The sequence below is a fragment of the Bidens hawaiensis genome, unplaced genomic scaffold (genome assembly GCF_021521415.1).
Source record: "Bidens hawaiensis isolate Kalapana, Puna unplaced genomic scaffold, B.hawaiensis_p1.1 tig00000055_1, whole genome shotgun sequence".
NCBI classification, from domain to species: Eukaryota; Viridiplantae; Streptophyta; class Magnoliopsida; order Asterales; family Asteraceae; genus Bidens; species Bidens hawaiensis.
Window position 1 is genome coordinate 730,458 of NW_027491016.1, and position 126,032 is coordinate 856,489.

At 35.6% G+C, this 126,032-nt stretch overlaps 5 protein-coding genes and 3 pseudogenes across 6 annotated transcripts in view; 4 read left to right on the plus strand and 4 right to left on the minus strand.

Annotated features, from left to right (window-relative positions):
- The window catches only part of LOC143548586 (uncharacterized), a 7,401-nt pseudogene extending 2,121 nt beyond the window's left edge, over positions 1–5,280 (minus strand). The window contains exons 1-7 of the transcript XR_013137990.1: positions 5,052–5,280; positions 4,769–4,973; positions 4,471–4,561; positions 4,236–4,381; positions 3,721–4,069; positions 3,456–3,638; positions 3,192–3,393 (exon numbers count right to left, since the gene is read on the minus strand). The product of XR_013137990.1 is annotated as an uncharacterized LOC143548586 (transcript). The remainder of the gene's footprint in view (positions 1–3,191; positions 3,394–3,455; positions 3,639–3,720; positions 4,070–4,235; positions 4,382–4,470; positions 4,562–4,768; positions 4,974–5,051) is intronic.
- Positions 5,281–40,696: 35,416 nt separating this feature from the next.
- On the minus strand, positions 40,697–43,768 carry LOC143548849 (uncharacterized; annotated as a pseudogene).
- An 8,553-nt stretch (positions 43,769–52,321) lies between these two features.
- On the minus strand, positions 52,322–53,923 carry LOC143549254 (protein VAPYRIN pseudogene; annotated as a pseudogene).
- Positions 53,924–59,106: 5,183 nt separating this feature from the next.
- LOC143549049 (protein RRP6-like 2) lies at positions 59,107–63,340 on the plus strand. Its single transcript, XM_077040084.1, has 14 exons — positions 59,107–59,811; positions 59,940–60,095; positions 60,430–60,588; positions 60,672–60,755; positions 60,844–60,923; positions 61,177–61,227; positions 61,324–61,432; positions 61,518–61,600; positions 61,734–61,779; positions 61,860–61,947; positions 62,034–62,203; positions 62,316–62,462; positions 62,544–62,645; positions 62,711–63,340. Exons 1-14 carry the CDS (start codon positions 59,128–59,130, stop codon positions 63,338–63,340), a joined length of 2,589 nt encoding a protein of 862 aa, XP_076896199.1. The 5' UTR covers positions 59,107–59,127.
- Positions 63,341–64,147: 807 nt separating this feature from the next.
- Positions 64,148–65,984, plus strand: LOC143549434 (membrin-11-like). The gene is made up of 4 exons (XM_077040366.1): positions 64,148–64,384; positions 65,286–65,406; positions 65,513–65,662; positions 65,749–65,984. The coding sequence occupies exons 1-4, from the start codon at positions 64,149–64,151 to the stop codon at positions 65,908–65,910; spliced, it is 669 nt and encodes a 222-aa protein (XP_076896481.1). The 5' UTR covers position 64,148; the 3' UTR covers positions 65,911–65,984.
- A 23,052-nt stretch (positions 65,985–89,036) lies between these two features.
- On the plus strand, positions 89,037–93,098 carry LOC143620351 (uncharacterized). The gene is made up of 9 exons (XM_077092087.1): positions 89,037–89,139; positions 90,331–90,547; positions 90,618–90,775; positions 90,868–91,013; positions 91,096–91,158; positions 91,262–91,354; positions 91,438–91,599; positions 91,681–91,772; positions 92,608–93,098. Exons 1-9 carry the CDS (start codon positions 89,037–89,039, stop codon positions 93,074–93,076), a joined length of 1,503 nt encoding a protein of 500 aa, XP_076948202.1. The 3' UTR covers positions 93,077–93,098.
- Positions 93,099–103,953: 10,855 nt separating this feature from the next.
- Positions 103,954–109,583, plus strand: LOC143549155 (cationic amino acid transporter 2, vacuolar-like). Its single transcript, XM_077040153.1, has 14 exons — positions 103,954–104,328; positions 104,905–105,106; positions 105,186–105,270; positions 105,351–105,491; positions 105,571–105,689; positions 105,804–105,900; positions 106,013–106,185; positions 106,287–106,353; positions 106,460–106,618; positions 107,026–107,290; positions 107,381–107,489; positions 107,976–108,088; positions 108,185–108,260; positions 109,305–109,583. Exons 1-14 carry the CDS (start codon positions 104,127–104,129, stop codon positions 109,465–109,467), a joined length of 1,971 nt encoding a protein of 656 aa, XP_076896268.1. The 5' UTR covers positions 103,954–104,126; the 3' UTR covers positions 109,468–109,583.
- Positions 109,584–112,605: 3,022 nt separating this feature from the next.
- LOC143548949 (polyribonucleotide nucleotidyltransferase 1, chloroplastic-like) lies at positions 112,606–120,298 on the minus strand. Its single transcript, XM_077040006.1, has 22 exons — positions 120,047–120,298; positions 117,550–117,618; positions 117,267–117,373; positions 117,107–117,149; positions 116,890–116,973; positions 116,382–116,446; positions 116,118–116,274; positions 115,963–116,019; positions 115,646–115,759; positions 115,262–115,525; positions 115,120–115,194; positions 114,833–114,946; positions 114,660–114,752; positions 114,398–114,576; positions 113,997–114,180; positions 113,871–113,918; positions 113,729–113,801; positions 113,467–113,648; positions 113,235–113,393; positions 113,106–113,159; positions 112,996–113,037; positions 112,606–112,920 (listed from the first exon to the last, which is right to left on the minus strand). Exons 1-22 carry the CDS (start codon positions 120,296–120,298, stop codon positions 112,636–112,638), a joined length of 2,700 nt encoding a protein of 899 aa, XP_076896121.1. The 3' UTR covers positions 112,606–112,635.
- Between the last annotated feature and the right edge of the window lie 5,734 nt (positions 120,299–126,032).

The window sequence follows — 126,032 nt, forward strand, 5'->3', positions numbered from 1 at the left end:
TAATTCCTTCATCTTTTAAATCTTTTTGCCTCTGCACGTTCCTGCCACCATTTTGAACATTTGGGATGGTTGCATGGAGTTCGTAATTGCCGGAGTTAGCGTTGAACTTCAAGAAGGTCGCATGCGTTCCGTGACGGCGGAGTTTTAACCACCGGATCAAGTTGGTGGAATGTGATACGCGACTGCGCGCAAGCATCATGGCGGTGCGCATGTAGAGTGGCGGAAGGGTTGATCTGCGACTGCGGTGGCAGAATGTTGATCCGCGGTGGCGCGCATGCGACGTGGCTTGTATTCCACCCTGCTATAGTGGCGCTGTTGCGTTACAATGGCGCTGTTGGTATGCTAGTGTGTATGTGATCCGCGGTGGGGGGTGTTAATCCGCCGTGCCTGTTTTTGTCCGCCTACGCGCATGAGAAAGCGGTTGACACGCCGTGAACGGATTAAAAATAACAAGCATGGTGGTCTTCGTGATGGCGGCCTTCATGTCTTCCCACTTGAACAGTGATGCGGATGCAAGAAACCAAATTTTTGGAGGCGCCCATCCATAATGACGCGGTGTTCTTCTGCGACGGCGCCCACGCATGTGGCGCAGTGTTCTTTTGTGACGTGATTGCGTAGTGGTGATCCGCAAGTATGATGGCGGTGTGTTGTTTAGCGATGCGCATGCACGGTGGCGAGTTGTTGGATCGCGGTGGTGCGGTGCTCGGCGCCAGCGCGCATGCGTGATGGCGCGCTGCTGCTTCATAGCGGTGGAACTCATGCATGGTGGCATGCACCATGGCGGCCAGATGGTTATCCGCGGTGGCGTGTACGCGTGGTGGCGCAATGACATTACGCGGTGGCGAGGTTCACTTGTCGTGGCGCGCATGAATGTTGACGGAATGTTAATCCGCGACTGTGCGCATGTATGGTGGCGGAGTATTGACCCGCGATGGCGCATCGTGATCCGCGGCGACGCGCTGCTGCTTCATGGCGGCGCGCTGTTGCCTCAAGGTGGCGTGAATGAATGGTGGCGGAATGTTGATCCGCGACGGTGTGCATGCATGGTGGCGGAGTATTGGCCCGCGACGGCGCATCGTGATCCGCGGCGACGCGCTGCTGCTTTATGGCGGCACGATGTTGCCTCAAGGTGGCGCGAATGAATGGTGGTGGAATGTTGATCCGCGACGGTGTGCATGCATGGTGGCGATGTATTGAAGCGCGGTGGCGCATGCGTGGTGGCGATGTATTGAATCGCGGTGGCGCATGCGTGGTGGCGATGTATCGAACCGCGGTGGCGCACGCGTGGTGGCGATGTATTGAATCGCGGTGGCGCATGCGTGGTGGCGATGTATCGAACCGCGGTGGCGCACGCGTGGTGGCGATGTATTGAATCGCGGTGGCTCATGCGTGGTGGCGGTGTATCGAACCGCGGTGGCGCATGCGTGGTGGCGGTGTATCGAACCGCGGTGGCGCATGCGTGGTGGCGGTGTATCGAACCGCGGTGGCGCATGCGTGGTGGCGGAGTGTTGTGCCGCGGTAGCAGACATGCGTGTTGCGTTGTTCTTCCGTGGTGACGCGCATGCATGGTGACGCGGCGACGATCTGCGGTAGCGCTCATATATTGTATCGGGGTGTTCGACTGTGCGCATGCATGATGGCGCACTGTTGCTTATGGGCGCGGAAAGGACGTCACAGTGGTGGTGTTAGAAAGCCAGAGCGCTTATATGGTCCGCAATGACGCGCGGTGTTGATTCACGCCAGGGCTCATGGATGGCCGCGTGGTGTAGATCTGCGGCGGCGCACATGTATGGCGCCTTGATGGCGGAGACAGCCCCGACGGAGCTGAATAGAAGAAGGAGGCGGAGTCTATCTGGCCAGCACTGTTCTGATGAGATTTGTACAAGACATCCCTGGATGACAAGACAATTGAAGCTGGGATCCACATGTCATGTAATGTCCCCTTTTACGTGACAAAATTGCACAGAAAATGAAACAACCACCATCCTTTTTTTTGTAAGGTAGCAGATCTAAAAGCTCATTTTTTGCATTATGAACTCGTATATGAAGATTTCTGCGCCGGATCTTGGCTGTATTGCCGGAAAAAATGCAAATCTTGCACCGTGAGAATTTTTGGCCACCGAAATAAAGTAGATCTGGACGTCACAGTCAGATCTAATTAAAACCGTCACAGATCCGGAGCATTATTGTCCGAATCTGGTAGCTTTTTCTGAAAAATTATCAGATCTGAAAAGGTTTTCAGATTTATTTTACCCTCTCGTTCTTCCAAAAAGCAGATCTAGAAGTCAAAAAAGGAGAGTCGAAGATGCGGCTCGTTTTCGATGTGGTCCCACGGATGGCGCCAATGAAGAAACACGAAACGTACCGGGTATAGCTCGGATCGTCTTCTACGGGATGATGTAACCAAATCTCGCTCTCCTCCGCTCAGATCTGCAATGGTTTTTGGGGGTGTGGAGGTGACTGCTAAGAAATCTCGAGGATCTCTTGTTTACAGACACAAAAATGGTTATGGTGGTGGCTCTTATTGAGAACCCCCTTTAATAAGGAGGTGGAGACCTCCTTATATAGGGAGCCTCATGGCCACCATCCTAATGGGCCTAGCCCAGTTAGGGTTACCTCCACAAAACCCCCTCAGCCCAATAATATTGTATTAGTCCATATAATAAAATAAGCCAAACATAATAAATTAAGGTCGTAAGCCGGGTTTAGTACCATACCCCTACAAAAGGTTTAGAGGCTTTGCTCAATATTTTAAAAAGATTAACGGGTAAAGTTCAAGATTTTGAAATCAGAGCTTTTAGATCAAGATCTTATAAAGATCAAAAGGGCTTATGTCAAGATTACAAAAGGTTTAATAGGTTTTGTTCAAGATTTTACAAAGATCAAAGCTTTTAGATCAAGATCTTATAAGTGGAGTTCAAGATTTAAAAAGATCAAAGCTTTTATGTTAATTACTTATAAAGATCGTGGTCGTAGAAGTCGCTAGGCGTTGCCAGGTCGGTCGACTGGGGAGTTGCGGGTACTCTGGAATTACTTGCCGTGTACTCAGCCTAGGCGAGGAGTACTTGGGGATTACTTCTTGAGTACTCGGCGCCTAGGTGCTATTAAGATTACAAAAAGTTTAGATTGCTATTTCAAGATTTTAAAACGATTAGAGGTTTGATTTGAATGTTTCTAGATCGCGATTATACCATCAGTAATATCTCCTGAAAGTCCTTGCCACTCAATAGTCCATCCGCCGCATTGATAACCAAGATTATCAGCATGAGTCCCTGCAACTAGGATCTTCGACGCCATTTTAGAAAGTGGTATCAATGGCTTCTCTGGAAATTTACCCTTTTTCAATAAAACAAGTGTTTTTCTCACTGCTTCCCTAGCTAGCTCTCGGTGCTCCTGTTCGCATTTGAGTTCACAAGTCAAATAAAGATCATACAAAAAGATAAAAGTTAGTTTACCTTGCTTCCGAGGTACTTAGCCATGCTGTAATCAGCCAACGGGTTTTCAAACAAACCCATGGTGAACTTGACCCTTAGAATCCTCTTAACCGCATCGTCTACACGACTCATGGGTATGTACTTGTTCTTGACTAGGTAAGTTAGACCATCTATGAACTCGGTGTAATTGTGTGGAATCATGAACTGCGTACAACCGACACCTTAGGTTCTTGAATTTTTATAAAATGACGAACAAAATTTCAAGAACAAAAGAAAACAAACATACCATGTCAATGCCGGTATTCATTCCAGCTATGATCGAGTACGTATAGTTAGCATGTTCTGGAGTAGTGATCTTGTCAATCCCTTGCCAATCTGATATAACAAACCCTTTGAATTTGAGCCTGTTTTTGAGGAAATCAGTGACCAGATAACAGCTGGCATGCATTTTGACCCCGTTCCAGCTGGAATATGAGATCATAACTGTAGCAACACCCTTGACGATCGCATCGTAGTATGCTGTCATATGTATGTCAAAAAACCCCTTGGCGTCCATGATCGTGTCTCCCTCGTTTGCCCCTAAGCGGGTCCCACCATCTCCCACATAATGTTTAGCACATGCTGCTATCTTATCTCTGTTCAAAAATGTAATCAACACGTATTTAGATAAACGCACTATTCAGTATCGAAAACAGACAGATTGTCGAGATTCGTTAACGACTTAACGGGCACAGTTATATTCAATAAAGATTCAAGATTTTTCAAAATAGACATGTTGACTAAAAAGGTCAACTAACTTACTGTCCACCGACGTAAGGAACACCCTTTCTTGAACCAGCAGGGATGTCTCCTTGTAAACCGGGTATAATCTCGGTCATTAACTTAACAATCTTGGGATCTTCACTATAACTCTCGTAGCAACGACCCCATCTCGGATCTCAACATACCTGTTTAGGAAAAACTAAAATTATCCAAAAAGATTGCATCTTTTTTTGTAACAGCAGTATAATTTTGCAGTAGTTTTTATTTAACTTACTGCAATACAAGGTGTAAAACCATATTGTATTCCAGTGGCTCTAACTTCGAGTGCGGTTGCAGCTCCAATCTTTTTAACCAGCACAGGGTCCCTGATTAGATTTTGGCATATTTATAAGTACATAATACAATTAAAAACTATGCTGGCACACATTCAAGTTCTATGTGGTTCCATTTGCCGTGTATTACAAACGGATATTATGAACCGTGTATTACTAGTAATTCATTCTATAATATAGTGACTTGTACATTAAAGAATGCAACTTGTATGTTGAGCAAGACTTGCTACTATAACTTGCCTGGTAACTCCAAGGCCAACATTATGTGGAAAGATTGTAGCTTTATAAACACTATTATGACCATGAATAGCATCGATCCCATAAATCATCGGTATCCCCAACCGGGTCGCTAACGCACCCTTTTGAAAATCGTTCACCATGTCAATCCATGTAAACGGGGATGCTTGTTTGCCTGGAACACTCCCTCCTCCACTCAAAACACTCCCTACAAATATGCATGATTCAAGAAAGATCCGAACATAATAAAGATTATATGATTTGAGAGTTAGATCGAATCTTGTACCAATCTTGTACTTCTGGATGACCTCATTGGATGCAACCGATCTATCAATTTGTGTCATTTGGCCAATCTTTTCCTCTAATGTCATCCGGTTCATTAAATCCTTGATCCGATCACCAATTGGTTGTTTTGGATCTTTGTACTTTAAGTATATTGCTTCAGTTATGCAAGCCCAGCTACATATTACTATATTCAACAAAATTGTGTATTTCTTCATGTTCTTGCTACCCATTGCATGCATGTGGATTATGCTCTACCTTAATGTATTTCCAGTGACAATTTTCTATTGTATAAAGATAATATTTATTGGTTAAAAGGCAGACAGTAATTAGGTGAAAATATCATACAATAATTAAAATTCAAAGAAAGTGTAATAATTGTCTCAAGATTGTGTTCCGTGTAATTTGAACACTAGCTAGGCAATCTTATCAAGTAAAAATATAAACTTAATTGGTTGGGCTTCTTTTATATATACTTTTTTGGCTTAGAAAAATGATTTAGTTATATAAACGTCAACATGTATAAAAATAGATGAGTTACATATGTCAAAATATATCAAATGGGTCACCAGTATGTCAATTGAAACTTACCCAAAGTGCATGCTTCAATGCCTAAAAACGTTTGAATCGTTATATAATAAAGACAAGATTACACTTTTCGTCCTTTAGATGTATGAAAACTTGAACATTCCGTCCTTAATTCTCTATTATGTCGACCAATCTCTATTTCTGTCGGTAATATTGTAATCGATGGTGTAGTTAAAGAAAGAAAGAAATTAAAGAAGAGGTAAATCTTTATATTGTCCTAAAGACACCATATTTAGTTTGTAATGAAATCGAGGTCGTTATTTTCTTATTAGCTATTTAGTTACGCTTTAGGAACCTACGAAAATGGATAAAGTAAGGAAATAACATTAAAAGGTCATGACCCAAAAAAGGCATATACATGAACAAAGTAACAACATTATACAAAAGCTCAAAACTTTAACAAAAAGATTGAACATGCGCAAACAAAATGGCAAATAGCCTAATTACCTTTAAATCAATCAGGGTAGATGAGAAAGTGTGCTTTAGTATTTAAAAACCGAAAAACTACTCAAAACATGCATCAAATTTAAGAAATAAAAAACTAACAGTGTTTGACTATTATTAGTTTAAGGAAAACACACATTCTAACACCCTGACCAAAAGTTGTCTTTCCAGTTAAAAGTTTGAATTACATGGCCCGTGATTAACAAACCTCGTGACGCAACGGTTTAAAGCGTCCTGTGAGTCTCCTGTAACATCCGGCCCCATCAATATTGTTCGCTTTGCCCACGAAGAGCTCACGGATTTGTTTTTGGTTGCCCAGGTGGAGACTTCCCAGGAGGTCACCCGTCCTGCTACTACTCCCACCTGAGCACGCTTAACTGTGAAGCTCTCCTCTCGCCCACTACCATTAAGCCCAAAATACGTTGGTGATTTAAGAGGCAGGACATTTACTTATGAACCAAGGATCTCTCCTGTCCACGGCCGATGTGGGACTTGCCTAGGGTGTTACAAGCACCCCCCCCCCTTTTGGACGCATCGTCCTCAATGTGACCTCCTGGGAAGTCTTCACCTGGGCAACCAAAAGCAAATCCGTGAGGTGATGGTGGTACGTCCCGGTCAAAGCGGGCAATATTATGGTGCGGCGGTAACTAGGCTGTTATATGTTCGGGCTGTGTTGAGTAAGGAAATAGAGTTGTTACGACCCAGAACTCGTTCTAGTAGTAAAACGGGCTTAACGGGACGTACGGATGTGACCAAAACGGAAAAACTCAAAAAAAACGGGTTTTCAAGTTAAGTCGAGTAGGACTCGACTCGAGTGGAAACCAATCGAGCCGAGGGGACTCGACTCAATTTTTGAAATCCAATCAATCCAACGTGACTCGACTCGACTCGACTAAAACAAGTTTCTTGGGTTCTAATTTGATTAAAAAGGACCCGATTCGACTTGTTTGAACTTAGCTCAAAATCATGGGAAGTCAGTTTTTTGATGACTTTTTGACAAAGGCTTGTTAATGAAAATAAAATTTTTCCAAGCTGACCTGGCAGCTCGACCTCAGCCAGGGGCTTTGCCCCTTGGATCCATGCTAGGGGTTGTTGCCCTAGACCTCTCTGCCAGGAGCGCTGCCCTCCGGACCCCCGTTCGTTGAGGGATTCATTAACTTAGAAGTATGAGATAGTTAGAACTAGATAATTGATATATGTAACTTGTTTAACAGGCAGTCGTGCTCAATTAAGGGAGGTATCACCATTAACTCCGAGAGAAACCGACTTCAAGTGAGTTTCTAGCCCCCTTTTCTCTGTGATGTTTTAGAGGCTGTGTGCATACTCCAATGTGTTAGTTAATACACTTACCTTAAGTGATAAATGTATGCTAATGAATGTTTGTAAATTGAATGATATAAATAAAGTAAGAGTATGTACGTGGATGTGTTTGAATATGTATATATATACAACAGAAAGATATGTAAAGTATGTATGATTATATGGTCGTGTGATGAGATATGTATGGTTGTATGGTTATTCCTGAAGGTGGGACTAGAACCTAATAATATATGAGATAAAAGGGACCAGACCTTAATAATATCTGAGATGAAAGGAACCAGACCTTAATCAAGGGCGAAGCTTTATGGGGACCGGGGGTGACCCCGATCACTGCCGTAATTTTTTCAGTTAATAGGTAAATTTCGCGATTTTTGTCCAAAAATTTTTACAGGTATTGAGCGTGGTCACCCCGAGGTATTTCTTCAAAAAGCTATCGGTCACCACTGAACTTTTTTAATAATATCCTAGCGTTTGATTATATATATATATATATAGGCAAAGTATAGAATGAAAACCCATTTGAGTTGTGAAAACCCACGAAAACCCTATATAACATCGTTTTTTTTTTTTTGTTACATGTAATATATGTTGTAACATTTAATACAAAACATCGGAACATTAAAAAAAATTGTTTTGCTATTTTTTAACATTTTTTTATATGTTTTTAGGAGAGAGAAAAAGTTATATTTATGTTAACATTTTTTATTAACTTTAATTGTGGACCACAAGATTTAATTTTTAATTAAAAACATGTGGTTGAGAATGAGTTTCTAGAGTTTTCACAACTCAAGTGGGTTTTTATTTTAACCTAACCCTATATATATATATATATATATAACCTCATAATTTTATAAACAAATACTAGTCGAATACTAAAAGATTTGTTTTATAAAACTCATTGAATGGGGCTATTAATTTGTAACAATGATACACTTGTTTAAACAACAACAAAAAACGAGATTCTCGTTGGGTTAGGGTTTGAAATCATCTACCATTCATTTGGTTCAGAACTCAAATTCACTGCCTTACCGAGTCATTGGAGACCATCGGCCACCACTAAGCACACATCGTCTTCTGTCGTTGTCGGCCACCATCCTGGAGACCACTAGCCACCACACACAGGTCAACTCCTTCAACCTTGGAGACACCACACACGCTGCAACATCGAGTAACTGCACCCTTCCTCTCGCATTATCATGAATTTTTTAGGTTTTGTTCGTTAAAAAAATTATCTAGTTTTTATTATTATTATTATTATTTTGATTATAAGAACAATCATTTGTATGAATGAAGAAAAATTAGATATTTAGATATCATATTGTTTGACCAAACCCATGCCGGATCGACGACCCGAACAGAATCACCACCCAACCCGAAAAGAAAGTTTTTAGCTCCGTGATTTCGGTTACCGCTGTGACTAAGCTCAAGCTTCGTCACTGACCTTAATAATATCTGAGATGGTAGAGATAGATAAAGATATGGTATGATAGCATGAATTTATGAAAGAATGAACGAATGAATGTATGTATGTATGTATGTACAAAGGAAAGGTAAGTAGGTTAAATATATAATATGTATCTTCGGATACGTATATGTAAGAATATGAATGTAATGTATGTTACCTGATTAACTAGAACTCACTTAGCGTAGTTAACTTTTAGTATGCACGTAGATAAATAGATTAAATGAGTTGGCTTGAGAATGTCACATGGTACGGACTGAGTGGCTGGCATCTGAGAAGGAAGACAAGATGTTTTATCTTCATGTTTTATGTTGAGACAAATTATGATGTTTTAAAACAAGTATTGACTGGTTGTAAGAAATTGTTGACTTTTATTTATACCGTAAAAAGTTTTAATTAACTATGATATTTAGAACTGTGTTTATGAGTAAATCCAACACCCAGGGGCGAAGGTTAGAAGGGACCGGGGTGACCCCGGTCACTGCCGTTTTCTCCGTTAATAGGGTAAATTTCGTGATTTTTCCCGAAAATTTTTATAGGTATTAAGCGCGGTCACTGCCAATTTATTTTTTCAAAAAAGCTACTGGTCACCATCAATTTTTCTTTTTTAAATAAAATACCCTATCATTTGATTTTTTTTTATAAAACCTCACGGTTTTTAATAAAAAACTTAGTTTTTAATAACACTCAAATTTGGGGCTTGTTGTAAATTTTTACATAACATAACTTAAAAAAAAAAGAACAAACAGTAATTCTTTCAAAACAATCGCCCTACCTGCTGCTTCTTTCTACCCTGTCGTTTGCCTTCTGAGTTCGTCACCGCCCACCACCCCACCGCCGTCCGCGGGTCATCCACCGCCGCCGCTCATCCCCGCTCATCCACCACCGCAAGGTAATAGTCTATTTCCTCTACATTTGTGTTGTTAAATCAAGGATTATAAAATTAGGATTTGTAATTGTGAATTGGGGATTTGGGGAAATTAGTCAATTAAGCTTGTTATTTGTATTGTATGGTGAAATTTTTACTCTAATTTATCTTATTGATTCTTTTAATCAGGTAAATCATGAAAAAGCAAGATATAATTTTTTTTTTTAAAAAAAGGATGATGAACAAAGGTACTCACACTCCTCTCGGCTCTAGTATCATTATCATATTATGGATATTTTAGGTCTTGTTTTCTTTTAATTGTGTAAGAACAATCGTTTTGAATGAATGAAAAAAAAAATAGATATATAGATGTCATATTGTTTGATCCGACCTGACCCGAACCACCTACACGGCCCGAACCACCGATACGAACCGAACCACCAACACGGCCCGAACCACCGACACGAACCGAATCGCCGACCCGAAAATTTTTGGGTCCGTGATCTCGGTCACCGCCATGGCGAAGCCCAAGCTTCGCCACTGCCAACACCAAGTAGGGCCACCGGGATCGGGGCCTTACAAATGGTGTTATAGAAAAAGAAAACTTCAAGTTCTAGCGAGAGATCGTTGCAGAGGACGGTTTAGTTTTTGTAAACGGAAGCCACAGAACTGATTCTTTTAATCTTCATCTTCAAAGCTAAATTTTGTGTCTTGAAGTTTGGTAGAGAAAATGGAGAGAGAATAGAATAAGATAAATGAGTTAAAGGAAAATTATCTATATCTATACATATAATAAAGTTTAAGTTTGGTGCTGCATAAGCCATCTCGGGTCAAGTGGCGCACTAAATTGGTCAACGCAAATTTTCTTTTTAGTTATGAATGTAATGGAAACTGACTGACCTTCAAATCATCTTTTTTTTTTTGTTTCGGTTCTGGTACTGTAAGGAGCTTGACATTATTCATCCGACTTTGTGTGACTCACCAGCTCAACGTCCGGGACTTACAATGCTCAGGTTTGACTAACATCCGAGTTCTAACAATCGACACCACCCCATTGGTCCACCTCAGTTTTTATATATGTATTTAAGTATTTTTGCTTTAGTTCCGGTTCTGCGGCGAATGTAATTGAAACCGACCGAATTTACATCAGGTTAGCACCTCAACGCCCGAGAACAACAACGCTTGGGTTTTACCACCAGTCGATTTTTACCTACCGAATAAAGGTCATTTTTAATTTTTATATTCTTTTGTATGTTAATCTTTTTATATTCTGCCGACTGAATAAATATGTTATTTTTTTTATAATACGGCTATATGAGTGTCGCTAATTATTTTTTGGTGTTTTATTTTAATATGTGAGAATAATTTGACAATTTATTTTTTAGGTTTACTCCAGTACTGTAATGAACATAGTCAAAACTAACTGTATCCGTGTTGACTCGTCTCCACAATACCCGTGCAACGCGCAGGTACATCACTAGTTAGTGTTTAAAGCAGATTTGTATGGGAGAAGCAAGAATCTACAACATAAAAAAAAAAGGAGAATTAGTTTTAAATAATCTCAACCATTGATTGTTGTTAAATAACAATTGTTTCAAATATTCTCAACTATTGAATGTTGGCAAATAACAGTCCTAACTAACGGCATGGCTAACGACGGTCCCACCTTTTAACATGTTTATTTCCAATGGTCTGCAACTAACAGAAATTTAATAGCGTTAGTTGCACGTTGCCGGAAAAACGTTTTTGCTAAAAAAACTATAATTTTCACCGAAAACTCAACCCTTTCATCCCAAACCTTTTTTTAACCTTAGCCGGATCTTTATGAACCTTTTTTCTATTAAAAACCCTAGTTATTGAGGTGATCGAAACCAAGAACCACCGTCAATGTCAATTGGTGGTGCTCAAGTGGTGGTAGGTTACTTGACGGTGAGACAGTTAGTGGTAATGGTGTTCATGTTGAGTTTTCCGACGACCTGCAAGTAACACAGTTAGGATTCTGTTAGTCGCACACCGTTGGAAACAAATATGTTAAAGAATGGTAACTTTGTCAACCATATCGTCAGTGTGGACTGTTATTTGCTAATAGTTAATATTAATAGTTAGGATTATTTAAAACAATTTTTCGAAAGGTTCAAAAGAATCCTTTAAAAAACTTAATAAAGTATTTAAAAAAAACTAAAATAAATTAAAATAAAAGCTTTTGAAAATAAAATAATTTTACACGTTGATCGAATAGAACAAAATTAGGTACCAGATATTTTATTGGGGTTTCAGCTTTTTACAATAGTTTTGTAAATTCTATTCTGGGATTTAAGTACTATTAATAAAGTTAAGTAAATAAATGTGCATGCACTACTTGGTTATCATTTATCAAAGGTCATTATCATGCTAAATAAATATAGAGGAATTCTAAGGAAACCCATACCTTTTGCTAAAAAACCATTCAATATGTCCCATATAGGGTTATACGAGACGTATAAAGTCCCATATACCAATCATATAGTCATACACGGGGCCACGTATAGGGACTCATATAGTCCTATATGGAACTTATAGGGGTGTCTGGGCGTCCCTAGTAGGACCCATATAATGTTTGACACTAGTTGGAACAAAGTCCTTTTTTTGTTTCGAAAGGTGGGAACAAAGTCTTGTTGATTGGACACATAATGATGCTAATAAGGTCTCCATAGTGACAACGTTGTGGTTGCGTGTTGGGCCACAAACTCTTCCAATACGTCTCGTATAGGATTATACGAGACGTATAAAGTCCCATATACCAATCTTATAGTCCTACACAGGGCCGCGTATAGGGACCCATATAGTCCTATACGGGACGTATAGGGGTGTCTGGGCGTTACATTACTTTTTGCAAAACTCTTCATTACTAACGAGGACGCCACGTGTCGCACAAAGCCCCTATACGGAGAGTTTTGACTACGCATGATCTAAGACCGTGTGCAGTGGATAACGCCCCTATTGAAGCGTTGTGTGTCATGTGGGTTACGTCACCATATGGGCATAATACATAAAAAGGATGTAGTGGATAATGCCGCTCCCAATCATTCCCCCATTTTTATTTTATTAAAAATAAAACATAAAAACAACTCCACCAATCATTTCTCACTTAATTATCACCCCACCAACCAACAACCACTTCCACGAGCGTTATGTCTAAAGCGCCACCCACATCCAACCACCACAAGGCGGCCTGGGGGGATGGTGTGTTCCCGGCGTTTTGGATGGGAAAAGTGCCACACTACGCATAAGTTAATACCCTTTAATATCGAATAAAATGTAGTAAATAAATCTAGTTATATAACACGTAAGTTCGCATAAAGTAGTGACAAATGGAATACTGATTTGTCTTCAAAACATGTGTTTCAGTCGAGTCTCAAAGCATGTTGGGACCAATTAGTTTAACCAACAAACTATTTTTGTTTACTTTTTCTTTACCTTTTCAACTGGATTACAAGATTTATCTTATCAATATAATTTTTTTAATTTAAAATTGTCATTATTTTTGTTGTTGAATGACTTTGAACCTAGACATACTAAGATGAACAACGTCGTTATACTCGTCACAAAATAAAGAAAGGGTATAATGCAGTGGCGGATGCATAGTAACAGGAGGGGTAGCCTCCGCTACCTCTCAACTTCTCGTCGGTAGTGTAAAAAAAAATCAGGTCAGTTGTCGTGTTTCGTTACCCCTGAAAAAAAATAACGTTACCCCCATGCGTTTTAAGCTTAACCAATTTAAAAATTCAATCCAACTAAAGCCAAAACAAAGGTGTAAAACCCAAACCAATAAAACTCATTGACCTTTAAAATAGTATATGTTACATTTAAAACAAAAATGTCGGTCCTCAATTAATCAAAAACTACCACCACCGTGACCAGACACCACTACGATGCTACGGGCTGTCCTCTATAGGTCTGCCCATCTCCTCCTCTGGTCACCTGACCAAGTGACCTCCACTGCTCCACGCTGCAGCCGAGAAGAGGTGGTTCACCGGTTCGAACCCTCTTTCACGGTTCGACCTATAGTTTCTCACTTTAGGTCTTCTTCAACTTTTAACTAAAATTATAATTGTTTATATAAATTGTCAATATAGAACAATTGTAAGTTTTTTAAAATTATTCCTAGAAGTTGTTGAGGTACTTGCTTTTATTAAAGAAGATGAGGAGAGTGTGCAACGACGAACTAATACGAAAAGTATTATTAAATATTTTAAGAGTCTTGATTTTGTGTCTTATATATACACTTGTTAGACGATATTTTAGTCCTCACAAATGCTTTATCAAAACATCTTTAAAAAAAGTCAAGACTTGTTAGAAGCGTCTAAGTTGATAAGTGGGACAAACCGAGCATTGAATAATCTTAAGACAAAACGTGTTTGACAAGATGTTGGCTAGAGTAACATTTTTTTTGTGACATAACAAGATTAAGATGTTAGATATGATGGAAAGTTATGGTAATCAACGAAACCAAGTTTTTAATACCGTTTGGATATGCAAATTCAAGAACTTGGAAATAGATTTTGTGAGGTCTTAACTAGTTTGATAGAAAATATGTCCGGTTTAAATCCTTATGATTCATTTTCTAAGTTTGACATATCGAATATAGTGGCATTTTCTGATTTGTATCCGAATGACTTTAATAGTGAAGAAAGATGGTGTATTTTGGGTGATCTTACGCCCTTTTATCAAAGATGTTTTTCTAAAATGAAGCTTATCAAGACGGATTTGCGCAATTGAATGGGTGATGAGTATTTGAACAATGCTTTAATTTGTGCGGTTGAAAAAAAAATGCTTGATAAAGTAAAAGAAGAGGATCTGATGGCTCGATTTCAAGCTTTCAAAAGCCGAATGGGAGAAATATACAGCCCATGTGTTCAAATTTATTTATCATCGTGCTTCTATTTTTGTTTAGTTTACATTATATGAAATACGGTTAAAAAAAAATTTTTAAGCGTTACCCCTGACATTGGGTTCTAGATCCGCCACTGGTATAATGTGACCACCCTATGACGTAAGAATAAGTATTATATGTGTTAAGCAAAAGCATGTGTTTGGGGTGGGGGGGAGGGGTGAGGATCCCCGGCCCGATCATTCAAGCAGGTCTGAAATTGGTTAACAAGTTTATATATTAAAAAGGTATGTATTCTTTGGTTTAAACCCCAATTATCCATCTTATTTAAGTACATTTTTATTAAAATAATAATAATTTACACAGCCAGTATTTAAATTTATTAATTTGTTTAACCTAATAAAAAAATAACGTTTTACTTAAGGAGATCCAATGTTGTAAGGATCATGTATTATTCACATGATTTCACTTTGAATTGTAAAAATGAAAATATGCATAAACTAGTGTAGGAATTGGGTTTTATTACATTAGTTGAATATGTACGGAAACTGATTGCAACAACTTGAATTATCAACTGGAAATGAGGACTCAAATAGTGTGATAACTTTTGGAGAATCGAGAACTTTTGAAATTATTTTGGACTACTCATTCCACTTGAATTATATATATATATAGGATCAGGATCATATGAGAATTTTTTAGGAATTAAGAACTAAAAGAATTATTTTGGACCATAAAAAAACCTAAAAATAAAAAAAAATCATAAAACATAAAAAAACAAAAAAATAAAAAAAGTAAAAAAACCAAAGTTCTTATTTATCATCCCGGTTTCTAAAAAAAACATAAAAAAAAATTCTCGGTTTAGCTAAATTATACATATACATATATGTATAATATGTACATATATGTACACACATGTTTTTTCCTATTCACATATGTATAATTTAAGGTAAATGATAATGTACATATGTGTATATTACATAACTAGAGATTAAATGAAAGTATACATAGGTGTATAGGTATAATACGAATTAAAAAGAAAAAAAATCGGTTTTTTTATTATACATATATGTATAATATGTACACACATGTTTTTTCCTATACACATATGTATAATTTAAGGTAAATGATAATGTACATATGTGTATATTACGTAACTAGAGATTAAATGAAAGTATACATATATGTATAGGTATAATACGAATTAAAAAGAATTTTTTTTAATGAAACCGGAATGAAATATAAGAATTTTGGTTTTTTTACTTTTTTAAAATTTTCGTTTTTGTTTGTTTTATAATTTTTTTAATATTTTTTAGAGGGTTTTTTTAGTGGTCCAAAATGATTCTCAAAGTTCTCAATTTGCCAATGGTTCTCTTAGGATCCTTACCATATATATATATAGGGTTAGGTTAAAATGAAAACCCACTTGAGTTGTGAAAACTCTAGAAACCTATTCTCAACCACATGTTTTTAATTAAAGTTTAAATCTTGTGGTCCACAATTAAAGTTAATAAAAAATGTAAACATATATATAACATTTTCTCTCTCCTGAAAACATATATAAAAATTAGTAAAAGAATGTTAAAAAATAGCAAAAAAATGTTTTTTTTTTATTTTTCGATGTTTTGTATTAAATGTAACAACATATATTACGTATGTAACAAAAAAAAAGAAAAAAAACGATGTTAGATAGGGTTTTCACAACTCAAGTGGGTTTTCATTTTTATACTTCCCCTATATATATATATATATATATATCTGGAAGAGAGATAATTTGAGGACCTTGTTGAATTTTAAGAACTTTAAGAACCTCATTTTTAACCATTCATTTAATTAAGAGTAAAATGTCATTTTCGTCCTTGTGGTTTGGCAAATAATGCAAATTTAGTCTAAAAAGTTTATTTTTTGCATATGGACCATCCACGTTTCTCAATTCTTGCCAATTATATCCAAATCACTAACCCTGTTAAATTGAATCGTTAAGTCAGGGGTAAACATGTTTTTTCACTCTTTCTTTATTATATGAGTAAAGTGCTAAAATCGTCCATGAGGTTTGATCACATTTGCGAATTTCGCCCAAAAATATTTTTTTTCGCAATTAGACCCTTTATATTTCCCAACCGTTGCCAATTTCGTCCAAATTGCTAACTCGATCTAAATTCAACGTTAACTCAAAGGTGTTACTGTCCTTTTACATGTTTGTTTACATTATTATTATTATTATTATTAGGCATATTGGTTTTTAATGATCCCAATTATTGCATTTTGGTCACTGCTGGTCCCAACTAATGAATTGGCTGCTGATAGTCCCAACTTTTAAAGTATTTGTTCCTAATGGTCCGCGACTAACAAAATCCTAACGTCGTTAGTTTCAGGTTGCCGGGAAAACGTTTTTGGCCGGAAAATTCAATTTTGTTACCGGAAAACTCCACCTGAACATCGCACCCATCACCAATTGACTCACCGCTAACCAACTACCACCACTTGAGCACCATCAACCGATTCCGACGATGGTTCTAGGGTTTCCAGCGACTTCAATAATTGGGGCATTTACTAGAAAAAAGTTCCTAAAGGTCCAATACGAAGTTACCAAGATGTTTGGGACTAAAATGTTGAGTTTTCGAGAAAAAAATGAGTTTTCCGGCGACCTGAAGCTAACGACGTTAGGATTCTGTTAGCCGTGACCGTTAGGAACAAATACTTTAAAAGTTACCATCAATAGCCAATTCGTTAGTTGGGACCAGCAGCGACAAAAAAGAAATAGTTGGGATCATTAAAAACCAATATACCTTATTATTATTACACTGAGCTAAACCTTTTATATGACTAAAAATAAAAAAGAATAAACAAATAGATAATATATTGGATTCAAACATAGGAATCGTGAGATGTTATGTTATCCAACAACAACAACAACAAACAACATGTAAAAGGATAGTAACACCTCTGAGTTAACGTTGAATTTAGACCGAGTTAATAATTTGGATGAAATTGGCAACGGTTGGGAAACATCTAGGGTCTAGTTACGAAAAAAAATATTTTTGAACGAAATTCGCAAATGTGACCAAACCTCAGGGACAATTTTAGCACTTTACTCATATAATAAATAAAGGGTGAAAAGATATGTCTACCCCTGACTTAACGTTTTAATTTAACGGGGTTAGTGATCTGAATGTAATTGGCAAGAATTGGGAAACGTGGATGGTCTATAGACAAAAAAATAAACTTTTTAGACTAAATTCGCATTATTTACCAAGCCGCAAGGATGAAAATGGCACTGTACTCTTTAACTACATATGTTAGATTATATGGTTGAGATTAAATTTGATTAAAAAAATAATTTCAATGTCCGTTACACCTATGTAAAAAGCCAATTCAGTGCATAAAAAATGTTGTAATTTTTCTACGTACATGTAACCTACGTATATTACATATATGTAAAAAATCGAAAAAAAAAAGAATTTCTACGTTGAGTTATTTCGACTTCTTACCACACACGCACGCACGCACGCACGCGCGCGCTCACACACACACACACAAGTAAATGGCAAATTAAGACGTTTGTTTAAGGAATTTACAATTTCCAATGCATAAGGTACGTGTATATAAAGGGACAAAGTGGTCTTTTAAACACAATCCACCCACGTTTATTTGATTTCAACAAATATAATTACAATTATGGTACCTCAACTTTACTCAAATTTTGTTAATTTAAGAAATAGTTACAACTTTAACTTCTAATGTTTACCCACTTTTAACTCAATTTTATCATTTTTCATTTTAATCTTATATGTGTTTAGAAAAGTATGATTAAAAAAAATCCGAGCATACCCATTTATACGGGTATTATTATTATTATTATTATTATTATTATACAAATGCTTTTAGACTGGAGATAAAGGCGACAATAAGTCAACATCAGGCTACTTTAATTTATTTGATGGAAATTTGGTTACACGGAGGAGCATGAATTAGAAGGTAGTTGCTCTACCGCTATTACCGAGCGCCACCGGCCACCCTTTAGCTGGAAAGTTGTTCACTGAGAATTCCAGCCACCTGAACAAAAACCTCAACAGCCGCCATCACCAGTAAACACCACCGTCATGGGTCACTGGTGACAGGCTGCCGGAAAGCAGGTTCCGATTACCACAGCCACGAATCAAATCCACAATCACCGGTCCAACGGAAAACCAAATCCGTCAACACCACCACAAACCGCCGCCTCCGCAACTTTGTTTCTGGCTCACCATCACCAGATGTACAATATCAAAGAGTCGACGACGTCATAGGTCACCAGCCACCATTCACCGCGCTCTCACCGTCCACCAACTACCGAAAACCATCCTCCGACCAGCGACCCTCCAAACGCAGATCTGACTATCTGACGGTTTGTTTGCAACCTATGAACAGACCCACTGTTCACTTTACAAAACCCCTGAAACGAACCACTCAAACGGCCGAACCCAGATTTAAAAACCCGGGACGAACTTCAAACACCTTTATTTCCTCAAATCTTCATACTTTATTTCCAAATCTTCAAACTTTATTTTCAAACTTCAACGGGTCTTTAACGTCTCGGTTTGGGTAATAGCGGAAATAGAACCCGAATATCAAAAACAAAGTTGAATCAGTTGATTCAAACCCGCTCTGATACAAATTGTAGGTCCCGAAACTGCCGGATCCGACAACGAACGGTTTTGTTCTTGATAAGTGCTCGAAACGGGTGCGGTAAATCAAACGACCGACCATATAATATAACGATAATATAAATAGAAACGATTTCGTTATCAGCTTAAAGATTTGATATATCAATAAACGAAGCGACCCCACCCAAGGTGAGCTCCCTTGGGTGGGTGATTTCACCTTACAAAATACACTAGAAAACACACACAAAAAGCTAATAACTAAAGTTCAATTTTTAGCCAAACAAAAAAAAACATTTTAGAAGCTTTCCCGTTGAAGTTAAACGCGTGTCGAAGCTCTCGTTTTGTGTCTGGACTTCTCGTCGACATTAATTATTATCTTGGCCATGAATAAATAATGGATTTCGTAATTTGATATCGTAAGTCACAAATATTGGGCTTAAAAAACCACAGAAAATGTCTATTTATCGATATTCATTAAAAGTGTGTTCCCACTCTTTTGTGTCTACTTGAAGATCCCCTATATTAAGTAAGATAATAGTTGATAGGTAACCTAAACTTAGACCAAATAAACTCACTCAGTATCATTTTCACTCATTTGATAATTAGACGAGCCAACACTTTTTCTTAGCACTTCATATTCCATGCAAAAAGAATCATCAACACACAGTTTATTAAGTTATATTTGCACCAACACAAAAAACATAAATAAATAATAATTAACTACACACATACTTTATGAAAATCTGATCACCATATTGACTTTCCTAATTTATAGCATGTATTACATGCCATATTCAGTTTGCATTAAATGATAAAAAAAACTTTGGGGTAAACAAATCGTGTTCGGGTACTCAACCCACTAACATGAATGTTGTGTTCGGGTTCACATGTACCACGCTGTTTACGATTTCGTTCATGTTCGGATTTGTGTCAAATTTTCGGGTTCATGTTAAGCTGGACCTGCCAACCGAACAAACCATGAATACAACTCGTTTAACAATCAATGAGTTCGATGCCTTTTCAAGATAAAATAAAAGTGTAACATGAAAACAATGGGTAGAAATTTGTACCGTTATTTCATAAGCCCTCCTCCTAGTACATCTTGAGCACTAATATCCTAATTAGCTTTTCAAGCAACCGTGTGCACACACCGGTTACCTCGTCCCCAAAACATGACATGCTAAACAAAATGAAAGCAGGCTACAAAAATGGATAATGTAGTGTCTAAGTATTTTCCTATTTTACCCCTCATAAGCTCACATGTTTATTTCAGGGTCCTACCAGGGACATCCAAACACCCACCAATACACCCCGTATACGACTATACGGGACGTATTGGGGGTATATAGGGACCCAATACGCCCCGTATAGCCCTAAACAGGGCGTATTGGTGGGTGTTTTAGCAAAAAAGGGGGTGTCCCTATAGGGCCAATCTTCTATATTGTTTTTAGGATTGTGTATGTCGTTTTAGTTTGCTTTTAGTCGATGTATTACATACTCGGTATGTTTATTTTGTAGGTTTATTATGTAAAACTTTGGAGAAATGGAGCCCTATATAAGGGACAACTTACCAATTTCTTCATAACCCTTTTCACAACACATAACAAACCCTTGAGAAATAAAGTTTCTTTCTCTCACCCACTTCTCTCCATCCCCTCTCTTTTAGAAATAACAAACTAAGATCCGAGATCCGAGTGTTGTTGGTGATTTCCGCTAACCGACAACATAGATTGATCCGAGTCAAGTTGTGAGATCCATCTAGAGGACCTACAAGTGGTATCAGCTTTCGGCTCACCTTTTTGTGGTTTTCGGGTCAAACTTTTCGGATTTTGATCTTAGTTTTTTGTTAGATTTGAGGTTGATTTCATGTTACTCACCTCTTTTGGAGTCCCTTATACCTTAGAAACACACGAGAATCACCAAATCTAAGTTTTTTTTAGTGTTTTAGGTTTTTGTGTCTAAGCTCAGATTCGGTTTAAAACTCAGATCTAGGCCGATTTAGTGATTTTTAGACTAAAGTCTTTTTGACTCTTTGGAAGTTTAGGTGCTATATTCTCAACAAAAAAAAAATCGCATCGGGTACTGTAGCAGTCGCTTCCGGGTACTGTAGCAATCGCATCCGTGGGGGGGTGGGGTGTAACACCCCGGCTAAAGCGGAAACGCCCGAGTGTGACGTACAGATTGCTCAAAAACACGTGGCACTATTAAGTGACCATAATAACATTAATTCATTAAATAGCCAAGTACACAAGTTCAATTCAGTAAACAATACAAGTTTAAATCAAAGATAAACAATAATCAAAACAATTGTCTCATTTATTAAATAACCTAGGTATTCTAAGCGTCTTCTAGTCCTTCATTCTCTAATCACGGTACCTGTAACATATGTATAAAATATGGTCAACTATAAATATAGCTAGTGAGATTTCCACGGTTTAAATACTACATAAAAACCATACAATTCCATGAAAACTTGTGAAAAGCACATAAGGGTTCTTTACACTCGATGCAATGGACCTGAGTGTAAAGAACAAACGAAGGACCTTTCCAGTTGGGGCTACCAACGTACTTGGATAATGAGGTCCTTTTTCCACTCGATATAAATGGACCTGAGTGCAAAGGGGGGCGTATGATCATACTTAATGAGGCAATCACTTGAATTCCACGTATATAACAATTAAACAAATAAGCACACAAGTCCATGATTGAATTGTAGTTTGTAAGTAATCGAAGTAGTAATACTTGAATTTTATAATGGATACATATGCCGCCCCAAAACATTAAAACATTTAAAAGGGGGTTGTGAAAACTCACCTTAGGAATTGAAGTAAAAGGGAAACTCAAAAGCATTGAAGATGGCAAAGAATCGAACGCGTCACGAAAGCCAAAACGAGCGATCCGCACTAACTAGATTAGGTAAAAACGAGACTCAATCGATAATCATACGGGGTTGTTTTATTGCATAACTTAAGGAATATTTTATATTATTTTATATTCTTGATTATAATATTATTATTTATGTTGGAACGAAATTTCGGTTATTGTTACGATATAATTATTTTAATGACAAAGATACGAGGCTTGAACATTCGAAATACTTGAGTTAAGGTTTATGAGTCGAAATTATAATCAATGATTTTAACAAAAGATTTTTAAATGAATTAAAGTTTAAATTTAGTATTAGCGAAGGATTTTTAATTTCTGTTTACCAAAACGAAATTTTGGTTTTTAAGAGTGTAGTGGTGAGATATATTTTATATTTAATTTACATAATTTTATTTAATTTAAAAAGGTTTGTATAGATTTATTATGATTTTTAAATGATTTTTAAATAACTAAATAATTAAATAATTACTATATAGTTAATTAAAATGGATTACAAAAAAAAAACAGATCTTGACCCGGGTTTCGAACCCGGATCTCTCCGATCCAAGCTACAAGAGTTAACCAGTTGAGCCAGTAGTTATATTCGTTAAGATTACGGGTTTAAATTATTAAATGTATTAACAGTTATTGTAAGAACCGAGCCCCGGTGCGGAAGCGTGAATAATGGTCGTTATTAACGGTGGAGCTCGGATCTGAGCAAGGATCGAATCGTATTCGCTCTTGAAAGGGGGTTTTGGACGGATGAGTGGTGTTTGGGAGAGAACCTGAATCGATTACAATAAGCAATAGACTGGATGAACAAACTTATGCAATCGTTTCACAAAGATAAAGAAGTGGCAGTATGATTTCATTAACCAAAAGGTTGTCATTACAAGTCACTCATACATACACACATACATACAATAAAGATCAGCCACCTCCAGGAGAGCTCATCTTGGAGGCGGTGGCTCTCTCAAAGAGATAAACCCTAGATCTCACACAATACACAATACACTCAGTCACTCATGCTAGAAAAATTAACAAATACATCTATTTATACTAGTCTAGCATGTCTTGGTCTTTAATCCATCCACCCTTGGTTGAGACCAAAAATATTAATTTTCACCCATAATTATAATAATTCGATGCGTCGGTCTAAAATATAAGTCCCAACAGTTATAATGGTATAATATTAATTATAAATTACAAAACAACAAACAAGTTAAAAGGTTGACCCGGGGGATTCGAACCCGGGTCTCACGTGTGTTAAGCCCGTAACCCAACCAGATGAGCCAGTTATGATATTCGTTTAAGGCATGGAAGTAATTAAAAATAAACAAAACTTAGATTCATCTTCTCCAATTGAAACCCTAGTTTTTCAATTGGAGAATTGGTTCCATGAACGATTAAACCAGGTTAGGGGTTTATTTTATTGGATCAAAACTAATCATATTCACATATTAATTACCCCTTATCGTGTTGTTTCGACGGAGAAGACGAATTCGCCGGAACCGGACTTTTGAAGAACGATTACGGGTATTATGGAGTGATTTAGAGAGAAAGAAAGGTATGAGTGAGTTGTACAGTGTCCTAAGTCCCTATTTATACACTCAATCGGAGCGTCTATGCATTAATTCAATTAATTTGATTTCCGGATTTTCCGGCATCCATTACGGGGTGATTTACGGATGATATAATGTAATTAACTAGGTGGTTAGGATATAATATTGATCATATACGCGTTAAACAAAATTTTCGGGTCAAAGTTTATAGTTTTATGGATGTTTGGGGGTTGCTGGCGCCGCCACCGGCGGCCGGCCGAAAAAACGTGGGCTGGAGAGGGAGGGGGGGGGTAGGGTTAAGGTTATGTTAATATAATAATATAATTTAATATTATTTACACTTTGGACCCTACAGTTTCATAAACATTTTAAAAGAAGTTTAATATATTTTAAACTATAATAAGTATTTAGTGTTTACATTTTTAGCCCTAAACTTTATAATTAATTTATATAGTTTTCGGTTTTGGATAATTTACGCGTTTAACCCGTACGGTTCGATTAGTTTTTATGACTCGGAATTAAATAATAATAATATCGAATATGGAATTCTTAACGTCGGGAATGCTTTTATAAATGATCAATAACAATACATCGAAATGACCCAAACGGGTCGGGTTTACAAATACAAATATGAATCGAATTTGAAGAATGTCATAGGGGGGGTACTGTAGCAATCATTTCGCACGGTACTGTAGCAAACCGATTCGCTTCGTACTGGGGGTACTGTAGCAACTCGGTACTGTAGCAACTCATGCGAAATAATGTAGCGATTCGGCACTGTAGCAAAAAAAAAAAAAAAAAAAGAACCTTAAAATTTTTTTCTCTTTCAAAACAAAAAAAAAATCTAATCGAGTTTAAAAAAAATGTCTTACGAACCTGAGCTTGGAGGAAATCTGGATATGGGAGAAAGCCGAAAAAAATATTAAAAGGAGAATTCGACATGTTTACACATATGAAAGGAGAATCGTTTGCCTCTCTCATCAACAGATTTGAGTCACTCGTCTCTAAAATGAGTAGTGCCGGTATCATCAATGGTTTGTTTGAGATCAACATAAAGTTGTTGAATTCACTACCTTACACATGGAACATCAATGTGGTTACCATCAAAAGAACCACAAACCTGTATACCATGACACTCTCAGAGTTGGCTTCTACCATCAAGTCTTTTGAAATAATGGAAGATAAGCTCCAAATGAGAACTCAGTCCAAAGAAAATAAAGTTAGGTCAAGTAATAAAGTTGGGACAAGTGCTGTAGGTGAAAGCAGTCATGCATGTCCTAACATTCTCGACACATCACCTTGTGATGAGGTAAACCACAACTTATGCACGCATGCTTGCATTAACAAGGTTACATATTATAGATATTATTAAAACGAAGTTTTGAAAGAAAGTGCAAAACTTCGTCAATTAAATACTGAATATGTAAAGGCTGACAAGATTTACGTTGAAAAGATTGATACTCATCGTAATTATGTGGCAAATCACGATGCTTTAAATTTTTCAAAAGGAGCATGATGTTATATATTATAAAAACATAATTAATGAATTAAAAGATGAAATTGAAAAGTTGAAACTTGATGCTTCTAATAAAAGGGAAAAAGAAAAACAAGTTGAAAGATTTGAAGCATCATCTGAGAAATTGGATGATCTTATTGGAGCCCAGAGAAGTACTAAAGTTAAAGCGGGGCTAGGTTTTGATTATTCAGCGGTACCTCCACCGATGAATGATAATTACACTAGCTTACCTCACTTTAGCTATAATACTTCTCCCGATGAAGAAATGGCATAAGGGGTTGGTAGAATACCAAAACCTGTGACATTTGTTCCTGCTGCCTCTCAAACTGCTGCTCCAATCCCATCATCTGATAAATCTAACATCATGTATCTTTTGAAGCTGGTTGTGTAGAAGAAAGTGGCTCGGTGAAACGGACACGAGTTGTGATTATGAAACCGTTTGTAATGAAACTTTTGTTGAAAAATGTGTCAATGAAAGTAGGCCTGTTGAGGTGAACATATCAAGTTGTTCATCATCAAGTTACGAGACTGAGGATAATTCAAGTAAAAGCAAAGATTTTGAAAATGAAAAGGCAAGTACTTCGTGTAAATATGTTCCATCAAATAAACGATCATTTTCTCAAACAACCAATCAATTTAGAAATCCTCAGCCATACAACTTCTATGATAACAACTATTATGGTCATTATCAACAAAATTTTGTTGATCCATATTACACAAATGTGTTTTATAATCATGTTCCTTTCCAAGGATCACCTTTCCCACCACACCAACCACATTATAGTTCAGATGAGTTCTATAGCACTCCTAGGAGAAAGTGTTGTTTTGTGTGTGGTCACTCTTCTCACCTTGCAAGACATTGCAAGCACTGGTTCAAGCAACAGCTTGATATTCAAAGGCGGCTTAGTCATTCCCAAAAGGAGCTTTCAGTAGCCCTGATTCAAGGACTGATCAAGCTGACAGTGAGCCCAATGAAATGGATGTGAGATCCAAAGTTAATAAAGTAAAACACAAAAAGAAATCCTTTTGAAAATCCAAAAAGGATAAAATAAAAAAGGATCCTAAGACTGTAGCAAACCTCGTCCAACTATTTCTCTCAAGTGATGGATCCAGCATCATTTGTTGGGTCTCGGTTTGAATCTCTTCAACTTTGTTATACAATGTGATAATGCATGCTTAAGATAGTCCATCTGACAACAACTTTGCTGACCTTTTCACTAAAGCCATCAATCATACTTGATTTGAATTTCTGCTCGAATCGTTCGGCATGATCAATTTGATTAAAACAATCTATCTATCTTTTTATGTTAAAATTGTAAATATTTTTAAAATATGTCACAATTTTAGAGGGAGAATATGAGTTAACTTTAACTCACCAAAAACGATTTTCAGTTTGCTTTGAAGAAAAACTAAAACGAATCATTTGACTTAACCAAAAGATTTTATTTCTATATTTAAGAAAATCTGAAAATATTCCAAAAGATATTGTCTTGCTTAGAGGGAGCTCCTGTTTAGAGGGAGTCGGATATTTAATAATTTTACAAAATATTGAGAAATTGATTCAACCTTTGGAAAATGATAAGAAACTATCTCTAACGATTCTAGCACATGAAAAGAGTAGATCAAAAGCCAACAAGATCATTGCTTGATGTGTAGATAGGTTTGACAAATGAGTAAGTGGTGTTTGTTTTTCTCCAGAAGCTCTTTTACACCTCTTTTGTCTGTGTCGCGCAGACCACGCGCAGACGTTGTGGTCTGAAGAGTGTTTGTTTTTTAGAAGACATTTCATTTAAAAAGGTTTGCGCGCCCTCTTATTCTAGAAGAGCTGGACCTATCACTTCTTGCATCTTCTTCAGTCTTCCAAACCTTCAGACTTAAAACAAAATATTTTCCTCTCCTCCAATCTCTAACCCTAATCGCCGCCCCCCTCTCCTCCACCACCACCGACGACCTCCACCACCGCCGACGACCTCCAATCTCCACCCGTAACCCTAACCGCTGCTACAGTCCCGCGCCGCGCCGCTGCTACAGTGCTGCGCCACCGCCGCTGCTACAATACTGCTATAGTGTTGCGCCGCCGTTCCTCCACCACCGCAAACTCCACCACCGGAATCTTTGTCAAGGTAAGCTTGTATTAGATTTGTACATTGAAACAATTATTGTGTTTTGGTTTGATTTTTTGTATTAGATTTGTTATATGTATTTTGAATATTTATTATGTTTTTTGTTTGATTTCTTATAGTAGATTTGTACATTGAAACAATTATTGTTTTCTATCTTAGGATTAAGTTATGAATCTTGTTAGATATATGCTTAGGTTTAGGTTTTGTTGTTTATTAATGTTAATTGACCACTTGATTATTGATTATGTTTTGGTTTGATTTCTTGTATTAGATTTGTACATTGAAACAATTATTGTTTTTTATCTTAGGATTAACTTATGAATCTTGTTAGATATATACTTAGGTTTAGGTTTTGTTGTTGAATATTGATTATGTTTAGGTTTTGTTGTTGATTAATAGAAATGTGAGAGAAACAACAATGGTCAAATGAGCATCTAAAATGCTTATTAGAGACTTCCATTGAAGAGGTAAACAAGGTGGGTAGAAAAGGTTTGAGTTTGCAAAAAGATTCATGGAACAACTTAGGGCGTGTTCTTAAGGAAAATTTTGGATTGGAGTTGAATCAAAAACAAATGAAAAATGCCTATGATAATCTTAAAGCCAAATACATAGGATGGGTGTATTTAAAAAACAAAACCGGCAACCTTTACAATGCTCAAACGAACACGTTCACCTTAACAAATGAGGAATGGGAGGAATTTAAGAAGGTATGTTCATATATTTTATTTTTTTATATCTAGTTATAAACAAAACTTATGCCATTTTCTACTTTGGGTTTAGGGACATCCAAAGGCTGCATCATTAAAAACAACCTCGTTGCCATTTCCAGATCTTTGTGCACGATTATTTAATGGTAATACTGCCACTGGGAATCGCAAGTGGACCTCAACCCAAACATCAGTGGTTGGTTTCACCTCTTCTTGTTGTCGTCGGGTCCAACAACTTATGAATATGGACAACGTTTTTTTTTTACACTGAAGATGATGATGCTGGCACTATTCCTGACCCGACTCCTAACCCTACTACTGAGCCTACACCTGAGCCTACCCCCGAGCCAACCCCTGAGCCTAAAAGGGCCAAAACCTCAAAGTCATCATCTGTCACTATTGATGATTTAGCAGTTAATGTTCAAAAGGCCTTACAATATTTGCTTAAAGGCAAAGATGGGCCTACAATTTGTGAATGTAAGGAGAAGTTAAGCTTGGTTGGGTTAGAAGAGTCGGACCCTCTATTTTTAGCCGCTTTTCGTATATTTGGAATGTTGGAGTTGAAAGAGGTATGGATGGAATTGCCAAATACTCCCGAAGTGTTAAAAGGGTGGATCAAGATGACGGGTATAGGTTTAGGAATATTAAAGGAGTGAAGAACTTGGTATTTTGGGGGGTTTAGATTTGTTTTTGCTATGTTGACATTGTATGCTTTTGGTTTATGTTGAATGATTGTTTGGTTTATGTTGACATTGTATGCGTCGATGACATTGTATGTTTTTGGGTTTATTTGGTTTTATGTAGAATGGTTGTTTTTATGTTTATGTTAATTGTTGTTGTTGATGTTTAATGGATGTTTATTTTTAATGGTTGTTTATGTTTTATTATCATAGGATCAGAATGGATCACGATAAGAAATTACTTCTAGTAATTCTTATATACGTGTATATCCGCTATTTTTGGAGGAGAGGTTTGGAACGAATGCGAGACAATGATTCGGCTATGACGGGGCATAAATACATGTTAGAGTTATTGCAAGGAAATCCCAAATAATTCAATGAATTGCTACGTACGTCTCGTGAATCATTTGTCCGACTATGTGCACTTTTTAGGACATTATTCGTTAAATGATAGTAAACATGTATCGGTCGAGGAGAAGATGGCTATGTTTTTGATGATAGTCGGTCATAATCAACATTACGTAGTTATCAAGCGTAGATTTCAACACTCAAAGCAAACAATTCATAAATTTTTTTATGAGGTTGGATAAAATGATGCTTTTCGCAAAAGATATGATAGTACCAACTTCTTTCAATCTGAATCCAAACATTCCGGGACATAATAAGAGGCTACGACGGGTTTTTAGAGGAGCAGTTGGTGCACTAGACGGAACCTTGATACATGTTGTTGTCCCTACTAAGGAACAAGATTTATATAGAGGAAGGGGAAAAGGGGATTGTTATCAAAACGTATTAGCAATTTGTGACTTCAACATGATTTTTACCTTCATCGTGGCGGGCTGGGAAGGGGTAGCACATGATTCTAGAATATTATCAGAGGCATTATCAGATCCACATGCGCCATTCCCATTTCCACCACCAGGTATGTTTATTGTTTGTTACTTATTTCTATCTTAGTTTAATAATCTAATTAACTTGTATATCTTTACAGAGAAATATTATCTTTGTGATGCCGCGTATGCACACACGCGAGGATTTATGGCTCCGTACCGTAATGTGAGGTATTGGCTTGGAGATTTTCGTCGGAGACGTGCATTGACAAATAAAGAAAAATTTAACCATGCACATGCAAAACTTCGAAACGTCATTGAGCGTTCTTTCGGTGTCCTAAAAGCACGATTCCCTATATTGAAGAGGATGGCACCATTTTCGTTGGAGACACAAAGAAACCTCACAGTTGCATGTTTCGCGCTACATAATTTTATTAGGAAAGAAGGTTTGAGCGACGAGTTGTTTGAACAATACGATCAACCCGATGTGTCATTCAGAAATACTCATGTACACGTTGCTGATGAAGACGAGGTTGAAGCGCATGGCACTGCATCAGATCGTGAATATATGACACAGTTACGAGATGAAATTGCGAAGCAGTTAATGCAAAGTACCGAATAGATTATTTGAAAAAAAAATGTTCTTGTTCTTTTATGAATATTATTGCACTGTTGTTTGACTATTATTTAAATTTCGATGGTGAATGACTTTTTTATTTATATTTCAGCTTATTTAAAGATTTCTGTTTTATTTTAGCATTCTGCAGACATTACAAAATAAATAGTCTTCTTCTTGCAGACTGCAGAGGTTTGGTCCATCTCTTCTGCTACAGATGACTGCAGATGTGGTTCGCAGACTGCAGACATTTTACCTCTGAAAAAACAAACAGCACCTAAGTGTCATAATGATATAAACTTAAATATCTGCCTATGCTAATGGTTACACGTTATGAAGCGGTTGCCGACTCCAACTAAAGTCATATCAATGAAGGCAGAAACGTTAATAACATGTTATACCCAAGTCTCTCTTTACCTGATCACAGTTGTCTTATGAAATCCGTGTCAATTTTTAAGTTTTATTGAGTCAAGAAAAGCGTCAAGAAAAGAAAAGAAAAGAAAAACAAAAAGAGTTAGAAAAGTCAAGAAAAATCAAGAAAAAGAGTCAGTCCTAGGAATTTTAACTTCTGCTTTATTTCTTCATTTATTTTGATTCAAGCCTTGGACTTTCTACGTTTGTAGTCATACAAGATCTAATTGTTAAGGCCCTGAATCTTCTACTTTGTTTTATTTTCTTTCTTTTGTTCAAGCCTTGGACTTTCTTTGCGCGATAATATGGTATTATCCGAACTGATTGTTAAGGCCCTGAACTTCTACTTTATTTTAATCTTTCTAGATCGAGTCATGTGTACAAAAATAAATTGTCAAGTATGTTAATAAGTGTACTGTGATCAAATAAGAAAGGTTTAAGTCAAGTTGATGTGACATGTGAAAGTAAATTATGCCCGAGGTATGATGGAGTCTGTCACTTGTCAGATTAAATGGGGACCACACAAGCATTGTGCTTAATCTATACCTTAACATATCACCTTGACATCCAAATACTTGTTAAGTTTAAAGTGGACAAATTATATCTACAATTGACTTTGGGTTCTTGGCATAATAATGTCCAAATAGAAGTGTGATCTAGAACGTTAACAGATAATGTGATTCCATGTTGTGATCTTTCTCAGAAAATAATTTAGTAAACTTTCAAGTAAGTGTTTTTGATATATAATATTAATTTCATCTTTACTCTTATCTTTTGTTTTAGTTTATCTTTCAACTTCAAAATATTATGTATATATTTTTGTTATTTTAAAATATATGAAAATGCCAAAAATGTTTTGTTATTATTGTGTTCGTACATATTTTATTAAACCTTGTTTTATTCAAAATCATGTGTTTTGTTTTCAAGGTCGTTTATGCAAAGTTTGTTGGAAACCTAGGACTTAAACAAATCACTTACAAGTTGAGGGACTGAAATTGAGAGAGCCTGTGAACGAATTCTTCTTTGACCCTCGAGAGGGTCTGTGAACGAATCTTATTTGTTCTAAGTTTTGTGCAGGTGTATATGGATAAGTAGATCAAGATCAAGTTTGCTTAGAGTTGTAGGTGCTGAAGCGCTTAAAAGAAAATGAGAACGTGAAAGTTGGTGATTGAACCTAAAGATGAACTGATTGTGTCTGAAGACAAGGAATGAAACCGGTCGGCTCAAGAAAGTCAACAAAAGAAAATTAGATGTCGAGCCTCCCACATATGATGTTTCTATAATTTGCTATTGCCGATCCTTCCCAGAAAATAAGATTGAAGTTCAAGTCTACAAGATCGGAAAATAAAGAATTTGTCAAAATCCAATCTCGTTCAAGCTACTGGATCAAGACAAGTACTAAGTTCAAGAAATAAAGACGAAGCAAAGAACTTGACGAAGGTTCCTCAACATACTCAATCCTAGAGGGAGATTGTAGGGCCAATATTCTATATTGTTTTTAGGATTGTGTACGTCGTTTTAGTTTGCTTTTAGTCGATGTATTACATACTCAGTATATTTATTTTGTAAGTTTATTATGTAAAACTTTGGAGAAATGAGGCCCTATATAAAGGACAACTTACCCATTTCTCCATAACCTTTTTCACAACACATAACAAACCCTTGAGAAATAAAGTTTCTTTCTCTCACCCACTTCTCTCCATCCCCTCTCTTTTAGAAATAACAAACTAAGATCCAAGATCCGAGTGTTGTTGGTGATTTTCGCTAACCGACAACACAGATTGATCCGAGTCAAGTTGTGAAATTCATCTAGAGGACCTACAGTCCCAGAATTCCCCTTATTTTAACAACATAATTTGTATTCATCAAACACATCCAAAATCATACAAACTAATAATGGTTACATTGAACCTTTTCTTTTTTATTATTTACTAAAAATGGTATTGGACCCGGTTAAAAAATGATAATTTGATACGTATACAAGGTTATCTTGAACTATTTACGAAGTAATAAATTCTATCGTCAACTAAAAATGGTAACATTGACCCGCACACTAAAAAAGGTGGCCCAGACCCATTTAAAAGCATCATCGGGAAAAGGCTAGCTAGCTCGTGCGGCCTCATGCCTGCAAAAATACTCAAAATAATCATTCGTCATATATGTATTGCGTTTTTTTCACACAAAGCACACCCTTATAAATTGTTGAAACTAGACATTTCGACCTCTTGTGCTTGGTATCATTCTGGTTAAAATACGTAGAAAAGTCCATTAACTCCAAATTGAACATAAGCAATTTACTTTCATTTAATAATTAAACATTTAGACCCAGATTGAAGATGCTCTAGTGGTTATTTGTCCAAAGAATAATCCTAGTGGTGACTTCGGATATTAGTTTCAGAAAGTACTAAACATGATTATAAGTTATATATGAGGTCTAAAAATCAGTAATACAGTTTATGTTTAGGGAAATTTCTGAAAATAAGCGTTTATGAAAACAAATTTCAAGTTTTAGGTAGCGTTTACAAGAAATTCCAGAAATATGTATTATAAACTAGTCGTAACGAGTATATTTTGATAACACACGAGTAGTTTGTAGAACCAATTAAAACTTGCCGTGTGCTTTTAAACTAACCGTAACGAGCAGTTCACTAATCATTTACTCGTCAGGACTAAATAATTTTCGTGCCTCATAATCAACGCCCACGAGTAATTGATAAGTCCTTTAGTCGTGACGACTAGTTTACCCGGTTTACATTCCCTACACGAGTAGTTTATTAGTAGTTAACTCGTCGCAACTAGTTTAGCCTTACAATCTACTCGTCTCTCGAATCATTCAGTGTCAATTTCAAAAATTGCGAATAAGACGTATATGAAATCATTCAGACTTTTCTTTTACTGAAACTAACAACCTAAAGTGTGATCGAATCTGACTTCAGGCCCATTTATACCCAATTCAGATCCAAACAAGCACACCTTTAGATGATATAGTTATAGGGTGGAGTTATAATAAGAAGCGAAATATGTTTAAAAATTGTAAGAAGTAATCTGGTGCATTAGATTTGATGTTCTGATGGTTTAGATGAAAAGTGTGTTTTGTAGACTGTTTTTTTTATTATAATATTTGTTTTATAACATGTAACATTGTTACTTTTCAAACCCGACCCATTTCGAATTTTCGGTTTTTGTTTATAAATGTATATAAATATATATTATTAATATTCTCAAATTTCACTTCATGTGACATTCGTTATTTTTGTGTTTGTATTGTATTCGTTAAATCAACCCATTTCGTTGTCTCGTCATATTCGTTTTTTTAACGTTCATCGTTAATTTTAAATGCATGATGATTTACAACTTTCGTGTGTTAAATTAACAAGACTCTAGGATTTAAAGTTTAAAATCATCGGTTTAAACAAACTACACGGGTACAATACGATGAATAATCAAATTTGTAAAATTCTATCACATTATTAAAACATAGCAAAGTTCAAGGTTCATTATGTAATTATAGTTTAATATATGTTTTAAAGTAATCTTAAACTTAGAGGACTAAATATGCAAATGTGGTTTAAATTAGTATTATTAAAATAAAAACCCTCCTAGCCGTACACTATTCACGTTTTTCCGGCCATCACCTCCGGCCAAGTGCCGGCGACGAGATGAAACCTCCGGCAGCCCCTAAGCATCCTCAATCCTCGTTCTTTGACCCGCTTTCTAAGTGCAACGTATTTAGACGACCATGACAACCAAAAATCAACATATTGATTTTGTAATAACGTCCTATAACCATAATATAATTCCCATAACCTCCGCCGGAAAACCGGCCATAACTAAATCGACAATTAATCGTCCTCGGCTCCAATATTTAGTATAAACAGGATCCTTGCATTCATCTGAACTCGCTCATTACCTCTAATTGCATTATTATAATCTCTATAACCTTCAATTTTCGACTCTTATTCTCGGATTCCGGCATCCACTGTTCGTCCCTTCTCCGGCACCAATTGAGGTAATTAAAACATGGATTTGAATCATTTTTACTCGTTAATCTTAACTCCTAACATATTTCGATCAAAAACGGAACACATCAAAGGATTGAAAGCTAGGGTTTTATGGGTTGAAGATGAACATGAGTGTGTGTTTATATATTTCAGTTTCTGGTTTACAACCAAGTGTTACACTAGATTAGTTGGTTGTTCTCCTTGCTAGTGACCATACAGACCCGGTTGCGAATCCGAGTCAGGCCGTACGTCTTCAAGCTTTTATTTTTATTTTTTTAAACCATTTTCTAATTATATTAAACCAAATTAAAATCATTAAAAATCATAATAAAATATTAAAAATCATTTTAAATTAAATAAAATTTATATAAATTAAATATAAAATACATTTAATCTATTTCGCTTAAAAACCGAACTTCTGCTTTCTTAAAACGTGAATTTAAAATTTTCTATTTAACTCTGATCGTAACATTTAAATCATTTAAAATTCTTTTCGTTAAAACGTTAAGTATTTTTCCAGCTTGTAAACTTTAATCCAAGAGTCCCGAACATATAAACTTTACGCCTTCATCAATAAACTAATTATATTATACTAATAAATGCGTTTCCGTTAAAACATAAATACTAATATAATAATAATTAAGAAATATAAAACTAGTAAAATGATCCCTAAACTTCAATATGAGTTAATCAATATATAACCCCGTTAGATTATCGATTGAGTCTCGTATTCGTTTATCTTAGCTAGTGCGGATCCTTCAAGTTGGATTTTGTGACACGTTCAGTTCATACGTCGTTTACAACTTTACAACACATTCGGTTATTACTATCATCTCAACTCATAAGGTGAGTTTCTCACAAGCTCTTTTTAAACGTTTTCATATTTTGGGGTAGCATATGTATCTATTACAAATTCAAGGATTACGATTTCAATTACAAACTACAATTCACTATATGGACTTGTGTGTTACTTGATTACTTGCTCGAATTTACTTGCACGTGGTAGACTCAATAAGTATGATCATGCGCTCCCCTTTACACTCAAGTCCATTGTATCTAATGGAAAAGGGCCTCATTATCCGAGTACTTTGGTTTTTACCAATTAGAAAGGATCTTACTTGCGCGATTACCCGAGTACGTTGGTTGATACCAACTGGAAAGGACTTTACTTGCTCGTTTATCACTTGCCCATGAATTGTATAATTTTTACGTATTATATTAAACTGTGGGAATCTCACCGGCTATGTTCGTAGCTAACTTTATTTTATATATATGTTACAGGTGTAGAGATACGAGGATGAAAGTTAGAAGATACATAGCATGCTTTTAGGATATCCAAAGAAAACTTATCATTTTGTTTATTTATTTGTTACAACTTGTATTATTTGATAAACTAGTGTTACATGAAGATTTAAATGAACTAATGTTATTATGGTCACCTAACAGTGTATCTGTATGTCACACTCAGACGTTTCCGATTTAGCCGAGGTGTTACATAACATGTCAGGGGCATAATCATCCAATGTGTTATATTATTATGGAAACATTATCAATCTATAATTATCATTTTTTAATCCAAATTTAAAACACAACACCAAGAACATCACAAGATATATAACAATGTGTTTTAAATCAAAATAATCAAAGATTAAAAAAACACAAGATTTTAATCTGAATTTAAAACACAATACCAAGAACTAAAACACACTATCTGAATTACCAGAATAACACACTGAAACAAATTTTAAAACACCAGATTTTAATCCAAATTTAAAACACAATACCGAATGTATAATAACTTCTATATTTATTCCAAAAATAATAAAACACCTATGAACAATCTTACCCCTATGTGTTATAATTTATCTAACGCGCAAGATTATTTCCTACACTTTTTAGAAAATGCCAACTTCTTATTCTAACCTTGCTCTATAGTTTAATATATATAAATAGTTGTAAAACCCAATGTATGAAATATTACTTTTAATTGTGTAGCTCTTTGTTACTGACTCTCATTATCTTCTCTATCGCATTTGTATTATATTCTCTAATAAAGTAGGTATTACCGGAATCATATTATCCGACTTGCTTTAAAAGTTGGGTTAGTTTTTCAGGATATTAATTAACTCAATATCCTAGTATTTGTAATTTGTTTTAACACCTAAACTTCTTTTCAAGCTAAAACTTATATATAATTTATGAATTTATGAAGTTATAATATATAAGACACGTTTTAATAACTTAACTGATAAATCAATGGAAACAGTTGTTTTTAAGAGTAAGAAGACCAATAATTTTAGAGTTTATTTAAACAAAAGTGCTAATATGGCAAAAATGAAATAAAGCCGGCTTCTAAGTAGCTGACATATACATTTCTTGCTGGTTTATTTAAGGCCACTACATGTTTATTCGTTGATCTAATGCATGACTTCCTAACACCCAAGACTAAATTGTTTAAGAAAGCTTCATGTTTTTTTTTAAGTAATATTGTAATAAGACAATATAATATTAATCTTTAACTATTACAACACGAAACTCATATACTTTATTATATGTCAACATGAAATTAAGCAAACTAACAAATATGTAATGATAACATACACCATTTCCTAGTTGTAGGGGTATGGTACTAAACCCGGTTTTACAACCCTAAATTTATTATGTTTGGCTTATTTTATTATATGGACTAATATAATGTTATTGGGCTGAGGGGGTTTTGTGGAGGTAACCTTAACTGGGCTAGGCCCATTAGGGTACCATGATGGTGGCCATGAGGCTCTCTATATAAGGAGGTCTCCACCTCTTTGTTAGAGGGTCATGCTCAATAAGAGCCACCACCCTATTTTTGTGTCTGTAAACAAGAGATCCTGAGGATTTCTTAGCAGTCACCTCCACACCCCCGAAAAGCCATTGCAGGTCTCAAGCAATCGAAGAAGAAGATCAAGTCGTGGTTCGTTTCATCTCGAAAATCCGTGGGAACATCGTCATGGATCAGGTCAGATTCATTTCATGCTTCGACATTGGCGCCATCCGTGGGACGGCAACGAACTACCCTTCGATTTTCGTCTCGGCTGTCAGATCTCTCCCAGGAAAAACCCAGATCTGGAAGTTTACAGAAAAAGGCTTCAAGGCTTGTTCTATTAAAGCTCAAAAAGATCCATAGATCTAAAAGAGGCTTCCAGATCTGTGCAAAAAAGAAACTACTTGATTCGGATGATCAAGCCTCCGGATCTGTGATGGTTTTAAATTCTCTCCGCTACGAGCTTCAGATCTATCTAGATCTGATTTACAAATCCAGATCTAGATTACAGACCTGGATTTTAGGTTTAAAATTACAGATCTAACTCTCAAATTGTAGATCCAAAAATTACCAGACTTCCGCCGCCATGCACGCGCGCTCGCGGATTCTCACTCCGCAGCCATGCATGTGCCACCGCGGGAACCACCATGTGGGTTTCGCGCAAAAGACCTCCACCATGTAGGTTTTGCGCAGAAGACTGCCACCACGCATGCTCGCCAGCGGGTCACCGTTCCGCCGACATGCGTGAGCGCCCGTGGAAACCACCGCGGGAACCACCATGTGAGTTCGAAAGACGACTCAATGCTTTTGGTTTTACGTAAAAGTCTCCAACGCCATGCAGGTGCGCGCAACCCTCTACCATGCGTGTGCGCAACTCTCCGCCATGCACGCGCGCTCGCGAGTCACCACTCTGTCGCCGTGCATGCGCACATAAGGCCAAGCGCCAAACTTAAAAGGTTGGGAATCCTCATAAACCCATAAGGCCAAGCGCCAAACTTAAAGGATGGGAATCCTCATAAACCCATAAGGCCAAGCGCCAAACTTAAAGGTTGGGAATCCTCATAAACCCATAAGGCCAAGCGCCAAACTTAAAGGTTGGGAATCCTCATAAACCCATAAGGCCACGCGCCAAACTTAAAGGCTGGGAATCCTCATAAACCCATAAGGCCATGCGCCAAATTTAAAGGTTGAGAATCCTCATAAACCCATAAGGCCACGCGCCAAACTTAAAGGTTGGGAATCCTCATAAGCCCATAAGGCCATGCGCCAAACTTAAAGGTTGGGAATCCTCATAAACCCATACGGCTTCGCGCCGAATACAAGACCGAACGCGGCTCCGCTCCGCTCAACACGCCGTCATAATTAAACCTATTAACACAGGCCACGTCATATGCGCGCCACCGCGGGTCAACCATTCCGCCATTCTACATGCGTACCGCCATGATGCTTGAGCGCAGTCGCATATCACATGCTCACGCACCACATATGCTCACGCACCACATATGCTCACGCATCACATATGCTCACGCATATTACATATGCTTACGCATCACATGCTCACGCATATCACATCAGCGCACGCAACATCTGTGCATGGCGCATGACACAGCCTGTGCGCACGCGCATGCAACATCTGCGCGTGGCGCATGACACAAAGTCTGTGCGCACGCGCATGCAACATCTGCGCGTGGCGCATGACACAAAGCCAAAGCCTATGCGCAAGCGCATGAAACATCTGCGCGTGACACAAAGCCAAAACCTATGCGTAAGCGACACAACAAATGAGAATAGTCTAATCCCAAATCAGGATAAGGACAACTTTATTTTAGCAGCAATGAACTAGGGGACTATCGTGGTATACCACCACTACATTATCGCGATGGAAGACATCCGAATCTTAGGGCGGGAGCCTAACAATATCCCAAACGGCCACGCGCTAATTTGATATGTTTTTGCAGGTTCGGCTACGAGTCGCACAAGCACATATGACATTATTATTATCTGGCCGATTGCGCCTCCATTATTATTTTGAAAACAAGCTGGGATAGTCATCCTGCGTAGAAGAGGCCCTTGTGGGCCAGTCATTATCGTCATATTATAGCTCATAAGCCGCAACGTGCGCAAGCTTCATTATTTTTATAGCTGGTAAGTCGCATCGCGCGCAGGCTTCATTATTCTTATAACTCATAAGCTACCCCGCGCGCAAACTATTAAGCATCATCATCGAGATGCGCGCTCTATCTTCTATCAGGCCTCGCGCCACTATCGTAAGTCGACATTGCGCGCAAGCTTCATTATTTTATAGCTCGTAAGTCGCCTCGCGCGCAAGCTTCATTATTTTTTTAGCTCGTAAGTCGCCTCGCGCGCAAGCTTCATTATTCTTATAGCTCGTAAGCTACCTCGCGCGCAAACTATTAAGCATCATTATCGAGATGCGCGCTCTATCTTTTATCAGGCCTCGCGCCACTATTGTTATGATTCGTGCTATATCTTATTCATGCCAGTGCACCATCATTATCATAAAGATCACAACACGTCACCATCATGGAGAAAACCTCCCAAAACTAAAAGACCATAAAGACAAGGCCGAAGAAAAGGGAAAAACCGCCTCATGTCATAACACACCTTATAAAGTCCAGCGCTCCACCTAAACGCTTGCACGCCTAGGAGCAACACTGGACTTGGGGGGCTTGTAGGGGTATGGTACTAAACCCGGTTTTACAACCCTAAATTTATTATGTTTGGCTTATTTTATTATATGGACTAATATAATGTTATTGGGCTGAGGGGGTTTTGTGGAGGTAACCCTAACTGGGCTAGGCCCATTAGGGTACCATGATGGTGGCCATGAGGCTCTCTATATAAGGAGGTCTCCACCTCCTTGTTAGAGGGTCATGCTCAATAAGAGCCACCACCCTATTTTTATGTCTGTAAACAAGAGATCCTGAGGATTCTTAGCAGTCACCTCCACACCCCCGAAAAGCCATTGCAGGTCTCAAGCAATCGAAGAAGAAGATCAAGTCGTGGTTCGTTTCATCTCGAAAATCCGTGGGAACATCGTCATGGATCAGGTCAGATTCATTTCATGCTTCGACAAAGTAATATTGTAATAAGACAATATAATATTAATCTTTAACTATTACAACACGAAACTCATATACTTTATTATATGTCAAACATGAAATTAAGCAAACTAACAAATATGTAATGATAACATACACCATTTCCTAGTTGCAGCTTCTTTCAACTCCTCCATGCAACCTTCTTGTTGAACCCGAAAGAATGCACACATTATCACCATTTTAATCAAACTAATGTTACGAATCATGAAAACTGTACCTCAAATATTTTGAAGTGTATCAAGAACATGTATCAACTCATGCACAACATTTTTCATATTCATTCTTTGTGGCGGAGAATCCACGGTGCATGATACTCCAATCTTGATTATTACAGCCAAACTTTCTTCAATTTTCTTTACATTTGGTTCTCTGTTTTGCATAAAATCTTCATCCTCTTGATAAACATTTAGAATGCTAATATCAACAACATCCATTACATGGTCTGGCAAGGCCATAGAAGCATATTTATGAAGGTTAAGGCCTTCTTGAAAGATATGATCCGTCGGTGGTTTCCCAGTCATCACTTCTAGTAATAATATTCCAAAACTATAGATATCCCCACTGCTTGTCATCTCGTTCCCAAGACCATACTCTGTATGTGATAGAAAATAATAAAAAAATAATGATAATACTATAAGCTAGTAATATGAACACATAAAAACATAAATGTATTACCTGGAGCAACATAACCAATTGTTCCTCTAATACCGGTTGAGCTATTTTGGTATGAAGTTGTTCCAAGAAATCGAGCTAAACCGAAATCTCCAACATGAGCCATGGACAACACTTGGCACACAATGATTGTGAATATAATCAAGTGCAGATGCAACATCCACAAGAATATTTGTTATTTGAAGAAGATTCAGTCTTGTTGCACTTTCACTTGAATGCAACCAATCGTGTAAACTCCCTTTGGGCATGAATTCGTACACCAAAGCTTTGAAATCATTTCCTTGAAAGTCAATACTTGAACATGAAGTTATTATCTTCAACAAATTCCGATGTCGAATGTTCCGCCATGCTTCACACTCCCTCATAAAGCTTTTTTGAGCTCCTCGACTATGAAGATGTAAAACCTTGACAGCAATAAATCTATCATCATATTCATCAAGGATCCCTTTATAAACTGAACTGAACCCACCATTTCCAATTAAATTGGCCTCAGAGAACCCATCTGTAGCCTTGAGAAGTTGATTATATGAAACTTTCAAGAATCGTTTGCTCATTGATGATTGGGACATACGCTTCTTACTTCTCTTCTTACACCAAGCATAGCCCAAACATGTGATGGTGAAAAGTGTGGTTGCAATCAAAATAATCACTACAAAAAATGGAAACTTTCTTTTATGCTTTTTTATTTCCTTGCATCTGGGTAACCTAAGTTCAAGAATGCCACCACAAAGCTTATTATTCCCCAAAATAAAGAACGATGTCGCATTAGCAAACACTCCTAATGTTGGTACTTCGCCCTCAAAATCATTATATGAGAGGTTCAAATAATGCAACCGTGCTAAATATTTAGGGATCTGGCCCGATAAATTATTATGAGACATGTCGAGTTCAACCAATCCTTTCAAGGAACTAAACGATGATGGTATCGTACCTTCAAATAAGTTTCCTTTGAGAGACAATCTTGAAAGGCTAACACAACCACCAAGGCTAGCAGGAATGCTACCTACTAAATTATTATCGGATAAATCTAAATTACTCAACATTTTGAGGTCTCCAACCTCGGTTGGAAGTGAACCAAACATGTTGTTTTGAGAAAGGCCCAATCTTACGGATAGGGATGAAAGTTGAAGAAGCTGTATAGGTATTTTCCCGTTAAGTTTGTTTTCGTCAAGGTGCAACTCTAATAGATTACGACAATTTCCAAGGCTAGATGGAATACTCCCTTCTAACATGTTGATAGATAGATCAAGTTTGATCATCAATGATAAGTTCCCCATGGTTGAGGGAATGCTTCCTGAAAGTTGGTTACCACTTAAAAAAGCAACTTCTAGATTTTTAAGGTTACCAATGGTTGAAGGGATGCTTCCTATGAATTGGTTTCCATGTAAATGTAAAGCCTTCAAGCCAACTAGATTGCCTATTGATCTAGGGAGGGTTCCATGTAATTGATTGTTTCCTAAATACAAATACTGGAGTTCATTTGAAAGATTACCTATTGATCTAGGGAGCACTCCTTGAAACTTGCAACTAGCTAGAGCCAAAGTCTTTAATCTTGTGCAATTCTGTAAAGAATCAATAAATTTCATTTCATCAACCTCATTGCTTCCAAAGAGGTTATGACCTAAAGATATAGATTCAATATCTCTTAGTTTTGCAAAGTCGATTGCCAATTTCCCACTAAACTTGTTATTGTCCACACCAAGATAAATTAATCTCGAACAATTAGAAATAGATGGTGGAAGAGGCCCCGTCAGTTGGTTATCCCACAGCATAAGGGAAAGAAGACGAGGGAACATTGTACCCATGGCTAGAGGAAGATTACCGGTCAGATTATTATCAGGCATGATAATATTAGTTACGAGTGAAAGGTTATAAAAGGAGTGGGGGATTGTTCCCGATAAATTACATCTACTCAAGTAAAAAAGTTGTAAACTTTTCCAATTGCCTAACGTGTCTGGAATGCTGCCACCCAAAGGATTATTGCTAACAGAGAACTCTTGCATTGATGTGATATTCCCTAAGAACGGTGGAATTCCACGTGTTAGCTTATTATAGTGAAGCTTAAGAGAAGTAAGTTTGGAGAGGAAACCGATCTCTTTGGGTATGCTTCCAACTAGCTCATTGAAGGAAAGATCAAGCATTTCAAGGTTAGAACAACGAGATATGTTAGCTGGAATAACCCCTTTGAATTTGTTTTCCTGCAGATAAAGGATACGTAGCCTTTGTAGACGATCCAATTCACGAGGGATGTCTCCTTGAAAAGTGTTGTTAGCGAGTGAGAGCCCGTCGAGGAAGCTGAGATTGCCTACATGAGGAGACAAAGTGCCTTGTAGACCTTTCCATTCAAGGTCTAGGATTGCCACTCTTTTATGCCCCTTCTCACATATAACACCAGTCCAATCACAAAAATGAAGGGAATTATTCCATGAGGTTAGAGCTCCTTACGGATCGTGAGTGATCATCGACTTGATCTTGAGTAAAGCCTGGTGATCAGTCTCGTTTCCGTTGCCATAGACAACCGAGATGACAGTAGAAGCTACAAGTATTGCAGTAACATAAAAAAAGAAATGAACACAAGAGAAGGACGATAAGCAAATAATTGGTTGTTTTGAGTTCATTTTAGTCTGGAATAATGAAAGTGATGATAAGGATGTACACTTGTTGGCCTTTTATCATCAGTGTAGCCAATGTTCTGTATCACCTTCACCTAATCAAATTAGTTAAGGGTCAACTTGATGATATTTGAAGGAAAGGAGGCTAATCTCAATGGCGTGATTGAAGAATTAAAGGTGTTAAGTTTTTTTTGGGTTGTCGACTTGTCGCCGAATTTAAGCCTAAACTTACAAAGGTGGTGGGAGTATTTGATTTGTTGTAAGAGTCAAAGGGTGATTTGGTGATGATACTTTTGTATCGGTTGTATAGCTGCTTGTACGATAGCATTGGCTTGTTATATTTTAATAAGCACTTGATTGATTGTTAAACAAAAAAATAGTTAAGGGCATGTTTAAATTAGAATTCGTAGAAGTTCAAAAGAATTGGAATTTAAATCCTGCGACATGACGTGTCGGTGCGACAACAGATGGAATTGAAATTTTGGTTAATTCCAATGAAATCCATTTTAAGTGGAATTCATAAATCCTTCTAATTTTTACAGGGAGAGAATTCTAATTCCACTAAGAAGTAAGAAGTTAACAAACCGACATTTGTTTCGCCCGTCTACTTGTTGTCCCGGTCATGCTAGCGACGTGCGGGCTCTCCTTTTCTATTTCCTCGTCATGTCACATGTGCTCGATTAATACAGCACTGAAGTTATTTGTTAGGTTCTTTTGTTTTGTACGTACTCCCTTAATGAAGTTGGGCCCTTCTTAACGTGTGGACTCCAAATATACAAACTTTCCACACTGCAATTATTATTGTTGTTGTTAATTCTTTGAAGGACAGACATAATGTAAGGGTAAAATTAAAATAAAAAGTACAATAAAAATTAGAAGGGTGAGAATGAATTTAATTCATTGATTTTAAATTTGGATGGTGAGGATTAATTTGATAATAAAAATTGGGAAAAACATTAAAACTAGTCCTTTATGTTTGTACGTTTTTTCAGTAGACGTCCTTTCACAAACTTAATGACAGAAAACGTACTTGATGTTTCAAATTCCTATCACTTTACGTCCTTTGACACTAACCTCGTTAATTTATCTCGTTAAATATACTCATGTGCACAAAGGATGAGGGTAGTTTTGTAAATTTACATATTTATTTAATAATTGAAAATAAAAAAACATTAATGTATTTAAAAATAAATCTCTCTCTTTCTCTCTCTTTATTGCACTTCACCCACCACCACCACCAACACCCACATCCCTTCGGCAACCACCAGCATCCCCGCCACCATCCCCTTCTAATGGCAGCACCAAACCTTGTTTCTAATCTCGATTTTGAATCGGGTATAAATCGCCACCGCCTTGTTTCAGATTTGGGTAAAGAGTTTTGACTGACGGGAGATCTAAGTTTGACCACTAGCAATAAACCTTGTTCCAGATCTGTCCATGGAGAGACAACTGAATTCAACATCATTCAAATCGACAACCCCAAATCGAGGTAAAGTCATGCCTGAGTTGAATCATTGCTTGTGGGTTTTGACCATACCATCAAAAAACGGTTGATCGGGTTTTGGGGCTGGAGTTTTCAACTCATTTTTCATACGTAATCGGGCGGCAACAGTGGCTGCCTTGAAAACTGGTTCATTACCCTTGAACTGCAAAACACTATGCTCCTATCCCCTACTCGACGATGAATTGATATAGGGGGCTTATTGGCCGGGTAAGAGATAGAGAAATTGAAAATGAGATAGACAAAAGTGACTTCGGGCCAAATATTTCGTTTCATCAGCTCGACAAGTTCGTTTCAACAGCCGAAGTCAAAAGTTGCAGGCTTCAGGCTTGGTTTTGAAGGCGATGTTGGGTTACATGGTGGCTGGTTTTAAAAGTTGGGACCCCTCATCGGAAAACCGGTTGTGGTGGTGATTGATTGAATGGATTTGATGAAGAGGAGGAGGTGTTGACGGTGGATGGCAAAGATAAGAGAGAAAGAGAGAGAGAGAGAGAGATTTTATTTTTAAATCTCTTTATATTTTATTTTAATTATTAAGATAAATTTACAAAATTACCCTCATGTGCAGTGCACATGACCAGATTTAACGAAAAAACTTAACTGGATTAGGGTTAAAGGACAAAGCGTGATAGAATTTTTGAATGCAAAGGATGTTTTATGTCATTAAGTTTGCGAAAGGACGTCTACTGAAAAACGTGCAAACATAAAGTGCATTAAGGTAAAAACTCACTTATGATGGCTTTCTCTCTCAACATGCAAGGCACATGTTAATTCCCCCATTATTTTAAAATGTCCATAAATTTTTCATACGGCATTTTTTTTAAAATATACCATAATAACAAGCGTTTTTTTATCTTTAATATGAATATCATATTGTTATATAAAAATGAAAAAAAACATAGTGGGTTTTTTTATATTGTGTTATTTGGTTGTTCATTGTGTTTTTTAATTTGATTTTTTTATGCATGGTGTTATAGATTTTGATTATTGTGTTTTTCAATTGGTACTCATATTAAAGATAAAAATTAAAGCAAAGATTACATCATTGTTTCTTTTTGTTCGTCATTGTGTTGTTGTGCTCAACATATGTCTTTCTACTTATCATTGTGTTGTAGTCAGTGTGTAATACGTTCATGGTCTTTTTGTTCAAGTCATTGTGTAATATGTATTTTACATTGTGTTTCACGTTTCAGGTTATTGTGTTATATGTAATAATCATTGTGTCTTACGTTTCAGGTCATTGTGTTATACGTATACATCATGTGTTTTACGTTTCAGGTCATTGTGTAATTGTGTTTTAGGTATTAGATAATTTGTTGTTATTTTATCATATATTTACATATTATTATTACACAATGATGTTATTAGTATTAAAAAAACACAATGATGAGTTGAAAGACACAATGACAAATAAAAGACAATGGCAAATAGAAACAAAAACACAATGACGAAAAAAGACACAACGGTAAGCAAAGACACAATGACATAATTTTTTGTTTTAATTTTTATAAAACAAAATGGTACTCATATTAAAGATAAAAAACGCTAGTTATTATGGTGAAATTTTTTTAAATAAATATTATATGAAAAAGTTATGGACGTTTTAAAATGATGGGGGAATTAACATATGACTTGCATGTGGAAAAAGAAATGTGTACTATTACTTTTATACCCTTTTTTCTTTTGGTTCCCACTTAACACATGTTAATTAACTATGGCTTCTCATACTTTTTATTTTTGTTGATATTTATAGAATAACTCAACCCTTGGGTGTAAAATGGATAATAATAATAATAATAATAATAATAATAATTATTATTATTTTGAAAGACCAACAAATTATCAATACAACAAAGTAGGGGAAATTTTCCAATATGACCATTTTGAAGAAAGAGAAAATGGTAATCGGCTAACAAATATTCAATATTCTTAAAATGGATAAAAAAAATATGGACTGAGCGACACATTGGGATAAGATCTGAATCTGACATGGCCGGCCAAATTTTTGAAAATGTTTAGGGAGCAGGCCAAGTTTGTAAATAATATTGATGGACCCTGTCAAAAAAATTGAGAATCTTGAGGGAGCCGTTCATATTTTCTCGATAAATCTTCTTTTCAAAAGCAGTATTCCTACACGGTTTTTTTATGTTTCTTACCTGATTCGAACAAATTTTCAAAATCTTGAAAATTGTTCCTTTTTAATTTCGTCTTGAAAGACGTATTTGAGAGGAATTTATTCCAAGGAGACGAGATTTATATTTTTGTTACTATAAGTTGGAATCCCGTCCACACCAACAAGAATAAATTGATTCCGTCCACACCGACACTTAAATCTTAAATATGTAGAATCCTACAGGTTTAATATAAATATTTTAGATTAACTAATTTTCCTTAATCTTCATGGTATTATATCTAATCTTCTTCTTCCATTCTTTCATTGTTCCGTTGTTACCATGTGTTATTCATTAGACATGGAATTTGATAATGAATAACAATGGTGTTTCCGAACGTTGAGATTATGTTGCTGTCGTAATAGGAACCAATGAACCCGGAGTCATATCAATAACCTCCACATGATCACCCTTCTTAAAATTCATGATTTTGGATTCAAGAACAAAGGGTTATCAAGAGATGAAAGTTTGTGTTAGGGAGATGAAGAATCAAGATATATCTTATAAGAGTATGGTATTTGGACGAACCAGGAAGGAAAAATAGAAATCTCATCTTCTTAGAATAAATTCCTCTCAAATGCGTCTGCCAAAACGAAATTAAAAAGGAACAATTTTCTAGATTTTGAAAATTTTTACGAATCATTTAGGAAACGTAAAAAAATTGTATGGGAAGACTGTTTTGAGAAGAAAATTTAGTGACAAAATATGATGAGTCCCACAAGATTCTCAAAATTTTTAACCGGGTCCATCAACATTACTCACAAACTTGACCTGCTCCCTCAACATTTTCAAAATTTTGATCGACCATGTCAAATTCTGGATCTTATCCCATTGTGTCTCCTAGTCCATATTTTTTAGTCCATTTTGGGAATCTTGAAAATTTATGAGCCAAATACAATTTTTTTTTTCTCTCTCTCTCTCTTTAAAAGCGCCATATTGGGAATTTTCCTAATAAACTAGCCGGAAGCTAACCAAACAAGTACAACCATCACATACAAGATTTAACTATATACCTCCTATACCTCCTCCAGTATACAATTATCCACCTTGAAAACTAAAAACCTTACAATCCTTCCAAGTAACAAAGTTGTTCTTGTTGTTATCGTTTGTTATTAGGCAACTTGGAAATAAATAATCCCACATTTTGTGTATTGGTTAATAATAATCTCACATTTAAACTTATTACCAACGGTCTAACCTTTCAACTATTTTTTGTCTCAATAGACCCCCGTTAAAAAACCTTAACTTTGTTAAGTTTTTTTTCAGAGTTTCAAGCCGATGTTTTAAGGATTTTGATAGGAAGAAGGATACAGGTCGACTGATGTAAAACTTATCCCGAAATGATGATTCAAATGATTTGATTTTGGTTAATTGGAAATTCAAACACCCGAATTGAAAGACTGCTTTGTCATTTGGATCACTGCTTCAAGATAAGTTTTACATCAGCCAAATCATATCATTCTTCCGATTAAAAGCCTTAAAACATCGTTTGAAACTCGGGGAAAAAAACTTAACGACGTTAAGTGTTTTTTAACAGAAGTCCATTAAGACAAAAATAGTTGAAAGGTTGGACCGTTGGAAGTGAGTTTTAAAGGTGAGATTATCGACAAATATACAAAAAGATAGGATTATTTATTTCCTTGATGGTGGTCGTCCTCGTTGTCGTCCACATGTGCCAATATCATGGCGTGCCTACCATCAACACCATTGCTATCAGTCTATCACATGGGTAGTCCCTTAAATTTTGGATAACATATTCGACTGGTGCCGTTCAAAGAAAAAAAAATTGGACCATTCAAAAAAAACATATACGACTGGACAAGTTATAAAGATAGGTCGTTAATCTTTTTAATAATATCATATGTTATTATTTTTTTTAGGGAAATTAGATTTTAATGATTGAACTTTGGCCTTTTGGCCACCAATAATCCCAACTTCAGAAATTCTTTCGTTAATCCCAACTTTCATCATATTGGCCCCCACTGCGTCATTTTCTAACGGAAACTAACACAGTTGGTTGAGACAAAATATGTCATTTCTCCAAGTTAATAGAGTAAAATAATATTAGAAGGTTTATTTTTCTTCCCCAACTAAGGGTGCAAACGAGCCGAGCCCGAGCTCGGCTTGTTTAACTTACACAGAGCTTGAGCTTGAGCTCGGCTTGCTTCTATCTCTATTTTTAAAGCTCGAACTTAGCTCGTGAGTGGTTTTTTAAGCTCAAACTTAGCTCATTTACTGTTTATTATCAATTTTTATATATTTATAATTATTTTTGCATATTTTTTAATTATAACTTTATATAATACGTATTATTTATTTTTTTCATAACTATATATTAATTAATAATAATTATATAAATTTTTCAATCTCTCCCTTCCTATTCCTTCCTAAATTGATGGTGGTGGTGACAGCGATGGCGACAACGGTCACAGTCGTGGTGCTGGTCGTTGCGGTGACGGTGGCGGTGGTGGTCGTTGCGGTGGTGGTGGAGAGTTTGTAAGTTCATTTACATTTTTCATTTGTCTCACTCAACTTTGAGAAATAGCATATTTTGGCCTAAAACTAACCATGCTAGTTAACGCTAAGGAAAGGGTCAGTGTAGACCAATAGAGTAAAAGTTGATTAATCTAGGGAATTTCTTTAGTATGGATTAATACCGGCTAATAGGCCAAAGTTTGTATTATTAAAATCTATCACTTTTTTTATGCTTTTGTTTTTATTTCTTTTCAATATGTTAATGTAATGAATGTGAAAGATACCAATCGAATTCACGACGACTCATTGCCATTTTTTTCTTCTCTTTTACTTATAAAAATGTTAATTTAACAAGTTTATTATTTGAGTTTACTTCGGGTACCGTAACGAAGTCACCAATACCAACCAAATTCGTATCAACTTGTTGCCACAAAGAACTAGTTTGACCAATGGTCTGGTTTTACCTAGCCGAATAAACGTCATTTTAAATATGTAATTTTTTTAAGCATAAGTTATACGAGTGCCACCACTTTTGTTTTGTTTTTTAGCTTTTTTTTTGTTTAAAATATGTTAATCTGTCGTTTGGGTTCAGTTCATGTACTGGTTACAAAAGTAACCAATACGAACATAAATTTGACCTAATTTGCGTTGACTTGTCGCCCCAATGTTTGGTTTTTACCTGATGGATCAGCTGTTACAATTGCGCTAACTTTTATGAGTTCGATCCATGGTGATTAATTTCAATTAAGTCTAGGGGTGTTAATCGGATCGGATAACGGGTTATTCAATTCAGATTTGAAAATTTTAGGACCCTATCCGAAATCCGATCCGAATTAGGGACGTTCCTGTCTGATCTGAATCTATCCGAATTCAATTCGAATCGGATTCGAATAATCCGAATAATACGTATAACAAACATACAAACAAAAGTCTTATTAAATAAACAAACATGTTTATGAACAAGAAAGTTAGGTCATTTTTGCATATGGAGTGTTAGGTTGATTGAGCAAATAATGAATTTAAGTTACAAGGTTATTGTAAATATTAAGGGGTTTGGCCATATACACTAAAAACAGTTATTTATTCGAATAATTTGATATCCGAGTAATCTAAACTATACGAATTTTTTTGAAATCCGTGTCCAAATTCGAATTAGTTATTCCGAATATCCGAATAAGAATTCGGATTTGCTTATTCAGGTTTCGGCTTCAGTTCAGATTGCATGAACACCCCTACTTAAGTCTATGAATTAAACAGATTCCTACGAAAAGGTAAATCTAACTATGATATCATATGAGGTACACGAGTTATCATCTTGTTTTGCCAAGATGTCTTTTTGTTATTCTTCAGTGAGCCCAATAGAAATCTTTAACTTGTGTCTCTCCAGTCTAGGGCTATTCACGAACCGAGCCGAGCTGAAAGAAGGCTTGCTCATTTCTTGGCTCGTTTACAATCTAACCGAACCGAACAGCTGAAATTCGAGCCGAGTGAAAATCGAAACGAGCCAAAATCGAACCGAACATTTTTCGATCGAACATCGAGCGATTTTCGAGCATTATTTATTTCTTTTTCACTTTAAAATTTTCAATAAGAAACAAGTTTGAAGGTTGTAATTTGTAAATAATATATTTTGTAAACAAATTAGTAGTTTTTAGACAAACGTGTAATAGGTTGTAAACTTTTATGAGAAATCTATTTAAACTGAGATATAATAAACATGTAAACAAACTTATGTTATTCTGAAAACTTGAAGCGAACAAATAAAACTATAAAATTGATGGAATTGGGAAAATTTTAAAGGGTTTAAAAAATTGTATACTTATATTTATGTGTGTTGTCTATATATTTATATATTTGTTAATATATAATTATATGTAAAATAAATTAAAAATATTCGAGCCGAACCGAACCGAACCGAGCAAACCTGTGCTCGTTGCTTGGCTTGTTTACAAACCGAATAGAGCAGAGCGGTTCGTTCACAATCGAGCGAAAAACCGAGGGAGCATTTTTCGAGCAATTTCCGAACGAGCGACGAACGAGTTCGAATGACTAGCGGTTTGGACGGGCTACTCTCCACTTTCCCACTCTAGAGTAACAGTGGAGTCAGTTTTGTTATTACTATATATATGTCTCCATCTGATGATTTCATGATTTTATTCTTGGTCTTGAAGAGATCTTACTTGTAGGCTGTGCAGTAGAAGTTGAGCCTATAGTTGTCTTGATTTACTTAACATTAAAACAATTCATGTGGTATAAGATTACAAACAAAGATCAAGAATCTTAACATATATATATATATATAACCATGTATCTTTAGACTCATATAACAATTAACATGTTATGAGTTTCTTCTATTCAAAAAAAAAAAAAAAAAAAAAAATCCATCAATCATCAAAAGTGACTTTATGCTTCTCAAATTGCAACCAATTGTCCAGAAGACTGATCAAAGTTACCGCGAAGCGCATTCGCTCGAGTCTTCTTCTTATCCGATCGAACGCCACTTTTACGCGCAAATGCGGGCGCTTTATGACTAATCTGAGTGAACTCATCTTTGCTGGCACCACCTTGAACAAGAACTCTTTTGATACCCAAATAATTCAACGACTCCGCGATCTGCATAGGTGTTGTGCCCTTATTGGTTCTTGCTTCCACGTCAGCACCCTTCTTAACCAGCAGTTCAAGTACTTCCACATGTCCAGATTCAACAGCACAATGCAAGGGTGTGTAACCATCTTCATCTCTTGCATTAATGTCAACTCCTTTTTCTATTAAAAACCGGACCGCATCGGCCCGGCCCTTGAACGAGGCCCGATGCAATACGGTCCATCCGTGTTGGTCAACCCCGTTGACCACAGCTCCACTTTCGAGAACCCTTCTAATGGTTTTGACTTCACCTTTTCTTGCAGCTATGCATAACTTGTCACCGAGCCCGAGTGCGTCGAGAAGCTTCGTGTGTCCTCGGTCGACCGCGATATCGTATGCGGTTTTGCCCGGTCGGTTTCGGATTTCTTTGTAAGCCCCCTTTTGGAGTAAAAGTTTGACCATGTAATCGTCTCCGAGAGTCGTGGCTATATGTAACGGAGTATCATAATCGTGGGCGTTACGGATATCCGTCCGTGCGCCACTAGCTAATAGCAGGCGGCAACAGTCGCGTCTCTGCTCCTCCACTGCAAGGTGTAAAGCGGTATTCCCGTCTTTACTAAGCATGTTCACGTCGGCTCCTTTAAGTAAAAGGAGCCTCAAAACATCCACATGGCCCCCATGAGCCGCTAAGTGAACCGGGGCCCATGTGGATGACTCTGACCTATCTGTACTGGCTCGATGAGCCAGTAAAAGCTCGACAATCAAACCTTCACCCGAGGCTGAGGCAGCCTCGAGTGGGCTCATACCTAGCCGGTTACGAGCCTCTATATCTGGTTCAAATTCAAGTAGTAACTGAACCAGGTCGGCTCGACTTTGACTAATCGCCAAGTGGAGCAACGTTTGACCTTCATTGTCAACTGAGTCAACCGCTCGCCATCTAGGATCGCTTTTCTCTAGCACGTCTCTTATTTCATCCATGGATCCATTCTTCACAAGACTAGCCATCACCACTGAGCCAACAAACATAACCTTAATACCACTATCAACAAACACTTGCTTCTTCCTAGCAGTAAACCAATCATTCGGGACCGAATCATGGGTTGATGACGGGTTCTTAACCGCTGCTCCGGGGACCACCACACTATGCAACAAGAAAGAGTCATCACAGTAAGGAACTGACCTTGGGACACCTGAACTTTGAAAGTCATAAACAATCTCAACAGTCAAAGCTGTCAAAGGAGATATTATCCCGGACTGCGGCTTAACCGTGTAACGATCCTTGTTCACAGGCTGCAGCCGAAAAGCCACGGGCATAGTGTACATAACATTCTTCAAAGTCAACTCACCATAACACTTGTGACCATGTTCGATCCGTATAACGACTACATTAGACGGCTCTAAACTGATCAGCCTGTCCATGATCTAGTGAACCATTAACTAAGTTGGATTGTGATATTTATACGAAAAACGCTTAAAAGACCGCCGGCGATTACAAAGATTTGCCAATTGGTGGTGTGAATAACTAAGGGACCAAGTCTATTTTAATAGTCTCAAGTTGTATAACTTCAAAGACAACAAAGCTGGCAGTTTGTACTTGTTCTTCTCTGTCACTATCATGGAGTGTTTGTGTGTTTAAACTATACAAACACTACATAGGATTTAAAAACCACATTTGGCATCATTGTGTTTGTTATCTGTTGTACCCACAAACCGTTTTCAACTGAAGATGCTTTTTATGTCACTTTAAATACTTACTCTATAAAAAGTGGTAATTCTTTTATAAGTTTCTAGTTTAAGATCATATAACCTTTGTTCATGGAGTGGATAAAAATTATGGATGACAATAATATATGGATTTGACTATTTAACTTAATATATAGTTCCCATTTCAACCTCATAGTTAAGTTAATGTTTAAAGATAGGGTATTGGCTTTTAAGTGGGTTGTAGAGGACCAGGTTTTCGGTGCGTGGGTTGGGAAAAAGCCTTATTATTGGTGTGTGTTGATTACTGGAGTGTGAGATGTGAAGGAGACGTATTAACATCGACTTTTACTTTTGTTTAATTGGTTGTGAGGAGTAAGATTATCAGCTTGTGCCTTGTGGGATATAAAGGAGCCGGATTATGGGAGTCTTATTGAAATGTGGGTTGTGAAGAAACTGTTTAAATTGCTGATTTAAGTAAATATAAAAGCCAATGCTTATTTCATTATTTGAAAAAAAAAAAAATTGTTCAAGAAAGAAAAAAAAAAGCATGTCTATATTAATTGATGCTTGTCCATCAAAGATAGCACGTTAAACAATTAGTACCCAAAGGAACCATCTAGGTATATGATAATAGGGTACACAAAAGAAAGGATTAGTCTGTTCATTGGTTCTCATATGAACCTCACACAGTCACACTTATAATATGATTCAACATCACCATCTAAAAAAATAATTATGATGTGTTTTATAAAAAGAAGAAAAAAGGAGTTAGTATGGTATGATAGTGAGACAATAGTAATGGTGTGACATTATTTCATTAACAGCCAAATCCATCAGTCTAAAGAATATTTGAAATTTATAAGCATGTACAAATTAGAGGGTGGCTATTAATTTATTTTGTAATTTGTATTTTGAAAGGTGTAGTTGAAGTTGTTTAAACATTTTTATGTCTTTCAAAATAACATAAAGAAAAAGTAGAAAATTAACACATATCCTTATAAATGTTTACTCACAAATAAGTTTGAAACAATGTAAAAAAGGAAAAATGTGTTACATAGGATATAAGCATTGATCTGTTCATATACATATTACTAGTCTTATAAAAGTATATTCCATTATACCTTCTTGTGTTTCCATATATTCCATGATACCTTTTTTTATTATATGTATGGAGTAAGCATATTAGTTGGATCAAGATGTCATCTACTAGTTAATTAGTTTAATTAGTTAAGAGTCAGATATAAATTCCGGCTGTCATGTTGTTCTAATTGTGGGTGTTAAACAAAGATTGACACAGCCGGTTCAATGACCCGAATGACACATGACACGTTTAACATAACTAAATATAGTCAATTCAATAAGACGAATTAAGCGTTACTTTAAACACGACTATTTACGTAATTCACTAAACACGATTAATAATAGTTAGGTATAATTAACACAATTATAAATGGATCATAAGTGTGTCATGTCAACATATCAACCTATTTAGCACGATCAATTAAACATGTTTTGTGTCATAAATGGGTTAAGCGAGTTTAACCTATTTACACAATTTTTTATCTTGACATTATTGTGTTGGCCCGTTTAGCCTAGACATAACCCGTTTAACTTATAGTTGAGACATCAAAGGTGAGAAACTACTGTTCGCTAAAAAGGGTTTCGAAATGTATTTAATAGAAACGACTTAATTATTTATATTTTGGTTGAAGTTGTTAAAACATCGTTATTGTGATGACAATGCTACTAAACTAACATTCATTCTCCATTTGCTTCGTTCCAACAAGCAACATAAGATGAATAAAAGAATATTAAGATTTGTTGGGTTGGAACCAACAAATAAATAGTTAAATATATAACATCAAACAAAGTTTAAAAATGACGCATGGCTTCTCTTTACTAACGACTCACACATTCATCTACTTCTTACTCTTATACTATAATATCAGGATTTGAACCCTGATATTCTCCACAAAAGATAAGAGTCTTTACTACCTCCTAGCCAAGACTAGAATGACAAAATAGCTCCTAACTACGCATATTAAATCCATATAATGTCTTATTGCGAATATCAAACCCTCATTCCTTAGGATATAGACAACACTGATGCGAAACAAAATTTTAACTAGTTTTTAACATATTACACGTTTGGGTTCCTTTAAAGAACTACAAGTTTTCTTCCGATGCCACGGAAAACATGTATGCTACAAAACCAAAAAAAGTTTATTTGCAACAATGCTAGGTTTAATTACACAAAAGAAGCCTGCGTATAACCAAAAGATAAAGTCGCACTCAATGTTGTAAAAGTTGCTAGACGGACTCTAGGCGGTTGACTGTGGAGTTGGGAGTACTCGGAAAGTACCAGGACATGATAAATATAAAGAAAATTAATTTTTGGGTATTATATATTTGTCAAAATAAGCATAATTCACGTCAAAGGGTATTCTAGTTGACTCGGCAACTTTTGAATGACTTTTAAAGAACCCTAGCTCGACTTTTGACCGCCTAACCCTACTTTTTACCGACTTTTAGAAATTCCTAGCCCAACTTTTGACCACCTAGCCCGCCTCACCCGACTTTTGACCGACTTTGACCGCCTCTGATTAATCCAGACCGACTTGAAAAAAGTCACCAAGGTAGGGGCCCGAGGACCAACTAGTCGATCTTGAAATCCGATTTTTACAATACAACATGCCTAGAAGATATCAGCACATGACTAGCATCAATAATAGATATGCACATTTATAAAAATGAGTACCACATATGTCATTTAAGTTGCTTTTAGTTAACATTTAATGCTTTAAAATTTAAGATTCCTTTAAAAGAACAAGTTTCCTTCCGGTGCCATGGGAAACATGTATATTACAAAATGAAAAAGTTTATATACTGGCTAGAGTACTGGGTTTAATTACATAAAAGATTCTATAACTAGAAAAATAAAGTCGTTTCATGTCCAAAGATAATTCTTTCTGATTTATATCGATGATAGGTATGTAGGTTATTATAAAAAAGAGTAACCGATATGTTAAAAGTCATTCCATTAACTCATGGAAGGCATTAGGTGCTCTAATTTTTGTTTTTTAGTGATTGTTCGAATTTGGATAAACGGTAATAATAATAACAATAATAATAATAATAAAAAAGAAGGTTGATAAGGATTCGAGACTTGAACACCCAACCTACACTCTAAGGTCTGATGGATTGATTTTATAACTTGAATCTATTATATTTGTAAAAGAGCATGCGTAAGGAGACGTGTTCATCACCCAAAATCAAACCAAAACATCCCAATACTGCTACTAGTTGGGCATTTCAAGGGCTTTTGGAGTGTGTGGTTGCGAACGGCGTTTGAGGGGTAAGTTTGGTTAAAGATGACTGTCGGTGAACATTCCTCATGAGTGTTGCACATTGAATAATTGATAATAGCTTTTTTAAAAATCATTTATAAATATAGTCGAATAGAAACGTAAGATACGATGGTGCTTGACAAAGCTGGTTGGGTAATGGCGTTGTCTAATCGGTTAGGCTCCATTGGTGCTTGAAGTCAAGCGTCTAGGCTCGTTTGATGCCCAGCTGGTTAGGTTCTATTGGTGCCTAATCTTCAGCGCCTATGCTGAAATGATCCTAACTTTTAGTAATAGTTCCAGGGAAGCAGCAACAGGACATAGTGTGGTAGTTCGGTTCCAAGTCAATTCCAGACTCCATAGATACCTGACTTGCTATGCCAAAACTTTTTTAAATGCTAGAAAAAAAGAATAACAACATCATCACCTTGCAACGTAAAAACTATCTATATGTATGTGGCTAACTCTAAAGTATTAAGTATTTGACCACCTGATAAATATTTTTATAGCCTACTTATTTGCAGAAGTTTCAATAATATTAATAACACTTGTTAGTTAATTTATTTTATGTCAATGACCCTTGGCAAATACTAGCTCGGGTAAGCGTGAGGCACCGAGGATATACTGGGTTTTAATCATGCATGTAATAAAAATTATCATAGAACCTCTTTAGGGTCCCGGTTCAATTCCAACGAGGGAAAACACCACTTTATATAGATGATAAGCCTTTCAAAGTCCCCAACAACCAACCAATTGCACCAAATTCATTAAAAAAAAGACACAACTACGAAGTTAGCCCTAGACGTTTCATAAAACAAGATTGGATACTAAGGTTTAAAAGTTGCAGGTATGAGTACCAAGGCTTTAACTTTGTAACAATGTTAGGTAATAACTTTAACTTCCGTTAAAAGTTAACGGAATATGCGTCTACTTGGCGTCGTAGCGCTTGGATTTTAACAACGTCCGATTTTTACCGACCACATAAACATCGTTTTAAATACTTTAATTTTTAATATGTGAATCTTTTTATATGTTAATTCAACAAATTTATATTTTGGGTTATATTAAGATACCTTTACTAACGTAACCAATATACCCATATAAAAGTATTGGTTACATTAGTAAAGGTAACTTAATAAAACCCAAATTTAAATGCGAATATTTATTACGATGTTTATTCGGTCAGTAAAATTCATGCATTGTTAAATTCCGAGCGTTGAAGCCTAAACATTGGTAAACCCGAGCGTTACAATGATGAGTTGACACAAATTTTATTAATATTTTAACAGAAGTTAAAATTAGTACCTGACAATCTAACATTGTTACAAAATTAAAACCTTAGTACCCATATTTACAGCTTTTAAATCTTAGTATCCAACTATTTCTAAAACATTAATTATTATTAAATAATGTGCATTAACTCACACAAGTAAAGAAACAAATATCTTTCTTTCTTTCATTCATTCACTGTTCTTCCTCACCTCACCTGCCCTCAAAACACATTTCATCCATATTCCAAACAACCCCTAAACCCTAAAACCCCTGTTTCAATGCCGTAATCAAATTCCCACAATCAACTCTTCAATAATGGATCCATGGACCACCCCAGACCCCCAATTACAAAACCCATCTCGCAAATCAAACGCCTTGAAGCAATTCACATCACCCACCAAAAACCCTAATTTCCCCAATTCAATTTCAAACCTATCAAACCCTTCAAGCAGCATCCCATGCAATAAAGACTTTCACTTTTACTTCAATTTCGACGAATTCAAAAACCCAGTTCAGGAAATTGCTAAATCTTCCCAATCGATACTCGAATTAATCGGGTCATCGGCCGAGCAAGTTTCGGGCAAAAAGCAGGTGAATTTACCTAATTTTGGTGATAATGATGATGGGGATGGAGCTTATGATTGGTTGGTTAACTTTAATGATGAGTTGTTTGAAAGATTTGATGCTTCGGTTGACGCGTTTATGACGATAAGGAAAAAAGAAGAGGAGACAGGGGTTAGGGTTAAGAATGTAGTTAGTGATGGTGGGTTTCAGAAAGGGTTAGTTAATGATAATAAGTTGGGTGATTCGTCGTCGGTTAAAGTTGTTTTGCGAGATGGGAATGCGGTGGGGACGCCGAAGGCGAAAGTTCCGTTTCATGTAGCGTCGATACGTAGGCCTCAGGATGCGTATAAGATAGTGGTGAATAATGATAATAAGCCGTTTGAGCATGTTTGGTTGCAGAAGAGTGAGGATGGGTCCAGGTTTATTCACCCGTTGGTGAGTTCGTTTTGTTATGTTATTGATTTGTTTCTAGTTTTGGTTCGGTTATTGAAGCACGTTTAGTACTTTATGTATGATCATTAGTAGAAATTTAATAATAGGATTTACTTCTTGTATTTATGTAGGAGAAACTTTCGGTCATGGATTTTATTGATAGGACGGTTAGTGATGTGGAGCCGGTAAAACCGCCTCCGGTTGAAAGCACATCTTTCAAGCTTGTACAAGATGTGAAGGACTTGAAGGAGTTAGCTGCTAAGTTGCGTGATGCCGATGAGTTTGCGGTAATCTCTTCTATTAAGTTTTATACTATTGTGGAAAAACAATATACTGAAAGCCTCTCGAATTAGATTAGAGGAAGGGTCAAGGGTGATTATGTAATTCTCTTTTCTCGTTCGATAATCAGTTTTGCTGCAGCTGGTATGAAACTGCATACATTAGCGGATTAGTATCTAAGAAGTAGAAGTTCTTTATGGCTTTATGCAATTAAAATCCGATTATTATAATACAAGCCACAATATTGAAATATTCAACTTCAAAAAATGTCTTCATATTTTAATAATTATTAATTTATTATTATTGTGCATGTGGTTTATATTATTATTTTGGGTTGTTTAGGTTGATTTGGAACACAATCAATATCGTTCGTTTCAAGGGTTAACGTGCTTGATGCAAATATCTACAAGAACAGAAGATTTTATTGTGGACACATTGAAACTACGGGCTCAAATCGGCCCGTATCTACGAGAGGTTTTTAAGGATCCTACCAGAAGGAAGGTCATTACTCATTTATTGCTTGAAGCAAATATTGTATAAAATTTTCAAGTATGTTATAACACTCTAATATTATTAGTAATCAGGTTTTGCATGGAGCTGATCGGGATATTATATGGCTACAACGTGACTTTGGTATATACGTTTGCAACATGTTTGATACCGGACAGGTTAATATTCATCTCATTTTTAGTATTCTTCATTCGTTTATTTATTTACTGGATTTAATTTGACGTGAGCGAATTTTAAGTTGTATAGGCATCAAAGGTGTTAAACTTGGAGAGGAATTCTCTGGAGTATCTATTGAGACACTTTTGTGATGTCGCTGCAAATAAACAGTACGTCTTTCCGGTCCATTTGCGAATAAACTGATCAAAATGCCCTCACGTGCCACACACATGATTGGACTTAACAGAAAATTATTAACTGTCATTAGTGTAAAGGACGTGATAAAATATGAACATAAAGGATGATTTTTGTTATTTCTTTAGTTTAAGGACGACAAGTGAAATTTACTCTATATCTAATGAACGAAAGTGTAACTCACTCTAATCCATATTTTTTGATTGATTTTTTTTGCTTTTTTTCCAGATACCAAAATGCAGATTGGCGACTACGGCCGTTGACTAAAGAAATGCTGAGGTAGAACTTGTTTGTTACAAATTTACCCCTTTTCCTTTTTGTACATAGTCTTTTATTTTAAATTATTTATGTGTGCGGTCTGTTTTATTTTAATAGATATGCCAGAGAAGACACACATTATCTTTTGTATATATATGATGTTATGAAAAGAAGGCTGCTTTCATTACCAAAAGGCCCCGACTGCACTGAAGAACCACTTGTTGAGGTAATTAAGCTTCATTTTATGCATAATTTAATAAAACAACTGAATTTCTGGGCTCATTATTTTATTATAAGAATTGTCGGTTCAGGTATACCAACGCAGTTACAATCTATGTATGCAACTCTATCAGAAAGAGATTATGACCGAGAACTCATATCTAAACATATACGGGTAGATTGTTTTTATGATTTTCAAATTTTACAACTTGATTTTTGATGCATTTTATAGATTCCAATTCAAAATTATTTTATAAATGACATTTACTATAACATATATATTTTTTTTGTTATTGTTGCTGTTTTAGGTTGCATGCTGCTGATCTCAGTGGGCAGCAACTTGCCATTATTGCAGTAAGTTATTTCTTCTTTTTCCTTTCTTTGAAAAGATACTAAAAATATTATTTTGAAGGATTTATTATTGACAAATGCAGGGACTTTGTCAGTGGAGAGATGTTATTGCTCGTTCAGAAGATGAAAGTACGGGTTATATATTGCCAAACAAAGTTCTAATCGAAATTGGTAATATGATCATTCTTTTATCTTTTTCTTTTTTTTTTATTAAAATTAAATGTTAACTCGTTTATTAATCTGTCAATTTTATAAAGCAAAGCAAATGCCAGTGACACCCGGAAAATTACGCCACGTATTGAAGTCGAGGCTATCGTACATCGAGCGAAACCTTGGTGCGGTTGTTAGTATTATCAGGCATTCGATGCAGAACGCGGTTGCATTTGAACCCGTTGCCAAGAAGCTGAAGGAAGAACACATTGAAATGGTGAAGTTTCTTGAATTATAATTTAGTTACAAAGTTTCAATCTTTTTAAACAAAGAAGCAAAACCCGAGATAAAGATGCTTACTTTATTTGAAAAATTATTAAACTGTGCAGATGGCTGCAAGAAATGCTAAACTTAATAATGGTGAAGAAGTTGCAGGTGAAAGTAATAGTAATGTTGGTGAAGACGACTCGTTTGAAAAGGAAGTTGGAAACTTTATCGTTGGAGCGAATCAAAGCCATAAATTAGATGGATCTTCTGTATGTTATTAGCCTGTGTTCTTTCTATTTATGCAAAACTAAAGATTCTTTCAAGTAAAATGATATTATTTTCATATGCAGGGTTCGAGAGTAAGCATGGAGGTCCAAAAGAAACCGAGTCGTGCCTTTGGAGCCATGTTTGGAAACACAGCAGGAAAGAGAAAGTTCAATCTTGAATCAAAGGTTGGAGCTTTGTTTTTGCTTGAAGGGTATTTTAGTCATTTTGCTAAGCTTACGTTTGTTAACAGGCAACCGAGGAGATTAAGGTTGAACAGATCAAATCTTCTGTGTCACTCCCATTCCGTTCTTTCGCTGAAAAAACCGAGGTTTCACATTCTGTTGCGAAAGAAAGACCCTCTACACCTCAAGAAAGTCCGGTTTTGCCCCTGGCTTCTGAACCGGTAACTGATGTTATTATGCTGGATTCTGATTCTGATGTTGAGGAGGAAGAGGAAAAACCGGGAAACGATGAGGGTAGTGAGCGGAAAACGGAAGGTGAAAACAATGTGATATTGTTGGATTCCGATTCCGATTGTTCCGATGAAAAGGATGGAAACGAGGGGGCCGTCCCGCTGTCGGGTCTTTCATCAAGCTCCCAGAAGTGTGTAGAAACTGCTAACAAGATGAAAATGTCAAACCCGGGGGCAGAGGATGGTGGTTCCGATGGGCTTGTGGAGGTAAAACCGTTTGACTATGCGGAGGCTAGGAAAGAAGTGTGGTTTGGGGAAGACGGGTCCGATGGGGAAGATGGTGATGGTAGTAATAATAATGGGAAAGGGGAAAAGAAGGGTGGTGGTGAAAGGAGTGGTGATTTTCAGTTGGGTAGGCGGCGGCAAGCTTTTCCTGCTACGGGTAACCGGAGTTCAACTTTCGGGTGAAGGCTTGGTGTCATGTTATAGGAAGTGTAGGAACTAGATGTTTTAAGAACATCCACCAAGGAAAACTTGAATATCAGAAAATTAAACAAAAAAAACCATCAAAATTGTCTGAATCAAGTTTCAATGGAATTTTATCTTGAATCAGGCACCATCAGTTTCCATGGTTTGAAAGTTATCTTCGTTTATGTTCGTGAACATTTGGTACAAATATACGTAGTTGATGTGCGACAAGTAACATGCACGAGTGATGGTAAGATCATTTGTTGTGGGCTGGCTTCGCCCCCTTCAAATGGGGGGTTTTGATTAGTTGCCACACATGGTGTCCCTTCTCTCTTACGTGCTCACTAAGACACTAACCCGGAAGGTGCTGATATGATGGGCGTTAACCTGCAACGCATAGCTTAAAGGGTATCACGAGAGATGCCACATATTAAAAATTGAATCTTTTAAAAATTTTATTTGATTCATTCATCATGTATAATATTAAAGATGGTTTTTTATAACATATATTATGCTATGTATAAAACTAAATTATATATATATATATATAAATATAATAACAACTATAAATATATAAAAATGACCACCAAATAGTAAACGAGTCGAGCTTTAAAAATTACTCACGAGTCAAGCTTGAGCTTTAGAAATAGAGATCGGTCGAGCTCGGGCTCGGCTCGTCTTGTTTGCACCCCAGAACAACAAACCAACACAAAGCATGAGGACTTAAACTGCCAATACTAGAAACAAAAAGCTTAAACTATACTATTCTCATCTCTCTTAAATCAGTTAAGCTTCTTGTTGGTCATCAATGGCGGTTGAAGGCGGAGGAACAACGCTATCGGACCTGTACCAGAGATCACGGCGGCTGCTACTGAAAACCAGAGATGATCTGGAACGTCTCGAGCGTCTGGCCGCCGCCATGGACTCGCCGGAGCTCTCAGTTTCCGTCCGGAGAGACATCGGTCAAATCCAAACCCTATGCTCCGAGATGGACGCGATCTGGCGATCCGTCGCATTAAAACCTCAGCGTGATCTGTGGAAGAGGTTCGTTTTCGTTTCTGTTCCGATGTTCGATCTGAATTTTGGTTGCCGTTCGAATCTAATGCAAAATTAACCGAAGTTATTGTGTAAAATTAGCATGATTCATTCGGAATAAGATATTTATGCTAAAATTCAACTTCGTGAATCAATTGTGGTCATCTGTAACCCTAATTGCATAAAATTTGTGCTCAGAACGTAGAGGAAGTGTAAATTAGGGCTTTGAAACTGTGAATTAGATATCTGTGCCAAAATTCGGCCTCGTTAAATCAGTTGTGGCGATCGGGAATTCGCACTTCGAACTAACAGGAACTGTGAATTAGGACTTTTGAATTCAACTTTACACTCTAGGGAAGAATATGTTTGAAACACAGATTAATGACAACTATGAAATCTAGGGGTGTGCATGAAACCGAAAACACATGTCCGAAACCGTAAGTTCGGTTTTACAAAAACCGATGATTTGGTTTCATATTTTTGTAAAACCGAACTTACGGTTTGGTTTTGTTTTTCATGTTATAAAAAAACCAAACCAAACAGAATCAATAGATTTTCATTTTTTACTTTTAATTTAAGTAATAAATTAGAATTTAATAAATATGTAATTTAAAATATTTTAGCCCAAATGTATATTTATCTGTTATTAAGTAACGAAATCATTTAGGCCCAAATTCATTATTTTGGAACAATTTTTTTTTTTTGCCCAAACTTTTCAAACTCAAATGGCAAAACAAAAAAATGAAACAGAACCCAAACCGAACAGCTTTCAATAACTCAAAAACCAAAGTTTCAGTTTTAGCCCAAAACCGACCCAAAGCGAACTGTGCACACCCGGTATGAACTATCGAAGTTTTTTATTGCAATTTAAGCTTTGACAACATATTGATAAAATGATGCAATCTGTCAGAAAAGTGGAGCAAGTAGCCGAAGAAGCTGAATCTTTGAGAGAAAGTTTAGACCGTTGTATGCAGAGGCAGCAAAGGAGGATGCAAGAAGCACAAGAGAGGGCAGAATTGCTTGGAAGAACTGTAAGTAAATAAATTAATAAGTTTCTTGTTGTGGACTTGTGTCACACTAATTTAATTTCATATATACAGAATTACTAATTTCAATTGTGAAAAAACTGTGGTTCAGAATGGTGAATCGTCTCATATCTTGAGGATTTTTGATGAGGAAGCACAAGCAATGGAGTCTGCACGCAACTCTTCAAGAATGTTGGAAGAAGCAACTGCTACTGGAACCGCCATTCTTGCTAAATATTCTGAACAAAGAGAACGCTTAAAGGTTTTTCTAGTTCAATATTCTAATAGTTGTAGCATAGTTATAGATGCTGAGTCTGTGTTTCTTCATTCTAATTTACATTTGTGCAGGGAGCTCAAAGGAAAGCCTTGGATGTACTCAACACACTCGGGCTATCGAATTCAGTATTAAGGATCATTGAGAGGCGCAATAGAGTTGATCAGTGGATTAAATATGCAGGCATGATTCTTACATTAATCGTAGTAATTGTTTTCTTGAGGTGGGTTCGGTGATATCTTTCTTATTGTTGAAGTAGTCTTTTGTTGTATTGCGGGTTAATATGAAGTCGTGAATTCGTTATGGCGATTATGTTGCCCTTGCTGACATGGCTTGGTAAATCATCACTGGATGAGGGCGATTGGATTTAGAGGGTTTTGATGCTTTGGTTTCAAGTATAAAAAGCTAATAGATGAGTTTTTAATACTTTTAATTATAATTTTGTATTTCTACTTGCTAAATTGATTAGTTATGTTGAAAAGGTCAGGGTTGAACTGCCAACTACGATTTTAAAAAACGATAAATCAAATCGTCCGGATTGGTCGGACCTGTTAGACTAGGCTGACCAAAATAGTTTGAAGTAAATATATCGTTCAGTTAACTGCGAATCAAGCCGTACAAATCTTAAACAAGTCGAACTAGTTTATTTACTTGGGTGAGTGTTTTTGATCGTGCATTTTTTTCCTCATTTTCGAATGTTTCAAATTCATTACTGTCACAACCCAAAGTGAAATCTAGATACACTTGATTTGCTGTTTACACCATGTAAAATTTTAATATATCTGAAAGTGATTGTGAGTAGAGAAGAGAGAAAAAATAATGATAAAAGTATAGATAAAATATTATTTAATTGAAAACACCAGAGAATATGTGGTGATTTTTAGTGTAATTATATGGATATGATAGAAAATGAGCTGAATATGCGGTGATTTTTAGTGTAATTATATGGATATTATAGGAAATGAGCTGGGAACGCTCTTAAATTTTTTTTCTCCATTCACAATCACTTTAAAAAATATATTATAAAAGTTATGAAGAATGATTCATTAAAGTTGCTCATGAATATTAAACATTTCATCTCCTTGACTTACAACTACACCATAAAAAATAAATAGATAACATACTCATAAAATTTGAAAAACCAATTGTAAATGCTCTTAAGAGTTAGAAATGAGACTCGTTATGGGGAGCCTATTGTGACTGCCATAAGATCATCTATTTTTGGTACGAATATATGTTTTCAAAGCGTCTCGTAGTGACCCGAATTCAATTTGCTAAGAATACGTTTCGACCCGAATTCATTTTACTTTGAACTCGTTTTAATTTGAACTCGTTTTGCTCAAAACCCGTTCTGACACAAAGCCATACTAACCCATAACCCGAATCCATCCAAGTTGCTATGCCTAATAATGCACATTGTTAGATTACATAGCCCAAGTCTAGAGCCCACAAGACCATAACTCCTAATAAAGTAATACATATATACAAAGTTCGTTTATGCTCTCACTTTATCTCTGTTTAAGATACTTAAATGTAAGTTTAAGATGCTTAAATAAATAAATAGCTTTAGAAAGAATGTAAGATTTGAAATCAATAATATTAATACTTAATTAGTAGCTTTAATAAATTGGATGTGGCTCAATGGTAGAGCACTCACTTTACTAGTGAGAGATAGAGGGTTCCAACCTCACTATCACCAATTTATATGGGAGATATAAGGGATGACCCTGGCTTGCCAGAGTTCGAGTCCTGATCTCACCCGGTTTTACCGGCTCCTCGTTGTCGTGCCGTTTGGCAGGCGTGGGGGTCGGGGTTTATCTGGGGAATCCCTCAATAGGTGGACCGCTAGGGGCTCCGTCCGTCCGGACTCGTGGCCGGCTCGGGCTATCTTTAGCCAATGAAGGCCGCGTACGAAGTATCCGACGTTACTTAGTTGGTCGTTCCAAAAAAAAATTAGTAGCTCTAATTTTCACAACATTCTTTACCCAAGTTGTAAGTAACTAACGATATTTAATATTTCTTATTCTTATAGGCGAGACAGATATTTAATTAATACCAGATTTTCAATACTTACAATAATTGAGTGCCTTTATACAAAAAGATAATATATTAAAATTAAAAAAAGACACATGACTTGTATGATACATTAATAAGCATCTGATCTCTTGTTTTCTCTTGCTATAAATAATACTGTAACTCCAATAACACTGCGATTGTACATTTTGTATGTCGTACAAATTTTAGTTATCAACTGGGCATTGGTTATTCACACCCTTAACTTACCCACACACTCTTTAACGTGGGGTTCCATACGATAGTATAGCCCCTATACGACCGTATGTAGTGTGTGTGGATAACCAAAGGGTGTACGAATAACATATCTCATAAACTATTTTTAATAGCAGCTTTAATTTTCAAAACATTCTTTCCCCAATTTGTAAGTAATTCAATGATATTAAATCAATACTTAAAATGCTTGTTGAGTGCTTCATCTTTTCTAAAAGAAAATAATGTATCAACTTAAAAAATAATGTATAGTCTTCGCCTCAAAAAAGCTAAATATGCAGAATATCAGTCCTATTGGACATGCTTTTCTTGTGAAAGTGAACACAACACTCATGGAGTTAGGTATATGTGTTTTAATTCTTGTTATTTTCGCATTGATATAAGTTGTAGTGTGGAAGCGGACAAAAAAATGATCCATCACCCTAGCCACCCACACCCACTAGTGCCTCTCATCTCCAAACCTATTTTATGTCTATGTAATGCTTGTGGGGAGGAACATAAAGGGATATTTTTTCAATGCGTAATATGTTCTAACTTTTCCATACATAGTGATTGTGCTTTCCTACCAAAAAGTTTGTTAATTCAACAGACTACTAATGATATCTTTCACCATACACATCCGCTCACTCTTTCTTATTCCTTCCCGAAAGAAGAACAAGAAGCTAAATATAACCCTACATGTAGAGTATGCAATGGTGATTTTTATAGAAAAGGGGGAAATCTTTGGATTTATAAGTGTGAAAAGTGTATTTACTATGCCCATTTGAATTGTGCAACATCAAGAAAAGAGTCATTCATGTCCATCCTGTCTATAAGTGAGTAAACAATTGCATATGTGATTTCTTCCATTTAAATATTATATAGGTCATGCAAACGAATAACTATTCGCTTCCATTCTTTCAGGTAGAGTACACACGATTAAAAATTTTGAAGATGCCGACTATACACATCTTGTCCATCTACCATTTCCTGATCAAACTTACAATATATCCAGACAATTATTTGTCAAAGAAATTGGACCGGCAACTTATGACATGGTAAGTACGCATCGTCATGAGCTAATATTAGTTAATATGCAATGGATAGATGGTGCAAGCTCCTCATCAAAGGCCAACTCATTGATGGCATGTCATAACCCAATGAAAAAGATAGAGCTATTGAGCAATGGATGTGTGAGACCGATAATGGAGATGCCCTTTTACAAGTGTGGGGCCAATGACGATGAAACTTGCAATTTTGCTTTTCATGAGTGGTGTGCTCGGCTTCCAGCAGAAGTACACAACCATCCAGGTCACCCCCAACATGCATTATTACTAATGTCATTTCTCTCAGGCCAAGATGAGTTATTCGGCATTTTTCGTTGTGATGTTTGTCTCCTACATTGCAATGGATTTGCTTATGGCTGTAACAAATGTAACTACTTCGTTGATGTCACTTGTGGGTTTATACCGGAAAATATCACACATAAATCTCACGCAGGTCATATTCTTTCAATAGATAAGGAGATTCCTTCTCTATATATTTCTCCCTTGCCTTTATGTTTTATGTGTCTCGAAAGTGTCGATGATAGGCTGGCATACAGCTGTCGCATGTGTTGTGTATATATACATCCGAAGTGTGCTTTGTTGTTGCCAGAGACAGTCAGACATGCTTATGACAAACATCCCTTGAAGTTGAGTTACCTCCCAATTGAAAATCACAAAAGTGAATACTTTTGTGAAATTTGTGAGAACGAATTGAATCCCCATATGTGTTTCTATTACTGTTACAAGTGTGCTCAGTCGGTGCATTCTGCTTGTGCTCCTTTAATACTTTGCTGTGAAAGGGAATCCTATTCCATCAATGGAGAAAGCATTTATTTGTTTTCAAACCTTAAGTTTGGAAGTGTTTATAAGACTCCTGGTCACCCACATCCTCTCTCACTTGATCAAGGGATGGAGGGTGATGGTCAATGCAGTAGGTGTGGTATGAATCTGTGGAACCAGATAATATACAAGTGTCTCAACTGTAAGTTTGCAATTGATAACGTATGCTTTCGGAGCTTGTAGAACTAGAAAAACTCATGAAGTTTGTGTTAAGCAAGTGGCGGACGTCTATTTGATCAGTCTCATTTCGCAACTTATTCATATATGTACTTCTCTCTTTTGTGTAAATTCGACACGTCTTGTAATTTTTTTGTTATCCAAAGATCCATTGCTTCTTTTATTTTGATGATTATGAATGTGTCAAGATCTCTGAATTATAATCTATTTGAATGAAAAATTTGTTACAGAAGAAGCAAGTTTTGTTTAAAACATTATACAAATTATGCTAATTTCTAAGGTCACACTGAGCTATGTACCATTTTTTTATAGGATGGAAACAAATACAGTAATCCTTTAAAAACAAAAACGAGTCGATTATTTGTCATCTCCAATGCTGTTAGAGCCTATAAATGTTAGGATTAAACGCACACACACGAAACTGAACACACACACGGAAGCAATAAACGAACACGAGGATTTAACGTGGTTCGGTCTAAACTGACCTAGGGTCCACGGGTGGCAACTAGGTATTCTATTATTGAGTGACAAATAATTACAGGTACATAGCGGTACATATAGAGATTGAACTAGGGCTAGAAAATTATTAAGCAAGAAATCTAAACCGGGCCGGGCTTCGGTCTAACCACCCTACACCCGTCTGTCCTTTAGACTTCAAATAATAAATCGGGCCTAAACAAAAGGCCTACGAAACCCCAACAATAAATTCGTTTGATAGTGAAAGAAAGTAATAGAAACATATAAATGTTGTCATTGCCTGTTAGGTGTTGGCAATTCCGGATCCCATTTATAAATCGGTGAACTTGAGAGACAGAAGTTGACAAATTGGTCAAAGTTGGTTCACTTCTTTAATTATTTTATTATATATAATAAAACACAACTTCAGTGACGTAAGCATCCGATTGGGCCACTTGGCGGCACCTTAGTGGTCGACAACATTTGTTTTTGTTCCAGTACACCGATTAAATACCAGTTTTGTTTTTTTAGTTTCGGTACCATAACAAACGTGACAGAAAACAACCTAATTCGTGCTGACTCACCGCATTTTGTTTTAGTTCCGATACCATAACGAAAACCGACGGAATGCCAAATTTGTTTTTGTTTTTTTTTGTTTCGTTGTGTTCCTGTACCATAACAAATTTGACGAAGACTGACCAAATTTGTATAGACTCAATACCAAGGAATGACAACGCTCAGGTTTTACCAATGCCCGAGTTTTACCAACCGATGCCACCCCAATGGTCTACCTCAATTTTTTATTTATTTATTTTTTGTTTTAGTTCTGATTCCATAATGCACATAGCCAAAACCGACTGATTTCGCATCGACTTACCACCTCAATGTTTGGGACCGACAATGCTTTAGTTTTACCATCACACGGATTTTACTGACCTGCCTCGGCACAACGCGCTGGATGAAAACATTAGTTATTTTCTAATTATTAGACGTTGCCGTTGTTGAATGGATAAATGAAGTAGATAAATAAAGTATTAGAGTATTGATGAAGTAGATAAATAAACTATTAGAGCATTAACATTGGAGCTTCTAGCTTTGAGAAAAGTTAAAACCCTGTCATTCCCGTTCAAAAAACGACAAAAAGATGTAATGCTTAGAAAAAAAAGCACGATGATGGGAAAAAAAACGCAATGATAAATAAAAAAGAGACAATAGATCGCAAAATATAGCACAATGTCGAACAAAATATAACACAATGTTAAGTATTATAACATAATATTAAAAAAAAGAAAAAATTGGTTTTTATTGGTCCCAACTATTTCATTTTTGTTGGCGCTGGTCCCAACTTTCATTTTGGCTGGAAACGTTCCCAACTTTAATATTCGTTTCTTCCACCAGTCCGCGACTGATGGAGTACTAACTCCGTTATGTTTTTGCTGATGTGTCCATCTCATTTGTCAAAAAAACGTTACGTGGCAGCCACCGTGGGACCGGAGAATCAGAAACCCCTATCGGACTCCGACCTCCCACCCATCGCCGCCATTGATGTTCGGGTATTTTGTACATATATTAGTGTGTTAATCATGTAGTATTGTTTAGTATATTGTTATAACTTTGGTACTTCATACGTGCTTGTGTGTTTCAGGTCATTGATCGTTAAAGATGCTAAATTGGAGACTTTTACGAGCATGGAATGATATCTCGGGAAGACTGGAGCAAATATTGAAGTCTTAGGAAGTGTTAGATGGATTTGGGAGGAGTTTGGATGAGAAACCTAAAGCCGATACTAAAACTGAACAAGATGGGTTCACAAAAAGCGACCAGGAAGTAAAACGAGCATATCCTGGGCTAGAAAATGAGTTACCGAATCCATAATATATGAATTTCGGGTATCCTGACGAGAGGAATCCAAAAATGAGGTTACCTACCATCGCGTAGCGCGATGGTATGGTCATATGACCATCGCGCTACGCGATGGTCTGCACAGATGGGAAATTTAGGGTTTTATGTTATATTCGTTTTGACGAACCTAGACGCCATTCTTCACCTTCGAGGCGATTTCCAGAGCAGAAGAGCAAGTCCCGATCATCCCCAATCATCTCTAAGTGTCCTACATGGCCTACCAGATCATAACCAAGGCCCGAGAGATGCCGATGCGCGGCTAGTTTCTTCGAGTCATACCCGGGATGTAGAGTATTGTATCTTTCAGTTTTTCTCATGTATTTAGAATGAATTGATTGTAATGATCTTTGATTAATTATGAGTATTGATGTCTAGTATTATTGTGCACTCAGTCGGTTTAGGTTTATTTCAATCAGAACGATTATTGTGCCAGTTGCTATGATAATTGCTTATAGGATTGTTTTGACTAGTTGAATGTGATGAAGCATACGCTTTCCCTTAGTTGAGTCACACTGGCAGGGACTGTTTGATAACCAGTGCCGTGTGTTAGTAAGCGTTGATGCCTAGGGTTTGTCTAGTTAGTCAATCGGTGTTAATCAGTGATTGTTAATCTGTTAAGTTGCATGAGTTTGCTGTTAGGTTAATTACTTGGATTCCCGGGTGTGATTTGTCTTTGTTAATTGATTGAACACGTGATTACTTGCTTGCTTGTTACAACATATAAACCAATTGCTAGTGTGATCAGCACTTTAATTGAATTACTTCATAAGTTTAGAAATTGATTTCACTTCACACTGTTCACATACTCCTGGTGGATACGATACCTGACTTACCCTAGCTGCTTAGGTTAATTAGGTTTTTGCATGACTCAAACGAATGTCATCAAAATGGCACCGTTGCCGGGGAGTTAGTGCGCTTAGTGTTTTTGTGATTAATTGATTTCTTTGTTTAGTTTAGTTTAATTTAGTTTTTGTTTTTATTTTTAGTTTAGTTTTATTTTCCTATTTTACGCGGAGTGTGTTATTTGTGCAGGTAACAGGTTTATGCGCACCCGCTATTCAGGAAGAAATTCCCCACTGATTTACGAGCCAGAGATTGAACGTATAGCTCGGCAGAACCAAGCTCAGATCAGACATCCATATATGGATGGTTAGAACATGAACCAAAACCAAAACCCACCACCCGAAATTAATGTTTTCCAACCTGAGCCTAACCCACCACATAACCAGAACCCACCAAATAATGACCTACCACCACCAATAAACACTGATCCACAACCACAAAATTCAGCCCGACAATCCCGAAACCGAAACCTTGATAGACCCGGACTATCAGTCCCGAACAATACCCCTCGTCACCGACAGCAGATTATCAGAGATTTTGACCATGTCAGTATCCATACTGAAGACGAAGAAGAGGGAGATGAGGAGGAACAAGAACCGGGGAATGACGGGTTTGAGCTGAGAAACACAGATGATGAGGTTGAGGAACCGGTTAGGGCGAGAGGTAACAGGTGGAGGAACAGAAATCCGGATCGGGTTGGTATTGGAAGATTTCGGGAGGAACGCAGACAGCCGATTCAGGTTAGCAGGGGAGGTTTTGAGGAACCGAGGGCCAGACAAAGGAATTACAGGCCTACGGTTCAGGGTGTTAACAGTCGGTTCAGACCGGCTATTTCAGATGGTGCCTCACCGATTGTCCCACAGGTTCACATACAAGGACAACCGACATTCAAATCCCGTCCGTCCTACATCAACATAGTTCCCCATTTTCACGGTCTGGGATCAGAAGACCCGTATTCACACTTGTCAGATTTTTCAGCTATTTGCGGGTCTATTGGTGATGGTACTTATGATCAAGATGAGGTCCGGTTGTGGTTGTTCCAGTTTTCATTAAAAGACAAAGCAAAATACTGGTTCAACTCGCTACCGATGCACAGTATTGAGAGCTGGGCCGAGATACAGCAGGTTTTCCTTAACAAGTACTATTCACAATCGAAGACTATCGAGGCCCGAATGGAGATTAGACATTTTTCACAGTTACCGGGTGAGTTGTTTCACGGGGCCTTTACTCGTTACAAGGAAATGATTAGGAAGTGCTCGCATTTTCAGATTGAGTTATGGGAGTTGGTTAAGTGTTTCGTTGACGGGCTGACGCATGAAGACAGAAAGCATTTGAAAGCTTCGTGTAATGGTCAGTTGTTGAATCAACCCGAGGAAGATGATTGGGAATTTTTGGAGTTTATGAGTGAAGATTCCAAGGCAGGGGCAGCTGCAGACCGAAGAAGAAAAGTTGGGGTCACCAGATCAGTCAAATCAGCCTCGAGCGAGTCAGAAAGAATTGCGGAATTGGAAAGGGAACTCGCGGTTTATAGACGAGAGAAAAAGAAAGAGGTTGGTAAAGTCGGGGTGAAGTTCCCGGTTTGTGCAGAGTGTGGTGAGTTGGGGCATAAGACAAAAAATTGCCCTGAGTTTGATGAGGACGAGTATCCCAACGAGGAGGAAGTCAGTTACGCGTACGGGGAGTCCAAGGGCCAAGGGTTCAATTCGAACACTTATCACCCGGGCCTAAGGAATCACCCGAATTTCAAATACTGGAACGCGTCGAACCAGTCGAACCCGAACTTTCAGGGGTCCAGTCAGAACCGACAGTAGAGCAGCTACCGTCAGGGTGGTTCGAACAGTCAGTATAACAGTCGAGGATATAACAGAGATGGTTACTGGGGTAACAGTTCGTCGAGTTATCAGAATCAGGACCAGCAGAAGGGTAGTTCAGGAAATTCACACGAGTCAGTTCATTCAAAACTCGATGCATTGTTGAAACTTGTGACAGATAATCAGAAGGAAACTCAGAGACAGTTCGAGTTGAGAGACAAGTCAGCAGAAGCAATGTCAAAGCAGATTGGTCAGCTTGCAGCAGACGTGTCAAGATTTCAGAAGAACGCGGGTCAACTACCAAGCGATACCACAGTAAACCCGCAACATGCTAGCTCAAGCTCTAAGAAAGGAAATAATGTGCACATCAACGTGGTAAGTCTTTTACCTCATTTTGAAATTACTTGTGTTGAAGTTGAGTCGCCACCGCTGTTTGTTGAAGTAGTGGTGAATGATGTTAGTGATGAGAATGAAGGTGTTGGTCAAAATGACATGGTTTTCCAAAATGAAGTGAAATTAAAAACAGATGAATTAATTTTTTGTGAAAACTGCACTTGTGAAAAATGTTTAAATGTCAAATTGACTAATACGGGAGATGAGGAGGTGGAGGATAATACCACTTCAAGTAAACTCCAAGACCCGGGAGTGCCATTTTTATCAATTCAAATTGGTGATTTTAAAACTGATCGGGCACTTCTAGATCTTGGAGCTTGTGTTAGTGTCATGCCCGGCAGTTTATATGATCAGTATGAGTTTGGCACGTTAGAAAGTGTAAACACCACCGTGGTGTTGGTGAATCAAACTCATACACAAGCCCGGGGCATGGTCACTAATGTAATGGTTCAAGTGGATGAATTTAGTTACCCAGTTGACTTCCTTGTACTTGATTATGCTAAGGGTAATATTAAACAATCTGAAGTCATACTAGGTAGGCCATTCCTTGCAACAGCACATGCGGTAATTGATTGTGCTGAGGGATTTTTGGGCATTAAGTGCGGGAACCGTGTTAAGCGATTATTATTGTTTGAAAATGCTACTAACCCTCTTGTTGACAAGTGTGTACCATCATGCACAAATCATACAAGAGAGGGATGTTTTGTAAATGACAGGAACGAGCTGAAAAGTAGCATGAAGAGAAAAGGATGGAATGAAAGAGTCATTAAGATGAAAGATGGTGAGAAACCGACAGCAAGGAAGGGAATGAGAGAAAAGGAATTGATGAGTTCAATGGTGACCTCATCGGCTTATGAAAATACTTGAGGAATTCGAGGCATTGTCGAGCTGTAGACACACAATTCAGCGTTGACCGGGAGGCAACCCGGGGTTTGTAAGTGTGTTCCATTTTATTTTCTTTTTGTTGTGTCGTTGTTTGACTTTGGTCTCGAGTTCTGTGCAGCATATCTCAACTGTGAGGAGGCTTTTGATGCAGTGCGCGTCTCGGAGGTTCGGTAAGTAATTGGTTAATTTCACGGCTTTCCAGGTAAGTATTGCAAATTCCGACTTCGGAAGCATGTTCAGGGTGTTGTCGGGATGTCGAAAAGTGACTGGGTCGGAAAATGCCCGACCCCAATTCGGCAAAAACTTTCTATTCACTGGGGACCATCGTGCTACGCGATGGCCCTGGACAGCTCACCATCGCGCTACACGATGGTGGCTGGGACTTCCCAGACATCTGACGTCATCGCGTAGCGCGATGACGCCAAGACCAACCCCATCGCGCTACGCGATGGGGTCCAAACCCTAATTTGAATTAATTGGGTCGCGTAGCGCGACATGTGCTTACCTGACCCATCGCGCTACGCGATAGGTCCACGGATCTCTTAAAAAAATGAAAAAAAATATTTAAAATAAATAAGTAATAATAATATAATAATATTTATATATAACAGCCCTCCCACCTTGTCTGTTGTATTTGATCTGTATATTTTTATATTTGTTTGCGTTTCCTTTAGAACTTTGTGGGTGTGTTCACTATAAACCCTCACGAGACCTCACTCGTCCACCCGAGCTACCGGGGGGTTTAAAGGGCTTGTTGCATACGCTAAATGCAACCGTGATTCCTACGAAAGTGAGTTAGGTCCTTTATTATTTTTAATTAATTAACAAAACTTTTTATGAAATTGACTAACTCAGCTCGGTAATGATTTTTATAATATAATAATAATATTAACTCTCGAAAGACCTAAGTCTTATACTTGTGAGTGGTTACTTATACATGTCTCGAGATTTGTGTGGTGGATACGTGTGTCACAAGTGTGTTGAGAGTTGTGGGCCTTGTTAGCATTGCATTGTCATTATTATCAGGTGATTTCGGTTTCATAAACTATTTTTTAGTTGTATTTTTTATTTTTTAGTTTAGTTGGTAGAAATGTAATTGTATATTTTGCTTTAGTTCATCACATTTGTTCCCCGAGTTTTTAAGTGGTCAAACTGTCAGTTCAACCCCGTCCCCCAAATGATTATTAATTGTTTTATTATTTTAACATTGAGGACAATGTCAACCTCAAGTGTGGGGATGGGGGAAAATTGAAATTTTTTTGCCCGATAGTACCTCGAACAGTATTCAGAAACTTAAGTTGTTAACTGTCACTTATTGCTATTAATGCCAAGTTAGAGATTTTTGGTCATGGTTGGTTTTTCAGCTTCTCGATAGTTTTCCCGACAAATGTTTTTAAAATGAGAAGTTGAAAAATGGAATCGTTTAGGCCGGGATAACGAGTCAAGGAGACGGGTATACATGTTTCATATCGGTAGCCCATATTTCTAGACATATTGTGAGATTGGCTCATATACTTAATACACATATTATATAATAGATATAAAACATGTTTTACCATTTATTGAGGGAAATCGGTATGTTTTACAGAATTAGAACTTGCTTGTCACATGCTTTTCGAGATCTTAATACCACCACCTGTATGGAGATTAGGACTTTAGAAAACCCATTCCCTACATACTTTCCTCACTAAATAAATTCCTTACCCGACATTATCCCCTAGGAGCCTGTTTGGACCTTATTCCTTTTCGTTTGTTAAACTGAACATTACACACCATTTCAGCCTTGGCCTTTATGTTATTTTTACCCGTGTGATGAAATCCAGTTCCTTATCGAGTTGTACTTAGTCAGACGAGTTGTAAAGTTGTTAAGTTCTGAGTTGTAATTATTAGTCATTTCAGTTAGTATTGATGCAAAAAAAAAATTGAAAATCAGGGAAAAGACAAAAAGAAGTTATAAGTTAGTATTTAAGTTGTAAATAGCAGTTGATTATGTAATTAGTTCGTTTGTATTCGTGAGTCTGTATATTGGTTTGTTTAACTGGGTTTCATCAACTTGAGTTACTAAATAAGCCTAATCCGCACCCAAACCTAAGCCTTAGCAAAACCCTAGTCCGAGTCTTTATGCAACCGATGGTTAATGGGTGGAGATAAGACTGACCTACAAGCATATTAAGTTGTAACTCATATTAGGTATAATGAGGGCAGAGACATATACTGGCACATCTTTTGTCAGTCCAGATATTTAACCGAGTAGAGTGTTGATAGTGTAAGGGGTTTGAACATGTATGCCCTAACCGGAAACAAAGTACACTTTCTAGGCAATTCCATAGTTTTATGGTAACATTAACTTTATTTGTGGGTTGTCAATCTAGAAAATGTCAGCCTGGGAAACTGGGTATGACCTTAAACCTTGCTAGTATTAATGGTGATAATTGATTAAACTATGATGGCGGTTGATGTTTGCTTTAGAGTTTTGCTTGATGGCAAGCAAAAGATAAGTGTGGGGATGTGATGTTTGGGTATTTTGTACATATATTAGTGTGTTAATTATGTAGTATTGTTTAGTATATTGTTAGAACTTTGGTACTTCATACGTGCTTGTGTGTTTCAGGTCATTGATCGTTAAAGATGCTAAATTGGAGACTTTTACGAGCATGGAATGATATCTCGGGAAGACCGGAGCAAATATTGAAGTCTTATGAAGTGTTACAAGGATTCGGGAGGAGTTTGGATGAGAAACCTAAAGCCGATGCTAAAACTGAACAAGATGGGTTCACAAAAAGCGACCAGGAAGTAAAACGAGCATATCCTGGGCTAGAAAATGAGTTACGGAATCCATAATATATGAATTTCGGGTTTCTCGACGAGAGGAATCCAAAAATGAGGTTACGCACAGACGGGAAATTTAGGGTTTTATGTTATATTCGTTTTGACGAACCTAGACACCATTCTTCACCTTCGAGGCGATTTCCAGAGCAGAAGAGCAAGTCCCGATCATCCCCAATCATCTCTAAGTATCCTACATGGCCTACCAGATCATAACCGAGCCCGAAAGATGCCGATGCGCGGCTAGTTTCTTCGAGTCATACCCGGGATGTAGAGTATTGTATCTTTCAGTTTTTCTCATGTATTTATAATGAATTGATTGTAATGATCTTTGATTAATTATGAGTATTGATGTCTAGTATTATTGTGCACTCAGTCGGTTTAGGTTTATTTCAATCAGAACGATTATTGTGCCAGTTGCTATGATAATTGCTTATAGGATTGTTTTGACTAGTTGAATGTGATGAAGCATACGCTTTCCCTTAGTTGAGTCACACTGGCAGGGACTGTTTGATAACCAGTGCCGTGTGTTAGTAAGCGTTGATGCCTAGGGTTTGTCTAGTTAGTCAATCGGTGTTAATCAGTGATTGTTAATCTGTTAAGTTGCATGAGTTTGCTGTTAGGTTAATTACTTGGATTCCCGGGTGTGATTTGTCTTTGTTAATTGATTGAACACGTGATTACTTGCTTGCTTGTTACAACATATAAACCAATTGCTAGTGTGATCAGCACTTTAATTGAATTACTTCATAAGTTTAGAAATTGATTTCATTTCACACTGATCACATACTCCTGGTGGATACAATACCAGACTTACCCTAGCTGCTTAGGTTAATTAGGTTTTTGAATGATTCAAACGACGGTCATCAGCAATCAAACTCAAACCCACCTCCCCACACCACCGTCCCACCGCTACTCCCGCCACCCCCCACCACCACCACCACCGCCCAACGCCCAACGCCGCATCGGCCATCGTCATGTTCACCATTTCCGGCCACCGTGTCCATCATCATCTCATACCACTACTAGTCTACTACGACCTCATTATGATTCACACTTCTGTTTTGCTTCCGTAACATGCACCAATTCGTCAGCCTCCATCTCCGGCAGGGCGGCCGGCCACCATCATCTCCGTGCATCACCACCATCATGCTTGCGGAGTTTTGAATCTGCTCGAGCCGTCTCCCCCATATTCGTTATTCATCTTAGTTCGTATCCAATCGCCTCGTCCCGTTTTTCCGTCAACCCAACCCCGTGTTCCGATTCAGGAACCCGATTCATATATGATAAATGGGGGGGGGGGGGGGTTGGTGGTGAAGAGTTCAGATCTTGGAGGATGGCTAGCGATCTCTTTCTCTGGTTGCCGGAAAAGAACCGTCGCTGGAGTTGGTGGAGGAGATAATTGGGGATTTTGATTATGAATGTAAAATTATTATATAAAAACTAGTATCCACGTAGGTTGTCATGCCATATGTTTTTGACAAGTAGGATGGACACGTCAGGAATGACATAACGGAGTTAGTACTCCGTTAGTCGTGGACTGGTGGAAGAAACATATGTGAAAGTTGGGACCTTTGCCAGCCAAAATGATAGTTATGACTAGCGCCGACCAAAATGGAATAGTTGAGGCCAATAAAGACCAATTTTTCTAAAAAAAAAAGACACAATGTCAAGGAAGAAAAAGCGCAATCAATGATGAAAATAAACAAAAAAACACAATGATAAATAAAAAAAACACAATGATTTTTTTTCCTTGATATCGTGTCTTTTTTTATTTCTGAGTTGTGATTTTTTTTAATTATTTTTAGGCAAATTGGATTTTAAGGGGTTTTGTTTTGTGGCTACAAATCATTCTCATCGATCTAATTTTTATCCCCGTTTGTAGAATAACATGACCCCTCTAACTTATCTTTTTAATTTAATTAAAAAAAATACATTTTTCTTTAAATTTGTTTACTTTTCAAAAACATAAAGCATCCAACTCTCAATGTCAATCGTAGAGATAGAATGAAATTGTTATTTTATTATTTTTTTCTCCTTTTTATACCATCACAACAAAATATAAGGGGTTGAATATGAGCCTCTAAATATAGAAGCCTACTTTAGTTTTAATTCTATATAATTTTCTACAATAAACAATCCAATATAATGGTGTTTTAGTTGTTTTTTCTATTTTTTTTTCTTCCATAATTTATGGAAAGTATAGATATATAGACTCAGATACAAATGCTTTTAGAAGGAAAACATTACAAGTAGGGCCCGGAGGCCTAAAACTAACTAAGATGTTGGGGTCTTTTTCTTCTCTTTTCTTTTCTTTATGCTAATAGTCTTTTGTTTTCTTGTAATTAGGCAGGGCTGGTTTGTGCTTCTTCATTGTAATTTACATTTGTGCAGGGAGCTCAAAGGAAAGCATTGGATGTACTCAATACACTCGGGCTATCGAATTCAGTATTAAGGATCATTGAGAGGCGCAATCGAGTTGATCAGTGGATTAAATATGCAGGCATGATTCTTACATTAATCGTAGTAATTGTTTTCTCGAGGTGGGTTCGGTGATATTGTTGAAATAGTCTTTTGTTGTATTGCGGGTAAATATTGAAGTCGTGAATTTGCTATGGGGATTTTGTTGTCCTTGCTGACATAGCATGGTAAATCAATATCATCACTGGATGATGGTGATTTGAGATTTAGAGGGTTTTGATGATTTGATTTAAAAGCTAATAGAAGTTTTTAATACTTTTAATTCTATTTTTTGTGAACAGCTTAGCAAAGCCGTCTTGCTTGCTAAATCATTTTGTATTGCTACTTGCTAAGTTGTCAAATCGACTAGTTTTAATGAAAAGGTCAGGGTCAAACAGCCGACTATGATTTCGAGAAATGATAAATCCAGTTGGCTGGATTTGTCGGACCGGTTAGACTGACCAAAACAGTTTGGTTATAAAATTTAAATTCCTTAATTGAATTAAAATCTAAAATTGAATAGAAGCAAATATATGGTTCCGTTTATGATCAATGGTTTTTGGTATGGCGATTATATTATAAGAACATAACCACCCTATTTGGAGGCTAGAAATAGAGAAATTATACACTGTATTTGTCAACTTTTGTTTATAAGATCTGTGGCTTTTGGTACGGCTAAGATACTTTTTTAGAAAGGCCCCTAGTGACCCGAAGTCATCTGATGCGGATCAAGGAGCCATAACCGACATGCCAAGCCTACTTCAGGTCAGCCCAATCAACGGCTCGGATGATCGTCCTTGACCCATGTTGCATACACGGTTTATTTAAGCTAAAAATTTCTTTTGTTTTAATTTAGTAATCGCATAATAACCAATCTTTGATTGATTGGGATTTTGATTTCTTTCCTTTATTTGATTGTTGAAGAACTTTTAAATGTAGGTTTTCCTTGTTGAACGAGAGAGTTTTATTCTATGAATTAATTTGAGATTTTTATCTCCAATTCTTTTGTTCTCTCTATTGTTGTGTTCCTTCCTCTTCAAGATCCCCATCATCATCTTACTTAGAATATGTTTTGACCTGAATTCATTTTACTTTGAATCCGTTTCGATGCGAACTCATTTTGCTTAAAACCCATTATGAGACAAAGCCGTTCTAACCCACACCCAAACCACCCAACGCCTAGTATGCACATTGTTTGGTTACGTAGCCCATAACTCCTATTAGAGATCAACTAATAAGATACAGATAAATGTAAATTTTAAATTGTTAGTAGTTGATCTCTTTATAAATAAATAGCTTTAGAAAGAATGTAGGATTTGAAACCAACAATATTAATATTTAAAACAGTATTTTTAATTTTCACAACATTCTTTCCCCCAGTTGTAAGTAATTAACTCACTAATATTTAATACTTCTTATTCTTAGATGCCTGCTTGATAAATGACTTGTTTGCAAGCTAAGGGCTTGGCATATATTTAATTAATCAACAGATTTTAAATACTTATTAAAAAACAAACAAAGAAAAGACACATGCCTTCTATGATAAACATCTAATGTCTTGTTTTTCTCTTGCTATAAGATTGTGAATCCAATAAAGTACATTTTGTGCCAGGTGTATTTAGTACAACTTAGTTTAATTTTTGTAAGATGCTTTCCCCAATTTGTAAGTAACTCAATGATATAAAATTACAATGCTTGTTGAGTGCTTCATCTTTTTTAAAATAAAAAAAATACCAAGTTAAAAAAATAAAAGACACATTAGTTGAATATCTCTTGCTATAAATAATATTGGGAATCCAACAAAATACATTTTATACAAATTTTATTAGTGAACTGTTTTTTCCATGTAACAGTTAAATAGAAAAAACGGTGATCTTCAATTGATAAGTAACAATATATAAAGTTAAAGATAATATAGCCCGTGAAATATACGGGTGATTAAAAAAATATAACAAAAAAGTTAAATTTAATAATATACGCAATAGCATATCAAATTTATTCATAAGATATAAATAATGATAAATAAAATTTTATAATTCATAAATATCTAAGAACCTAATTTAATACATTTAAAGTTATATTTGTAACTTTGTTAGTAATTATAGTATTAGTTGGAATCCTAGTTAGCTACTCTAATTGAATAACATGTGAAAGAATTATTTTATCTTAATATATAGTATAGATAGATTTTGCATATACAAGAACAGTTCAGATCTTGAAACGGAAAAATATGATTTCCAAATTATTACAAGCAAGGGAATTTATGAAGAAAATCAAGGACAAAGTAGACTATATTATATAGATATATATTTTACTAGATTTTATCTCCCGTATTACGAGGGTTGTTTTATATTATTCGTTTTTAATATTTATGTATGTATATTTGGATTTTAATTTTATTTATTGTAAGAAAGTTAATAATTAATATTCTTGAGGTTTGATGATAAAATGGTTTCACAAATAAATGATATGTTATAATCCGGTTTAAAAGCTATCTGGGTTTGGTGATACCCATTACTCATTTAATTTCTTTATTATAAAATTGTTTCTTAATTATAAATAATATCTTCCTTTTAAATAAAATAGGATATTAATTTTTATTATATCCCTATGTTATAGGATTTTCATATCAAATATTTTATGAGATTAATTTTTAATATAATGAGATGTTATAACATGTTTAAGAGCTATCTGGATTTGGTGAGACCTTTACCCGTGAATTCGGGTCAAATGTGTGAAAAACATTCGTTTACAAATAAAGCAATCTGATGACTTGAGAGAATGGTTGTTTTACATTTTTCGTTTTTTAATATTTATTTTTTGGATTTTAATTTTCTTTATTGTAAGAAAGTTAATAATATACTTAGAGTCTGATGATGAAAGGATTTCACAAATAAATGATATGTTATAACCCGTTTAAAAGCCATCTAGATTTGGTGACCCATGACCCGCTTATGTTTTTTACTATAAAATTGTTTATTAATTATAAATAATATCTTTTTCTTTTTAGATTGGATATTAAATTTTAGTATATCCCTATTTTATAGAATTTTCATATCAAATAATTGGTAAGATTAATTTTTAATTTAATGAGATGTTATAACCCGTTTAAGAGCTATCTGGTTTTGGTAAGATCCATACCCATGAATTTGGGTTAAATCAATAAGAGGCCTCCATTTAAAAATCAAGCGATCTGGTGGCTTCCATAAAAGAGGGAAGCGTCCACATCGCGACACATAGGATTTTAGGGGTTTTGTTTATATATATTATTATATAGTTTTTGGGTGTAGATTTTTGTACTTTATGATTTGAATAACTAATAGGCACAAAGAATAAAGTAGAGGTTTTTCTTTGTTATAAACAACACACGAGTCCAACATTCTATCTGCAAGAGAAATATAAATAAACATGATGAAGGTAATTGAACACTAGCATCCACTAAAGCTTATTGATTTGCAGATAAAGAATGAAGATGTAGAAGAATCTGATGAGGAGGGGGAGGAAGAGGAGAAGGATGCGGTTGCGCAAAATGAGTTTGTGTGTCCATGTAGGCGGTGCAACCAGCCACTCAATGAGTATTATAGGTACTACTATAAATGTATAGATGATTCATGTGATTACTCTCTTCATAAGTTTTGTGCAAAGTTCCCCGGAACATTAAAACACAATTATCACATTCTCATCCTCTCACCCTCAACCTTATACCGTATATATCCGGTTGGATGTGCTTTAATTGTTTAAGCCATCATGAGGCTTATGAAGTAAGTTATATATGTCGTGGCCATTGTTATTTCAAAATTGACGTAAGTTGTGTCGTGGAGACGGGCAAAAAGGGTATCCATCATCCTAGCCACCCACACCCCTTAGTGTCTCTATTCTCCAATCCTATTGTATGTTTTTGCAATGCTTGTGGGAAAGAACATAAAGGAATATTCTTTTTATGTACCGTGTGTCCTAACTTTGCCATACAAACTGATTGTGCTTTTCTACCAAAACGTTTGTTAATTCAACATACTACAGATGACATTTTCCATCATACACATCCACTCACCCTTTCTTATTCCTTTCCACAAGTTGAACAAGAAGTTAAATATAATCCCAAACGTAGAGTATGCGCTCGCTATGAGAATTTTTGGATTTACAAATGCGAGAATTGTATTTACTATGTCCATGTGGATTGTGCAACCTTAAGAACAGAGCCATTCATGTCCTTCTTGTCTAGTGGTAAGTAAATCTTTCTATATATGGCTTCTTTCATGTAGTTATCATTCACGCTATACAATTAATTAACTAAATTTTCCAATATTTCAGAAAGAGGGCGAATACTTAAGAATTTCAAAGATGACGACTATCCTGGTCTTTTTCATCTACCATTTCCTGATGAAACTTACAGCATACCCAGACAATTATGTATTAAAGAAATTTGGCCAACAACTTACAAAATTGATGAGGTAAGTCTACAACATACCAACAATCTTTATCAACTAGTTAAAGTTAAGAGAAACCACATAGATTTTGTAAGCTTCTTACCAGAGACAAGCTCATTTATGAAGTTTTATGACGCAATGAAAAAAAGAGAACTCTTATGCAATGGATGCATGAGACCAATCATGGATATGACATTTTACACGTGTGGGGCCAATGAATACAACCAGTGGCGGATCCAGGAATTTTTTTTAGGTGGTTCCCTCTTAATTTATAAGGTGGTTCCTACGCGTCTTCTATATATCCATATACTATTATTTCGAAACTCGGGTGGTTCCGGGGAACCACCCGTTTGTATGCTGGATCCGCCAATGAATACAACAAAAATAAGAGTTGCAACTTTTTTTGTTCATAAGTGGTGTACTCCGCTACCAACAAAAGTAGGTATCCACCTAGGCCATCCACAGCATACAAGCTATCATCATGAGCTTGTTCTAGTTAATATAAACTGCATAGATGATGCAAGTTGCTCATCTAAGGCCGGTTCATTGATGACGTGTCATAACCCAACGAAAAAGATAGAGTTGTTATGTAGTGCATGCGTGCGGCCAATCATGGAGACGCCGTTTTACAAGTGTGGAGCCAATGAATATGAGAGTTGCAACTTTGCTCTTCATGACTGGTGTACTCGACTTCCAACAGAAGTACACAACCACCCAGGTCACTCACAACATACCCTCATTCTAATGTCAAATATCCCATGTGTATTTGGCAACATATTTGATTGTTTTGTTTGCCACTTACCTTGCAATGGATATGCTTATGGTTGTGATGAATGTCTTTACTACGTTGATGTTACTTGTGGGCTTATACCCAAAAAAATCACACATGAATCTCACCCTGGTCATCTTCTTTCAATAGTTGAGGGGTATTTTCCGACATATAAGTGTATTATGTGTCTCAAACCTTTTGAATATCCTCCACGTTTACATCCGTTGATTTTCAATTGCCACATTTGTGATGTATGTATACATCCGGAGTGTGCTTTGTTGTTGCCTGAGACAATTAGACATGCTTATGACAAACATCCCATGAAGCTGAGTTACCTCCCAATTGAAAACCACAAGAGTGAATACTTTTGTGAAATTCGTGAGAATGAATTGAATCCTCATTCTGCTTTCTATCATTGTGATGAATGTGCTCAATCGGTGCATTCTAATTGTGCTCCTTTAATACTTTGTTGTGAAATAGAAACCTATTCTCGACATTGTAGTAGCATTTATTGGTATTTAAATGTCAAGTTCGGGAGCATTCATAAGATTCATGGTCACCACATCCTCTCTCATTTGTTCAAGGGACTGAGAGTGATGGTCAATGCATTATGTGTTCCTTGGATTTGAAGCACAATATGATATATAAGTGTTTCGAGTGTAAGTTTACGATTGATTACCGATGCATGCCCGTTTTGCCCGAAACCTGCATGTAGATCAATATATTTGTATAAAATGAACTTGTATATATGTAGATTGATATATGTATGTAAAATGCCCTTTTTGTCCCGAAACTTGCATGTAGATCAATATGTATGCATTTTTAACTTATAATTGTACTTTATTAAATTGTAGGAACAAATTAAGGCGTTGTTTGAAAACCCCAATTTCATCAATCAACTCATCTTGTTCAATAATTCGCAAAAGGGGAAAAGTAGTAGGGATGATATTGAGAATGAAGACGATGCCGGTGAGGACGAGAATGAAGAGTAATTTAGTGTTTATGATGAACAATACTTGTTTATGTTTAGGATGCTCTAAAACATTATGTTCTACTCTTACGTTTATATTTATGTAATTTTTTGACTAGGAATTGGATTATCCAGGTATTGAGAAAGCAGTCTAATGAAAATCTAGAATTGCGAAAATCACAGGTCATTGGCTGCAACATTTTTAGCGGCGACGCTAGCTTTTAGCGGCAACAAGAGTCGTCGCAGCAATTCACTTTTTTAGTGGCAGGAAGTTGTATTAGCGGTGGCACATGTCGTCGCTAAAGCGCATATTAGTAGTGGCGACAGATAGTTTTTAGCGGCAACAAGGGTCGTCGCTATAAGTACCTTGTTTCAGCGGCGACACAAGGGAATTAGCGGCGACAGAAAGTGGCATCAGCGGCGAGATAATAGTGACGACCAATTAGCGGCGGCAACTTTTGCAGTTTTAGCTGCGACTTTTTGTCGCCGCTAAAAGTCAAATTTCTTGTAGTGTGTAAAAACAAGTGGTCACCATCTGTTTGTTCAATTTCACTTGGCTTCTTATTCCAATGTACTTCCTCCTTTTGTGGGTAAAAAATAATTGTATTTCACGTCTTATAATCGTTATGTCATATAAAGGTTAAGTGCTTCTTCTATTCGATGATTACGAATATGTTGGTTTCTTTCGAGTTTGTTATGGTACCGGAATAAAAAAAATTACGTTTGGTTGTTTTCCATTACATTTATGGTAACTGAACTAAGAAAACAAAATTCATAGATTAATACGGTGCCGCCAAGTGGCCCAATAAGACACTTGTGACACCAAAGTTATTATTTGTATTATAGTAATAATTACAATGTAAATTATTCAACTCGGTTGAACCCGTTACATTCAACTTTGGTTATAACCAGCCCTTATAAGAGCATTCTCAGCACGTCTCTCATCCCTATCTTTATAATTACGCTACATAACACTATATTTTTTTCTCCTGTTTAATTAAATAATATTTTTATATATTTATCATTACAGTTTTCTCTCTACACTTTATAATTTACAAAAAAACATACGCATTCTCTCTCCACCTTGTAATTTTCACTCGCAACCTCACATTGGGGATGGGCTAGCAATGCTCTAATAATATACTTAATAATAATTAATCTGTTTTTAACCCACACGGTACACATGTACATTTTGTTGATCAGCACCTAGCGGTGATGCAACGACACGCGCCGTCGCACGCGGCGGATCTTCAATAAATAAATGCTACTATCGGAGTGTTTCAATGACGGCCATGGCTAATAATAATAATATTCTATATACTTTTCTGTTATTATGCATTGTTTACGGTTTCCTTTGGATCTCACTCTGCTCCGATTACCGTCTTCCTTCACTCGGTACACACTGTACATTTGATCTTATTATCGATTAACTTCATATTCATTAGCAAACTGAAGTGTACGTGGATCGTAGTTAGTAATCGATCATAATTTGGTATTAGAATTTAATTTTACCGTATCATGTTTAAATTAGGGTTTCCGGTTTCGTTTACTTGATATCTTCTGTTTTATTTAGGGATTAGTTTTACACGAAGTCCATTTGCGAATGTACATTGAGATGCATGTCAATAGAGAGTGAAGCTCAATCTGGTCATTTATTACGACAACTCGAGCTCGGCTCGTTTCGCTCGTCGGCTAGTGACTTGGTTTTTCATGATCGAGCTCGGCTTGTTTATAATGTGTTAGTTTAATTTAATATAAGGTTTTAATTACTTTTATATGTTTTGAGAAAAACCTTAAACGAGCCTAAGCTCGGCTGTGCAGTGTGAAATCAATACATAGAAGCCTAGAAGAGGTCAAACGTACTAATGCATGAGGCTTGTTAAGGCTCGACGAGTCTAATTGAGCTTCCCATACAAGGCTCGAGCTCGGGTTCATAACTAAACGAGCTTTGTTTGAGGCTTGTGAGTCATTTTTTCAAGCAAATGCTATGCTCGTTTATTAGTTACTAGTTAATTTATGCATGTTTTTAGTTATTTTTATATATTTGAGAAAAACCTTAACAAGCCTAAGCTCGTCTCGTTTTAGCTTGTGAGGGCTCGGGGCTCGTTTGAGCTCTTTTTCTAAAGCTCGAGATCTGCTCCTGAGTTTTTTTTCAAGCTCGGGCTTGGCTCGTTTTATCATTTATTAATTAATTTATATACATTATAATTGTTTTATATGTTTGGAGAGAAACCTTAAACGAGCCTAAGCTGGGATTGAGCTCGTGTAGTACCTTAAACGAGCCAAAGCTCGGCTCGAGCTCGGTAATCTAGTGTGAAGTTAATACATAGAAGTCTAAAAGGAGGTAAAACTTAAAAATACACAAGGCTTGTTAATGCTCGGCGGGTCTAAATGAGCTTCCTGTACAAGGCTCGAGCTCAGGCTCGGTCTTGAAAAGTAAACGAGCTTTGTTTGAGGCTCAGGCTCATTTCCAGCATTTTATTGATTCGATCTCAAGTAACTCATGAGCGGCTCGGCTTGTTTGCACCCCTAATTTGAGATACAGTCATACAGATACTAACTATTCTTATTGTTTTGAGATCACAGGCATTAATGTTGGGAATCCAGTTATAGATGTTACTCCTACATCATTTAATGTACCTCATGAAGGATCCAAGGATGTTGTATCATGTTCACGTGTTCCTGTATCTGGTGTATCGCGATTGAATCTCCAACATTATGCAAGTGTGTATAATATCACATTGTATCCTTCTGTATTGATCCCTAAGAAACAGCACACCAAGATTCAAGTCTGCTTTCACAGGTAATGCATTTCATATTCATTCCTGTTACTAATTATTATCTCATTCCATGTACTTATTGAATTATTGCAGGAACTCATCACTTGGTTTATGCGAGTGTGAAAACGATGACTGGAGATCTCTTCAAAATGGGCTATGGATATCCACCATGTCACCATATGAGCACAAGTTTGTTGATGTGAAGTTTGGTAGTGTTGTTACTGGTTCTGTAACAGTCACTCTTGATGAAGGTCCTTGTTTATCTTCATTTATTACAGTCTGTTTGATCAATATGTTTATTTGTTAGTTCTGACATTCAGTTTGGTGATTGTGTGGCATGCAGTGCAACAAAGATGGCGTTACATATTACTTACTGTAGGCGTTGTTTTACTTTTTTTGGCACCCATTGTCAGTGAATGGGTTCCCTTTTACTATGCCAGTTCTATGGTTATTGGAATCATAACTGTTGTTCTCATAATTCTTTATCAGGTACATGTTCTCTTTAACTGGTTATTGGCTCTCTGGTGTTCAGGAATTGTTTAATAATAATATTATATTTATTGTTGAGCAGGCAAGAATATTGTTACCCATTGGTAGAAGAAACACATTTTACCTCGTTATAGTGTGCTCAGTAGTAAGTTTTACACACATCTTTTTCAGTATAATTTACAACATTGAATACAGTATCTTTTGGTGTTCTAAAATATGCATATTTTTTGCTTGTGTAATTCTTTCAGATTGGAGCAGGATCTTTTGTAATGCATCATATTTCATCATATCTTAATTCAGTCCTTTTAAACTTTGGAATGAGTCCAGATATACAAAACATAGTAAGTTTTCCTTAACCCATTCCCACATTATCGGTTTTATTTCAATAACACGTGTTATATGCTTTATATCTTTAATTCCGCAGGTGTATTATTTTGTTGGGCTTGGAATCTTCCTCTTAGGATCCGCTCTTGGATATTGGCTTCTTAGAAAAAGTTTGATTTCAGAAGATGGTGAAGTTTGTGTTGGTGTTGCTCAATTTGTCAAATGGTCAATGTTTATTGTTGCAGTCACATGTATTTTCCTGGTGAGTAATTTTGTGCATTAATTGATTTTACATGTTTCCAAAAATTATTTGCTCATTATTTATTTTCGTCTCTTTTTTCAGAGTCCCAAGGACAACATTATGGCAATGGTTGCAGTGGGGTCTTGTTTGGCATTATATCATATGATCATGAAGACAAAGTGGTGCTATTATGAGTAAGTTAGATTAATTTAAATGATGATATTGTATCTAGTTATCTGATGTGGTTTCAAAGGTATGATTTTTATGTCGTGGGTGACTGGGTTCCGTTTATATGGTGAAAAATAAATTAGGAAGAATTGATGTATAGTAGCATCAGATCATTGAATTTATGTATAATCAGGTAATGCGATTAATACTTGATGCCCTGCATGAATCCGCCTATCTGATGCGATTATACATCTATTTTTCAGATTGCATAAGGTTTTTGATTCAAAGGTGTGCCGTCAAGAATAATATGTTGTGAAAAATCTTGAGTGTCGATCAAAATAAGAAAATAGGTTATCAAGAAACAAGCGATAGAAGGGGATGGAATGGTCATAAAGTAAAAATTCATTTAAACTGGGTATATGCAATATTTTCCAAGTTTTTTCAAATTTTAAAGTTAAAAGATGAGTAAATATGTACTTTTAAAGTTTTAGAAATAAAGTTAAAAGATGAGTAAATATGCACTTTTAAAGTTTTAGAATAAGGTATAATGGTCATTTTATATTATTTTAATGAATTGTTTTAATGAAATGGGTAAATTTGATATTCTTTTAACTAGTTTGTGAGGGCATATATGATATTTTGATTTTTGGTTGGGTATATATGATATTTCAAAGTTTGTAAGGGTATATATAAAATTGACCCAATAAATTTATATGTGCTTTTGTATGAGGATAAGTAAAGATATCACCAACAAGATGAAAGCATAGAATATAACCAAAAAAGTATAAATTAGCAGAACCTTAACTTTCTTGTAGAATTTTTTTAATTATTTATTGATTTAAAAACTTTGGTTTATTGCAGTTCTCGATTATATACTAGGAACCGGTATCTCGGGGCTAGGTGTAAACAGACAGCGTTGAAGCACGGGCACGCTGAATTTCTAACATGCTCAAAAAAGACTGGTCCTTTAAATGGTTTGATGAATTCTTTCAAATGGCCAAACTCCCGGGTTAAAGGTAAGGTGTCACCATCGACCAAAACCGGGTCGGGGTATGATGTATACTCAACATTTCACAAGACTCCAAACAGGAAGAAGTTCTCAGAGGAAGAATGGGAGGAATTCACAGAACAATCAACCCGACAATCAGTTGCTGATCTGGCATCTTCTCCTGAATTCACTGATTGGGTTATTAAGAATGCTGGTAGATTCAAACTTGTTCGCGAAGATAGTTCAGATGATTTAGAGGGAAGTGATTCAAGTTCTACAAACGATTGTCTGCAACATAATGGAAACGGGGTAGGGTTTTTCAACCGGTTTATGTGCAGGTGAAGTGGATAACTGGTAACACTAAATAGTAAATGCTAATATTACTGAGTTCGTGCGTTTTTTAACCATGAAGACTAGTCAAATGTTTTGACTTTACCATTGGTCAAATTGGTGTTTTCGAGAAGAGTTGTATAGCTTCTAGTCATAGTTAGGTTTTATGCTAAATTGGTACCAATTTGACTCTTATTTTTCCTTGAGGGTTCTCAGTTTGACTTTTTCGGGTCAAATTTGGTACTTTTGGTCTGAAAAGTTGCATGATTATCTATATTGTTTTTGTTATTTCTGCTTTTTTTGTTTCTAAAGTTTTAAACAAAATATTGAGATATACTAGAACGTCAAACGCGGACTTTTTCAGGTGCAAATATTTTGATTTGTTGGCTGGATGCAATTGACCAATATATCAAAGTTCAAAACTGGATGGAGCTGTTCATGGCTGACTTTTCAATTTGGGGTTAACATATAATTCTTTTGCAAGCGCCTAAATATCTCAGGCGGTGATAGGAAAACGACGACATTGAACACCCTTATCAATAGAAAATTTTGTCAGTCATAAAGGTCGTTGAGCCCCGAGCTTTCAACTTTAGGAACTTAAAGTACATACGTGTGATCACTGAATCTTTTCTCTATATGCATCAATGAATTAGCAAAAAGGAAGTGACCTCTTATGATATGATGGAATATTGGAATTTCACATATGATCTATAATCACTTGATTGTAAAGGAGATGAGAGAGAATGGAACATTACAAGTTAGAAAAGTTGACGCTCGATATTCTAACTGAGAGGTGTATTTAATACAGAACCAATTTTAAGTATAAAAAAAACTATGATATTATTTTTGTATTAAGTTCTTTACTTTAAAATTACTTAGTATTGAATTATTTGGAGTTTGTGGGAAACAAAAATGGAAGCAAATTTATTTATTTGTTATTTATTATTATTATTATTATTTTTGTTAATTGGTTTACCTCCTTATGTTTTCATTTTGTTTCACCAAACTATACTACTAAGGGTGGGCGGGGCGTCTAACTCGGATAACCCGAGCTCGAGTGAGTTAAAGTCAGGTGACACGTGGTTATTGGTTGGTCTGAAATAAACAATCTATAAGGCATCATATTGGGGCAATAGAATTGGCTTCTCATCTTAGTAAAACACTTATATGAGTTATATCTATCACGTTAAAAATGTTAAATGTAACAAAGTCTGGTTTCTAGTAAAAATATATGTCATGTGACGTAATGGTATTTAGTTGGTTAATAAACTAAACAAAACTCGATTTGATTCTTTTAAAGTTTCTTTTACAACGTTTTTAATGCTGTGTTACATCTACTTGGTTATTGATAATCGGATCGCTAGTTGTCGCTTGATCGGATCAAACCAGTTACCGATGACGGGTTGTATGATCTAGATGGAAGTGAATCAGATTCTACAAACGAGTGTGTGCGGTTTTCAACTGGTCTACGTGTAAGTGAAGCAAGATAATATTCAAAAAAAAAGAAAAAAGTTATAATATCATATTTATATGACATTTCAAACTTCAAAGGTCAAAGTTAAGCAAATAAAACTTTTTATTAGTTGTATGGATACACGGACAAGAAAACCATTGTCCATTTGTCCCTTGTACAGTTGTACCAAAGTTAATGACCATGCTCATATTATTATTCTTGACAAATAAAATGATCTATTTACAATAGAGAGGCAGGTAAGCGGATAACAAGTTGTGCCGCTACCCTCTTTGAATAGCAAAACCGATCATACTGAAAACAAAGTTATCGTTCTTCGGCGTCGTTGAGTTACTGTGCACGACCCGTTGAACTCTTTTCAGAAGCGTAGCAGCATCGGGGGGCAAGAGACCCAAATGTATCGAAAGCAAAAGGAATTAAGGCATGTTGATTCTCAACACACACCTTCTCGTGCTTAGCAGTTGTTCCTGTTTCTGCCTTTAACATGACCTGCCTAGCAACAAACCCAGTGTCCCTTTCTTAGATGTGGCTGATCAAGGTTGGCTTTGACTTTAACCAAATTTTTTAAGGGCATTGTTTCAAAATTGAAGTCATTTTTCTATTATAAATTTCTTAAAATAGGAAAAATATATATATATATATATATATATATATATATATATTATGACTCACTAAATGATATAAAACAATCTTTTAGTTTTATAATTATATTAAGTATTTAAGAATGACTCGATATAAAATATAGAGAAAATTACTGTTTGCGTTCATGTGGTTTTAGGGCGGAGGCATAATGAGTCCCTGAAATTTTTTTTGAACTGGTTGAGTCCTTGTAGTTTCAAAAACGAACCATTTGAGTCCCTATGGTTTCAGTAAAATGAAAGTTTATCCTGAAAGTTAAATAATGGCAGGGATTCAAATGGTTCATTTTTGAAACCACAAGGACTCAACCAGTTTAAAAAAAATTTCGGAGACTCATTGTGTCTCCGCCTTAAAACCACATGGGCGCAAACAGTAATTTTCTCTAAAATATACTATAATAGTATCATTTGCTTTTGTCATGCTAATACCGCTATATATAATACTAGTTTAAGACCCATGTACTACACGAGTAATTGGTTAAAAAATAATATTTAATTATTAAGAGAAATACAAAAAAACAATAAATTATCATATATTCTAAGAGACAACCATTGTAAAATAGTGTTTAAAACAATCTAGATATTTATTTAATTATTTGCATCCTTCAAATGAGTATTTAATAGTTATTCATTAACAAATAAATGGTAATAAAGGATTTTAGAGATTTAGTAGGTTTTAAATTATGAGGATTAATGCGGGAGTGACAAGTGGCAAAACATTGTAGGTTTTTATTATATAGTATAGATAAGAAGTTACTATAGAAATGGAGTATATGTTATTTTACAGTTTGATAGGCTTAATCACATAAACAAAAAGTTTAAAGAGGATATGTGAAGTTAGTTTATCCCGTTACTTTAGCGGAAAGTTGTTGGACTAACCTATCAAATTTTATATTTGCGAGATGTTATTAATGCCATGCTAACAAACGGGATCATGTAATAGCAACTTGTATTGGATATGTGATCTTCATTAGGTTATGGTATGAAACCTAAACAAGATTTGAAGTTAAGACCTCTGTGAAAAGAAAATCACGTGTCGCCCCGCTAGGTTCATTTTCACATCAGATGTTCGCATGGCCACATGCCAATGTGAAAATGATCTAGCATGTAGTTTCCATTATTTCATCATGCAAGACAACTACATTATTGCTGTTTGGCGATATATTTTTCAAATATTATTTTGTCAGGGCAATAACTTAAAATGCTTTTATGTTAAAAATAAATAATTTGTAAACTTATCCTAATTATTAAATATTATCTTGTCATTACTTTTATTGTTTTTATGCATGTAACAGTGTAACACGTAAATAAATAAACTGGTTAACTTAAAATATGATACAACATAAATATATCAATATCTATCTATCTATTATATGTATAAACGAAACCCCTAAAATCCTATGTGTCGCAATGTGGTCGCTCCCTCCTTTTATGGAAGCCACCAGATTGCTTGATTTTTAAATGGAGGCATCTCATTGATTTAACCCAAATTTATGGGTATGGGTCTTACCAAAACCAGATAGCTCTTAAACGGGTTGTAACATCTCATTAAATTAAAAATTAATCTTACCAATTATTTGATGTGAAAATCCTATAAAATAGGGATATACTATAATTTAATATCTATTTATAATTAATAAACAATTTTATAGTAAAAAATATAAGCAGGCCATTGGTCATAAAATCCAGATAGTTTTTAAATGGGTTATAACACATCATTTATTTATGAAACTCTTTCATCATCAAACCCTAAGTATATTATTAACTTTCTTACAATAAAGAAAATTAAAATCCAAAAAATAAATATTAAAAAACGAAAAATGTAAAACAACCATTCTCGCAAGCCATCAGATTGCTTTATTTGTAAATGAATGCTTCTCACCGCATTTGACCCGAATTCACGGGTAAAAGTCTCACCAAACTAAGATAGCTCTTAAACGGGTTATAACATCTCATTATATTAAAAATTAATCTCATCAAATATTTGATATGAAAATCCTATAAAATAGGGATATACTAAAAATTAATATCTTATTTTATTTAAAAAAAGATATTATTTATAATTAAGAAATAATTTTATAATAAAGAAATAAACGGGTAACGGGTATCATCAAACTCAGATAGCTTTTAAACCGAATTATAACATATCATTTATTTGTGAAACCATTTCATCATCAAATCTCAAGTATATTAATTATTAACTTTCTTGCAATAAATAAAATTAAAATCTAAATATAAATATATAAATATTGAAAACGAATAATATAAAACAACCCCGTAATACAGAGGATAAAACCTAGTATATTATATTATATACGCTTGCGTTACCTATGGGATTTTGTAAGAACCACTAATATTTTAATTGGATTGATGACCCCGCAAGGGTGGGGAAAAAGCATGGTAGCCAAGATCCGGTCCCAATTATTAGTTATCACTTTCGTGCGTGACTGTCATACTCAAAACTTTACGTTAGGGTCCATAAAGTTTTGAGAAAAATTCCCAAAGTAATCATTATTTAAATGGCTTTCTAAATTTGGTCATCTTTTACAAAAAAAAATCTTAAAATGTCCATTAAGAAAAAGGCGAAACGACTTTTTAATAATCTAATACGATTAGTTTCTAGAGCCAATGAAAAACGAACGCGTGTTCATAAAGCTGACGTGGCGACTGATTGGTGAAGACAATCTACACGCCAACAAAGCAATCAACCCATTCATGTCTATGTCGAGCCGACTAGATCATGAAAACGTCAACTAGACAGCGTTGTTAAAAAACACGGGCCGACTAGTAAATTTCGTTGGACGACTAGATCATATCAAATGAAGATTTTGAAAAAGCGTTGTCAAAAATTAGGGACGACGAGATCGTGAACACGACCAGATCATGATAAAAAAAACCAGGACGACTAGATCATGATACAAACAACCGAAATGATAGATTATCATTATGGTTTGTAAATGGTTTTAGTCACTGGTGTATAGTAGTATAGTAGATGATGATGATTGTAACGAAAATCTAATTAAATCATCAGTTCTATTTATGGTACATACAGGTACAATAAATCTTAGTTACTGTATATTATCTTAATTCATTCATAATCAAAGTGAGATGATACCGTCCGTTTACAATATTAGCGAACGCTAGCATATCGAAAATTGGTTCAAAAATGTTACGAACCGACTGTGATTGTCACTTATTATTGATCTTTGACTTTCTGGCGAGTCATTAGATTTCCCAATATTTTTTTCAGAAACTTTATCAAGATCTTTGCCAGTTGGTTTTTCATCAATTTATTATTATTATTATTATTATTTTATTATTTTCTGTTCAAGATATGAGTAAGAGAAATGGTTCTTTATTTTATTGTCTGTTTCACATACAATTATTCCCACAATTTTGGTTTGTAACTAAACTTGGGTGTTTTTAAAGATTTGTCACGTGGATATAACTTGTTCATCTTAATTATGTTTTTCTAATTAGCATTGAATAATTGAGGTACAAATTAAAATTCTGATAGGCCACTCCATGTCCTGCTGGAACCGTTGCGCGCCTATACGTCTTATGGATCCCGTGAATTATGAACATGTCGGGTCTGATATGGGTATCTTTGTTATCGATTAAAAAAATTAGTATTTGTGCACCTATACTAACTATTATTATTATTTCTAATTTTTAATTCTTGTTCGGTGCAAGTAGGGGTGCAAACGAGTCGAGCCACTCCTATTCGAGCTCTGTTTAATAAAAATTAAAGCTCGAAATAAGCCGAATTTTTTCAAATTGGAGCCGAATCCGATGCTCAAATAAAGTTTGTTTAGTTATCGAGCCCAAGCCCAAGCCTTCCATGGGAAGCTTGTTTAGGCTCTTCAAGATTTAACGAGCCTTGTGTGTTTTTAAGTTTTACCTTTTTTATAGACTTTTATATATTAATTTTACACTGCGCAACCAATCTCAAGCCGAGTTTTGGTTGGTTTAAGGTACTACACGAGCTCAAGTTAAGCTTATGCTTGTTTAACATGTATAAATTAAATAACAAATAGTAACTCACTAACCAAGCTTGAACTCCAGAAAAGAGAGCTCAAAATAAAGCGAGCTCAAAAGCCTAGTCAAAGTCATGCTTTACGCCCCTGGTGTAACACAAACAAATAATCAGAATAACCCATAAAATAATCTAAAAAAATAAACATACGGATTTTTTGGAGACACAGGGTGATTTTACTAAAATAAAACCTTATATGCCCCGTACAGGACTATACGAGGGCCTATACAGACGGAGGATAGCCTCATATAACCATATACGACGTATAGGGATGTATTTAGTGTCCCTATCAGAACCCATATATTATACACTAGCCTACATACCTGTGTGACACACAGGTTAAAAAAAATTATTCTTAAAACGTAATAATAAATATAATGTATGAAACTTTGAAAATCAAATAAATATGTAACCAGGTAATTAAATATGGCATAAAAGATGAAAAAATATACAAAAGTTTATTACAAATTTCTAAATACTTCTTTGTATACAACATTCGATGTTGTATTTGAAAGATTACTATCACTATCTAGGATAATAACTTTATGGTCATCTCGTCTTGTAACTCTTAGCAATGCAACAAAAATTGACCATGTGTTGGCGATTAATGCATCAAATGTCGATCTCCTTCTCATTGCCATCCAGCAATAGCATCAACCTCATCTACAAATATAAAACTAGAAGCCTGCATAAATAATTTTTTTGGTTTAAACTCATTTTAGACCAGACAAAAGTTTGCATGCTTTACATCGATCGGTTATGACTCAAAACCCATTTCGACTTTTGAAAAGACAACCAAAAAAATAGAAGTATATAATTTGACGAACATAATTGTTCTCCTTCCGTGCTATTTAATATGAGTGTTTACGGTTCAGTTTGAAATCGTGTAACCGTCTGTATAAAACCGGACCAGACCATAAGATTATTATAAATTAATGTTTTATTATTTATATAGCCTCATATAACCGTATACCGGAGGTATTTAGTGTCCCTATCAGAACTCATATATTATACCTTTGGAATTTGTAAGAACCACTTATTTTTTAAATTTTTATTAAATTGATGACTCCGCAGTCCGCAAGGCCCATGGGTTGGGAGAAAGGGTACAAAGATCTGCCCCAATTACTTTTCAGTGTGGGACCAATGTGTATCAAAACTTTACATTTTGGTCCCATAGTTTCACAAAGCTTCAATCCCGCCCCTTAGTTCTTTTGTTGAAAGAGGGTCAATGAGCAGCATTTTTCTTTTTTAACGATTAAATGTTACACTTCACAAGGATTAAACTATAGACTTCTTATTCTATATCCTAACTATCTTACTATCCCGTTAAAGTGAGAATAACATGTCAATGAGCAACTAAGATTTTCATATAAAATAGTTAAAATTTTGTATGGTAGTATGCCTGTTAATTAGAAAAAATTTATGTTTGAATACTTCTGGTTTGATCATTCAATCTATTTGTAGATAATTTCTAAACCTTTATTGCTTTGAATACAAATATATTTTAATTATATTGACTAGCAGAGTGCTCGCGCGATGCGGCGGCGACGACAATTTGCAACACTGTAGTTGGTTATGTTGGTTCATAAGGCAACTCGTGAGATAGTGTATAATAGCACTTTAGTTTGTTAGTTTTGTTATTCGTATAATATTTTATAAAATTTTATTATAGAAAACTATTTTTACTGTTTCAAGTTAGCAATATAAACATGGTATATCTTTTTCATAACTGTTACACATATGAAATAAAAATAAATTGACATAAAAATTATTGTCTAATTCAGTAAACTATAATGACAGTGCAATAAACTAAAACAAGAATAATAAAGTTTAGTTATACTTCTCCCATATCCTAATTGTCTCGTCTTGATTTTTCAATCACCATTTATCATCGGCGAACATGCTATCTAAAGATTTACAAAGAGATTGATGCCCAGGTTTTATTGATACATTTGATGGAGGCTGAGATTCTTTTTTGTTGGCTATCTATTTGCATTGTCACATCTTCTACAGCAGGTTTCGATACTAAAAAAAAAGAAAAAGAAAATAATATTTAGTCTCTTATATATGTTTTAACAAAGTAATAATGTTATATGCAGTTAGTATAAATACCAATGCTTTAAACTTTTTCTACTATTCGTCCATTAAAATTTCCTAGTTTATGTAATACAAAAATGATTAATTTAGTATGATGGAAAACATGAGGAAAAAACAGGTAAAATCAAACACTTGTGCCATTACAAAAAACTACGTGATGGATCGATATTCCGTATCCACGTCATTGGACATCCAATCTTCAATAGAAGTTTATGAGGTCGCAAACCATTAACATTTAGTGAGTTTAGGAACTCGATTAGATAAAAGTTGTGGTTATCGTCCTCAACTTCGTCGAAACTATATAATAAACCCTTTCCTCACCATGAAAATTGTCGATCAGTTGATATAATAAATTTTTGATATATATTGATAATTGGATAATTTTGTTATCCACAACTAAATAGAAGTTTATGTGTGCATTGAGTTGATTTTATTCTAATGGTTTTGTTATTTGAATTGTATAATTGGGAGGGTTGGTTTTGTAATTTCATAGTTGATAATTTAAATAGAATGAGGGGTGTTTATAAACATTTTATAGGTGCTTAGTTGCATATCTAAGTTGTACTTTAATGTTTCATTGACTTGTACATTATAATCTACAAATCGGTTTTGAATTTTTTTATATAGAAACATCGACAAAAATAAGCACGTCGTAATGGTTGGTTCAATTTTTTTAAAGAACATTATATATATAAAAATATAGACAAAAGCAAAAAAATGGTAAGTATGTCAATTTTTTTTAATAAAGATGAGGGGTAAAATGTGTAAACAATTCTAGATATTACAAAAATTAACTAAAGTTTAAGGATATATATTGTAAGTTTTAATGGGTATATATTGTAAATATAAAATAAGAATTAAAAGTTACAGATGATTAGTGAATTGTGTAAAGTAAAAAATGTCCCTAATTTATTTAAATTTTATGCATTGAAACTTGTATATGTTGCATTATAGATTTGACCTCTTAAAAATTAAGAGGTCTTTGAGATTCTCTTTATATATAGTATAGATTTGTGTACAGCTTACAAACGAAGTTAAGTAGATCTGTTAAACCTCAAATATGTCAGGGGGTATTTTCGTATACTTAAATTAAAAATTAATCCCCAGCCTAAATTTCTAATGGGCTAGGATTATTTTTTTAATTGACCTGATATGAAATTTAGGCAGAGGTTAATTTTTTAATTGAAATTGACGAAAACCCCCTGAAGTATTTGGGGTTTAACAGATCTGTTTAACTCCGTTGTATACAAATCGATATAATTAAAATGTATTTATATTCAAAGCGTTAAAGATTTCAAAATTAAATACAAATAGATGAAACGATCAAACCATAGACATTCAAACAGAAATTTTTTCAGATAATTATAATAAACCATAACTTACAAGTTCTATCTAATAAACACATAACCAAACATAAATCATAATTAACTTGTTAAACATACATCCAGCCCATTCAAAATTCACGGAACCCGATGATTCTAGTTAGACAAATTATTCACGTCAAATCAATAAAGCATAACTTAAACAAACAAGTTATTTCCATGTGACTAATCTTTAAAAACACCCAACTTATTTACAAATCCAAATTTGTGGGGCACCAAAATGACAAGGAAACTCCAAACATGAACAATAATAATATCAATAACAAATTCATGAAAAGGCAGCTTGCAAAGATCAGGAACGAGTGAGTGAGAATTTTAAAAAAAAGGTATGTATCCACACACATCATTTATAGAAAAGCACATGTGACTAAATAATAATAGTAAGAGCATTCTTAATCCATCTCTTATAAATTAATTATGCGAGAGGAATTTACAAATTATAGAGTGAGGTTATAACTGTAAATTATATGATGAAAATAGAAAATGTAGTGATATTTTGTAAATTTGAGTAAACTTTGTTTGCCCTTATTTATTTTTTAATATTTGTTCAATTGGTTGTGACTTGTGAGTAGATGAGAGAAAACTGTAATGATAAAGGTATAAAAAAATATTATTTAATTAAACAGAAGAGAGAAATGTAGTGTTTTTTAGTGCAATTTTAGATATAGGGATGAGAGACGGGCTAGGAATGCTTTAATAGACAAACGAAAAGAACTAGGCTTCCTTTTAAGGAAGTGGCGTACCTACACGACTACACGGAAGATATAGTTATTGGCTGACCCCTGTGAAATATCTTTTAAAAAGTTTATATACGTAAAAATCTTGACACCGACCCTCTTCTAACCACTTTATAAGCTTTTCATGGGCCCACCACTGTTCGGGAAGTCGTCGGTTCAAATCTGAGCAAAAATGGGGCGTTTTATCCTGCCTGCGTTACGACAGAGGGTTTTGACTCTTGTGGCGGTGCGACTGATGTCACGTGACATTAGACGAAAAGGTTAACGCGGGGAGAACCCGGGAACCAAGGTTTATGCCTTTCTGGAGAAACTACCTGGGCCTCTGGGGTTCCAAACCAACATGCGATCATCCAGTCATACTGTAAACTGGGTTTCAAACCACCGACCAGTCATACCGTAAAAAAGTAAAAAGTAAAAAAGGAAAGGAAAATTATAATCAAGGGTACCCAGGACACAGAATAAAAACAGAGTACATCGAAAGAAGGAAAGAAAGCAGAGCATCAAACCAACCCAACCAAACACAAACCATCCTTTCATTCATTCATTTCATTCATCAATCAATACGCAAGCAATCAAGGCTTTCGGAATCAGCCAGCCAATCCATCCCTCATCGAGGGAAGGATTGAATCTTTACGAACCCATCTTCAATTTCAAGAAAACCCTAAATCCCCTGTTCTTCTTATTTCAAGATTCTGTGATTAATGAACAAAACCCAGATTCTGATTCAAACCCAGATATATTTTGCTGTTAATTTGATGGGTTTTGTTTCTGAGGGAGGGGCAAAATCGGGATTTAGAAGTTTGGTGAGAAGAAAGAGGGTTGATTCTGTTCATTCTAAGTCTTCAGATACAGGGCATCATCAATTGGCTAAAGAGTTATCCATTCTGCATCTAATTGCCATAGGTATGTATAAATATAATTACATCATCATAACACAAAAAAGTTGCTTCCTTTATCATTTTTTGGCTAAAGAGTTATTATTATTATTATTATTATTATTATTATGTTGGAATTGTGTCATTTTATTTTATTTTCAATTTTTTATTGCAATTACCATATAACTTCGACAGTAAGATTTTAGGGTTTTAATCATGGATATTGATTAATTATTAAAGGTGAGCTTTTTAAATTTCTTAGGCATTGGTTCAAATTTTTTTTTTTAAATAATGAAATTGTGTCATTGTATTTGACTGTGGTTGTAAATTAATCATATTATTTCAAGACTAAAAATTTAGGGTTTTTAATTATGGATATTGATTAATTATTAAAAGACTGAATTTATTTTGGGATGTTGAAATTTCTTAGTCACTGGTTCAAGTTTTTGTTTTTTTTTTCTAACATTGAAGTTGTATCATTCTATCTGATCTAAATTATCATATTATTTTAACACTAATTATTTAAGATTTTAGGGTTTTAATTATGGATATTGATTAATTATTTAAGGTAATGAATTTTTTTTGGGATTGTGAAATTTGTTAGGTGTTGGTTCAACAATTGGAGCTGGAGTTTACATTCTTGTGGGCACGGTAGCACGAGAGCATTCGGGACCCGCGTTAGCCTTTTCTTTTTTAATAGCTGGAATAGCAGCCGCCCTTTCGGCCTTCTGTTATGCTGAGCTGGCAAGTCGTTGCCCTTCAGCTGGAAGCGCGTACCATTATTCTTACATATGTGTTGGAGAAGGGTATGCTCTTTATGGTTATAATTCTCAATGCATTATAGTAATTATTTTTAGTTAGTAATTATAATTTGTAAATTTACAGTCTTGCTTGGATAATCGGTTGGGCTTTGGTTTTGGAATATACGATTGGTGGATCTGCGGTTGCTCGTGGAATTTCACCTAATCTGGTGCATAAATTTTACATCTTTACGTTTTACATTTTATGCAATTTTTTTATCTAATGTAAAATTATTTGTTATTTCTTCAGGCATTACTTTTTGGAGGTCCGGATAGTCTTCCACCATTTTTGGCCCGATACTCTGTTCCCGCACTTGGTCTTGTGGTGGATCCGTGTGCAGCCTTTTTGGTGTTTGTTGTTACCGGGCTGCTATGTGTGGGAATCAAAGAGGTAGTTGTTACAGTGTTTTTTAATTTATTTTTACCTTTTTCTGTAATAAAGTTGTTAAATTGTTTGTTTTATATGGCAGAGCACGTTTGTGCAATCGGTTGTGACCGCTGCAAACATTTTTGCTATGATTTTTGTGATTCTAGCCGGTGGATATCTAGGGTTTAAGAGTGGATGGGTCGGCTATAAAGTTTCTACAGGGTAATTGGCATTACTTTTGAACTGCACTTAAGTTAAATGTTCATCAACAGAACAAAAAAAATATATTATTGTTTTTTTTTTAAATGTATTTATTTATTTTTGTTGTTTTGATAGATACTTCCCATATGGAGTAGATGGGATGCTTGCAGGTGCTTCTACAGTCTTTTTTTCTTACATAGGGTTTGATTCAGTTGCCAGTACAGCCGAAGAGGTAGGTTAACTAAATTTTCGACTTTTTGTCACAAACGTGAAGGAATTTAAAAAATAAAAAATAAAGAGCAATAAAAATTATCTTATGGAACTCAAATTGATGAACTTTGCAGGTGAAAAATCCTCAAAGGGATTTGCCTTTAGGAATCGGGGCTGCGTTATCTATTTGCTGCATGTTATATATGTTGGTCTCTGCGGTTATTGTTGGCTTAGTACCTTATTATGCAATGGATCCCGACACCCCTATTTCTACTGCTTTTGCTAGCCACGGTATTCAATGGGCCGCGTAAGTAAATTAATAAATCATCTGTTTTATCGTGTTTTACGAATAGTTCTACAAGCATTTTGTTTCTCCCATAAAGATATTTAAAAAAAAATATTTTACAGGTATATTATAACTATAGGTGCTGTAACAGCTCTCTGCTCGACATTGATGGGCTCACTTTTGCCTCAGGTGAACACAATCAAATGTCTAAAGTCTAGACAAAGTTACTTTACTTTATATTAGATGTCACCTGTGCAATGCTTTATTTAATTATTTATTTTCTTATGTCTTGAAGCCACGAATCTTGATGGCTATGGCTAGAGACGGTTTGCTCCCGTCATTCTTTTCAGAAGTAAATCCGCGCACGCAAGTTCCGGTCAAGAGCACAGTTCTGACTGGTTTGATTGCTGCCACCCTGGCATTTTCTATGGATGTCGAGCAGTTGGCGGGGATGGTATGTGACATCTCTTTTTAGATCATTTGGCATCACCTGTTTTGACAAGCTACCCGTTTTGCCCGACCCACCCATCTTTCCATATTCCACCTCTAATATGTTATATGTGGTAACTTTGCAGAATAGTAACCAAGTTTCCTTCTGAAATCATTTATTGTTTTTCTAAAGTCACTCGGCTTTCATTGTGTGTTCCAATCTTACGCAATTTTTATTATAAATGTTAATTTTTTTCAAAGCTAAGTGAGGCAAATGAAATATATATGAATCTTGATTACTATTTAGTGATTATCTTTTTCCAGTTTTGAACAATTATGAAACTTGGTTATTATGGTTACTACTGTGAAGTTTTTTCTATTTTATTTTGATTTCTAATGTGTATAATAATAGTTGCTTTGTTGTGTTTGAAGGTTAGTGTAGGCACACTTCTTGCATTCACAATGGTGGCAATCTCGGTTCTCATACTTCGATACGTCCCACCAGATGAGGTCCCACTTCCATCCTCATTTCAGGCGGCCATAGATTCGGTTTCTTTGCGCTACAACAATATTATTAGTGCTGACGAAACTGATGTTGAGGTCAACAATGGTCAAAGCGGGGAGAAAAATACACGTTATCCCTTGAAAGGAGAGATTTCAGCTAACTATCCTTTAATTGCTAAAGTAGCAGCTCAAGGTTTATAATCCGGGCTCCTTATTATTCATACACATTAGCTTTTATTAGGAAAAAACTTGAGGGCTAATGGCGTTTTTGTGAATTTTGTAGCTTTATTCAGTGAAAAGAAGAGAAGAAAAATTGCAGGGTGGATGATAACGCTTAATTGTGTTGGAGCATTGATTCTTACGTATTCGGCCTCAAATCTTGGTATTCCTAGGTTAGTTTGTTTCATGTTTGTGTGTTAAGGAATCTTAGTTGAATAATATTAAGCCTAGTAGCAAAAAGATTTGAGATTGGAGTCAGAAGTCCCGAAGTTGGAACTTTTCCACTCTACTTTAAAATTTAGACACGGGCTCTCCTAGTATTCGTGTAAAACACATCGACCGTAACCCGCATACACTTAAAATCGTGTAACCCGAACATGACCCGTTTTAAGTTTAAACCCATTTATCTAGACGTGTTAAACGGGTTGGCGGGTGATAGCCAAGTTGTAAGCGTGTTAATTGAGGTGGCTGGTTATAGAAAAAGGGGTTAAACGGGTCATAAACATGTTAACCAGGTTGGTGGGTTGACTTTTTAACTAAACAAGTTAACCAGGTCAGCCCGAACACGATTCATTTAATCAAACATGTCAACCTTTAAACGAGTTATAATCAAAACTTGTGAGGTTTGTTGACTCCATTGTTATTGCTGTTATGAACAGTTTCTTTCGGTTGGCTCTATGTGGAATTGGCGGGCTTCTATTATTATTCAGTCTAGCCGTGCTCACTTCTATAGAACAAGATGACGCCAGACACAACTTTGGGCACACAGGCGGTAATATATCCATATTGTTTTCTATTTATAGTTGACTTTTCGTGGAAAGTCAAACACTGTAAATAGAATTAAGACATTGTATTTGTTCTGTTTTAGGTTTCATTTGCCCGTGGGTCCCTCTCCTGCCTATCCTTTCTATTCTCATCAATACATATCTGCTGCTAAATCTAGGGTGAGTGTTATTATTACGGTATAATTTCATATATATCGCTACAAACATATTAAATAGGGAAAATTCTCAAAATAGTCCATTTGATGAGAGAGATTCTCAAAATAGTCCTACCTTTTTTGTAGATTCCAAAAATGTCCATTCAAAACCGTCGACGGGGACAATTTTTGAACCAAATCCATCTTCGCTGATGAATTTTGAACCAAATCCGTCTTCTGACATCTTTTAAACCAAACCCGTCTACTCAGATAACTTTTTGACCAAATCCGTCGGCTCCAATAATTTTTGAAACAAATTCATCGTTTTTGAAAAATATGTTTTTTTAAATCCGAGAAATTTGAAATTTTGTTTTTCTTTTAATATTTTATAATTAATTTTACTCATATTTAGTTTTTCTTTTATAACTTTTAAAATATAAAGTTTTATAAAATTTCGAATATACCGACGAGCTTATTTTTATCTACGTGCTGATACCGAGTAAAATTTATGTCGAAACGTTCAATAAAAACTTGACCTGACTTGGTTTTGAATAAAACTTATGTCGGCACGTAGATAAAAATAAGCACGTCTCAATGGTATATTCAAAATTTTATAAAACTTTATATTTTAAAAGTTGTAAAAGAAAAACTAAATATGAGCAAAATTAATTATAATAATAAAATATTAACAACACAAATAAGTTTGTTTGGAGAAGTTTAATCGACAACGCCAAATTTTGGTTCAAACCGGTCTGGGACCCCATTATTTAATGTAGTTGGCATATTTTCATTGGTTGTTGAAATCCGTTGGCTTGTTTACAAATGAGTCGCCTCAGACGAATTTCGCATGAACTTTTTGGGACTATTCAACAAATGAGGATTATAAAGGGACCATTTTGATAATTTCTCTCATTAAATGGACTATTTTGGGAATTTTCCCTTCAAATCGTATATACCTTTCTTTAATGATTAAAAATATCAAATGTACTCGTTTTTAATTCATTTCGTCAAGAACAATTTAGAATGACAAGTTTGCTCAAAACTATATATTTTTGTGTGAAAACTGTAGGGCGGATACTTGGATGAGAGTGTCGGTATGGCTGGTGATTGGAGTGCTTGTATATGTATTCTATGGGCGGACCCACAGCTCGTTGCAGCATGCAGTGTATGTACCAGCAACACATGTGGATGAAATATATCAAAGCAGTGCAGAATCGTTGCCTTCTGAATAGACGATGAAACGGGCCAAGATTAAACGTAGATTGTTTGTCGCATCCGGTGCCTTGTGCTTAAAGCTACTTGTGTTATATGTTCTGCAGTTAACAACCAAGGAACATGTCCATTTTATGTAAATATATATACACATATATATGCACGTATTTATTATTAGGGTTGGTTGGAATTCTTAATCAGGAATTCCAAATTGAAATGTATTATTCTGCTTTTCAATATTTTCCAATATTTATCTATTATGCGCGTTGGTTTCGGCCTTCGCATTCAGAACGTAGCATCTACATACAAAATGTGTTTAAAGAACACACCAACGAATAGGGTTTTTCTAATTACACCTTAAACTATGTTCTAATTACACCCTAGTCTAGACGAGAGAATGAACTTCATTAAGCATTGCAATCAAATGTAATAAAAAATCTAGACTAGGGTGTAATTAGAACATACTTTTTTGTGAAAATTCTAAAATAAGCATTTATGAAAATAAATTTCTAGTTTTAGGTATCATTTGTAAAAAAATCCAGAAATAGGTATTATAAACTAGTCGTGACGGGTAGTTTCTAGAAACCAATTAGAACTTGCTACGTGTTCTTAAACTAACCGTAATGAGCACGTTCACTAATCATTTACTCGTCACGACTAAATAGGTTTCATGCCTCGTAATCAACGCCCACGAGTAATTCATAAGTCATTTAGTCGCAACGATTAAATTATAAGGTTAAACTAGTCGCGGCGAGTTAACTGCTAATAAACTACTCGTGTAGAGAATGCAAATCGGGTAAACTAGTCGTCGCGACGAAATGACTTATGAATTATCCGTGGGGTTGATTACGAGACATGAAACTTATTTAGTCATGACGAGTAAATGATTAGTGAACGTGCTCGTTACGGTTTAGTTTAAGGACACGCGACAAGTATTAATTGGTTCTGCAAATTACTCGTCACGAATAATTTATAATACCTATTTCTGGAATTTTTTGCAAATAATACCTAAAACTAGAAATTTGTTTTCATAAATACTTATTTTGGGAATTTTTCCTACTTTTTTTAGGAAGAGTTGAGACTATATTTTTCTTAATAAAAAATTAAGGTATTTTAGATACGAACAAAATATTTATTATTATTATTATTATTATTATTATATTTTTAAATATAGTTGTTTTTTAATAAGGCATGTTTAATCATAGAGATTTAGATTTATTTACTTATTTTTTAAAGTTTTTTAAGAAAAAAGGAAAAAAAGAAAAAATAATAACATACTAGATATCTAATTACTTATTTTAAACACTTCTTATTTATAGATCACTTATAATGCTTTTATATGTAACTAACTGACGGGTTAGGTTATTCTACAAATAGAGACAAAAACGAGAATGATGAGAAGAATTTGCAGCAAAAAAAGAAAATAATAACAATAAAAGTATAGTGAAAAATTAATTAAAAAAAACTCATAACTCAAAATTTAATGAAAAAACACAAAAAAGTAAAAATACAAAAATGTTTCCTCCGTATTCCTCGTTTCAAAAAAAAAAAAACACAATGTTGAGGAACAAAGATCATTGTGTCTTTTTATTTTTCATTGTGTGTTTTTATTTATTTTCGTAATTAATTGTATCTTTTTTTTCTTGATATTGTGTTATATTATTTAACTTTGTGTTATATTTTGTTCGGTATTGTACTATATTTTGCGATAAATTGTGTCTTTTCGACAGCTTTTTTTTTTGAACAAGAGCGATGGGAACATTTTACTTTTTTCGGTTTTTATTTATATTTTGAGTTATGATTTTTTTTTTATTTTTTTGAATATTTTATGTGTTTTTTTGTAGGGTCACAAATCTTTCTCACAATATTTATTTTTGTTTCTGTTTGTATTTTAACTTTTCCCACTAACTGACACATGTTTATAAAATAAATTGAACCCATATATTATGTTCCACTCGACCAAGCTATATTTTATTTATTCTTTTATAACCTTTTTTTTTTAATTTTACATATATATGCTACTTTATTTAACTAATATTGTGTTTTGAATGTAGCATAATTCATATAGTTGTTTTCCAAATTCTTATAATTAAAAAATATATATATATATATATATTCTTGTTAAGTATTAGATGACAATAAAAACTAACAAAAATAGATCTATCTAAACATTACATGTGATTAGTAACAATTGGTTAATAATCTGATGATTGTTTAAATTGAGAAACTCCATTAATGAGTGATAATTAAAAAAGAAAGTCTTAAATTTACTAAAAGATTAAAGAGTAGGGTGTCATAGAGACATAAACTAGTGTATAAGGCAACACCCTTAAAAAAAGTCTTAAATTTATTAAAAGATTGTAGAGTAGGGAGTCGACCGTGTCGTAGACTATGGTGTATAAAGCAACACCCAACGAATATACACACACAATAACACATACACGAGAATATGTGAAAATGTAGTGATCTGCTATAAAAGACAAATTGGTTTAGAAACTACTTCCTTAAAACACGTCTTCGCCGGATCTGTTATTTTCGTAATTTTTTTTTAAATAAAACTAGTGTAACTTAAAAATACTATAACACAAAGGTATTAGTTTGTTGGCACTCTATGTTGACCAATGTTTTGACTTGGAATAAACTTTGTAGTATCAAGAACCATCTAAAGCTAGTGTTAAGTCACTTCTGTTATCTGAACATTAAAAATTTAAAACACAACCTGCCGGTTCCAAATTCTCACATGTTAGAACAGGGAAGAAGATGCAAAACTGGTCTTGTACATGATTAATTCTAATCTATATACAAGTATCAAGATTAATACAAATTCAACGTCAGTCGTAGGACCTAGTGTAACGGTTTCTCCTTCGTAGGATCCACAATGCATCATCAAGCGATTTATAGCCAGAATTTTCTGGGCGTCCTGTCTTCCCATCGATCATGAACATAAATAAAGGTACTTCACAAGTTAGTTTGGCAGTCCTGATTTTTGTTTCCAAGTGATATCGATACGAATTCAACTCCTGCGAAAAAAAAAACGACATCTAGTTACAAAATTAACCCACTCTAGTGTATTCTTAATTTAATTTTTATTACTGCAGACATCTATGATACATAAATCATACCTCTATCCTTATAGAGCAGGTCATGTCAAAACAGATGAAATTACTTTTATGCCCTTTATGTTCCTTTTATCCAACTGGAGCCTCTCCATTAACTAGGGCACTTCCACTCTCACTGGATTCAACAGTATCAGTTTTGTTGCTGCTTGTTTTCGGCTCGTTTTTGCAGGACCCAACATATCTCTTGGTAAACGTACCTTCAGGGGTTTTATCGATGTCACCCTTTTGTGGGTTTGAACTTTGTCTAGGTTTGCTTTTCCCACCAGCTAGACGCGGATTTTCATTAGGTTTATCAGTACCCTGATCTGGTAGCAATGCTTTTCGGCTTAGGCGAAGTTGTCCTTTTTCATTGATCTATAATACACATTAAGATAATTCTGAATAATGTACAAAAAAACTAATAAAACTTAATTTTTAAAAAATTCTAACCTCAATGAGCTTGACATCGACAATGTCTCCAACCTTGAAAGCCTAAAACAATGCAAAAAGAATGCCATGATTTGGTTTAATAAAATACAAACAAAAGTGATAACTCTTACATCGTCTGGTTTCGATAGCCAATCTGGACTTAATTCACTAACATGACAAAGTCCCTGAATGAAGTTAAAACTTGTTTTAGATTTATGATAATTCTAAATCATGATTATTACTTGGGATAGAAGTTACACCTCTCGGCCCGGTACTATTTCTACAAAAACTCCATAAGGAAAAACAGATGTGATTTTACAGTTCTTATATACATCACCAACAACTGGGACCATTGTCAAGTTACTAATAATAGATCTAGTCTTTTCTAAGCTAGCCAGATCTCTCGATGTTATTTTGACCTGCAAAAATCAAAAGACACATCTTAGATAGCGATTAAGAAAGAGCATAAAGAAGCTGGCATGTTTAGCTTACTGTTCCATTATCTTGAGTGTCGATAGAATCCACGCCAGTCTCTTCAATAATACTCTTGACCTTTTTACCGCCAGAACCGATGATAAGGTTAACTTTATCAGGTTTAACCTTCATAACCAGAATAAGTGGGGCATGCTTAGAAAGCTTCTTTGATGGTGGAGGTGAGCATTTCAACATCTCAGCTGAAAATATAAAGTCAAACTAATTTTTAAATATGTGTATATATTTAAAGATATGTTGATATCATGTGTTTGAAATTTACCAAGAATACGCTTTCGCCCTTCTTTTGCTTGCAGTAAAGCCTGCTTCATTATTGACAAAGTAATTCCACATACCTATAATGTAAAAAAGCAGATTGTTAAGATATAAAACCACCAAAATTCAACAAAGGTAGAATAAATGACCTTTATATCCATTTGAAATGCTGTTACTCCATCATCATTCCCAGCAACCTGCATCATTAAAGTTCAGTAATTTCATAACCGTTATGATAACTAAAGAACCATTGGCTAAAAATATAATTAAGTTACCTTAAAGTCCATATCTCCAGAAGCATCCTCGGATCCGGTGATGTCAGATAAAATAAGTGGAGTCCCGTCTCCCCCAAATTCCTCTGTGTCTATAACCATTCCCATGGCTATACCCGCAATAGAACTCTTTAATGGCACACCAGCGTCTTGTAACGCAAGGCATCCCCCACAAACTGATGCCATGCTGTCACATCGTCATACAACAAAAAGAAGTATAAATGTTAAAGAATGTCACCTTGAAAGCTGTAATAATAGAATTTGGCCAACTTTCAGCCCATTTGACTCTTTATAGGTTTATCTAAAAGGTTTTAATTTGACCCATTTGAGATAAATAAATTCAAGTATTCAACCCATATCTAGTATTTCCTATAAGAATAAACCACCCTTAAAAGTTGTCATACCTTGAAGATCCATTACTTTCTGTTATGGTGCTCTCGACGCGTATAGTATATGGAAAATCATCTTCAGAAGGCAAAATCGGTTCTAGGGCTCGTTCTGCAAGTGTACCATGACCAATTTCTCTTCTACTTGGTGCTCCAATTCTTCCAGCTTCCCCAACACATGACGGTGGGAATGAATACTGTATAATTATCAAAAGGCGGGTTTAGTTAATACTAATAATCTAATTAATATGTATTTAACAGAGCTAAAGCATAGTCACACCTGAAGATAGAATCTTTTTACATCTTCTACACCTACAAGGTTGTCTATTCTTTGTGCCATCTGTTTATCACCAAGGGTAACCACTGCCAATGCCTATAACACAAGACAATAAATAAAAACACAATTTTCTCAAAAGGTCACAAAGGTCTAATTTTGATAATTTAAATACAAACCTGTGTTTCACCACGTGTGAAAAGAGCACTTCCGTGTGCTCTAGGAAGTAAACCACATTCTGAATCAATAGGGCGTATCTCCTCTGAAGTTCTACCATCACTTCTTTTCCCTCCCTTTATGAGGAATACGCTTTGATTAGGACAAAAGCATTGAATATAAAAAGAAGGATCAACTTCATATATACCCTTAATACATGGATATATATACGATATTGCCCCATTAAGTTCAAAGACTAGCATAACTATGTTTAAATCAATTTCTTAATAGTAAGTGATTGCATGCATACCTTAACTATTCGGTTTCGCAGGTATTTGGAACTAACACTTTTGAACACCAATTTCACGTCTACCTCGGAGTAAAACTACATAGGAAACAAGAAGAATAAAAATATAAAATATAAATGATTAAGGAAGAGAGGATAAGTATACCGTGGGAACTGGTTTTTTCAAAACTGGCTTAATGTGAACATCTCCTACATCAAATTCACCATCAACAACAAATTCTTCCTCTTCATCTTCATCCTCCAACATGTCTGGAGTTATTTCAGAACCAACACAAATTTCATTCTTGCTGACATAACCCTCCTCAGTAAGTATGTTTAGAACTTTGTCCTCTAACAATGAGAGGGCTTTTCTTCTTGGTACTTTGTTTTTTATTTGTAGAACATTGACTAACTCATCACCAGCAATTTCCTGCATTGTGTTTACTTGTGAACTTGAGACAAAACATGATGCAGATAAATGAATTTCATAGGGTGATAAATCATATTAAAACATAAAACATATTTAAAAAAGATAAAAAGAGGCACATACTTCTACATGCTTATACAGCTCAGGTGGTGGTAACTTGATTGAATCAAGCATTTTCGGTTTTCCACATATTTTTGCCAAATTGTCCACCTCTTTGCATATGGCTTTTACAGCATCCTGATGCATAAAAGAAAATAAACTTTTAACATCCAGATACAAGTACACATATAGGCATAGAAAACAAAAGACTATCTCATCCAAATTTTTGATTTATCTAACATTAGTTATTTAACAATAAAAATAAACCCTACTATTTATCTAAAATAATCATAGCAATCCAATAAAACTGAAAGTAAAATCCAACAAAATTAGATAACAACCTGGCCAACTTCTATTGCTTGAAGCAACTTCTCTTCAGGAAGAAAGTCACAGTAACCCTGAAACAAACAAGTCGATAAACACAAAAATACCCATGTAAGGCATGTGATAATGATGTATGCATAGTGTACTGGCAATAAAAGAAGAGTGGTACAACCTCTATCATTAATATCCCGGTTTCTGAGCCTGCTAACATTAAATCCAGTTTTGAATCTTCCATCTCCATGGTTGTTGGATTCACAACAAACTTATCACCAATTAAACCAATTCTAACTCCTACTACAGTCTCTGTATGTGGCACTTCTGAGAGAGCTCTGTTTGGTACACAGTGTGGCAATAACTGTAATTAGGCTAGCTGAAAATAAAATAACCTATGATACCATCTAAGAGCAAAAATGCTTAGTTTGGTATTATTTCTTACACTGCGATTCCAGCCGCTGTAACCGCCAAAGAATCTGGGGAGTGCAAACCATCATAACTCAAAACCTGCAAATGAAATTAGTTCCATTATGCCATTATGGATTATATATCCAACAAACATAAAACTTTGAACTTCAAATATGCATTTAGCATCATCCCTTTTTCACTTTTAACGTATCTTTAACTTTAGAAGTCCATGTTATTTTCAGTTTTCCATGTCCCGAGTAATAAATTGCAGATCTGGTTATCCAGCTTTTCAAAAAGAAAAAAAGAAGGCAAGAAATTTTATAATATCATTACGAAAACTAGAAAACTCAACCAACCAACTTAACAGAAAGCTGAATAAAGGTGTCCATTGTGAAATGACTATACAAGAAAACTCAAAACATTTATCTTAGTATCAGTTACATGACTTGGAAACAGTATAAGACACCTCAAAGTCAGTCATATACATGAAAATAAAAATAATAAACACAACAGGAAAAAGGGTCTAAGAAGCAAGTACATACCCAAGATAGTATTTGAATTTCATGGTAGAATCCCTTAAGCATGGTTGGCCTCAATGGCCTATCAATTAGTCTACAAATAAGTACCTGTATTACATTAATAAATACCATTCAAAACTCCCAACATTTGTATTATAACTTGAGGGTGTGTTAATTAATGAATCCCTGAAATGAGAAAATAGGGGTGGTTTTAATTAAGGACGCAGGAACAAACTAATACCTCATGGTCCTTCGTCCTTCCCTCTCGCTTAAAAAATCCTCCACTGAAAATATAATTAAAAAATCAATACATATATGCCTGGTATTATAGATATCAATAGTAGTTTTAGGTATTGTTAGTAAATTTGACATGTAAAAAAGAAAACAAGAATAATACTTGCCTAGTTCTACCAGCTGCTGAAAACCGCTCTTGATAATGTACAGACATAGGGAAAAAGTCAGAAGGTTCACTCAGGACATCAGCCATACAAACAGTTGTGTACACAATCTGCAAGGGATGTTATTATTATCATCATCATCATCATGATTATTATTATTATTATTATTATATTTTATTATTATAAATCGCATAACCTAAGATAACACATCACCAACTTGCATTTCTGAAATGAGCATAACCTACTTTAAAAACCAAACATAAATGTAACTGTTCCCAAAACTTACGGTTTCTCCATCTCTTACAACAACAGATCCACTAGCCTGTCTTCCTATTTGACCAGTCTCAACTGTAATCTGTAGAAAGAACTATATATTAGAGCAATAAATATAAGAGATGCTTGTAGGCTTTACATCCATTGTTGTTAACATGCTTGTACTGTTTTGGAAAGAAAATCATATTTTTAAACTAAAAATACTCAACAATTTACAAAGGTAACAATCTAGCAAACTTGAAAAACATGCAAGAAACACAAGTAACAGATAGCTAACGTTTTATAACCTCAATGAGTATATTCCCCGTTCTTGATACTAATCATCGAAGCCAGCAAACTAAACTGATGTTTTAAGTTCTTTCTTGAAATCACCATAAGTTCTATATATATAATTAACTAGGTTAAATACCCATGTCATACATGGGCTTGAAAACTTAAATTCTGTAAGTGATAACTTTTGAAAAATAAAGTTGAGTAATGCATTAATAAGTATGAAGTAAAATTACAACTACTATTCACAATCTTAAAAATAAATCATAAATCTCTAAATACTTCTTTCGATACAACAGTAGACGATACACTAAAAATATGGTAACTAAAGTAAAATAGAATTATGAGAGCATAAATAGTACAATCGGAACAATATGAACCAGTCATCAGTAGAAGAAAGCTTTCAGTCAGTCGAAATGTGCAGTTAAAGAAAATCAATAAGGTTTTGATTGACAATATATTGATAGAAATAAAGAGATTATGGTTATAGGGGAAAAGAAGGCGGGCTGGGTTCAGTTAAAGACCCACGCATTTTTAACAATGAACCCGCTAAGTAAGTTTTAGGAGTTAAAATTTTTCATATGCATGTAAATGTTTTCTTACATATAAAAACGATATAATTTATATAAGACAAATTAAATAACGAAAATGTTCAGTTTATAAAAATGTTTTATAAGCAAACCTAACGTTTTTAAGAAATAAAATATGTTTTGTAAAAGCAATTAGAGAAATCATTAAACAAAAAATATATAAAAAGAACTTTAAAAATGTATAATTAATAGGAGAGAGAGGCGGGAAAAATAGTAAGAAACGCATAAGGGAATGACATGTGGCATGAGGAAACTCTTATTTATTATATAGTATAGAGTATTTCCATTATTTAATATAATTTACAAGTTTAGATGTAAATATTCTGCTTAGGATGAATTCTAAATAATATTAAAATTGATTATGTTTTAACGAACGGTTATATTATTTTATCAACGATCGAACTAAAGAATTAGTTAACGTTGCATTTGTTTTGGGAATAATACAAGTCTAGTAAGTATGTTTTGTTAGTCTTTGAAAGGGTGGGTTCATTTCAACTTATATAGCTTCCACATAGCACGGTACTTGAAACTCAATCAATCAACTCGAACTCCTACGTAAATAGCAACATAAGTTGTATAGAATCTGATTAGATACTACGTTTATAGGATGCCAATTTGAAGCAAAGCATGTGTTTGCTATCACCAAGTAAAAGGCTATAAGGTGAGTTCTAGACGCCCTTTCTTTTAAATGTTTTTATGATTTTAGGGCTGGTATATATATTTAAATGTTTTACCAATATGATTAGTTGATTACTATGCATGAACTTATAATGATAAACAAGCATGAAAACGGTTTACAAACATACGTATATTTTATTTATGTTTTATGATCTTTACATGCGAACACGCATGATTTATAAACATGATTTTAAGATGATGAATATTTATGCTGATGGTTTAAAAGCAATTATATATTTCATAGATTTATATATGATTTGTACGCTTTATTTATATGTTGATGTTTATGATTTTAATGGTCGTGCATGGGTTGGGTCAACTAGAAGAAGTCCCTTCACAGGGCAAACAGAAGAAGTCCTCTCACGGGGCAAATAGAAGAAGTCCCTTCACAGGGCAACTAGAAGAAGTCCTCTAACGGTACCGTGACTTGGTGTTTGGTCTGTGTGGGGCAAATTACGGACTCTTTATGACCCGGTGCACCGACTATTTATATGTTATGTTGCGTATATTTAATTATGTTATGGCGTTTAATGTTTAAGCCTTGTTTATGACTTTAAAACTAGAACTAGCTCAGCAACGCTGACGTTTTTCAATATATATGTCAGGTTTATTTCAGGTTCGGTGTTGGAATGAGGATCTCTTGGCTGCTTATGAAGTTACCCGTATCAAGACTGGTATTCTGTTCCTGATTATTTAGTTCATTTAGATTATTTGAACTATGATTATTGAATGTATTTCGCTGCATTGGTTTATATTGTTCCAGTAACGAACTATTATGCTTATGAATGACCAACCGTAAGGCCTCCCGGTTTGGGGGCCTTTCATACACAGTACTGGTATTCGCTAAAAAATGCTCATCCCTATATACAATTATTTATGCAAATTCATCTAATTTTGCAATAAACTAATTCAATTTTGTTTCTAAGGCAATTGAAACCGAACTTAAAATAATAATAATAATAACTGGCTTACGTATCTATCTCCGACGGGAATTTGAACGGAACGACGGTTAGGGAAAAACGGCGTGGCGTCCTTTTCCGAAGCATCAGGTTGACGATTCAGAGCCCTAATTGTGAACCGGTTAGAGTGTATTCGTCTGGGTGAAATGAAATTAGAAATAGAAGGTGCAGAATGAGGCTTTGTGAGGCGGAAGTAGGGTTTATTGGATGATGGATGTGCGAAGTGACAGCAAGGTCCGCCATGGAAGCTACTGCTTGCAAGCATTGTGGTGGTGGGACAATGGTGATGATGGGAGTATTGAGACTCTTATCCGTTGTTGCTGGTGCGCGGCATTTGCAGATGGGCTTTTACTACTTTTGTTGGTTATATATATTATATATGTATCTATAGGTGTACAATCCGGGTATTTTCAGAAAACGAAAATGGATAGGAACCACCAATTCCAAGTAGGGTCAGCTAAAGTCAATAACCAGATTGGGTAGTAACCGGATCCGGGTATTGTCGGGTATTTCACCGGGTTTTTATTAGTTTCGGGTTAGGTTCCGAGGATAAACCCCAAACATGGTCCATATCTGCATGTTCAGGTTTGGGTACGACCAGGCCCGGTTCTGGGTCAGGTTCAGAACCGGGTTTTTTTTGCCCATCTCTAGTTATATTTAGAGGTAAAAGAAAAAACAGGTTGGGAATCGAGCCTGGGTTTGAACCCGAACTTAGCTGTAGAGTTGAATAGGTATGTGACCTATACCTTGAAGTCAGGTTGAATTCGGTCAACCCGACCCAAATAGGTTAAAGCCCTGTTTCAAATTGGTCAAACCCAATCATTTCAAAAACAAGGTCGGGAGAATGGGTATTAGTTCATCGACCACTTTCAAAAACAAGGCTCTGATTAGAGTCTTAAATGATGCCTTGGTTTAAAAAAAGGTCGATGGATCAAATTGGTCAACCCCAATCCTTTCAAAAACAAGGTTGAGAGAATGGGTATTAGTTCATCGACCTCTTTAAAAAACAAGGCTCTGATTGGAGTCTTAAATGCTACCTTGGTTTAAAAAAGAGGTCGAAGGATCAAATTATGTGATAGGTCTTAGACCGTCCGCATCAGTTCATAGTAATTTTCTCTACAAATAGCCTAGTCAGCGTGCCACGTCAACTTTTTATTTATTTTTTTCACAAACACTTTTACCTACAACAATAACATATTCATTCTTCCCACAAACAACCTCATAATTTTCATATCATCAACATGAAGGACCCACGAACCACCATCCTTCACCATCCTTGATGAAGGATCTTTAAGGATGGATGGCCTCCACATCAACCTCCACAACACTTGTCTTTTCCATTATTCTCACAAATTTCCTCCACATAAGCTATGGATGGCCTTGATGCGAAAGGTCTTAGGTGAATTAATTAGTCATTCAACAAAAAAGAGTGAGACGCTCACTCTAATACGTTTAGGCCTCAAAAGTTGAGAGGTGTTCATTTGATACGCGAAGCTTTATTCTGTTTACAATTAAGCAAGCTCTATTAACACTGAAGTTGTGTTTCACTCATTTGTTTTAGTCTTATTTTTTGAGCAAACATTAAAAAATAGGAAGTCATTTGCCTGTTTTTACATATGAGCCTTCGCATTTTGACCAATTTTAACCTAAAAGTACATGAAATATTTCAGACCTCTGATGGTGTATTCATGCCATACATCTCAGGATTATGACTAATTGCGCTTATTTTTTACCACTTAATTTTTTTTTTTCTCTATTCAACTGTCGTAACATCACGAGGTTTGCCTCCCTGCCAATTTCATCCTTTCACTTTTGTTTACTTTTATTCGAAAACAAGTGGTTGACTCGGGACAACTTCATTTACTTTTATTCGAAAACAAACTTGCATCTACTATTTGTTAATTGGAGTCTAAAGTTCAAAAAGCGTGAGACACTTCCAAACATTTAGATCTTAAAAGCCGAGGTGTGGGGCATGCATAGTACAAATGTGATACATATATGTACAATCAAACAAGTTTTCTTAACAACTTGATATGACGTCTCTCCCGGTTATTTTATATATTAACCGTTTTATCAAGTAAACATTTTTAATAATTTTTTCATTCATTTCATTGTTTTCAGATATCAATATCGTTCATACACTAAATATGACCAATTTTAACTCAAAAGTAGATAAACCGCCACCTCAAGCATATGTTGCGTATTTATGATCGCCTTATACCTCATATTTTTTTTTTCCAATAAACCTTCATAACATCACGGGATTAACCTTTCTGACAATTTCATCCTTTCGCTTTCGTTTACTTTTATTCGAAAACAAGTGGTTGAGTCGGGTCAACATCTCCCGAACAGAAAATAAAATAACCTAGACACGGGTCGCAACTAGTCTATTAGTCTAAGATGAGTTGGATACGCATGTCCATTATGCAAAGCAAAGTGAATCATGTGAAAAAGAGACATGCATGCATATGCATGTTATTATCATTTGAGTCATACATAATTAATGTAGTTGCTCAATATCACCTTCCTCTCACGAGCTCCTTGTCCTCTTATCTCTTTCACACACACACATAGCAGATTCATGCTTAAGAACGCAGGATTCATGTGCAATTGTGCATAGTCTTCTTCTTCAAGCTATAATTTCTAATAGGCAAATTGGAAATAAATAATCCCAACTTTTGTATATTGGGTGATAATAGTTCCAACTTTAAAAGTCACTACCAACGGTCCCAACTTTCAACTATTTTTTTCTCAATGGACCTCCGTTAAAAAATATTTAACGCCGTTAAGTTTTTTCCGAGTTTCAAACCGATGTTTTAAGGGTTCTGATCAAAAGAACAATACGAGTCGACTGATGTAAAACTTATGACGAAAACGATGATCCAAGCGACAAAACAATGTTTCAATTCGGGTGTTTGAATTTCCAATTAACAAAAATAAAGTCATTTGAATCACCGTTTCGTGATAACTTTACATCAGTCTAATCGTATCGTTTTTTCGATCAAAAACTCTAAAACATCGGCTTGAAACTCGGAAAAAAAACTTAACGACGTTAAGTGTTTTTTAACGGAGGTCCATTGAAACAAAAATAGTTAAAAGTTGGGACCGTTAGTATTGCTTTTTAAAATTGAAATTATTATCGACTAATAAAAAAATTGAGATTATTTGTTTTCAATTTTCCTTTCTAATATCATAATGTGTTTCAAATAGTAAATGTGTCTTTTAGTGTTGATTAAGGAAAGAACATTTGAATTAATAATTGTTCAATTGTCGGCATAATATTGTCTTATAATTATTTTGTCTTTAAGCATTATTTATATAACGTTTTGTACTATTTTGATTGTGTTTGACTTTGCAATTTTGCATGAGTAAAAGGATGACAAGGCTTTACAATAAATTTTGAAAGAGGTTCAACGTATTTTGAAAGATTAAATGAATAAAGAGGAAGCTAAGATATAAGTATACTATTATTTGTGTAGAGTAAAGCTTGTCAAAAGTTTATTACAAAACTAATTAGTGAACATAAATTTTATTTATAAATATGTTAGTGGGAAATATATTTGGTACCGTATCATGTATAAACCGAACAAATGAATAAATAACGCTACTAAATTTATGTGAGTTAACTAGCTTGGACTTCGTTATATCAATTGTAAAATGAGCAAACTAATGAGGATGTGTGTTCAACATGGCTCCCTTAAAACATATTATAAATCTTCTTTTGAAAAAACCGCATGTCCACCAAGGTACAATAGCCGAATCAGAATATATTATCGGACTCTCGCGTATGATGTTACACAAGGTAAAATGGTGTTAATCAATGACTAGGAATAAGAAAAAGAAGTAGAAGAAGAAGATGAAGATGAAGATGCTACGTTGAGGAACCAATTAGAGAGTTCTAACTTTCTAATAATACTTGTTTTTGATTATTTTTGTGTATGTGAAGCATGACTTCATAAGAGTAGATGCCCACTAGCAAAAAAAAAAAGATAACATTTTACACTAGAAAATTCTTCCAAGATTAATGTTTAATAAACACAAATATATTTTTGGTCAACCAAACCATCATAATGACATTAGTTGAAGATCATTGGCCGAAATTAAACTTGGTCCAACACTAGTTCAAGACCATTAATGGTTTTGTGTATGAGAGTGGTAATTCGTGCACGAGTAGTGGCATTGTAAATCGCACAAGCAGTTGTTCCATTTACACAATTTCAAGTATCAATATCTCATTCATGTTGAAATATTCTTTAGGATCAGTTTGATCATTTCCTGAAATAGTCTATTGACCCACTACAATCAAGAAGGCTGATTTCTAGGCTTGGCTAATTGACAGCCAATCTTTTTAATGTCTTTTATTCTATTTCCTTGTTTAGCAATTTGTGAAAGGCTATTTATTTCCTGTACATTGTTCATCAAAAGAATATACAAGAAATATAAAGATTATCTATTGCATTCCTTATCATTCCTCTAATTATCATATTTAACATGGTATCAGAGCAGTGTTTGTGATCCAAAAACCCTAGTTGTGCTCATCATCTACCGAAAATCAAAAAAACATGTCCGAAGAAGATACCAACAGCCTGGCCATCCAGATTGCCAACCTCCTTAAAAATGGAGTTCAAAATCAAACCCAAATCCATAATACCGAACCAAATCAGTTCGATAGCCTTAAAATTAGCCTCAAACTCACAAGCCAAAACTACTCTCTATGGGCTCGGATGATATGAGTCGTCATAGGGGGGAAATCGAAAGCCCTCCTAAACCATCTCGCTAAAGACCCACCGGAATCCACTGATGAAAAATATGAACAGTGGGAGCAGGATGATCTGGTCGTTTTTTCATGGCTTATTCAAAATATTGAGCCGGCCATTGCTAGCAACCTAACAGAGTTCCCGACAGCAAAAACGTTGTGGGATGCTCTTGCGGTTACCTATAGCAGCGGCAAGGACAAGCTTCAAACTTTCGATCTCCATGTCAAAGCAAATGGGTTGAAGCAAGATGGCGTACCGAAGAATTCTAGATCATGATGCAGGGCGTATGGGGAGAGATTGAACGAAGAGATCCCAACCCAATGACGTGCCCTACCAACAGTGCTGCGTATAACAAAATCAGGTCAGAAAATAAATTATTTCAATTTCTCAATGCTCTTGATCGGAAATATGATCCCATAAAAAGAGAGATACTCCGGTGGGACCCTTTGCCGGCAGCTGAAGCCGCCTACGCAGCTGCAGCTCATCAAAATATTCTTGGGGCTACACAGCAAGGGGTGGCATCAGGGATGAACTTGACCGATGACTTAGATGGAGTAGGGCTCATTTCAAAGGGTCGCCGGTCAGATCAAAAATATAATCCGTCAGCATCCCAGATCGACAAAAGCAAGCTTAAATGTGACCATTGTGGTATGACAAAGCACACGAAAGAACAGTGCTTCAGACTAGTGGGGTACCCTGAGTGGTGGGCTGATGGCCAGAAAAGGGGTAAAGACGGTAAAGGAGCCGCCGCCGTGGGCAGTCAAGAGACCACCAGCAGCGGTGGCGGCAGTAAAACCCATCAGGAAAATATCGGATATAAGAACAGGGGAACCTGCTTCATGACGGCCGTGAGAGGAGATGAAGAGGATGAGGAAATCGCAACAGGTATTGGGTTTGAGAAGCATCTCTCAAATCCTCCTCTTTCTCAAAACTCCAATTTATTTTTTGGTATTCCAGATCTAAATCCACGATATTTTAATAGTGAAATACTTGAACTTTTATCTCAAGATGAAGAAATAACAGATAACCCCCCTTATGTTTCTAAGGAAGAATTAAAAACACCTTCCACTAATGGGGAAGTTAATATGGCAACTAGTGGTAAAAAAATGACTCTTGGATATTCGATTGCGGCGCTATTGATACAATGACGTATGAGATTCCGACATATGTGCAATGTCAAAACCTCGGAAATCTCGTATTCATACCGCTAATGGAGAGAGTCTTCAAGTAGAAGGAGGAGGG

What these genes read in the sequence shown, in the direction of transcription:
- LOC143549049 (XM_077040084.1), top strand. Translation starts at nt 59,128, where the DNA reads ATGGATCCATGGACCACCCCAGACCCCCAATTACAAAACCCATCTCGC. An exon ending in ACATGTTTGATACCGGACAG is followed by an intron (nt 60,756 to 60,843) that starts GTTAATATTCAT and finishes TAAGTTGTATAG; the next exon opens with GCATCAAAGGTGTTAAACTT. An exon ending in AGGAAGAACACATTGAAATG is followed by an intron (nt 62,204 to 62,315) that starts GTGAAGTTTCTT and finishes TAAACTGTGCAG; the next exon opens with ATGGCTGCAAGAAATGCTAA.
- LOC143549434 (XM_077040366.1), top strand. Translation starts at nt 64,149, where the DNA reads ATGGCGGTTGAAGGCGGAGGAACAACGCTATCGGACCTGTACCAGAGA. An exon ending in CAGCGTGATCTGTGGAAGAG is followed by an intron (nt 64,385 to 65,285) that starts GTTCGTTTTCGT and finishes GCAATCTGTCAG; the next exon opens with AAAAGTGGAGCAAGTAGCCG. An exon ending in CAGAATTGCTTGGAAGAACT is followed by an intron (nt 65,407 to 65,512) that starts GTAAGTAAATAA and finishes ACTGTGGTTCAG; the next exon opens with AATGGTGAATCGTCTCATAT.
- LOC143620351 (XM_077092087.1), top strand. Translation starts at nt 89,037, where the DNA reads ATGGCTAATAATAATAATATTCTATATACTTTTCTGTTATTATGCATT. An exon ending in ATTCAAGTCTGCTTTCACAG is followed by an intron (nt 90,548 to 90,617) that starts GTAATGCATTTC and finishes GAATTATTGCAG; the next exon opens with GAACTCATCACTTGGTTTAT. An exon ending in AACAGTCACTCTTGATGAAG is followed by an intron (nt 90,776 to 90,867) that starts GTCCTTGTTTAT and finishes TGTGGCATGCAG; the next exon opens with TGCAACAAAGATGGCGTTAC.
- LOC143549155 (XM_077040153.1), top strand. Translation starts at nt 104,127, where the DNA reads ATGAACAAAACCCAGATTCTGATTCAAACCCAGATATATTTTGCTGTT. An exon ending in CACGGTATTCAATGGGCCGC is followed by an intron (nt 106,186 to 106,286) that starts GTAAGTAAATTA and finishes AATATTTTACAG; the next exon opens with GTATATTATAACTATAGGTG. An exon ending in TGCTAAAGTAGCAGCTCAAG is followed by an intron (nt 107,291 to 107,380) that starts GTTTATAATCCG and finishes TGAATTTTGTAG; the next exon opens with CTTTATTCAGTGAAAAGAAG.
- LOC143548949 (XM_077040006.1), bottom strand. Translation starts at nt 120,298, where the DNA reads ATGCTTGCAAGCAGTAGCTTCCATGGCGGACCTTGCTGTCACTTCGCA. An exon ending in AAATTCAAATACTATCTTGG is followed by an intron (nt 116,447 to 116,889) that starts GTATGTACTTGC and finishes TTTCATTTGCAG; the next exon opens with GTTTTGAGTTATGATGGTTT. An exon ending in TCGATGTCAAGCTCATTGAG is followed by an intron (nt 112,921 to 112,995) that starts GTTAGAATTTTT and finishes TGTGTATTATAG; the next exon opens with ATCAATGAAAAAGGACAACT.